This window comes from Hyaena hyaena, unplaced genomic scaffold (assembly GCF_003009895.1).
Source record: "Hyaena hyaena isolate Hyena2069 unplaced genomic scaffold, ASM300989v1 scaffold_1091, whole genome shotgun sequence".
NCBI lineage: Eukaryota > Metazoa > Chordata > Mammalia > Carnivora > Hyaenidae > Hyaena > Hyaena hyaena.
The window spans coordinates 430,179-571,519 of NW_024081723.1; the positions used below are offsets into that span (position 1 = coordinate 430,179).

General features: G+C 40.8%; 1 protein-coding gene and 1 pseudogene across 1 annotated transcript; both read left to right on the top strand.

Annotated features, from left to right (window-relative positions):
- The first annotated feature begins 12,197 nt into the window (after positions 1 to 12,197).
- LOC120224028 lies at positions 12,198 to 13,406 on the top strand (annotated as a pseudogene).
- A 40,547-nt stretch (positions 13,407 to 53,953) lies between these two features.
- On the top strand, positions 53,954 to 117,639 carry MSN (moesin). Its single transcript, XM_039222261.1, has 13 exons — positions 53,954 to 54,156; positions 95,520 to 95,603; positions 104,512 to 104,607; positions 105,986 to 106,260; positions 108,217 to 108,300; positions 108,781 to 108,927; positions 110,218 to 110,314; positions 111,965 to 112,128; positions 112,410 to 112,540; positions 112,784 to 112,944; positions 114,231 to 114,323; positions 114,673 to 114,897; positions 115,402 to 117,639. Exons 1-13 carry the CDS (start codon positions 54,145 to 54,147, stop codon positions 115,564 to 115,566), a joined length of 1,734 nt encoding a protein of 577 aa, XP_039078192.1. The 5' UTR covers positions 53,954 to 54,144; the 3' UTR covers positions 115,567 to 117,639.
- The last annotated feature ends 23,702 nt before the right edge of the window (positions 117,640 to 141,341 follow it).

Below are 141,341 nucleotides of genomic sequence, written 5' to 3' on the forward strand. Positions count from 1 at the left end.
GCATCAGAATTGGTAAAGAAGTCAAACTTTCACGTTTTGCAGACAACATGATACTCTACAGAGAAAACCCGACAGACTCCATCAGAAGCCTACTAGAACTGATCCATGAATTCAGCAAAGTTGCAGGGTACAACATCAACATACAGAAATAGGTTGCATTTTTATACACCAACAATGAAGCCACAGAAAGAGAAATCAAGAAACTGATCCCAGTCATAATTGCACAAAGACAAAAAAACCCTAAAATCCCTAGAAATAAACCTAACCAAAGATATAAGAGATCTGTATCATGAAAACTATCAAAAACTTATGAGGGAAATTGAAGAAGACACAAAGAAATGAAAAAACATTCCATGCTCATGGGTCGGAAGAATAAATACTGTTAAAATGTCATTACTACGAAAGCAATCTACACATTCAATGCAATCCCAATCAAAATTGCACCAACATTCTTCTCAAAACTAGAACACACAATCCTAAAATTTGTATGGAACCGCAAATGACCCCGAATAGCCAAAGTAACATTGACGAGGAAAACCAAAACGGGAGGTGTCACCATCCCAGACTCTAGCCTCTACTACAAAGCTGTAATCATCAAGACAGTATGGTATTGGCACAAAAACAGACACATAGACCAACGGAATAGAATAGAGAACTCGGAATTTGACCCACAAATGTATGGCTGACTAATCTTTGACAAAGCAGAAAAAAGCATCCAATGGAAAAAGACGTAACTTTTTTTTAACTGAACAAGTACAGGCATGAGATGTTTAATGGAATTTTTAAGCCTATTTATTTATTTGGAAAGAGAGAGGGAGAGAGAAAGAATTCCAATGAGTCTACACTTTGTAAGCACAGATCCCTATGCAAGGCCTGAACTCACGAACCATGAGACCTGAGCAGAAATCAAGAGTCAGATGCTTAACAGACTTATCCACCCAGGCACCCTGAAACTTAACTTTTTTTTTTTAAATGTTTTATTTATTTCTAGGAGAGAGAGAGAGAGAGACAGCGTGAGCAGGGGAGGGTCAGAGAGAGAGGGAGTCACAGACTGAAACAGGCTCCAGGCTCTGAGCTGGCAGTCAGCACAGAGCCCGACGCGGGGCCCGAACCCACAAACCGCGAGATCATGACCTAAGCGAAAGTCAGACGCTTAACCGGCTAAGCCACCCAGGCGCCCCGAAACTTAACTTTTAATAAGATTTTATTTAAATGACTCTAAAGTTAAATTTTAATAGCCAGTTGAAGCTTGTGGCTACCATGTTGGACAGATAACTGTTGGATATAATTATTTTCCAGACTCCAAGAGGTTTACGAATCTAATAAACGTTTGTGTCTTGACAGTATTCTACACAGTGCATGGCACATCTATTATGTTAAAATTCACTTAAATTAGGAAGCTGTTGTGATTTAAGCAAAATGAGAGTCTACACTATGATAGCCACAGTCAAGAGGGACAGAAGTACATATTTGAGAGATCGTTATCATCACCATTATCATAGACAGTTAACTAATATTATGTACTTACTATGTGCTAGGCAACTGATTTAAGTACTCTAACTAGATTAATTAATTTGATCCTCACAACAATCTGATGAAATATTATTTTATCACACATTTTTTAGCTGAGGGCACTGAGGCACAGAAAGTTTAAGTGACTAGTAATTTGCAGAGCCATGATAGAAGCCAGGGAAAGCTGGCTTTAGAATCCAATCTCTTAATCACTACTCTATACTTTACAGAAGATAGCATTTGTGGGACTCAGTTAGAGATTAGATGCAGGGACTTGGAGCAGTAGAATCCAATCTCTTAACCACTACTTTATACTTTACAGAAGGTAGCATTTGTGGGATTCAGTTAGAGGTTAGATATGGGGACTTGGAGCAAAGATAACTTATGAGTTTCCTGGTCAAAGAACTCTGGTTATATAGTAGGACATGCATGCAAACATGGAAAACTGGAGCAGAGGAACAGATGTACAGGGAGCAATATGAAGATTTCAGTTTGGTTCGTGGCAAGGTTGTTGTTTCTGTGGGACATCCAGAAGATATCCAGTAGATAGTTGGCCATGTGAATTTGGAGCTGTCTTGCCACCTGATCCTTTTTTAGGCTCAAATGTCACTGGCTCTGGGAGACTCCTTCTTACCTTTGAGAGTAGGAAATTATTTTTATGTTTCACTCTCACAGCACCCTCCTCTTTTCTTCTGCAGTATTCACTCCAGGTTCATTTATTGGTGTAATTATTAGTTTAATGACTAGATTGTTAGCTACATGAGAAAAGGTATTGTCTGTCTTAGAACTCCATGCCACATATCTAACATCATTTCTGGAATATAGTATTCATTTAATTGCTCATTCATTCATTCAAGAAATATTTATCAGGTACTTACTATTTTCCAGACACTGTTCTAGAAGCTTGTATTCAAAATGACATAAATCCTTTGCCCTTGTGGAGCTTATCTTCCATTGAGACACACAGTGAGTGGCAGGAATTTTGTTGACATTTATTGGGTCTGTGATTCTGAGTAGAGCTATATTTGTTTATTTATTCAATAAACATCTATTAAGTATTTTAAATGTAATAGGTACTCTTTAATCCTCTCATTTAATCCTAGAAACAATCCTATAAAAGAGATATCATCATTAACACCATTTATAGAATAAAGCACCTGATGTCAGAGAGATTTAGCAACTCACCTTAGATCACACAAGTAGCAAAGAGTCAAGTGCAGGTAGTTGACCCACAATGCCTGCCAGCTTACTTATTAGAGTACAACATACTGCTTTTGATATGTCAATTCTGGCCTTAAAATTATACATGGGAACCCCTGCATGGCACCTGATCCAGAGGGAGACCTTGAGAAAATACAACCATTCAGAAAACTCCCAGCCTATACCAGGTCTCATAGGCATCCTCTTGCACTCTCCATTTCTCATAATGATAGGATAGACTGGTTTCTATCATATGGGGAAGATAATAATTGGTTTCTATTTGACATATGAGTAAATTATAGACACAGAGTCAAAGAGGGAGTTACCTAAGAGCTATAGGAGGTGAAGAAAACCCTGGAACTTTTGTAATTTAAGGGACCATAGAAAGGACCCTGATGGTTAACTTCAGGAAGAGGGAGGGCAGCAGTAGCTATAGAACAAATACTTAAAGCCTGTACTCCTGAGAAAGACTCCACCTTCATGCAGTTATAGGAACTGTCACGCCCAACCTCTCCTTGGACCAAGCACCTGGAAGACAGGAGGCAGAGGAGAAAGTTCCATCATTAACCCTTTCCAACCATAAAGGTGGATATATATAAAAGACTCAAGCACCAAAAGGGAGGCAAGGTTCAAGGACAGGTGGAAGGGGGCATAGACCCACCAGACTCTCCTTTCTTGAGATTTAGCTCAGAGCTCTGTCTGCATAACCACCTTCTGTTAAGTGACTCCAGATGCCACAATGTGAAGAGAGCCAGGCAAGGAAGGGATGAGTGAAGAGTCGGCAGTTCCTAGGTGTGGCTTGGTCTGGGCCTGTCTATGACTATGAGACTATGTATAGGGTCTATATGTGAGTGAAATGAATATGGCATGGCACGAAGATAGGGTAGGTCTGGGAGGGGAGGAGATACTGAAAGGATGTGACAGAGTGAGTGAGGGGTCTCTGTGCCTGGTTTTATTGTCGAAACATAATGTGACTGCATATTTCTGAGAGAAGTATTTATACTTGTGTGGGAGACATGGTTTATCATATACATGACCTGTGCAGGCATATGTGTATGTGTGTAAAGTGTTGGGGAAGAATAGTTGTGCCAGTATCTTTGTAAAGTCTGTCTGGGTGTGCTTGTCAATTTCTGTGTGGTATTCAAGAACACTAGATATAGAGAGTATTTCTAAGGAAGATGTATGTGAGGTGTGCAAGTGGAACATGGGGTAAAGTGTGTGGTGTATGCTGTGAATTGTGGGGAATACATTGAAGTGAGGTGTTGGCAGAGGGCATGGTGCTCTAGCTATGTGGTGAATACATGAGCTGTGGAATAGTCAGGTGCATGGGGTCCCCCACTAACATTAGCCACATCTCTCTGAACCTCAGCTTTTCTGCTGAAAAATGTAGATAAGCCCTACTTCTACACAAGATTGTATGAAAATTCAGTGAGTTAACCCATGGGAAGTGTCATACACACAATAGGTGTTCAAGATATTATTATTACCATTATTATGGCTGTGAATTGAAGTGGCTGGCATCTGGGTCGGACCAGGGATTCATTTAATGTTTGCCAAATTAAAGTATGAATGTCTTGTTTGGTTTGTTTTTTACTTGTTTGATACTCAGTTGATAACTAAACCGGGTCTTGAATTGGCCCATTATTTTGTTCATGTTGAAAACCCTGAAGTGGGAGCCCTGGAATTTCAAGTTCCACAGGGGGTAAGGTGGGATGGGAGAGGATAGTTTTAAAGCCAATCAGCCAAGCCTGGACAAAAAGCAGGGGAAGGATAGTGCTAGGAGATCTCCAGGCACTCAAAGAACTGAGTCAAGGAGAGGTGAGGGCAGTGAGGTGCCAAGACCCAAGGAAATATTGTGAAGGATAAGAAACATCTGAATTCTCCATGGACTGAGCTCTGCTATTACAAGGCAGTTCTACAACTTAGGAATCCGGGGCCTGGCACAGGAAGGGGCTCATCAAATGATGATGAAGAATAGAAGTCACATAGTGCCAGGGCCACAAAGTGTTGAGACTATGAATTAGGTTTCCTTATTACTCATTTGTTTGTATATTGTCTGTCTATTCTGACTAGAATGATCTTCACAACTATTTCCCCAGTACCTAAAATAGTACTTGGCACCAAGTAGGTACTTCACAAATGGTTATACTAAATCACAGCAGTAAGAGTAGTATGTATAGCTGTTATTATCACATTTTCTTTTTTTGGTATATTTTATTGTGGTAAAATGTATATAACAAAATTTGCCAATTTAATCATGTTTAAGTGGCGTTAATTACATTCAGTGCTGTTCAATCATCATCACCTATTTCTTAAACTTTCTTTCATCCCAAACAGAAAATCTACAGCCATTAATAAATAACTCTGCATTCTTCCACTCCTCCAAACACTGGTAGCCCCTAATCTACTTTCTGTCTCAATGAATTTACCTATTCTGGTTATTGCATGTAAGAGGAAGCATACCATATTTCTGGCTTATTTCACTTAGTATAATATTTTCAAGGTTCATCTATGTTATGCCACATACAAGAATGTCATTTCTTTTTTTATGTATTTAAATTCAAGTTAGTTAACATACAGTATAGCCAGTGATTCATCTCTTACATATGACACCCAGTGATCATCCCCAAAAGTTCTCTCTTTAATGCTCATCACCAATTTAACCCATCCCCCAACCACCCCCTCCAGTAACCCTCAGTTTATTCTTTATATTAAAGAATCTCTTATGATTTGCCTCTGTCTGTTTTTATCTTATTTTTTTCTTACCTTCAAGTATGTTCATTGTTGAGTTTCTCAAATTCCACATAGGAGTGAAATAATGACATGTCTTTCCCTGACTTCTTTCCCTTAGCATAATACCCTCTAATTCCATCCACATTGTTGCAAATGGCAAGATTTCATTCTTTTTCATCTATGAATAGTATTCCATTGCATATATATACCACATCTGCTTTATCCATTCATCATTCAATGGATATTTGGGCTCTTTCCATAATTTGGCAGTTGTGATTAGCACTGATTAGCACTGCTATAATAGGATGCAAGTGCCCCTTCAAATCAGAATTTTTGTATCCTTTGGATAAATTCCTAGTAGTGCAATTGCTGGGTTGTAGGGTAGTTTTTTTGTTCATTTTTAAGGAACCTCCATACTGTTTTCCAACGTGGCTGCACTAGTTTGCATTCCCACCAACAGGGCAAAATGGTTCCCCTTTCTCTGCATCATTGCCAATATCTGTTGTTTCCTGAGTTGTAAATTTTAGCCATTCTGACAGGTGTGAGGTGGTATCTCATGGTGGTTTTTATTTGTTATTTCCCTGATGATGAGTAATGTTGAGCATCTTTTATTGTGTCTGTTAGCCATTGGATGTCTTCTTTGGAAAAGTGTTCATGTCTTCTGCCCATTTCTTCACTGGATTGTTTTTGGGATTTTTTTGGGTGTTGAGTTTGATAAATTCTTTACAGATTGTGGATACTAACCCTTTATCTGACGTCGTTTGCAAATATCTTCTCCCATTCTGTCAGTTGCCTTTTAGTTTTATTGATGGTTTCCTTGGTTATGCAGAAGTATTTTATCTTGATGAGGTCCCAATAGTTCATTTTCGTTTGTATTTTCCCTCCTTCTGGAAACATGCCAAGTAAGAAGTTGCTGTTAACACGACAGGGATGTCCATTCTCACCACTGCTGTTCAACAGAGTATTGGATGTTCTAGCTTCAGCAGTCAGACAACGAAAATAAATAAAAAGCATCCATATCGGCAAGGAAGAAGTCAAACTTTCACTCTTCGCAGATAACATGATACTTTACATGGAAAAACCAAAAGACTCCACCAAAAAAACTACTAGAGTTGATATAAGAATTCCAAAATATAGCAGGATATAAAATCAAAGTAAAAAAATCAGTTGCATTTCTATACACCAATAATGAAGCAGCAGAAAGAGATATCAATCCCATTTACACCTGCCTCCAAACCCCTAAGACACCTAGGAATAAACTTAACCAAAGGGGTGAAAAGATCTATACATGAAAACTATAAGTAGCTTGTGAAATAAATCGAAGAATGCATAAAAAATGGAAAAATATTCCATGTTCATGAAGTGGAAGGGCAAATATTGTTAAAATGTCAATACTACCCAAAGCAATCTATTATTCAATGCAATCCCTATCAAAATAGCACCCGCATTCTTCACAGAACTAGAAAAAACAATCCTAAAATTTGTATGGAACCACAAAAGATGCCAAGTAGCCAAAATAGCATTGAAAAGGAAAACCAAAGAGGGAGGCATCATAATTCCAGGCTTCAAGGTGTATTACAAAGCTGTAATCATCAGATAGGATGGTAATGGCACAAAAACAGACACGTAGATCATAGAATTGAGAACCCAGAAATTGACCCAAAATATGTGGCCAACTAATCTTTGACAAAGCAGGAAAGAGTATCCAATGGACAAAAGACAGTCTCTTTAGCAAATGGTGCTGGGAGAAGTGGACAACGACATGCAGAAGAATGAAACTGGACCTTTGTCTTACATCATACACGTACATAAATTCAAAATGTATCAAAGACCTAAATGTGAGACAGGAAAACATCAAAATCCTACAGGAGAAAACAGGCCACAACCTCTTTGAGAATGTAATTTCTTTTGGTGGCTGATTAATATTCCATTGTATGTATATACTCATTTTATTTATCATTCATTTGTTTATGGACATTTGGTTTGCTTCCCCATTGTGGCCACTTTGCATAATGCTTCAATGGAATTGGGATATAAGTATCTGTTTGAGTCTGTATTTTCATTTCTTTTGGGCATATATATAGAAGTGAAATTGCTTAGGTCTTATAAAATTCCATGTTGGCTTTTTGAGGAACTGCCAAATTGTTTTCCATGGTGGCTGCACTGTTTAACATTTCCATCAGAAGTATATGAAGGTTTGAATTTCTCTACAACGTTGCCAACACTTACTTTTCATCTTTTAAGCTTTTGATATCTATTTATCTATCTATCTATCAATCATCTATTTAGAATTGTAATAAAATATATATAACATAAAATGTACCATCTTGGGGCACCTGAGTGGCTCAGTTGGTTAAGCATTGGACTTCAGCTCAGGATCTCACAGTTCATGAGTTTGAGCTCCATATCAGGCTCTGTGCTGATAGTTCAGAGCCTGAAGCCTGCTTCAGATTTTGTGTATCCCTCTCTCTGCTCCATTCCTGCTTGCTCTTTTTCTCTCTCAAAAATAAATAAAAAACATTAATTGTTGTTTTTTTTTACCATCTTAACTATTTTAAAGTGCACAGTTCGGTAATGTTAGCACATTTACATTGTGCACAAACAATCTCCAGAAGTCTTTTAATCTTATAAAACCAAAACTCTATATTCATTACGCAACAATTTCCTATTTACCTATTTCCTGGCAACTACTATTCTACCTTCTGTCTCAATTAATTTAACTCAATTAATTTACTCTAGATGCCTCGTATACATGGAATCATACAGGATTTGGCTTTCTGTTACTGGTTTATTTCACTTAGCATAAAGTCCTCAAGATTCATCCACGTTATAGCCTGTATCAGCATTTCCATTATTTAAAAGGTTAAATAACATTTCACCATGTGCACATATCACATTTTGTTTATCCATTCATCTGATGATGGGCACTTGGGTTGCTTCCACATTTTGGCTATTGCTAGTAATGCTGCTATTAACATGGGTGTACAAATATCTTGTCCAGATTCTACTTCCTTTTTTTTAAAACTATTTTTTAATTCAAGTTAGATAACATGCAGTGTAGTCTTGACTTCAGGAGTAGGACCCAGTTATTCATCTCTTACATTTGACACCTAGTGCTAATCCCAAAAAGTCCCCTCATTAATGTCCTTCTTGATTTAACACATCAACCACTCCCCCCAGCAACCCTCAGATTTTTCTCTGCTTTTAAGAGTTTTATGGTTTGCCTACCTCTCTACTTTTACCTTATTTTTCCTTCTCTTCCCCTATCAAATTCTAAATATGAGTGAAATCATATGATATCTGTCTTTCTGTGACTGATATACCCAGAAATAGAATTGCTGGATAATATAGTAATCATGTTTTCAATTTTTTTGAGGAACTGTCCTATTGTTTTCTATAGCAACTATACCATTTTATTTTTAAAGTTCTTTTTTATTTATTCATGAGAGAGAGAGAGTGAGAGAGAGAGAATGAGCAGGGGAGGGTCAGAGAGAGAGGGAGATACAGAATCTAAAACAGAAACAGGCTCCAGGCTCTGAGCTAGATGTCAGCACAGAGCCCGACGTGGGGCTCAAACCCATGAACCGGGAGATCATGACCTGAGCCGAAGTCGGACGCTTAACCGACTGAGCCAACCAGGCGCTCCTCAACTATACCATTTTAAATTTCCACTAACAGGGCACAAGTGTTTTAATATTTCCACATCTTCATCACACTCCATTCTTTTTGTATTATTGTAATTCTAATTGGTAAGTGATATCTCATTGTGATTTGGTTCACATTTCCCTAATGACTAATGATGTAGAGCATATTTTCATGTGTTTATTGGACATTTTCCCCAGTGCCACAAAATTTATTTATTTATTTATTTATTTATTTATTTATATTTTAATTTTAATTCCAGTGAGTTAAAATACAGTGTTATATTAGTTTCAGGTGTACAAAATAGTAATTCAACAGTTCCATACATCACCCTTTGCTCATCACAGGTGCACTCCTTAATCTCCATCACCTATTTAACCCATTCCCCCACCCACCTCTCCTTTGGCACCATAAGTTTGATCTCTATACTTAAGAGTCTGTCTCTTAATTTCAGTCCCTCTCTCTTATTTTTTCCTCTTTTCTTGTTTGTTTTGTTTCTTATATTCCACATTTGAGTGAAAATCGTGTTTCTCTGACTGCTTTATTTTGCTTAGCATTATACTCTGTAGCTCCATACATGTCATTATAAAGTTTTTGCTTATTTTTAAATATTTTTGACTCTTTTTTGATGAGTTGTAAGAGTTCTATATATATTCTGAATATCAAACTCTTATCACATATATGATTTGCAAATGTTTTCTGTCATTATGTAGGCTTTCTTTTCAGTTTCTTGATAATGTCCTTCAATGTACAAAATATTTTAATTTTGATAGTCAAATTTATCTATTTTAAATTTTGTTCCTTTGGTGTCATATCTAAGAATACCAAATCCAAGATCATGAAGACACACACCTATGCTTTTTCTAAAGGTTTTATAGTTTTAGATTTTTTAAACGTTTATTTTTGAGAGAGAGGGAGAGAGCACAAGCAGGGTAGGGACAAAGAAAGAGTGGGACAGAGGATCCAAATTGAGCTCTGAGATGACAGCAGAGAGCATGATGTGGGGCTCAAACTCATGAACCATGAGATCAGGACCTGAGCCGAAATTGGACGCTTAACTGAATGAGCCACTCAGTTGTCCCTATGGTTTTAGCTTTTATGTTTAGGACACTGATGCATTTTGACTTGATTTTTAAAAAAATTAACATTTATTCATTTTTGAGAGAGGGGGGAAGGAGCGGGACGGAGGGAGGGAGAGAGAGAGGGAGAGGAGAGGGAGAGGGAGAGGGAGGAAAGAGCAGAGAGAGAGGGAAACACAGAATCTGAACTAGGCTCCAGGCTCTGAGCTGTCAGCACAGAACCCGTTTTGGGGCTCGAACTCACTGACCATGAGATCATGAAGCTGAAGTCGGATGCTTAACCGACTGAGCCACTCAGGTGCCGCTTGACTTGATTTTTGTATATGGTATGAGGCTGGTGTCCAATTTCATTCTTTTTCATGTGGAAGTCCAATTGTCCCAGCATCATTCGTTGAAAAAACTACTTTCTCCTCATTGAATGATCTTGATATCCTTGTCTAAAATCAATTGGTAATAGATGCATGTATTTATTTCTAGACTTTTAATTCTATTCCATCGGCTTATATTTCTATACTTATGCCATCACCACACTTTTCTGATTATTGTATCTTTGTAGTACGTTTTTTTTAAAATTTTTAAATGTTTACTTTTGAGACAGACAGAGACAAAGAGTGAGCAGGGGAGGGGAAGAGAGATGGGGAGACACAGAATCCAAAGCAGGCTCCAGGCTCTGAGCTGTCAGCACAGAGCCTGATGTGGGTCTCGAACCCACAAACCGTGAGAGCATGACCTGAGCCAAAGTCAGACGCTTAGCCGACTGAGCCACCCAGGTGCCCCTGTAGTAAGTTTTAAGATTGGGGAAAAATCCCTCCAGCTTTCCAACTTTCTCCTTTTTTTTTTCAAGAATATTTTGGCTTACAATTATATATGAATTTGAGAATTGGATTTTCCACTTTTTTCAAAAAAGATTGCTGGAATTTGGTAGGTATTGCATTGAATCTGTAGATTGTTGAGGTAGTAATATTGATATTTTAACAATATTAAGTCTTCATACAACTCATGTAGGGTATTCCATTTACTTAAATCTTACTAATTTTCTTTCAGGAATGTTTTGTAATTTCAGTGTACACTTATTTTACCTTGTTGCTAAATTTATTCATACGTATTTTATTCTTTTATATGTAATTTTAAGTAGATTTGCTTTCTTAATTTATTTTTCTGGATTCTCCATTGCTGGTGAATTGAAATACAAATCATTTTGTATGTTGATATTATATTCTGCAACTTGGGTAAATTTGTTTATTAGCTCTACTTCTAGATTTTTTGGTGAATTCTTTGGGATTTTGCTATATATAGGATTATGTTATTTGTGAATAAGGATAATTTTAGGGTTTTTTTTCTTTCCAGTTGGATGCTTTTTGTTTCTTTCTTTGTGTGTCTTATTGCTCTAGCTGGAACTTTCAGTACAATGTTTAAAAGCGGTGGTAAAAGTAGACATTTTTGTCTTCATCCAGATTTTGAGAAGAAAGCTTTCAAGTCTCTTACAATTGAGTTTGATGTTAGCTGTGAACTTTTCATAAATTTAATTCTCCATGTTGGGAACATTCCCTTAGATTTTTCCCTTTCTGAATTTTTTTTTTATCATTAAAGGGTGTGCATTGTGCAAAATGTCTTTTCTGTCCGATTTGAAATGATTATGTGATTTCCCTTCATTCTATTATTGTGATATATGACATTGATAGATTTTCTTATTATTTGATCAATTTGGTCTTTAAGATTATGCTGTATAAGGGGCTCCTGGATGGCTCAGTCGGTTAGGCGTCCGAATTCAGCTCAGGTCATGATCTTGAGGTTCTTGAGTTTGAGCCCCGCATAAGGCTCTGTGCTGGCTGCTTCGGATTCTGTGTCTGCCTCTCTGCTGCTCACACTTGGTCTCTCAAAAAATAAATAAACGTTAACAAAATTTAAAAAAAAAGATTATTGTGTTTAAGGGAGCCGCTGCCACCAAGTCTGGACCCAACCTTGTGCACTGTCGATGCCTTTCCACCTGCCAGACATGCACTCCCAATTCCTTTTGGTTCTAAGTCCAATATGGCAACTCTCAAGGTTTAGCTGATTCAGAATCTTATTAAGGAAGACTATACCACCCAGAATAAGGTTACAGTTGTTAGAGTTGGTGTTGTTGGCATGGCTTGTGGCCATCTGTATCTTAGTGAAGGACTTGGCAAATGAAATTGCTCTTGTTGACGTCATGCAAGACAAATTGAAAGGAGAGATGATGAATCTCCAGCATGGAAGCTTTTTCCTTAGAACACCAAAAATTGTCTCTGGCAATGACTATAATGTGGCTACAAACTCCAAGCTGGCTCTTATCAGAAAGGAGAGAAACCCTTCTTAATTTGGTCCAGTATAACATGAACATTTTACATTAATCATTCTTAATATTGTAAAAAAAAAAAAAAAAAAAAAAAAAAAAAAAAACATAAACTGCAAATTATTTGTTGTTTGCAATCCAGGGGATATCTTGACTTATATGGCTTGGAAAATAAGTGGCTTTCCCAAAAACTGTGTTATTGGAAGTGGTTGTAATTTGGGTTCAGCCTGGTTCCATTACCTAACTGGGGAAAAGCTTGGGAGTTCACNAAAAAAAAAAAAAAAAAAAAAAAAAAAAAAAAAAAACCAGCCTAAACTGCAAATTGTTTGTTGTTTGCAATCCAGGGGATATCTTGACTTATATGGCTTGGAAAATAAGTGGCTTTCCCAAAAACTGTGTTATTGGAAGTGGTTGTAATTTGGGTTCAGCCTGGTTCCATTACCTAACTGGGGAAAAGCTTGGGAGTTCACCCATTAAGCTGTCATAGATGGATTCCTGAGGAGCATGGAGATTCTAGTGTGTCTGCATGCAGTGTAGTAAATGTTGCTGGTGTCTTCCTGAAGAAATTGCACCCTGACCTAGGGACTGATGCATATAACGAACAATAGAAAGAGTCTCACAAACAGGTGGTTGACAGTGCCTATGAGGTGATCAAACTGAAAGGCTACACTTCCTGGCCATTGGACTATTTGTGGCAGATTTGGAAGAAAGTATAATGAAGAATCTTAGGCAGGTGCATCCAGTTTCCACCATGATTAAGGGTCTCTATGGAATAAAAGACGATGTCTTCTTTAGTGTTCCTTGAATTTTGGGACAGAATGGAATTTCAGATGTTGGAATCTCAGAGTCAGGTGACTCTGACTCCTGAGGAAGAGATCCTGAAGAATAGTGCAGATACACTTTGGGGGATCCAAAAAGAGCTGTAGTTTTTTTTTTTTTTTTAATTTTTTAAAAAATATATATTTCTGAGAATGAGAGAGAGAGAGAGAGAGAGAGAGAGAGGCAGCGTGAGCAGGGGAGGGTCAGAGAGACAGGGAGATACAGAATCCGAAGCAGGCTCCAGGCTCTGAGCTAGCTGTCACCACAGAGCCCGATGCAGGGCTCGAACCCATGAACCGTGAGATCATGACCTGAGCCGAAGTCGGATCCTTAACCGACTGAACCACCCAGGCACCCTAAAAGAGCTGTAGTTTTAAAGCTTTCTAATGTTGTACTACTTCACTAGATTATAACAGGATTTTAGTTGGAGGTTGTATATATTGTCTTTATTATCTGATATATTACTCAAGTAGTAATATTAAAATGGCCTAGGAAAAACATCAGTTTCATAAAATTACAAATAGGAATGGTTCACAAAACCCTGCAGCTGGATGGTACCTATCTTGTTTAGTCCTAAATTGGTTAATGTAAAACAGTTCTACCACCTCAGAGGCAACACTGCCAATATTACTTATGCTGTATCTGCTCTTCAAACAGATGTATATTTACTGTGTGATATATAACTTCTAGTTCCTTCACCCAACATGTCTAGTCCAATTTGTTTTTCCTCCAGTCAATCATATCCGGGGATTCAATGTATAAATGTAATATAGCATGTATTGTGCATAAAACTGTTCTAAAGGATTTTATTTTTTGTACTATATGTGTCAGAATATAATGTACATTGCCATGTAATGCAACAATAAATATCTACATATGAACAATGCAGGCAACTAAGTGTCATGCCAAACAATTAAAACAGCAAATAAATTGAGGGTGTTATGCTGAGCGAAATAAGTCAGGCAGAGAAGGACAAATACTATATGTTTGCACGTATGGGAGGATTAGGAGGAACTTAACTGAGGACCATGGGGGAGAAGAAGGGGGGAAATAGTGGGGGAGAGGGAGAGAGGCAAACCATGAGAGACTCTTGAATGCTGAGAACAAACTGAGGACTGATGGGTATGTGTGTGGGGGGGAGATGGGCATGGAGGAGGGCACTTGTGGGGAGGAGCACTGGGTGTTATATGGAAACCAACTTGACAATAAACTATTTGTAAAAATAAATAAAGAAAGAAAATAGCAAATAAACTTTAAACAGTGAGGGGAAAAAAGATTATGCTGATTAATTTCCATAAAATTTCAACATTTACATTTTTCTTTTGTTATTGATTTCTAGCTTCATTTCACTGTGGTTGGAAAAAAAATTTTTGGATGTTTCAATCTATTTAAAACTTATTGGGACTTGTTTTGTGACCTAACATATGGCGTATTCTGAAGAATGCTCCATGTGCACTTGAGAAAAATGTGAATTCTGATGTTGTTGGGTGGAGTAAATAATTAATTTATTAAATTTTTTTTACAAATAGTTTATTGTTAAGTTGGTTTCCATATAACACCCAGTGCTCATCCCCACAAGTGCCCTCCTCCATGCCCATCCCTCCTTCCCCCCACACCCATCAGTCCTCAGTTTGTTCTCAGCATTCAAGAGTCTCTCATGGTTTGCCTCTCTCCCTCTCCCCCACTATTTCCCCCCTTGTTCTCCCCCACGGTCCTTCGTTAAGTTCCTCCTAATCCTCCTATATGTGGAAACATATGGTATTTGTCCTTCTCTGCCGGACTTATTTCAATTTTTTAATGTTTATTTTTGAGAGAGAGAAAGACAGAGTGTGAGCAGGGGAAGGGGAGAGGGAAACGGGAACACATAATCCAAAGCAAGCTCCAAGCACTGAGCTGTCAGTGCAGAGCCTGATGCAGGCCTCAGAGCCATGGACCCTGGGATCATGATCTGAGCCGAAGTTGGATGCTTAACTGACTGAACCACCCAGGCACTCCATTGGGTGGAGTAATTTATATATGTCTGCTAGGTTTAGCTGGTTTACATTGTTGTGCAAGTCTTCTATTTCTTTATTTATTTTCTGTCTAAATGTTCTATTTATGATTGAAAGTGGGATGTTAAGTTTTTCACTATTATTGTACAATTATTTATTTCTCACTTTAATTTTGTCAATGGTTGCTTCATATTTTGGTGGCCTAATTGTTTGGTGCATATATGTTTATAACTATTATATGTTTTTGATAAATTGACTCACCACCAGCATATAATTCCCTTCTGTGTCCCTTGTAAAAGGTTTTACCTTGAAGTCTATTTTATATGATACTCATACCCAGCTATCTTTTAGTTGCTATTTTTATTTATTTATTTATTTATTTATTTATTTATTTATTTATTTATTTAAATAGTTTATTGTCAAGTTGGTTTCGATATAACACCCAGTGCTCATCCCCACAAGTGCCCTCCTCCATGTCCATCACTCCCTTCCCCTCTCCCCCACCCCCATCAGCCCTCGGTTTGTTCTCAGCATTCAGGGGTCTCTCATGGTTTGCCTCCCTACCTCTTCTCCACTATTTCTCCCCTTCTTTTCCCCCATGGTCCTCTGTTAAGTTCCTCCTAATCCTCCTATACGTGCAAACATATTTTCAAGAAAAGTATTTTCCCATAATTTCGGTTTTAACTTATCTGTGTCTTTGGATATAAAGTGAATCTTTTGGGGATGCCTCAGCTAGTTTGGCTTGGGTCATGATCTCATGGTTCATGGATCGAGCCACACGTTGGGCTCTGTGCTGATGGCTCAGAGCCTGGAGCCTGCTTCGGATTCTGTGTCTCCCTCTCCCTCTGTCCCTCCCACGCTCAAGCTCTGTCTCTCTATCTCTATGTCTCTCTCTCTAAAATAAATGGGAATGGAGGAGGGCACTTGTGGGGATGAGCACTGGGTGTTATATGGAAACCGACTTGACAATAAACAATTAAAAAAAAGAAAGTAAACTTGAGAAATAAAATAAAATAAATAAACATTAAAAAATTAAAAAATAAAGTAAATCTTTTGTAAACAACATATAGTCGTGTCATGTTTAGAAACCATTTCATAAATTTCTGCCTTTTGATTGAGTAGTTTGATACATTTACATTTAATGTAATTATTGTATTCTTATTTGTCCCTCATTTTCTCCATTACTTCCTACTTTTATGTTCAGTGGTTTCTGAGAAGAATTGTCTTCAACCCCTTCTCTTTTGCTTATTTTATGGTTACCATTGGGATTAGATTTCACAATCTAACTTTAATTGTTACCAATTTAATTTCAATATTATTAAAAAATTCTGCTAAGATATAGCTCTGTCCCTTTATGTATGTTTTTCACAAATCACAGTTTTATATGTTTTGTGTTCAATAATATAGTTATAATTATATATACATATATATGTCTTTAAATAATGTAGGAAATAAAAACTGTAGTCAAAAACTAAAAGCACAATAATATTGGTTTTTATTTTTGCTCATTTATGGATCTTTATCAGAGATGTTTATTTCTTCATATGATTTCTAATTACTGCTAATATCTTTTTATTTCAACCAAAAAGACTCCCTTTAACATTTCTTTTGGTGCAGGTCTAGTGTTAACATATTTTCTCAGCTATTGTTTATCTGGAAATGCTTCAATTTTCCCCCTACTTTTGAAGAAGAGATTTGCCATGTACAAAATTCTTCCTTGACAATTATGTATCCAGTATTCTAAATATAATGTTTCTTTTTTTTTAACCTTAGGGTTTTTTTGCTGTTGTTGAAAACTGAACATTTGAATATTATAATGTGGTAACTCTGGAAATGAGATTTTTCTACTCCCCCAAGGTTTGCTGTTCTGTTATTCCTGAAGGCTATAGTATGTATGCTTAGTGAATATTCCAAACTATTTTTGTAAAGACTGAATTCCTTGTCATGTATGATCTCTGAAGGATCAATTTCTTGATCTCATGTTTGGCTAGTGTTTTGACAAATTTCTTTGAATGCCAGGAGCTAGAAAGAAAAAACAAAAAATAACAGATAACAAAAACAAAAGAAAAAGCACCTCCATAAAAAAATACAAAGCATGTCTCCCAGTCTTTGCAGATAGGCTTTCTGCTGGGTCAATCCAACACTTATCCAGGATTGCACCAAGACTGAGGTGAAAGTTTAGAGTGGTCTGAGTTGTAAGTGAGGTAAAATAAAAGATACTTGCATTTGTCCTTCATGGAACCCTCAGAGAACTTAGAGCAGACATATCCAGGATCTGGACATTGCAATGGATGAGCTCTGAAGCTTCTTCCTCTTAGTGATGCACTGTAGTTCCTGAGAGAAGTTTGGTTTTTGAGAGAAGATAGCAGTGGAGTATGAGGACCTTAGGCTTGACTTGTCCTATGAACACAACTGGATAACTAAAAATTATCTTAAATACACCAGAAATCAATCTGAAGACTGACAGAACAAACTCTACAATTAAAGTGAGAGAAGAAGCCTCATCAAAGAAAGTAAGAAGTGTGTAGTTGGGGTTTTGGGGGAAAACAGATCATGGGTGCTTCGGAGAAGAGGGAGCCATGGTCGTGGAGAAGTGTGTTAGAGACAGAAGTACACAGGGAAATGCACAAGGAGAATGTTTCCCCAAAAGTATTGGCTTGAAAAAAATGAGAAGGGCAGAATTTTGTGATTTCTTGCAACCAGTGGGGCTTAAAGTCTGGAGTTGTAAAGGTCAGTGGGTTTGGCTGGGTTAGAGCCTGGAAGACACTGTGTTGCCCTGGACAGAAGGCAGGAAAACAAACCAGGGACAGACAGCACGGAAACAGCAATTTAAAGTGCTTGGAACACAGAGTGGAAAGATTATTTGCTCTTCTCAAAGAATGTCACTGAGAGGCAGCATTCATAGAGACACCTCTCTAGTAACAAAGGAGCTGGCTGGAAACATTTCCCTACCCTGACGTTCAGCATAAACACAGAACAACTTGTGGGAAGGATTGCAGCACTGACACTGGCTGCCTGACTTACTTACACAATATCCCATTCCCCAGTGTTCTGGCAGGACTGTGCTTCTCAGTTCAGCTTGCCTCAGTCCCAGTGCAGAAAGCCTTTCTCCTAGAAGATCAACACAAATCCCTGGACACATTACATCTCTGAAACAGAAAGTTCTGTAGGTCCTCCGTTATGCTGGAGTTAGTGTCAGATCTCATTTCACAAGTTGACAGGAGCACATCTAGTTAAAATTCATCACATTCAGGCCTGGGACAAAACGCTGCCCAAAGCAGCCAAGGAGAGCCTTTGCAGGTGACTGGCCTGTAGGATAAAGCAGCCAAAACACAATTAACAGAGCACACACAGCACACACCACAGACACTCCATGAAATGCCAGGCCCTGGATACCACATGATTCTCTTCTTCCTAAGGCCATTACTTTTTTTTAAAATTTAAATACAAGTTAGTTAACATACAGTAGAGTCTTGGCTTCAGGAATAGAACCTAGTGATCATTTTTGTTTTTACATGGAGTGATCATCCCCAAAAGTGCCCTCCTTAAAACCCTTTAAATATTTAAACCACCCCCACCCACCCCTCCTCCAGCAGCCCTTAGTTTGTTCTTTGTATTTAAGAGTCTTTTATGATTTGCTTTTGTCTCTATTTTTATCTTATTTTTCCTTCCTTTACCCTATGTTCATCTGTTTTGTTTCTTAAATTCCACATATGAGTGAAAACATATGATATTTATCTTTCTCTGAAATATTTTGCTTAGCATAATACCCTCTAATTCCATCCACATTGTTGCAAATGGCAAAAATATATTCTTTTTATATGACTGAGTAATATTCCACTGTAGATATGTACCACTCTTCTTTATCCATTCATCAGTCGGTGGACATTTGGGTTCTTTCCATAATTTTGCAATTGTTGATAATACTGCTATAAACATTGAAGTGCTTATGCTCTTTTGAATCAGCATTTTTGTATCCTTTGGATAAATACCTAGCAGTGCAATTGCTGGATTGTAGGGTAGTTCTACTTTTCATTTTTTGAGGAACCTCCATACTGTTTTCCCAAGTGGTTTCATTAGTTTGCATTCCCACCAACAGTGCAAAAGGGTTCCTCTTTCTCTGCATCCTCACCAATGTCTGTTGTTTCCTGAGTTGTTAATTTTAGCCATTCTGACAGGTGTGACGTGATATCTCGTTGTGATTTTTATTTGCATTTCCCTGATGATGAGTGATGTTAAGCAACTTTTTATGTGTCTATTAGCATAAGGCCATTACTTTTAGAAATAGGAGACCTAAGTGGCTTTTTCAACACAGAGAAAAAAGGTTGAGACTTAGACAAAATGTGAAGATGGATAAGTTTATCTGAAATGAAAGAACAAGATAAAGTCCAGGCCAAAGATCTAACTGAAAGAGATATAAGTAGCATGCTTGATGAAGAATGTAAAGCAACAATCATAAGGATACTCAATGGGATTGAGAAAAGAAGCCGTCAGTGAGACTTTTATCACATAGGTTAAAAGAGTTAAAAAATAACCAATTACAGATGAAGAGTGTAATATTCAATATTAGAAACAGGCTTGATCCGATGAACATCAGGCTGGATGAAGCAGAGGAGCAAATTAGTGGCTCAGAAGACAATTAATAAGAAAGAATGAAGCTGAATAAAAGAGAGAGAAAAGAATTAAACACAGGAGAATATAGTTAGAGAACTCAGTGACTGTCAATTGCAGCAACATTTGGATTGTAGGAGTCCCAAGAAGAACAGAGAAATGTGGGCAGAAAATTTCCGTGAGGAAATAATAGTTGGAAACTTCCCTAATCTGGGGAAGGAAATAGACATACAGATCCAGGTGGCACAGAGAACTCCCATCAAAATCAACAAAAGCAGCCCAATACATATTCTAATTAAATTTCCAAGATATAGTGACAAAGAAAAAAATCTTAAAAGCAGCAAGACAAAAGAGGTCTCTAACTTGTGAGGAAAGACTCATAGCAGAAATTTGGCAAGCCAAAAGAGAGAACCATAATATATACAAAGTGCTGAATGAGAAAAATCTGCAGCCAAGAATACTGTATACAACATGACTCTATACAACATAGAACTCAACATTATTGAGAACAGGAGAGATAAAGAGTCTCCCAGACAAACAAAAACTAAAGGATCTTGTAACCACCAAACCAGCCAGTCAAGACATATTAAAGGGGACTCTGAATGCAAATGTGGCACCCAAAGTGACAAAAACAAGAAAAGATCATAGAAAATCTCCAGAAGCAATCACAAAGCAGGTAATAAAATGGCAATAAATACATATCTATCAATAATTAATTTGAATGTAAATGGACTAAATGCTCCAATCAAAAGACATAGGAGGTCAGAATGGATTTAAAAAAAGACCCATGTATATGCTGCCTATAAGAGACTCATTTGAGACCTAAATCCTAAAGTGATGTAATGGAGTATCATTAATCATGCAAATGGCTGTCAAAAGAAAGCCAGAGTAGCAGTACTTATATCTGACAAAATAGACTTTAAAATGAAGACTGTAACAGGAGACAAAGAAGGACACCATATAATCATAAAAAGAACAATTCAACAAAAAAAAAAACAATCCAACAAAAAAAATGTAACAATTGTAAGTATTTATACACTCAGCATGGTAGTACTCAAATACATAAAACAATTAATAATAAATATAAAAGAACTAATTAATGATATTAGGACTTTAAATCCCCACCTGTGAATGTAAACTAGTGCAGCTCCTCTGGAAAACAGTGCAGAGGTTCCTCAAAAAATTAACAATAGAACTCCCCTATGACCCAGCAATAGCACTGCTAGGAATTTACCCAAGGGATACAGGAGTGCTGATGCATAGGAGCACATGTACCCCAATGTTCATAGCAGCACTTTCAACTATAGGCAAATCATGAAAAGAGCCTAAATGTCCATCAACTCAGGAATGGTTAAGAAGATGTGGTATATATATGTACAATGGAATACTACATGAGAATGAGAAAGAATGAAATCTAGCATTAGTAGCAATGTGGATGGAACTCGAGGGTGCTATGCTGAGCGAAATAAGTCAGGCAGAGAAAGACAGATACCATACGTTTTCACTTATAAGTGGAACAGGAGAAACTTAACAGAGGACCATGGGTGGGGAGAAAAGGAAAAAATAGTTGGGGAGAGGGAAGGAGGGAGGCAAACCATGGGAGACTCTTGAATAGTGAGAACAAACTGAGGGCTGATGGGATTGGGGGAGAAGGAAGAGGGGTGATGGGCATGGAGGAGGGCATTTGATGGGATGAGCACTGGGTGTTATATGGAAACCAACTTGACAATAAACTGTAAAAGAAAAAAATACACAATACTTATGGATATATAATAAGTCCAAATGATTACATTTTTTATAGGTGAGCAGACTTAGAGCAATGAGACAGTAAGAGGAACAATATAATTTTAGTCTCCTTCTCAATCTGTTATTTTTATGTAGTAGATCATTTCTTCCTTTTCATCTATTTTTGAAAGCTGTAAACCTCAATGAAAATGTTTTAATAAACAAAATGAAAAAAAAGTAAAGCTACCCTAAGATTCAACAATTGTACTAGTAGGTATTCACTGAAAGAATACAAGAATACTTATTTAAAGGGATATATGCACCCTGATGTTGATAGCGTTATTATAGCCAAATAATGTAACAGACCATATGTCTATTGACTGATGAACGGATAAAGAAGATATGGTATATATACAGAATGGAACAATCCTAATCCATAAAAAATAATCAAATCTTCCCGTTTGCAGCAGCATGGATGGAGCTAGAGAGTATTATGTGAAGTGAAATGAGCCAGTCAGAGAAAGACAAGTACCTTATAATTTCACTCTAAACATGATAAGAGGGGGAAAAGAGAGAGAGACAAACCAAGAAGCAGACTCTTAACTTTAGAGAACAAAATGATGGTTATTGGAGGAGAGGTGAGTGGGGTGATAAGTAAATAGGTAATAAGAATTAAGGAGGGCACTTTTGTGATGAGCACTGCGTGATGTGTGGAAGTGTTGAATCACTAAATTGTACCCATGAAACTAATATTGCACTATTTATACACCTGAAACTAACCTGTATGTTAACTAACTGGAATTTAATAAAAACTTTAAAAAATAAACTTAAAACATTGTCATCACTATAAAAATAAACCCTGTGTACCCTATCAGTCACTTCTCATTATTATTACAAATATGGAGATGATATTGTCCCCACACTCAAAATATTCATTTTCTTATGGGGAACATGAACATGAAAACAAATAATATCAATCTAGATTGCTGAGTGGAGGAGGCATGAACCATATCCTAGACTGGAGATAAAAGATGGTCAGGAAGATTTCCCAGTAAAGGCATTCTTTAGCAAAGACCTTAGCTTAGCTAAATAAAGGGAGGGGTGATGTGGATGCATTTCAGGCAGAGAGTAAATATATATTACGGAGGCCAGAATTTTAATATGGCTGTAGGTCAGGGATATAGAGGTGGAGAGAAGCCAGAGAATAATGTGATAAAGGATGAAACAAGGACTTACATACTACAAAAAGGAATTTAGAATTAACTTCATAGGTGCAAAGGAGCCATGTAATCCCAAAGAGTAACATTTGGCCAGGTTGGAGACTTTCATGGTGCCCCACCTCTTAGGGATTCCTGCTCAGGCTTCTGCTAGCAAAGAGCTGGCTACTTCCTGGGTCCCTGGTAGGGGCCATGCTTCTTTTTCAAGGGTTTCTTTTATGTTTGTTTGTTTATTTGTTTATTTATTTATTTATTTATTTATTTATTTATTTATATTTTTATTCATGTTTAATTTAAATCCAAGTTAGTTAGCATATAGTGCAACAATGATTTCAAGAGTAGATTCCTTAATGGCCCTTACCCATTTCGCCCATCCCCCCTTTCACAACTCCTCCAGTAACCCTCTGTTTGTTCTTCATATTTAAGAGTCTCTTCTGTTTTTGTCCCCCTCCCTGTTTTTATATTATTTTTGCTTCCTTTCCTTTATGTTCATTAGTTTTATATCTTAACGTCCTCATATGAGTGAAGTCATATGATATTTGTCTTTCTCTGACTAACTAATTTCACTTAGCATGATACCCTCTAGTTCCATCCATGCAATTCCAAATGGTAAGATTTCATTCTTTTTGATTGCTGAGTAATACTCCATTATATATATACCAAATCTTCTTTATCCATTCACCTGTTGATGGACATTTGGGCTCTTTCCATATTTTGGCTATTGTTGGTAGTGCTGCTATAAACATTGGGGTGCATGTGTCCCTTTGAAACAGCACACCTGTATCCCTTGGATAAATACCTGTAGTGCAATTGCTGGGTTGTAGGGTAGTTCTATTTTTAATTTCTTGAGGAGTTTCCATACTGTTTTCCAGAGTGGCTGTACCAGTTTGCATTTCCACCAGCAGTGCAGAAGAGATCCTCTTTCTCTGCATCCTCGCCAGCATCTGTTGTTGCCTCATTTGCTGATTTTAGCAATTCTGACGGGTGTGAGGTGGTATCTCATTGTGGTTTTGATTTGTATTTGCCAGATGATGAATGATGTTGAGCATCAGTTCATGTGTATATTGGCCATCTGGATGTTTTTTTTGGAGAAGTGTCTGTTCATGTCTTTAGCCCATTTCTTCACTGGCTTATTTGTTTTTTGGGTATTGAGTCAGCAAGTGGTGTTGGGAAAACGGGACAGCAACACGCAGAAAAATGAACCTGGATCACTTTCTTACACCATACACAAAAATAAACTCAAAATGGATGAAAGACCTAAATGTAAGGCAGGAAGCCATCAGAATCCTAGAGGACAAAGCAGGCAAGAACCTCTTTGACCTTGGCCACAGCAACTTCTTACTCAACACGTCTCTAAAAGCAAGGGAAACAAAAGCAAAAATGAACTATTGGGACCTCATCAAAATAAAAAAAGCTTCTGCACAGTGAAGGAAACAATCAGCAAAACTAAAAGGCAACCGACAGAATGGGAGAAGATATTTGCAAACGACATATCAGATAAAGAGTTGGTATCCAAAATCTATAAATAACTTATTAAAGGTTTCTTTTATAAAGAGCTTTTTACATATTATATATATTTATAATTCATCTCTAACCCATCACCACCAAAGTCCAATAAAGCCATAAAATTAATCACATCTCAGTTCTTATTAAGAGAATAAAGTCAGATTTCCATTTTTATAACTCTGCTTCGGTTTCCCCTGGTTTTCCCCAGGCTTCTCTCAGGCTTTCTTGCTCTGTCCTCTTATTCCTGCCCTAGTGAAATTCAGTGAGCTTCATCTTTACCAAGAGCTGTGTTCACCTTAATGGTCCAATATTTCCTAAAGCTATTTGTAGTAATAGGAAATATTCTCACACTTGCAGTATCTAATAGCTTATTCTCCTGCAAACCTCATGAGAACTCCAGCACAATGGATAATAGTTCCGTCTTATTAGGAAGGAGGCTGAGTTTCAGAAAGTTGAAGTCAGTAACCAAGGTCACACAGTATTTCAGGACAGAATTGGCCGTAAACCTATGTGGGCTAATGCGTTACCATCAGACCAGACACCCTTTATTCACCTTCTTGGAGAAATCTCTTTGCTTTCTCCCCAGCTGGCCCTCACAACCCCCAAAAGAGGTTTTTGCTAAAAAAAGTTTCTACTTCTTGTCCAGGGACCCTGACAAAGATGACTGAGAAGTAGCAGTCAGAGAGGCATCGAAACAGGCCCAGAAGGGCAGTATATCCCACCTTACCCTAACACTTAGAACTATGATGCCAGGTTAGGTGAAGAAAAGGCCCTAAATGATGAACAGGTTCTAGTGTCCCTGATCCTATGAAATTAAAAATAAAAATAATAATAAGCCATTTAAATCAGTGCAATGAAGTTCATTAATATTCTGATATCTCTTAATATGACTTTTTATTTGAAGTTATTTATTTATTTTAATGTTTATTTATTTTTGAGAGACAGAGCATGAGTGGGGGAAGAGCAGAAAAAAGGAAGAGAGGGAATTCCAAGGAGGCCTTGTGCTGCCAGTGCAGAGCCCCATGGGGCACTGGAACCCACGAATTGAACTGTGAGATCATAACCTGAGCCGAAATCAAAAGTTGGACACTTAACTGACTGAGCCACCCAGAAGCCCCTGAAGAAGTTTTAAATATCAAATATAGGGGTGTATGGAAGGCTCAGTTAAGCATCCGACTCTTGATTTCAGTTGGAGCCCCGCATTGGGTTGTGTGCTGGCAGCACAGAGCCTGCTTGGGATTCTCTCTCTCTCTCTCTCTCTCTCAAAATAAATAAATAAATAAATAAATAAATAAATAAATAAATAAACATTAAGCACTTGCTTTAAGGGTGACTATTTGTTGGCCTATCGGCAGTATATGGTGGGTATGAGTGTCTGGTGACAACACCATGCAAATATGAGGGCTGCATGGGCTCACTGCCATACTTACCTTGGTCTCTCAGTCCGGCCTCAGGGGGGCCCTGCCAGCTCCTACCCCTGAGGAACTGGGTTTGAAGAACCTATGTTCAAGGCTCAATTCAGGCCTCACTCACAGGTCATTGGCTTGATACAAAGGTTTAGGACAAAACAAGGAACTGAGGCTCCTTCTCTTTTCTCTGGCTCCCACTCTCCCATTTTCTCTGCCTGTTTCTGACTCTATATATGTGTTTTACTCTTTCTTTTTGCTTTTTTCTTTCCCTCTGTATTTATTTCTGTCTCTAGGTCTTTCTCCTTCTTTTCCCAAATTTCAGACTCTGTTTCTCTTTTTAGCTTATCCTTTCTGTTTTTCTCCTTATTCTCTTTCCTTCTCTATTTTTTTCATATCCCAGTGTCTCTTCCTTTGCTTCTTGACCTCTGTGGGCATGTGTCTTGGTCTCAACTTTTCCCTGTCTTATTTTCTTTCCCATCCCAGAACCCACAGGGACTTATAGAGAGGATAAGCTGCTGTATTTTGAGCTTTCTTTCCAGGAGAGTTAGGGATGGAGACTTAGGGCTAAATTTGAACTTTTTAGGCTTGGGTGGAGCTTCCAACGAGACAGCTAAGGAAGGAGGGAAAACTGACTTATTTAGTAAGAGGATGGAGCCTAGGGTGGGAACTTGGCAAAGACTGTGAGTTCCAATGTTCAGTCAGTGTCCAAGCCTTGTGTTCTCTGACTAAGGCCTTGATGCTATTTTTAGATGCTTTAAAAATATCCCAGAAGGCTTCTACCCCTCCATTCAGCCTGAGATGCCAAAGGATTCATTCATGATAAAAGAACTAAGGCTTACTTTCATTCTTTGCTCGGAGGGGTCCAAGAGGTCAGTTGGTCTTTCTCCCTCAATATGTATGTGTGGGGAGTGCTGAAGAGGGTGCAATTAATATCTCTCTAAAGGAAGGGAGAAAAAATATCTTAGATCCATCTCCTTCACTTCTACCCTAGTTTTGTATTTCTGGCATGGATTCCAGACTCTCCCTGGGCAATCTGGTCTCTACTAGTTTCTCTACTGGCCAGAAAAACCTATACTATTTGGGGATGGGGGTAGGAGTGGAGAACCAGCTCTGCCTGTGTGACTTCTGCTTAAAGAGTTCATTAGCTCCCCAGTACATATTGGATAAAATCCCAAACTCCTTAGCCTGACACAAAAGACTAAGCCTGATTGTGATTTAGCCCCCACTTAACTTTCCAAATTCTTCCCTTACTTGCCATGTTTCCTTTTGGAACCTTCAAAACTGCCATTCTTCACATTCTCATAACCTGACATTCTCTCTCTCTCTCTCTCTCTCTCTAAAAAAAAAAAATAGACAAGAAAAAAAAAAACCCACAATAGTTAACACATGCCTACATGTAGAAATTCAAACAGTGTAGTAAAATGAAAAGTAAAACCCGTCAAACTTTCCATGCCTTACTGCCATCCAAAGGCAACCATCTCTCCAACCTAATCCCCTGTCATTCTATCTCTCTCTGATCCACCCATAAGGGCTTCCTTGTTCTTTTTTTCTTTTCCTAGGAGAGAGAGAGAGAGACAGCATGAGCAGGGGAGGGTCAGAGAGAGAGGGAGTCACAGACTCTGAAAAAGGCTCCAGGCTCTGAGCTGGCAGTCAGAGGCAGGGCTCGAACCCACGAACCGCAAGATCATGACCTAAGCGAAAGTCGAACGCTTAACCGACTAAGCCACCCAGGCGCCCCTCCTTGTTGTTCTAAGAACACATAAACTATCAACTCAGGACCTTTGCCCTTGCTAATCCCTCTGCCTATAATGCTCTTTCCCCAGATAATTTGCTTGTCCCTTCAATTTCTTCATGTTGCTATTTAATGCGGTTTTCTCAATGTGGCCTTCTCTGACCTCTTTATCTAAATTTAGTACTTACCTCACATCCTTTATTTCCTGCTCTGCTTTATTATTTAATACTTATCACCATCTAATTTACTACATATTAGACTGATTTATTTATTGTCTGTCTCTCCCACTAGAATGTAAGGCCCATGATGGCAATGATTTTTTATACAGCTGTATCTTCAATACCTAATAGAGCACATATCAAATCATAGGTTTTCAATAAAATATTCACTGAATGAAATTCAACAGGTGATAAACAAATTCTCTTATGCATATTTGACTATGAATAAACTCTTTGCTGACTAGCTGATTTTTTTGTTCTTTCTTTGGTACCAAACTGTTCTAATTAATGCAGTTTTATGGTTGATGTATGTTTTCACACTTCTCACTTGTGTACTTGATGTTCTTTCTGCCTGGCATGAGTTTCCCTCTCCCTGGTCTATGTGGAGAACTGCTGCTTACTCTTCAAATTTCAGCTAAAGCTCCACAATTTTGTAAAACTTTTCTGGGGCACCTGGGTGGCTCAGTCGGTTAAGCACCAGACTTCAGCTCAGGTCATGATCTCACGGGTTTGTGGGTTCAAGCCCCACGTCGGGCTCTGTGCTGATAGCTCAGAGCCTATTTCAGATTCTGTGTCTCCTTCTCTCTCTGCCCCTCCCTTGCTCACACTCTGTCTCTCAAAAATAAATGTAAAAAAAAAACAAAACAAAAAAAACCTTTTCTGCTCCTTCAAGGCTGGATTTGATGCCCTTCCTCCATTCTCCCATAATCTCTCTGTCACTTTATTTATCACCCTGTACCTTGGTCATTTATTTACACATCTTCCTCATCTACTAAACTGTAAGCTCCCTGAGGAACTAGGACTTGATGATGATATCCCTAGTGCCTAGCACAGTGCCTGGCATTCTGTAGGAGCAGCAGTAATCAGAGAGATCTGAATTTAAATCCAACTGTGCCAATTGGATAGCTGTGTGATCTTAGGCAATTTACTTAACGTTGCTGAGTCCCAGTTTCATATCCTGTAATACAGGCATCATGATACTCACCACATGGGGTCGTGGTGAGGATGCAATTAAATAACTCTGCAGGTATGAAGTGCTACAACAAATATGTGGACCTCTCATTGTCACACTTGCTCCTTATGAGGAAAGTAGGGCAAGTATTATGAGCTCCATTTTTCCAGAGACCCTGAAAATTGAAAGTGAATTTTCCAAGGTTGCAGAATAAATAAGTGATAGAGCCAAGACCCCAGTATGAATCTCCCAGATTGGAAGTTTGCTGTCTATTTGGGAAGTAAGAAGGTTATGGGCTCCAGGGCTCCTGGATCCTAAACCAGCAAGTGAGTATGGTGTGCTGCCCTCAGAAAAGACTGGCACATCCTTGGCAGCATACCCTGCCACACTGAGGCAAATAGAGAGTGGTCCCCTTTTGCCCACAGGTTTGTCTTAGCCCAGGTGTTCTTGGCTATCTTCTTAATCAGGGAAAAGGAGGCCATTTCTTACTGTCTGAAATTGGAGAGGGTAGAAATGTAAGAGTTTTTTTTTCCATGGGGAGCAGCTAAAGGTTGGGCCTGCTCTGGGAGGATTCTGAGAGGGAAAGAAACCACAGGAACCCACACAGTACCTACATAGAAACGTACACAGTACCTATTTTCCAGCCACTTTTCCATGGATCCATTAATTCAAGTAATAAACATTCACTGTGCACCTTTTATCTGTCAAGAGCTGGATGCTGGGAGTTTGGTGGTAATGAGACTGGATGGGGGGACACAGATGACAAACAAGAAATAACTATAAAGAACACATAGTAGTATTCTCATTTTATGGATTAAGAAACTCGGTCCTAGAGAGGGAATATAAATTGGTCACACAGCTAATGCTGGTATCCAAAATGCAGATTTGTTTAACTTTAAACCTGATACTATTTCAACTATACCACCTACATCCCTGAACCTGCTGCCTCCAAATCATTTCCTTCACCCATCTCTCTTAGTGCTTAGAATTACACCATTAGAGAGGTATTCCTTTGGGATAACAGTTACTTCCAAGAATTTCCTATCAACATGTCAGGATAACATACCTGCGAACCTGAGAACATATAGGCAGCTATTAGCATATTTCAGTTTATGAGTTTTAATCTAGCAGTTAACTAGCAGAGAGCAGAGGAGAGTAGATTCCATGGAAGGCAGAGGTGGGAGGAGGAAAAGTATAGTAGCTGGAATGAGGACCTGAATGGATTAAAAATAAATATAGATTGAAATTTTTATAACCTTGGTAATATAGGACATAAATAACAAAATGAATATTGATAGAGGATGGTGATCTAAAAATTTAAAAAATATGTTTCAAAAATTAAAATTAAAAGACAAAGGACAAACTAGGGACAAATCTGTAAGATATTTGACATAAAAAGGGTTCATATCCTTAAAATATAAAGAAATTTTATAAATCAGTAATTAAAAGATAAGACCTCAGGAAGAACTGATTAAATAATATTAATAAATAATTTATAAAAATATAAATAACTAACTTAACATAAAAATGATCAACTTCATTATCAATTAAATAAATGAACATAAAGATGATGGGGATTTGTTTTGGTCTAGCATATTGAAAACGATTAAAATGACTAATACCTAGTATCGTTGGCATGTCAAGATAAAAGCACTTGCATGCACTGTTCATGGAAATGAAATGGGAGTTAGAACAATTTATCTAAGGATTGTTTGATGACATGTATCAAAATTTAAAATTTGCTCACCCTTTGACCAATTGAGCAATAAACGTGGACCACTGTGCAGAAATATGTGCATAATGTTGTTTGATGATACACAATTGGAAACAGTCCAAGTGTCCTTTGATAGCAGAATGGTTAAACAAACCATGGTATATTCATTCAATGAAACCACTTAAAATGGTAAAATAGACTCATTTTAGTTGACATACAAGGAAATACTGTTGAGTGTAAAGCAGATTATATATCAGCAGGTTGAGAATGTAAATTATGGTGTGTGTGTGTGTGTGTGTGTGATATCCTGGACTATATTAATAGAAATATCATTTCTAGAAGAAGTTCATCTCTTTATTAGGCAGAGTCCAGGTCCAGTTTTGGGCATGGCATGTTAACAGGCACACAGACAAATGACAAATTGGATCCTGTCCAAAAAGGAAGCAAGTGAGCTAAGAAAGAGTGGACCTAACTCAGGGAAATAGTTGAAGGAATTGGAGCCAAAAGTTAAAAATTCCAGGGAAACCAATTTTGGATTCAATAAAAGAAGCTCTTTGAATGCCCTAACTCTCTTGTGATGATTAGGCTATCCAACTAAGGATTGGAGTAAGCTTATCACCAATGAAAGTATGTAAAGAGAGGGTCACAGAGTCAGTTAGGTGGCCTCCAACTCACTTTTCTTCTAGTTTTTGTGAGTCTCAGACTTGACAAATGCTGTGGGCCTACACTGCTTGCCTGGGGCTGATGGGGAAGACAAAGCCAGAAGCCTTGCAATGAGACTTGCAGTGAGATAGAACAAAAACCACAGTCACCCTGGCTTTCCAGCCCGACCCTTGCAGAGATCTTTCCTTTCATTGCCTAGCTACCCTGCCCCCACCAGCCCCTTCCTTCTCCTACAACATCTGACCTGTGAGAACTGCAAAGCTTCCAGCAAGACTAGAACTTCCACAGCTCTTTCTCCTACTGGGTCCTAGTTTATTTTTTATTTTTTATTTTTTATTTTTTAAATGTTTTATTTATTTATTTCGAGGAGAGAGAGAGAGAGAGACAGCATGAGCAGGGGAGGGTCAGAGAGAGACGGAGTGACAGACTCTGAAACAGGCTCCAGGCTCTGAGCTGGCAGTCAGCACAGAGCCCGACGCGGGGCTCGAACCCACGAACCGCGAGATCATGACCTGAGCGAAAGTCGGACGCTTAACCGACTAAGCCACCCGGGCGCCCCATGGGTCCTAGTTTAAATTATCTCCATTATTAAGCTGAGAGGTAGGAGGTTACCTAGGTAGTGTGATTCCCTAGTGTCTAATTTTTCACCATTAGTGCTTTGTCCTTTTAATCTTGATGATTTCCAAAATCCCTTTACAAAAATCCCAATTTCAGGAAGGAGATCACCTTAAGCTGCTACGAAAAGGAGAGGGATGGGGAAGGGCTTCCCCATTCTGCAGAAGGCCTCTTTTGAGAGTCTAGAGGAAATTTTGTATGCTGGAAGGCTAGGAAAGGCAGAAGAAGGGAGAAGGCCTTTGGGAGAGAAATTTTTCTATCCAGGGACCTAATATATTCTGTAGTTAAACTTAGAACAGATAGACGCAGTAGTTCCTAGGCCTGGCTGCACATTAGAATCACCCAGAGAGCTTATAAAAATACTGATGAACAGACTTTATTCACACTAGAGGATTCGATTTAATTGATCTGGCTTGGGGTCGAGGCATATTAATTTTGAAAATCTCTCCAAGTTATTCTAACATTCATCCAGGGTGTGAACTATTAAGCTAATAGAATCCCAGTCAGAGGTAACCCAGACTAGGGAAGAACAGGGCTAGATTAGCCTCCTGGTCCTCAGTAGGGCAGGACCATGGGGGAGGGATGGTACTACTCCACTGCTCCCCAGCTACATCCGCTTACCTCAAGGGTGCTTAGGATCAGGAGGGCTAGTTAATTGTATAGATAACCAAACTTTCTGGTTTGCCTGGACTTTTTTCATTTTAAAACTGAAAATCTCACATCCCTTGCAAATTGGAAAGGTTGGTGACTCTACAAAGGGTGACTGCAAGTATTTAAACCTTAAGTCATTTGAGCACTCATTGTGACAACCACTTATTTCTCTCCCTCAGTTTTCTCTTCTAAAGAACACCTTTAAAGACCTAAAGACAGGGGCGCCTGGGTGGCTTAGTCGGTTAAGGGTCCAACTTTCGCTTAGGTCATGATCTCGCGGTTCGTGGGTTCGAGCCCCACGTCGGGCTCTGTGCTGACTGCCAGCTCAGAGCCTGGAGCCTGTTTCAGTCTGTGACTCCCTCTCTCTGACCCTCCCCTGCTCACGCTGTCTCTCTCTCTCCTAAAAATAAATAAAACATTAAAATAAATAAATAAATAAAGACCTAAAGACAGCCTTTAAATGTTTGTTCTGTCTCTCACTAGCTGCTATAAAATGAAATAATGCAAGTGAAGGACTCAGTGATCTGTAAAACAATACATACAATACTGAACAGAATGTTGTAAATAATAAGCAGTACCTGACAGGCTGGAAAGTCACAGGATTCTTGACAGTTAAATCTGTAATGTGCATTGTGATGATGGGATGGCTCTCATTTATCCTTTTCTTCTCTCATATGAGTTCATTTATCTCTTCCCCCACATTTAAAAAAATCCTAGTATTTCAGAGTTGGAATTGGCCACTGACATCTTTCAGTCCTATCCTACCATCAAATGGAGATATGGAGGCGTAGAGAGGCAAAATAACTGATAATCCAGATAACAAGATAATGCAGCTCATTAGTGGCAGAGCTAAGACTAAAACTCAGCACACCTTGATGCCCATCTCCTTCATTCCAGAGTCACAAGGCATTGTCAAACCATATCCTTGACTCCCATAAGCCCATATGTCCTTTTGGGGGGCATCATATTTAATTTCTCCTACAAATGTTATCTGAGTTCAAAGAGAAAAGGAAGCTCAAGGAACTGTGGGAGCTCAGGGCAGGAGAAAAAAATCCAGTCTGGGAAAGTGGCTATGGTCAGGGAAGACACGTCAGTTAAGGTGAAGTGAGACTAAAGGAAAATTACCAGTTTTTCAGGTAAACAGGAGCAATGGGGAAAGGAGGAAGCCAGCATGGGAAAATCATTTTAGGCAATGGGAACATCATGCCCAAAAGTCCAAAAGAGTCAGAAAATAAAGCTTTTCAGTCCAGTCCCATTTTTGTATCACTGGAAAGAAAGGTGATGTTTAAGTGGACAGCTTAAGCTAGTCAGATATGCCTTGCTAAGGAGTTTGGAATTTAGCTTATAAGTATCAGAATACCACTGAAGGCTTTTAAACTTGAGTCAGATATATAACTCTCTTGAACCCACTTGTAACTTCAGGGTAAATAGAGAAGGATTAACAAAAGCAATACAAAGTTAGTTATCCTGAATCTCACAACAAGACTAACACTTTCCTGGCCCAAGATGCCAGTAATGGAGCTGAAACTAAGCCATAACTGACTCATTTCTGTGATACTGGGCTGGGAGGAACCTGGCTCTTGTGTGAAGATTTAGCCCCATCCTCCCGTATGTGGGCAGAATCAGGAAGGGTCTGAGCCCAGGTTGGCTGACCTTCAGATTGTTGCTCCCAGAGTATGTTCCCCAGGCTGCTCTAGGGTCAAGAGCCGAGGGCACCGCCCCTCTACCCTTGGCAGATACTGCCCCCTGGCAATGTGTCCCCATGGATCTCTGCTTTGGTCCTGTTCTCATCTGCACTGGAGGAGTTTTCCCCAGCTGTCTTCTGGGCTTTGTGTAATGACCCCTCCTACTCCCAGGTCACCATAGCATGGGGTTCTCTTTATTTCCCCTCTATGGAGTTTCCCTAAAGCATGTACATTTAGCTGACAGTCTAATGGAGAAGGCAGACAATAGTAATTAAGGGACAGTGGGAAAGTTTGGTGTCTAAAGCATAATGGGAGCACAGAAGCAGGAAGGGAGTTTCTGTGGGTGGTAGGACAGCTTCTCAGTGAAAATGACATTTGCCTTGGGTTAGCAAGGGTGAGTAGCAGTTGGTCAGGGAGACAAGTATTATAAAACTGAAGGAACAGTAGGCTCAAAGGAACAGAGTTGAGACCTACTCAGGGATGATTAAGTGTGATTCCAACACAGAGGAGATGCGTGGTGGAGTGACGGAGGGTAGGGAACGGTGGAGGAAATATTGAGATGAGACAACTCAACTACTGTTGGACCTCTTCACCTGGATGGTTCATGGGTAACTCAAGCTCACTATCACTGAAAACTTTATCATCTTTTCCTTACCCCACAAATTGGTTCTCTTCTAGAGTTCCTAATCACGAAGTCCTAGCAATTCAACCTCTTTTAATCTCTCTCTAATTTATCCTATTCTCTACATTAAAATTTTTTTGTTTTATTTATTTTTGAGAGAGAGATAGAGACAGCATGAGCAAGGGAGGGTCAGAGAGAGAAGGAGACACAGAATCGGAAGGCAGGCTCCAGGCTCTGAGCTAGCTGTCAGCACAGAGCCCAATGTGGGGCTCAAACCCAGCAACCTGAAATCATGACCTGAGCTGAAGTCGAGGACACTTAACCGACTGAGCCACCCAAGCGCCCCTCCATTCTTTTTTTTTTTTAATGTTTATTTATTTTTGAAGGAAAGAGACAGAGTGTGAATGAGTGAGGGGCAGAGAGAGAGGGAGACACAGAATCTGAAACAGGCTCCAAACTCTGAGCTGTCAGCCTCAGAGCCCAACGCAGGGCTGGAACTCACCAACCGCGAGATCATGACCTGAGCTGAAGTTGGTTGCTTAACCGACTGAGCCAACCAGGCTCCCCTCTCCATTCTTAATACTATCTCTCTAGTCAGAACTGAAGAATAATGCCTTTTATTTTTCTATAATGAAAACTATATGCTGATTACATCTCCCTTTCCACACAGACTCCAGGAAGCTCAGGGCCAAATTCATAGCTCAGCTGTGTGAACTTTAGTGGCTTCCATATCGTACTAATTTCTCCTTCTCTTTGACCTTCATCAACAGGGTAAAAGACTTCCTGATTCTTACATTTTTCATTTTTATTTAATTTTATTTAAAATTGTTATTTATTTATTTTTATAATTGTGTTGCTTTTCTGAAGTAAATTGCCTCAGATCACTTGTGGAATGAGTGCAGAGACGGATAAATTGAGAGATGGTTGGCCTACATGAAATAAAATAGCTCAGATCCTCATAATTTTGTCTAAACTGTTACAGTGGCTTCCAAACTGAGTTCTATACCCCACATTATATCTCATCCCCTCTAATCTGTCTTCCTTTGTTCGGCAATGTTATCCTTTCTAAAAGCAAAACTTGATCAAGTCACTCATGTGTTTTGAAAACATCAGCAGTTTCTTATTGTTCTCAGAATAACATTAAAAACTCTTAGCATGAGGTGCAAGACCCTTTGCAAACTTACCACCTCTCATTTATTTATACTTACCAAGTACCAACTATATCATGTGCCAAACACTGTGTTAGGCATTGGAATTCTATAGTGGTAAAAAATAGACACTGTTCTTGCTCTGAAAGAATTTATAGACTTCTTGGGGAAGTAGATATTACTCAACTCAAAACTCAAATAAATGTATACTTAAAAACTGTGGTTAGGTTATCTGGAGGAAGACTGGCTAGTTCTCTGAGGACATATGGCAGGGAGCCTTACTAGGTTTTAGAAAAGTTCCAAAAGAAGTAATATTTTATCTAAATGAAGAATTGGGTTGGTGTTAACTAGGTAAGTTGTAAGAGTGGAGGAGTGTGTGCCTTCTGCAGAATATATAGCATGAAAAGATCTTTGTAGGGGATGGATTAGAGGAATAATGATACATTTTAGAAACAGAAAGAGGGCCAGTGTGTCTGGGAGCCAAATAGTAACAGGGAGAGTTGATTGAGAGGTTAAAGAGGTAGGCAGAGCCAGATAACAAAGAGCTTTTAAAGACCATGACAAAGATTCTGTTCTTTATCATGAGCAAAGAGGAGAATCCATTGAAGGCATTTAAGCTGGAGAGTGACATGATCAGATTTTAATATTTAAAAAAATCCTATGACTGTTTGGTGGAGAATATATTGTAGGAAAGCCAGAAAGGATAGGGGGAGATCAGTTAGGAACCTTCTGCAGTGATCCATTCAACTTGGCTGGGACCAGGGTACCAGCAGTGGAGATGAAAAGAAGTGGATAGATTTGAAAACTAGTTAGGAGACCCTTTGATAGGACTTGGCAATAGTCTTAACTTGCCTGGGGATAAGGAAGAAGGAGGTGTTAAGGATGACTCTTAGGTTTCTGAAGGAGAGCAGGTATGATAGAAAAGATAGGAAGGGGTTTTTGGAAATGTTGAGTTGGAGACATCTGTGATGTGGAACCTGTTTGAGGTGGAACATGTTTATGGCCCAATGCTCCAGTCTAATCCAGATCCAAATAGTAGATTTCTAAGTTTCTGTGATCCCTTTTGCTTCTTTGACTTTGTAGATTCTGTTCCTTCTATTTGATGTAACACTTTCCTTACTCCTCCCCTCCATTCCCACTTTCCAGGAGGAAGGAGGAACTACAGGAAAGTCTTTAAGGTGTGACTGTGCAGGGTGTGTGTGTGTGTGTGTGTGTCTGTGTGTGTGTGTGTGTGTGTGTGTGTGTGTGTGTGTGTAGAATGAGTATAGTAGTTAAAAGTGTGGGTCCTGCATCAGAGTATCTGGGATGATAGCTTGTTATCTACAGGTGCCAATTACCTTGAGCAAATTATTTAATCTCTCTCAGCTTCAGCTTCCTCATCTATAACATGCTGATAATAATACCTATGATTTAAGACTGTGAGGATTTAAATGAGATAATAATTCATATTAAGTACTTAGCAAAGGGCTTGGCACATAATAAGCACTCAATAAATACTGGTTTTCAGTGTTTGTGGGGGTATGGTGGAGAACAGATCTGGAAAATGAAGATACCAGCCTGACTAGAGAAATTCAGCTGCACTTAAAAAGAGAAATGCAGTTGTAAGGAAAAAGTAGGTCTTGACTCTGGATGAGGAGAGAATACCAAAGATCACTGTCCATAAGTCATCAAGTGAGCACTCAAACCTAGGCTGGAAGGCCAAATCCTGTGATCTTTCTACTCAGTTTTGTCTTTCACCAGGAGAAAATGGAGAAAAAGTAGTTGCTAAAATGCAGGGTATATCACTTCATCAAGGAGAAGATAGGAATGTTCAGAATGTTGTTTAAGGAAAGAAATAAGATAGGTTCAGTGTATGAGAGATTGTGTGTAAGGGAGTGGTGGATGTAGATAATATGAAATTATTATTGGATGTCTGGAGAGCTGGATTCTAATTCTAGCTCTTATACTCACTGGATATATGGTCTTTGAGAGGGCTAGTACCTTCTTTGAGCTAGTAGGACTAGGAATCTCTACCTTGCCAAGGCAAGAAGTAAATGAGACAATAAGACATAACATGTGAAAAACAGACCATTACCACTGCAAATAACATGAGAAAGGTCCTACCACTGCACATGTCACATAGCAGGTGCTCTAGAAAAGGTTATTGTTTGAAAATCATCATCTGTATATATGAAAGTTTGAAAAAGAATATCTGTCATAATCTAATGGGGAGTGTAATAGCTTCCTATGACTACTGTAATAAATCACTACAAACTTAGTAGCTTAAAGCAGCGCTAATTTATTCTTTTACAATTCTGGAGTTCAGATGTCTAAAATGGGTTAACAAGGCTGCATTGCTTCTGTAGACTAGGAGAGAATCAATTTCCTTGTCTTTTCCAGTTTCTTGAAACTTCCTACATTCCTTGGCTGTGGATAATCTCTCCATCTCAAGGTCAAATGATTAGTAACCTTAATTCTATCGGCAATCTTAATTCATCTTTATTATATAATATAACACATCTTTAGGTTCTGGGGATTAAGATGTGGACATCTTTGGTGGGACCAGTATTCTGTTATTCTGCATACTGTAAGAAGGAAGATATTAAGTAAACACATAGATAAAATACATTATTACAAACAATAGTAAGTGCTGTGAAGGAAACAAATATCTGATATTGAGAATAAAGTGTTTTTTTTTTTTTCCCCTGGGACGAGGGTAGGAGGCATTCTATTTTAGAAAGAATGGTTAAAGAACGGAGTTATATTTAAACTGAGATCTAAATGAAGGGAAAGAGCCAGTCATGCAAATAGCCAGAAGAAGAGCGTCCCAGAAAGTGTACCAGCCAGAAGGAACAGTATCTGCAGAGACCTTAAAGTTGGAAAAGTATGACACTGAACAGGAAGTGGAAGTATCCCTAGTCCAGCCATGCCTAGGGAGTCGGAGAACTTAGGTAGGAGTGGAATACTTTCAAGAAATAAATGAGATGATAAATGAGTAAATATGATGAGGTAAAGTTATTTCATTACTTCTGTCTCCATTTTCCATGTAATCTATGAGACCAGAGCCTTTAGGGATGAGAAGAAACCCCCCTAGACCATCAGGCAACCATATGACTTCTAGGGCATACTGTGCTGATCCAGCTCCCTAGAAAATGGAAACAACCAAAGTGTGGAGCACTAGAGAACTGGTGCACTTACAGCTCTGGGACACAGCCAGTCAGTGGGTGGATCCATACAGAGGCCTCTTTGCCCAGGAAGCCAGGATGATCTCATTTCTATGACAAACATCATCAATCAGGAAAGCCTGGAGCTGTTCAAGTTGCTGGGAGATGAGAAGAGAATGCTAGCCACAACCTTTGATTTTAGAAGATTTTGTTGGAGATCTCCAACTCATGTTGCAAGGGGAACAAGACTTGTACAGTTTCCAGATAAGTTGCTGGACATATTTTTCCTGAGTCTTAGATCCTGCCCTGAGTAATTGTAGGTACTCTGTCCAGGTTTGCTCTTGGCAGATACACTTACCAGTTAGTCTCTGTATTTTTATTTTTCTCCCTTAGAATTATTCAGCTTCTGTTTTTAGGAGATGTCTCCACAGCAACAGAACTATAGGACCTTTTGTTTTTTTAACTAACTGGCTTGATCCTTATGCTCTTGAATCTGGAGACCCAGTGGAAGAACACTCTCCTGGGAATCATGAGAGCTAGGTTTCTCCCTGAGCAAGTTCATTGGCTCCTCTTGGCCTTAATGTCCTTACATATAAAATGGGGCATGTAGCCTAGTTAAAGGTATGATATTCTAGGATTCTGATTTCTGTTTTCATCCTTTCAGAAGGATATGGAAGAGGTGGGTTAGGCAATGATGAAAAATGGGACTGGCTCTAAGACTCAGTGTTTCTATGAGTTAAACACAGAGTGCTCTCTCCAGGCTCTCTTTCTTCTCCTAAACATTCTGACACAGAAAAATTGGTTGAATATCTTTGAGCCCAGTCATCTGGAAGCACATTTGAGGTTTCATTGACCTGAGGAAAGTAAAGTCAGACCACTCATCCTCTAATCTCAAAGCTTTGGAGAAGGGGAGGCTGAAGGGTTTGGGTAGTGATAGGTGTGTGAGAAGAAGTAGAGAACAGTTCCCCCTCTTCCCCTGAGGCATTATACCTACCAGCAACACATCCTCTGGAGCCCATGAGGAGGTCCAGGGACACATGATGTAGCTGGTTCTGAGAGGCATGCCAAACTTGGTTGAGGGCCCTGCATTCTTCTCACTGAGACACATCTACATATGGGCTCTCATCTACACGTATACACGTGGCTGAGTTGAACATAAGCAAAGTGCTTTGGGGATGATGGGAAGAAGAGGAAGGGCTCTCAAAACATAGGTTGAAACTTGTATTTCTCAGATAAAAGAATATTAAAATGTCTTTTGGTCTGAGACTAGAGGTTAAGGAAGGAAAAAATGTGTTTCTGAGGTGAATCTACATATCAGCAACTGGAAAATACAAATTAAGTCCATCAACACACACACACTCAAAAGGACACATACACAAGTATAGGAGCTATAGACAACACAACATATGGCCAAACAGAGGCACATCTAAACCCAGGAAGACTTGGAACCTATATTTCCACCCACATAGTTATGATCATTCATTTACCATAGGTAAGCACTTTATGTTTTGCAGAAACGCTCCTCATATTTACACTTATATCTCTTTAGACAACAATCCTGGGAGGTATCAGTTATTATTACCTCAGTTTTTACAGAAGAGGAAACTGAGGCTTGAGGTTAATCAATTGATTTGCCTAAATTTTTTGGAGCAGTAAATGGCAGAACAGAGGCTAAAAATAGGTCTTCTTGTTCCAAATTCAGTGTTCCTTATACTATCTTACCATGTAGTACTTTCTTTCCCTCTTTCATGCACATACAAAAAAAAATCATGTGGATATCTTGCTGCAGATATATATGCATATTAATAAACCATCTACAACTCTAGCCATCAGCAGAGGGTATTGAGAAGTATTCTTAAGAAGGCCTTCAGCAATCGGGGGAGGATTCTGCTCAAACCCTTGAGCCATCCTCACTCTGTTCCTTGTTCATTTACCTACACTTTTTCAGAGCATTGGACATGATTTCAATTGGCCTTGCTGATTTGAAGGCTCTGATCCCATATCTCAACACTTAGGATGTGAGGAATGGTAGAAAGGGTAGAAAGAACATATTTCCATAATGTTTCTTGGCTGTCTCTTCCACAAGGAAGGGAGCTCTCTGAGAGTAAGGACTTCTGTCTTTTCATGTCTATATCCCTACAGCCTAGTACAGTGCATTGTGGATAGTAAGATTATACATACACATTTTCTGAATGAATAAAATGAATGACTGGATGATTGATAAGGTCAGATGGCTTAATTTTAGGTTCTTACTCCTAGTGTGATCATGGCCAAGTGACAACACTTTTTTGAACCTCATTTACCTTATCTGTCAAATAAAGATTAATACCTATTCTTTCTACCTAAGATGTTCTTAGCAGTGAATGAGATAATGATTTGAAAGTGGCTCTCTTTTCACTTGAGGATTTTTAACATATTGGTTTTTAAGACTCTCAGAGTATAAGAATCTCTGCTTCAAGTTTCCGGAGTGTGAGTTCTTCCAATCTTTGCTCACATATCTCCAATTATTACTTCAGTAATAATTGTCTCCAGTTTTAGACAGATAGCATAAAAACTTTATTCCTTGCATCTCATTATAGCTTTCTCCCAACTTTGCCTTTTGGGGCCATATAGAGACCATCTATTACCTATACTTAGAGTGACCATTTGGAAGTCCAAATGCATAGACAACATCCCCCTCAATCTTTTCAAAGTCATACAACCTCAGATCCTCCAACTGTTTCTCATGAATCCTGGGTCCCAGGCCCTCCAGAACTAGCTCACTCTCATGGATATATCCCAGTGTGTGAGTCTCCCCTTAAAGTGGGGGGACCACAGCAGTATACAGGACTTCAAATGGGGTCTGACCAGGAAACAAGAAGCCAGAACTCCTTTTCCTTCTGGACCTTAGTCTTTTAGGTTTGAATTAACTCTCCTGGAAACCACAGCTCACTGCTAACATTTATGAAGTTTATTATCAAGTAAAGCTTTTTTTTTTTTTTTTTTTTTTTTTTTCTGAGTTTCTGTCTGGCTTGGGAATCAAAGTGATTTTGGCTTCGTAAAATGAGTCCGGAAGTTTCCCTTCGATTTCTATTTTTTGGAATGGCTTGAGAAGAATGGGTATTAATTCTGTTTTAAATGTCTGGTAGAATTCCCCAGGGAAGCCATCAGGTCCAGTGCTCTTATTAGTTGGGAGATTTTTGATAACTGATTCAATTTCCTCACTAGTTATGGGTCTGTTCAGGTTTTCTATCTCTTCCCAAATGAATTTTGGTAGTGTGTGTGTGATTAGGAATTTGTCCATTTCTTCTAAGTTGTCCAGTTTGTTGGCATATAATTTTTCATAGTATTCCCTGATAATTGCTTGTATTTCTGAGTGGTTGGTTGTGATAAGTCCTTTTTCATTCATGATTTTGTCTATTTGAATGCTCTCTTTTTTCTTTTTGAGAAGCCTGGCTAGAGGTTTGTCAATTTTGTGTATTTTTTTTCAAAAAACCAACTCTTGATTTCACTGATCTGTTAAACTGTTTCTTTGGTTTCTATATTGTTTATTTCTTCCTTGATTTTTATTATTTCTCTTCTTCTGCATGGTGTGGGGTTCTCTTCTTGCTCTTCCTCTGGTTCCTTTAGGTGCGCTGATAGATTTTGCACTTGCGCTTTTTCTAATTTTTTGAAATAGGCCTGGACTGCAATGTACTTCCCTCTTAGGACTGTCTTTGCCGCATCCCATAGAGTTTGGATTGTTGTGTTTTCATTTTCATTTGTTTCCATATATTTTTTAATTTCTTCTCTAATTGCCTGATTGGCCCATTCATTCTTTAGTAGGGTGTTCTTTAACCTCCATGTTTTCGGAGGTTTTCCAGACTTCTTCCTGTGATTGATTTCAAGTTTCATAGCATTGTGATCTGAAAGTGTGCACTGTATGATCTCAATTCTTTTATATTTATTGTGGGCTTCCTTATGTCCCAGTGTGTGATCTATCTTAGAGAATGTGCCATGCGCACTTGAGAAGAAAGTGAATTCCATGGCCTCAGGATGTAGAGTTCTAAATATATCTGTCAGATCCTTCTGGCCCAATGTGTCTTTAAAGTCCATTATTTCTTTAGTGATTTTCTGTCTAGTTGATCTATCCATTGCTGTAAGGGGAATATTAAAGTCCCCTGCTATTAGCACGTTCTTATCGATAACAGTGTTTCTGTTTGTTATTAACTGTTTTATGTATTTAGGTGCTCCAATATTTGGTGCGTAGACATTTATAATTGTTAGCTCTTCCTGATGGATAGACCCTGTAATTATTATATATGCCCTTCTTCATCCCTTGTTACTGTCTTTACGTTAAAGTCCAGTTTGTCTCATATAAGTATCACTACTCCAGCTTTCTTTTGACTTCCAGTAGCTTGATAGATATTTCTCCATCCCCTTACTTTCAATCTGATGGTGTCCTCCAGTCTAAAATGAGTTTCTTATAGACAGCAAATACATGGATTTTGTTTTTATTGTTTTTTTTTTTTTATCCATTCTGCTACCCTATGTCTTTTTATTGGGGCATTTAGTCCATTTACATTCAGTGTTATTATTGAAAAATATGGGTTTAGAATAATTGTGTCCTTTGTGGGATTTATGCTTCTGGTGGTGTCTCTGGTATCTTGCGTTCCTTGCAACATTTTCCTCAGAGAGTCCCCCTCAGGATTTCTTGTAGGGCTGGTTTAGTGGTGATGAATTCTTTCCATTTTTGTTTATTTGGAAAGACTTTTATCTCTCCTTCATTTTTTAACTTTTTTTTTTAATTTCTGAGAGAGAGAGAGAGACAGCATGAGCAGGGGAGGGTCAGAGAGAGAGAGGGAGACACAAAATCTGAAACAGGCTCTAGGCTCCAAGCTAGCTGTCAACACAGAGCCCAATGCGGGGCTCGAACCCACGAACTGTGGGATCATGACCTGAGCCGAAGTTGGACGCCCAACCGACTGAGCCACCCAGGCGCCCCTTTTATCTCTCCTATTCTGAATGACAGGCTTGATGGATACAGGATTCTTGGCTGCATACTTTTTCAGTTAATCACATTGAAGTTTTCCTGCCATTCCTTTCTGGCCTGCCAAGTTTCAGTATATACGTCTGTCACCATTCTGTTAGGTTTCCCTTTGTATGTTAGGGCCCTTTTATCCCTAGATTCTTTCAGAATTCTCACTTTGACCTCATATTTTTCCAGTTTCACTATGATATGTCGTTCAGAAGACTGGTTCAAGTTACATCTGAGGAGAGTTCTCTGTGCCTCTTGGATTTCAATGTCTGTTTCCTTCCACATATTGGGGAAGCCTCAAAAAAAGACAACTAGAGACCAACATCCTTGATGAATACAGATGCAAAAATCCTCAACAAGATACTGGCAAATTGAATTTAACAGCACATAAAAATAATTATCCACCATGATCACGGGGATTCGTTCCTGGGTTACAGAGCTGATTCAATATTCGCAAATCAAACAATGTGATACATCACATCAACAAAAGAAAAGATAAAAACCATATGATCCTGTCAATAGATGCAGAAAAAGCATCTGACAAAATACAGCATCACTTCTTAATAAAGAACGTCGAGAAAGTTGGGATAGAAGGAACTTACTTAAACATCATGAAAGCCATCTATGAGAAGCCCTCAACTAACATCATCCTCAGTGGGGAAAAACTGAGAGCTTTCCCCCCTGAGATCAGGAACACGACAGGGATGTCCACTCTCACCACTGTTGTTTCACAGAGTGCTGGAAGTCCTAGCATCAGCCATCAGACAACAAAAGGAAATCAAAGACATCAGAATTGGCAAAGAAGAAATCAAACTTTCACTTTTCGCGGACAACATTATACTCTACATAGAAAACCCTACAGACTCCACCAGAAACCTACTAGAACTGATCCAAGAATTCAGCAAAGTTGCAGGGTACAAAATCAAGATACAGAAATCGGTTGCATTTTTATACAACAACAACGAAACAACAGAAAGAGAAATCAAGAAACTAATCCCATTCCCACTTGCACAACAAACCATAAAATACCTAGGAATAAGCCTAACCAAGGATATAAGAGATCTGTACGATGAAAACTATAGAAAACTTATGAAGGAAATTGAAGAAGACACAAAGAAATGGAAAAACATTCCGTGCTCATGGATTGGAAGAATAAATATAGTTAAAATGTCATTACTACCCAGAGCAATCTACATATTCAATGCAATCCTAATCAAAATTGCACAAGCATACTTCTCAAAACTAGAACAAACGATCCTAAAATTTGTATGGAACCACAAAAGACGCTAAATAATTGAAGTAATATTGAAGAAGAAAACCAAAATGGGAGGCATCACTATCTCAGAGTTTAGCCTCTACTACAAAGCTGTCATCATCAAGACAGTATGGTATTGGCACAAAAACAGACACATAGACCAATGGAATAGAATTGAGAACTCAGAATTGGACCCAAAAGTGTACAGCCAACTAATCTTTGACAAAGCAGGAAAGAGTATCCAATGTAAGAAAGACAGCCTCTTTAGCAGATGGGAGATGCTAGGAGAACTGGACAGCAACATGCAGAAGAATGAAACTAGATCATTTTCTCACACCATACACAAAAATAAACTCAAAATGGATAAAGGACCTGAACGTGAGACAGGAAACCATCAAAGCCCTAGAGGAGAAAGCCAGGAACCAACCTCCTTGACCTCCACTGCAGCAATTTCTTACCTGACACATCCCCAAAGGCAAGGGAATCAAGAGCAAAAATGAATTCTTGGGACCTCATCAAGATTAAAAGCTTCTGCACGGCAAAGGAAACAATCCATAAAACTAATAGGCAACCAACGGAATGGGAAAAGATAGTTGCAAATGACATATCAGATAAAGGGTTAATATCCAAAATCTATAAGGAACTCACCAAAATCCACACCCGAAAAACAAACAACCCAGTGAAGAAATGGGCAGAAGACATGAACAGACACTTCTCCAAAGAGGACATCCAGATGGCCAACAGACACATGAAACGATGCTCAGCACCCCTCCTCCTCATGGAAATACAAATGAAAACCACACTGAGATACCACCTCATGCCAGTCAGAGTGGCTAAAATGAGCAAATCAGAGGACTTTAGATGCTGGCAAGGATGTGGAGAAATGAGCACCCTCCTGCACTGTTGATGGGAATGTATACTGGTGCATCCCCTCTGGAAAACAATGTGGAGGTTTCCCCAAAAAATAACACTAGAACTCCTCTATGACCCAACAATAGCACTGCTAGGAATTTACCCAAGGGATATAGGAATACTCATGCATAGGGGCACATGTACCCCAATTTTCATTGCAGGACTCTTAACAATAGCTAAACCATGGAAAGAGCCTAAGTGTCCATCAGCGGAGAAATGGATCAAGAAGATGTGGTTTATCTATCAATGGAATACTACATGGCAATGAGGAAGAATAAAATCAGGCCATGTGTAGCAACATGGATGGACCTTGAGGGTATTATGCTGAGCAAAATAAGTCAGGCAGAGAAGGACAGCTACCATATGTTTGCACGTATAGGAGGATTAGGAGGAACTTAATGGAGGACAGTGGGGGAGAAGAAGGGGAAAATAGTGGGGAGTGGGAGGGAGGCAAACCATGAGAGACTCATGAATGATGAGAACAAACTGAGGACTGATGGGTGTGGGGGTTGGGGGGAGTGGAAGTGGAGTGATGGGTATGGAGGAGGGCACTTGTGAGGATTCACACTGGATGTTATATGGAAACCAACTTGACAATAAACTATTAAAAAAAAAGGAGGGAAGGATAGATCAAGGGAGGGCTTTATACAAAGACAAGAGTGAGCCTGATGTACTGTGTACATGTTATATGAGTAACCTGGTTCTAAGGGAAGGGCTGTGCTGGGGAGCTGTTAGAAGGAGAAATCTACAAAGGTTAACTGTGCATGTTGGGCTGATGGGGTCACCTGACAACTCTGTACAGGTTATTGCTTCACTTATCATGATCACCATGGTGTCTGTGTGGAGGATGGCCAGGTGGAGGATTTCCTAAATTTGGCAGCCTGAGAGCAGAGAGACCAGAGAGCCAGTTGTCCTAGGGCACTGACTGGAGATGAGGGGGAGAGAAGCCATGAAAGACAGACAGAGAGCAAGGTTTGGTGGCCAGTTGGTAGGAGTTGGGCAGAGGGGAGTTAAAGATGATGACAGTGTGCACATAAAGGACAGTGCAAACAGCAAAGCCACCAACAGACACAGGGCCAACGGAAAGGAGAGCTCCTGGGGAGGAAGAGGATGAACATCCCATGTAGACCCTCATATAGAACCAGGCACCTGGTCACTGCTGAAGACATGGATAGAGTGGATAAATAGTTTCCTTCTAGGGGTATTGAGTTTGTGAACTATGGGTCATTCATGGATGTTGCCATACACTCAGCAGGCTATCTGACCACATGTGGTCTCTGGTCACTGGATGTAGGACTGAGGTCTAATGACTCTATTGGAAGACCCTTTCGGCAGGGCTAATTTCATACTTCAAGAGGACACTGGCTCAAACTGAACTGATATTGGCTGGCTGGGAGAAGCTCTTAAAAAGTTTCCAGCCTTTTTGGAGGAAAGACCAGAGAGAAACTCACTGTGGTCCATTAATATGATTAATAATATATATTCCCGGACACTTGATATTGGCAAGATGCTGTATCATCACTGGTTATTATTACCCACCTGCTATCTCAAGCTGTCTAGTCTGACTACTGAAGTGCAGGGGTGATATGAATCTTAAAATGCATCTCCCTCTTCAAGTCTGCCTGGTCACAGGACAGGTTGTGGAAAGGTTGTGGAAAGAATGTGGACTTTGAACTCACAAAACCTGGGCCCAAATCCATGTATCACCATCAACAAACTGTGTAACTTTTGGATAAGTTGCTTCACTTCTCAAAGCCTCAAACTCTTCTTTTCTACTTCTGAAGTTCCTTGCTAGATATTGAAATGTCCACCCCACTGCTCAGCACATGATAGGTACCTCATTAATGTTATCATGTCCACTTTCACCTAGGTGCCTCATTAATGATATCTTCTCCCCTTTCACCCATACCCTAGCTTTTGCTTCCAAGAAGTGGGTAGAAGGTTAAGGATGATTAAAAGCAATATTTATTTATTCATTTTTGAGAGAGAAAGAGAGAGACAGAGAGGGACAGAGAGCAAGCGGGGGAGGAGCAGAGAGAGAGGGAGACACAGAATTGGAAGCAGGCTCCAGGCTCTGAGCTTCCAGCACAGAGCCTGATGTGGGGATTGGACCCACAGACCACGAGATCATGACCTGAGCTGAAGTTGGCCACCCAACCGACTGAGCCACCCAGGCTCCCCAAAAGCAACATTTCTTTACTGCAGAAGATTGTACCAGGAGGACCTATTTTCTTTCTTTCTTTTTTTTTTTTTACAAATAGTTTATTGTCAAATTAGTTTCTACATAACACTCAGTGCTCATCCCCAAAGTGCCCTCCTCCATGCCCATTCCCCCCTCCCCCCCACATCCATCAGTCCTCAGTTTTTGTCAGCATTCAAGAGTCTCTCATGGTTTGCCTCTCTCCCTTTCCCCCACCATTTCCGCCCTTCTTCTCCCCCTTGTTCCTCCGTCAAGTTCCTCCTAATCCTCCTATACGTGCAAACATATGATATTTGTCCTTCTCTGCCTGACTTATTTCGCTCAGCATAACACCCTCAAGGTCCATCCATGTTGCTACACATGGCCAGATTTCATTGTTTCTCATTGCCATGTAGTATTCCATGGTATAGATAAACCACATCTTCTTGATCCATTCATCTGTTGATGGACACTTAGGCTCTTTCCATGTTTTAGCTATTGTGGAGAGTGCTGCTATGAACATTGGGGTACATGTGCTCCTATGCCTCAGCATTTCTGTATCCCTTGGGTAAATTCCTAGCAGTGCTATTGCTGGGTCATAGGGGAGTTCTATTGTTAGTTTCCTGAGGAACCTCCACACTGTTTTCCAGAGGGGCTGTACCAGTTTACATTCCCACCAACAGTGTAGGAGGGTGCCCGTTTCTCCACATCCTCGCCAGCATCTAGAGTTCTCTGATTTGCTCATTTTAGCCACTCTGACTGGTGTGAGGTGGTATCTCAGTGTGGTTTTGATTAGTATTTCCCTGATGAGGAGGGATGCTGAGCATCGTTTCATGTGTCTGTTGGCCATCTGGATGTAGGAGGACCTATTTTCTTTGGGGAGACAGGAGTATATTCCTTTGCTTATTCTCTTATTTGTTTAAAGGGTACAACTAGCCTAGTACTTGGGCTACTGACCCAGGGGAAGGAAGAGAGAGAGAAGGCCTCAGAGTTTGTGAACTCAAGCTAATGTTTGCTGTAATCTCTGTCACATTTCTTTTTTATGTAAAGGGGAGAAGATCCACTTCAGAGACATAGTTAATTCCTTCCCTAACCATCAGTCAAGGGTAATTGTGCTGAGTGAAGCAGAAAAGATCTAATTTAGATGTAAAGAAGGACTTTCCAACAGTGATGAAAATGAAAAGCAGCCCTCAGAAAGTTCTAAGTGATGAGGATCTTTCAACTCTTACCATCCAATAAATGAGAGGGGAGTTGCTTCTTTATTCAAAGTATAAGGGAACTCAGGACTCCTCCTTACTCATTTCCTCTCTGGTATTGTCTTTCCTGCACTATTGTGTCCTCTGAAGGAGAAATACCATTTAGAATGTAGGCTTCTTTATTGAAGTGAGTTTAGGTCTTGGGTAGGAGGTGATTACAAATCCAATCTCATTTTTCTCTTTAGCTTGGCATAGGCTTTCACACAAATCTGCATTATGAAATTCCTGCTTTCAGTTTCCTTGACTTTAATATCCAGACTTGCCGCTGCTCCAGAATGGTCTCGGCCTCCTAGGAATGCTGAGCCTTTCCACCTGGATCCCTTTCTGGCCCTAAAGCCTGGGTCCAATTTTTCCTTTTGCTTCTTTTATCCCTTGATTCAGATGACCCTAGTTTCCTTGGACTCCAGCTCCAGAAATGTTCTCTACCATCTTCTGTTCATACTGGCCCTTACCTAACTTTACTGTTTGAAAAATACTTCCCTATTCCTCCTTGCACCTTCTGAATTCAGCATTTCTGAAAATCTGTATTTATACCTTTTACTCCCCTCACCCAGCATAGCCAATATGTTAACGCTTATTCACATGTCTTCTTTCCGCAAAAAGTGGCATAAATCTCATCATATCTAATCCTAAATGTGGAGATTACTCTGATCCCAGGAAGATTGAGCTAACTCTCAATTCACATGGGATCACGGCAGGGAATGGGATGGTGGGTAGATCAGAAGTTCTGACCATATAGGTAAAAATGTCTTACAGAGAGGTAAGAAACAAAGGTGTGTTTCTCTGGCCATATTGAAGAGCAAGAGAGTACCTCAGTTTCCTCTACTTTGCTTTGGAGATGGGGTGATAACTGAGATGGATCCCTTCTAGCCAGATGGTTTTGAATGTAACCTTCAAGTATGTCCAGCTGCTTGACCATAATCACTATAACCAGCTTTTGTCTGGTGAAGGTGGGAGGTGGGACTACTTCCCTTGTTCTAGCTTTCAAAATTTCTTACTTGTATTATTACAACAGCTTAATTGAATTCTATTATCCCTGAATCCGTTCTCTATGCTTACTGCCCAATCTTGGGTAAGTTCTTTCCTCTTTCTGATCCTCAGTTTCTTCAATATGAATGGAGGCTGGACTAAAACAGTTTCTGATCATCTATGCTTTCCTCCCTTTCCCACCCTTCTTCTCCTTAGCTTTCTCACCCTCTGACCTCCCTTTCTCCACTTAGACTCCTGTGCCCCTTTTCCCTTTTAATAGTGTGTTCACCTGCTTAACATTTCATAACCAGTTTTCTCTTGTGTATTACAGGGGGTGTTGACATGGGACATGGGGAATGACACACAGGCGGTTTCTTCTCTCCAGAATGGATAATAAAAATTGAATTCTTCAATCAACTTTCCCTCCTCCTTTTGGCACTTAGCTTAGTTCGAGGCCCTAGTGGGCTTTAGGAGAACATGAATGAGTGAGTTAGTGAGTTCCTTGAACTTCTGGGGGAAAAGATGCATGGTAATGCCAAGGAATGTGATTGGCTGCTATTGCTATCCCTGCTACTCAGGCTTTCTGGGGAGTGCTGCTCTTCCTCAGAGGGTCAACTGCTCAGCTCAAGGAAATAGTTTGGGCAGAGATCTTTTTTTTTTCTTTAATTCTTTAATACATCTGAAGTACATTTATTTTTTAAATTTTTTAAAAAATAGCACTGCTAGGAATTTACCCAAGGGATATAGAAATGCTGAGGCATAGGAGCACATGTACCCCAATGTTCATAACAGCACTCTCAACAATAGCCAAAACATGGAAAGAGCCTAAGTGTCCATCAACGAATGAATGGGTCAAGAAGATGTGGTTTATCTATACCACGGAATACTACATGGCAATGAGAAAGAATGAAATCTGGCCATGTGTAGCAACATGGATGGACCTTGAGTGTGTTATGCTGAGTGAAATAAGTGAGGCAGAGAAGGACAAATATCATATGTTTGCACGTATAGGAGGAACTTAACAGAGGACCAAAGGGGAGAAGAAGGGGGGAAATGGTGGGGGAAAGGGAGAGAGGCAATCCATGAGAGACTCTTGAATGCTGACAAAAACAGAACTAATGGATGTAGGGGGGAGGGGGATGGGCATGGAGGAGGGCACTCGTGGGGATCAGCACTGGGTGTTATATGGAAACTAATTTGACAATAAACTATTTGTAAAAAAAAAATTTAAAAAATTCCAGTATAGGTAACATACAGTGTTATATTACTTTCAGGTATACTATATAGTGATTCAGTAATTCCATACATCATCCAGTGCTTCTCACAAGTGAAGTCCTTAATTCCCATCACCTATTTAACCCATCTCCTCATCTCTCTTCCCTCTGGTAACCATTAGTTTGTTCTCTATAATTATGAGTCTGTTTCATGGTATGCCTCTCTTTCTTTCACCTATGATTATTTGTTTCTTAAATTCCACATATGCATGAAATTATATGATATTTGTCTTTCTCTGACTTATTTTACTTAGCATTATACTTTCTAGCTCCATCCATGTCATTGAAAATGGGAAGATTGAACTCATTTTTGTGGATAAATAATATTCCAGTGTGTGTGTGTGTGTGTGTGTGTGTGTGTGTGTGTATACCACATATCCACATATTTTTTAACCATTCATCTATTGATGGACATGGACTGTTTCTATAATTTGGCTATTTGTAAATAATGCTGCTATAAACATAAGGGTGCATGTATGCCTTTTAATTAGTGTTTTTGTATTTTTTGGGTGAATATACAGTAGTGCAATTACTGGATCTTAGGGTAGTTCTATTTTTAACTTTTTGAGGAACCTTCATACTGTTTTCAAAAGTGGCTGCATGTTTGCATTCCCACCATCAATGCAAGAAGTTTCCTTTTCCTTCACATCTTCATCAACACTTGTTGCTTCTTGTGTTTTTTATTTTAGCCAAATCTGACAGGGGTGAGGTGATATCTCCTTGTAGTTTTGATTTGCACTTCCACGATGATGAGTTGGGCAGGGAACTTTGTATACCCTAGCATGCATCAATGAATCTTGACAGTAGTGAGAGAAATGAGGCACACTGATTCATGCACATTGGTGAGTTGGGAAAGGAGAGGAACAGGGAACAGGACTGCTGATTCCTGAGTGCAAATCCAAGGCCAGACTTTATACAACCCTGCTAGATTCATTTATTGTCCCAGGGAGTCTGCTTCTTTTCTCATCCTTTTATAGTGTCAGAGCAGGAAAGGGCCTTGGAAGCCCAGGAATCCAGTCATTTCTTGTTACAGAAGAGGAAACTCAAGCTCAGAGGGGGAAGGGACTTACCCAAGGCCACACACTGGTCACAGAGTGAATTAATGGCAAAGCTACAACTCTAGCTTACAACTCAGGTCAGGTGTCCTGACTACCCCTCTCAAATATTCATTCCACTGCTCCAAGTTGGCTCATTATCCTTGAGGTATGTGCTGCCCTACTTTGTAAAGGATACTCAGACCATACCTTCACATAGTTGCCTGTGGATAGGAGGAAAAAAAATTATGATCAGTCACTTTCAAGGTAAAACTCAGACTTACGCAGATAACAGGTGTAGTCTTGAACTCTGTTGTCTTGGGCTTCTGTGGCCTTAAGAAGAATTAGAATGATTACTGGCAGACAGACACATCTCAAAGGAGTGGACTGGGGTTGCATCCAACCTGGGCGATAATAGCCTTATTAGAAAGTAAACGCATAAATCATGAATATGTTGGGGGAGAAGATAAAGCATCATGACATTGGTTTGAAGAATGTGAAGACTGGAATTTGAAGGAAAGAAAATGAGTAGAGGACAGATATAGAAAAGAAGCCCAATTCTGTTGAAAATGAGGATTGAGCAAGAATAGGGAGGAAACATGGGAAAAGGGATATATGAATGAAGTGTTGGAGGAGGTGAGGCAGTGTAGCCAAGAGAAGAGGAGTTTTGGTGAGGGGTTGTCATGCAATCTTCAGATCTTTAAGGAATTGTTAAGGACAGTAGAGGATTTGTGTGGCCACAGGGAGCAAAACTGAGATCCATAAGAGAAAAGGAGTTCTGCTACACACAAGGACTTTCTAAGAATCAGAGTTGTCTTGAGAGGGCATAGACAGCTTTGGTAGGTAGTGAGCTCCCCATTAGTAGAAATTTACAGTCAAGTGCTCTAAACCTCTGCTAAGATTAGTTACAAGGCCCGGCTCTGCTTGGGGGTGGGGCCAGATGGTCTGGATTCAAAGAGGTAGGGGCTGTGAAAGGGATTGGAGAAAGAGTGGGGCTGGGTCAGGGGTAGGAGTCCCCCTTGGAGCACCCAGACCCAGCCTGAGCCCCACGTGGCTGCTGTGACCAGGCTGGGCTGGGAGGGGCGGGGCGAGGCCAGAGGCCGGCAAGAAGGCGGGCGCAAGGGCGGGGAGCAGCGCGGAAGCCCAGCCACATAAAGAAGCGGACGACGCTACAGGGGCGGCTCTTTCCTGGGTGGGGTTTCTGAAGTCGTGGCCCGTTAGCAGGAAGCCCAGCAGTTGCCCTGACGCTAGCGAGGGACCCAATCCGAACCCCCAGTTCCCAGAGTACGTGCTGTGTGTACTGTGTGCTCAGCTCTGCCCGACAGCTCCTAGTGTAACTTCATCAACTCTGCCACTTTTGCAGCCACCATGCCTAAGACGGTGAGTACTGGGGATGTGCGCTGCCACCCTGGGGGCTCTAGCTGATTCTAGTAGCCCCTTGCTGCTGGCTAGAGGCTTGGCCAGCCATCTGCCCAGTCAGAACGCGCCGTCCGCCAAGGCCTGGGTTAGGGAGGGGCGAGAATGGAGTCCTGGTCTGGTGCGCTCTCGGGTGTGAGTGAGTGGGTGCCGGGCTAGAAGTGTGGACTGGGTGGGACCGGCCTCTTTCTCACATTCCAGTTTCTTGCGTGTGGGATGAGGCAGTAGGGAGGATTCCTTGGGAGCTCGAGGTCTCTTCTTGCCCCTGATGGGCTATGGGGGCAGGGGAAAGGAACACTTCCTCCAGTTCATGAATTGGCGCCTTTCTGGGGCAAAGCTGCCATGGTCCAGGAGGGGGCAGGGGAACTGAGTAGGAAGGAGGGGGTAGGGAGCTGCAATGGGCTGATCTCCCACCCCCACTCACCCTTCTCATAGCTTCCACTGGCGGCTCCAACTGTTTCTTACTAATAGGGGAAGAAAGAGTTGATGGAGGAGAGAGTTGTGGAGGGACACATCAGAAGCTGTTTGCTTTTAGGCAAGATCACTAATATTTAACTGGGCACCAGTCTGAGGAAAGGTCTTCTCTACTTCCTAGGGTAGAAGACTGGTTTCTTCCTCCTCTCCACCAACAAATCCTTGCCCTTTCCATTGCTTAATGGGTCTCTATCTCCCTTTATCTCCTCCAGACTTTTCTGTGATGTGTGGATTCTCCCCTGTGGGCCCCACCTTTCTAGAATGGTGGTAGCTTCTAGGATTTGGTCTCCACCCCGCTGGCTGTTATGAGAAGAGCAGAAGCCTCCTGGGATTGGGGCTTAGAGAGGCCGGATGCCCAGAAGGGAGGGGTTGGGGAGGGGTGTGCCTGAATAATAAGTCTTGCTTGCTTTTGTGCAAGTCATGCCAAAAAGCTACCAGAGCCCTTTTCTTATTCAGGAAGGCCTGGTGAGCACCCTGGCTTGAGTCTCTAAGGCCAAGCAGCTTGTTGTGCTTACAGACCCTTCTCCCTAGAGGACTGCCTGAGCTTGGTAGAGCTGAGATAGTGACTAGTAGCCTTAAGAAAGGCTGAGAGTCCCTGGAGGAAAGGAGTGGGGTGCCTGGTTCTTTGGGTATACGCTGAATTTAGTTGCCACGTTGCTGTATTCCAGCCTTTCTGTGAAGTCATTCTTGCCTTTCCAGAACTCTGTCCATCAGAAACACCAAATTTTCAACAAGTATGTCCTTTTACCTTCTCTCCTTTAAATTACTTGTGGTGGTTTTATGACATGAGGTTTTTCCACACTTTCTCCCCTCCCCCAACACACATACAGTGAGAGAGGATAGTTTTGAAAAGAGAAAGAGGAAAAAAACCCACTGTCTCTGCCATCACAGAGGATTATAAAGCTCCTTTCAGGAGTCTTTTCTTGGGTTTATCTTTCTGTGGGTGGTTTTACCTAAATACATGGGTGGATCTCTGGGAACAGCCTTTGCCCTATTACCTCTCTTCACTAGTGGCATATTTCATGGTCAGTTCTAAGATAGCTCACTTTCAAATGCAATTCAGTGGGCCTGGAAATTTTCTCAAAGTTGCCTTAACCATCCCATCTCAGTCAGAAGTGGCAAAGAAGGTAGTGTGGTGATCCTTTTCCTGGGTATGGAGAGAGACTGGAGAATGAGCTGTTTGAGGTCCAGCCTAGGGTACTGAACTTACCTGAATACTGAAGTAATTTTTATGCAGATTGACAGAAACTTGAATCAAATTGGAAGGAGAGGGCTGAATTTTGATAGCCTGAAAACTGTGGAGAATTTTCCATGTTGTTCTGCTATATCATACCTATTAAGATCATAGAATCTTGACCTAAAAGGGACCTCTGAGACTGTCTAGAACAATTTTCTCCCCCTCCCCACCCCACTATTTCTCTTTTTTTAACTAATGAAGATATTAATCTAAAAAAAAGAAAGCTACCTAAGGGCACATGACAGAACCAAGATTGGGGTCCAAGGTTTTTGATACTTATCCCATTGACCCTCTATTCTGACTCAATGATTGAGATCTTGATGTTACATCCCTTCTTCTGCCCAAAGCAATTTGCTCTCTGTTCTTAGGCCTTCCTGGTCCTCAGATAAAAGGAAGTGGATAATTTAGGCAAAGTAACATTGGCATTTGTGTGGTCTCCCAGTGAGAGCTTAGGGTTTCACAAGGTGCCTCCTGATCCTTTTGTTATTCTTCATCACAGTGCTGAGGCATCCAGCGGCTTACATTAGTTCATTGCATACCAACTAGTAACTTTAATGAAGGAAGAAATTCCCTGTTTTCTGCTCCTACTTCATTACTTACGCTATTAGGCTATTTCTGGAGTATGACAAATAGGGAAGGGTAGTGGAAAAATCAAATCTGTTCATTAATATGAAACATATCTGCAGTCTGTCCAGGGTTGGTTTCACTTTTACAGCCAATTGCCTCCTTTAGCTCAACTTCCATTACATCTGTTAAAACGTGCTCCTCTGTACCCTCTTCCTGCCAATTCTTGGATTCTGCTTCTAGTTACCAGTTTCCTAAGTCTGGTTTAGCAGCCAGAATGAAGAAGCTTATTAACTGCCATCTACACTTTATGCTGATAAGGCAGTTGTGGTAAAAAAAAGAAGTCCCCTTCCCTGCCCTCTTTAATTTTTTTTGGTCCCAAAGTCGTTGCGACTCCCTAAAAAGAGATAATTTTGAATTTTCAAGGTTTTCTTGAGTTTTTGGTTTGTTAGAGTTGAAAAGTTTCTTCACTACTGTCAAGTCTAACCGTTCTTATTGTATAGATGGCAAAACTGAGACCCACAGATAGGGAGGGCCTGACCTAGAATGAGCAAAGCCAGTAGCAAAGCCAGGACTTGAATCTAGGTCTTGAATAAGTCTTGATAAAACCTTTTTAATTTGCTGGATTTTTAGCCCTACCTCAATAGGTCAGGGTGATCAAGTGGTCATTGATGTGACCATCCATTTGAGCAGATGTAGAGTCCAGCTCCTTGAAATATATGAAGGGTTCTGGATTTGCATTCAGCTGAACTTTAACAGGGACTATGTGGACTATTTATTCTCTTGCCATTCCTAGCATTGCTTGAGCCACTCGAGTGGCACTAAAATGGTACTTCATGAATAGAAGGCAAAATCTCAGTTTTTCAACCATTGAACCAGCCCTGCCTACAGACTTCAGGGAAAGGCAAGGGATCAGAAAAGGAAGTTATACATGAGAGAGGGAAACTATTTGGATCCTGCATATCTCCACTTCTTTATTTCTCCAGTTTACCATTTGTGAAAGTATAGATGATAGAGCAGGAACTATCTTGGGGATTTCCTTTAAGCTTCTCCTTCAATAGTCCTCTGGACAGAGAGGGACTGGTGAGGCAAGAGGACCCTTGAAGGCAACAAATAATCTATACTTAGGCTTGGAGAGGGGAAGGTTGTTCTGTGAGAGGGTTGACAGAAGTGGTATTGACCACTAGTCTGCTAACTCTCCTATATTCTCTAGCTTCCCATAACAGTAGCTTTTTTTAAGGGTGTTAATTTTACTTTTCTCTTTTCCTCCTCTCAGCAGAGTGCTTCAATGGATGGTGAAGGGATATTTAGAGGTCATCTGAGTGAAACAAGTCAGGCAGAGGAGGACAGCTACCATATGTTTGCACATATAGGAGGATTAAGAGGAACTTAACGGAGGACCGTGGGGGAGAAGAAGGGAGGAAATAGTGGGGGAGAGGGAGAGAGGCAAACCATGAGAGACTCTTGAATGATGAGAACAAACTGAGGACTGATGGGTGTGGGGGGAGGGGAAGAGGGGTGATGGGCATGGAGGAGGGCACTTGTGGGGATGAGCACTGGATGTTATATGGAAACCAACTTGACAATAAACTATTAAAAAAATAGAGGTCATCTGGTCTATGTCCCTGACTCCAAATCCAGTTTTATCTGGATGAGATGAGATGACAGCTACATTTATTCTGAACTCTGTTCTAATAGTGTTGCTTGGCAACAGTCTGTCTAGGTTCTTTTGTATCTTCCTGGGAGTCCCCCTTACTTGAATTTCCAGACTGGAGATCTCCCCTCTGGGGAGAATATCTAGCTACCAACACCACCAGACTTTTAATGACTAAAGTTGCTGAAAATTGGCATTATTACAGGTTCGGAACAGTGTGTTTCTGATTCTTCAGAGATAGAATTGAATTTATCATGTACATCTTTTCCAATTCACAATCTTTTCCTACTGCTACCACAGCCTACTCTTCTGCCCTGAAAGAAAAACAACAACAGAATAGAAAGATGGTCTCCTTTGGGCCAGTTTAGAGGTCACATAGAGAGGTGGTCTTGTCATGATTGGCTGACTTTGATGTTCATCCTTCCCATTTCATGCTTGATAGAGCTAAAAAACAAAAAACAAAAAACAAAAACAAACAAACAAACAAACAAAAAAAAACTTTTCAATTCCAGGTTCTGATCTGTGGCATAGGAGTAGTCGCTTGAAGGGTAGCTCAGGACTCCATTGATTTGGAAAGTGGCAAATAACACTAACTGGAGAATTTTTCTTCTCTTTCCATGTAAGAAAAACATATTCCCTGTCCTCAGTAATGTGATTCAAATGAAGTGAATAGTTAGGCAAGTCCTTTATTCAGGCTCAGTCTTTCCAATTTGTCATGAGGGTACTGCATTAGTAATAAGTACACTCTAGGGACCTTTCCAGTACCAATGTCCTTGAGAGCCTTGATGATACAGCTTCAAGCCTCCCATTTGTATGTTTTTTTTTCTTCAGACACTTTTGTCCTCAAAATTTGAGTGCCTTATATATACCAGGCAGTGTACTAGGATTTGCTGAAAATACAAAGTTAGCAGCACTTGCTAAAATGTACCTGCTTGTCCCCTTACACCTCTGGGGTACTGTTTTATCATGGGTACTGAGTTCAGTGGAAAAATTTTAGCTTGGGAGTTGACTTGTTTCATTAGTAGCTCTGACAAGAACACTGGTATGAGTGTTCTTGGCTGCTTCTTCTTAAGTCTATGGAAGGGAAATTACTATGTCTTTCCTTATGGAGGAACAAGAAACCAAATGACACTATATTGTAAAGGCTGTGAGTTGACTGAATAGCCTCAGACAAACACTGAAAACTGCATGGGTTTCCTTCCCTTCTTCTCACTGGCTGCCAGTAGCATAAACTCCCTGTAGTTCTGCTGAAATGACAGGAAGCTGCTAGCTTATGTTTCAAATATACTTTCAACCTTATGAGTGTGGTAGTTAGATATTGGTAAACTTTGAGGAGCTGATGGGCATAAACCAACCTCCCAAGATATCTACCACCAATTTAAACCACAGAGCAAATGATCTGGTCTTAAACTTTTTAGTTTTATCTTTATGTTTTAGATGAGGACAGCACAGTCCAGAAAAGGGAAGTGATATGAGTGAACTGATAATAAGGCTGGGACTAAAACCCAAATTGCCTGGCCCCCATGTAGAGGAGGAACTTTTGTCTTCCTTCTAAATGGCACTTGGTGCAGGGTACTCAGTGTTTTCTACCTCTGTGCTGGGGTGACTTGACCATAGTATTATTATGGTCATGGGAAGAGCAAGTCCTTCTGAGTGTGTAGAACTGACCTCAGAGGTTACTTTATATGGAGATGATTCAGGCTCTGACAGTGCCTTTGGGACTTTTTGTAACACTTCCCAGGAAGGTAAATGTTTTTTGCTTTGTCTTCAAAGGGTGGTAGAAAACAGATGTGTGTGTGTTGAAGGGAGGTAAAGAGAGGAAACTAGCCACGTTTTCCTGCTTGAGATTGGGTCTCAACTGTACTAAGAGTCTTTATGGAATAAAGTTATTTCTTTTCTGTATTCATAGCTATAGGAGTCAGCCAGCTTGTTCAGGATCACATAAAGTTGGTAGTAGTATTGAAAGGAGGGCTTGGCTTTCTTGATTACCAAGGTAGTGAGCTCTCACTAGACTTGCCTATCTTGGAAGAACGACTCTTTTCACCAAGGGGTCATAGACTTCCAGAGAACTGGCTCTGTGGTGATTACATTAACAAGATGACTGCAGTGGAGTTCCCCTGAATAGTTTCTGCTATAGCAGATTTCAGTCAGTGGGTGACTCAGTTCTTCTAGGACCCCAGAATGACTTCTCTCTTCCTGCTCCCCCTTAACCCAAATCCATGCTTTCTCTTTGCCTTTTTAAATTTTGAGTTCTTACTTCTCTGTATCAGACTCAATCCTCAAGATTGGCCTGTTCCTTGAGATAGGGGAACATTATGGTATTTTCATTAGTACTTTGGTGGAAATATTTGCTGCTGTAGCAACCATTTGAATTCAGACTGGAATCTCCTGGCCTCAACTCTCACTACTCACCTCTAATTGTGAGTAGTGCCAAGCCTGGGGCAGGTAGATAGTCAAAAACAAAACAAAACAAAAAGACTTTTAAGGCCTTCACAGAAAGGTAGCATAGAGCGGTGGGGAAAAGCACAGACTCTAGAACCAGACTGCTTGGGCTCAAATCCCAGCTCTGTGACCAATTAGTTGTGTACCCTTGGGCAAGTTACTTAATTTCTGTGCCTCATTTTCTTCAACTGTAAAGTGAAGATAATAAGAATACCTATCTCATAGCGTGGTTTGAGGATTGAATGGGGCAATTCATGTAAAGTGCTTAGAACTGTGCCTAGCATCTAATAAATTAGATGCAAATGTCATTTATTATAATTACTTATGGAACTGAACTACTATATGTCCAACCCTGTGCTAGGTAAGATGGTAAGAAAGAATGCAGGCAGTTGTATTTTCACCATTTATTGAGTGGTTACTAGGTACTCTTTACTATAAGGGATACAAATAACTGAATTGAGTATATAGTTCTTGCATTTATAGATGTCTGGTTTATTAATTGGAGATTTAGGGCTAACTTAATTAAAAACATTTCGAGAAAAAGAAATACTTTACATGGCATTCTTAGGGATTTTGAGAAGAAGGTTTAATGAACAGAACTTTGAAGGAAGTGTATACTTGGGAGCAGTAGCTGTTCTGGGTGGGTGAGTAATGTGCTTTTGGTACATGGACATAAACCCTAGGCCAGTATTCTCTTGAAAGTGAGTTTGTCTAAAATGAAGGAAGCCTTGAGGTGCTAATTGTTTCACGGAGAACCACAGAGTACATGTGAGCATAGACCAAGTTACTCTTTCTAGGGCCAGTGACATCCAATAGTCCTGTCTCAAATGTTCTGAAGAGGTTTGTTTGGGAAGAACTAACTAAACCTTGGATTTTCTATTTTGGGTTAATTAACTGAAATAAATTTTATTGTCTTTGTTGCCCATGTAGGTATGTGAGAGACTTCTTCCTTCACATTTCCATATGAACTAAACCAAGGAACTACTTAGTAATTACTTTTTAGGCCAGCAACCTAAAAACAGCTTTCAGTTTTCCCAATGGATTTACTATGAGATAGGTATTTGGGAAAGATGGGAATGAGGAGAGAAATTTTTAGTGTGTGATTGGAATAGGTTGAGGAACATGTTATTTTCTGGCCAGGTCCCAGCTGCAGCATCTGGGCCTTAAACTTCAAGGAAAGACCTTTTGGGTGACTTTTAAAGCACAGTTCTTTGTGCCTGATGACAGAACCAGATATGATGCTCCGTTCAATGGACTTGTGGCATAAGGTAAGTATGGGTACAACTCCTAAGCCACAGGCGCATGCTTAATAATAATGTTTTGCTAGGTAAGTCCTATAATTGGTGACTTTAAAGGCCAAATATTCTTTCAGTGTCTGGTGACCCTTCTACTTTGTGGGAATTTGGTATTTTATGTGGCAGAGTATCACTCAGGGCCTAGTGAGAGAGAAAAGTTGAGATGTGGGCATTTGGTCTCAGAAAACAAGGTGTAATCCCAGGAAATCCTTTCCTGGATATGTATTTGGGAGGTGACAAGGGTCAGAACCTAATAGGGGGAACAATGCATACCTATCAGGCTTGGTCAGCATTTCCTTCCCTCTCTTTTAGTCTTAAAGTCCCTTAAATAACTGGAAAAGATCAGGATTTATTTTTCTTCAGTGTAGTGTGTTTAGATAAGATTCCCGATTTTGCTGTCTTGGTCTAATCTGACCCCTACCACTCCCTGCCACATCCCCAAACCCCTTGTCCTTTTTCAGACATATCAGCCTGAAGTTTGGATGAAGTACACCAAGAGGTAATCTTTGACTGTGGCTGACTATTCTGTGGAATGAAGGTGTAGGATAGGGGTTAAGGTAATAACCAATTTGAATGTCATCAGTTAAGCTGTACAAATCTTTGCTATCTTCAAGGGTTTTAAATGATCAAAACGCCTCTCTAAACATCCTTACTAATCTCTTGGGAGATTAATAATTCAGAAATTCCCTTGCTGAGAACAAAAGCCACTTAACCCGTTTGCCTTTGAAGTTTTCTTTTCTCTAACTTGAAACTATCAGCAATATCAGAAGTATGTAACCAGAATAGATCAAAGCTCCTTTCTCCAGGTTTCTTACTCTTCTTGGCACCTGGGCCATGGTATATCTAGCATATGCTTGGTGAGAACATCTGGTATTTTGCTTCACAATTACACTATACCTCTCTGCTGGTACTTGGAGAGCTGTTCCAGCAGAGCCTGAATTGAGCATGGGGAAAATCTCTTTTGGTTGTCTTTCTGTCTGCCATAGCCTGGGCATTTTCCTAATGTTGGGAGTTTGTCTCCTGGCCTTAGGCCAGTTGCCAGAGGAAACCAATGACTAAAAGCTTCCTCCCTCCAACGTCAGCTTTTGGAACTTTTCCTGATGATTCCCTACCAGTCAAGTATGCCTTATTTGGCTATTTTCTCCCCCCTAAAATGCCCTTTACCACCTCAGCTAGATCCCTGTTCTTTTTTTTTTTTTTTTTTTTTTTTTTTTTTTTTTTTTTTTTTTTTTTTTTTTTTTTTTTTTTTTTTTTTTTTTTTTTTTTTTTTTTTTTTTGGTACAGGGAACACCTTTCTCAAGTTTATATAGTGCTACCTGCAAACTTTTCTTTTTTCCTAGTATAGGACTTGCTTAGAGCTGGTGGTGAGGCTCTTTGATGGAGGTGGGAGAGAAGTAGGAGAGGAGAGAGAAAGATGGGAATGCTCTGGAATGACTGAGTTCTCCATTCTTCTTTCATTTCTCCCCCTTCTTTCTTATCTCTTCTTGCCCTCTTGACCCAGGATAGCCACCCCCCTCTTGCTTCTTACTTAGATCTCTAACAACCTAGAGATAGTCTTGGTTGACCTAAAAAGGCTCAGAGTGTGAGGGTGGACAGGGTGGTGCTGGGGCTTTCAGCATCTTAAACTATTCCTTTGGAGTAAGTAAAACCTTCCACTTGGTAAATTCTTTGTGTGTACCTTTTGTATGCCTTAACTTCTCACTTGTCTTTCCTGAATGGAATTGGTCCAATGTTTGTCTGCTTCTAATCCTCAGTCCTGAGCTGTCTAGCCCTAGGTTAGAAGAGCTGAACATTTTGACATTTAAAGCTTGAGGCACCTGTCTGGATGGTTTTTCTTAATGCGTTTTAATAGAAATGGTGCAGTGAAAAGAATAATGTACTTAATTGGGATATCCGGTTCTTTAGTCTCTGCCTATGTGACCTTGGGCAAGTAATTTCTATGGGCCTTAGCTTTAATATTGTAAAATGAGAACATTGGCTTTTTTTGTTATGATTTTTTTGTGCCCAGTCTTTAAGAAGATAATAAGGGATTCTTAGAAGGAGTATAATAGAACAGAGAGCAGCAACTATTTGGAGAAGTTACCCTTTCTTTACAATGGCATTGGGAACATTGTTTTCCCCCCAGCTATCTATGTGTAAGTAGCCCTCCTTATTTCAGTGAGTTCTGCTTAGAAGTATTGGATCCATCTACCACAAAGCTCACTGCAGGCATCTTGGCTTGGAGAGACAACTGTTGACTGAGTGCCTTGGGTGAGGCCTTGGAGTCCAGCCTTCAGACCATAATTGCTGGTTATTTTGGGTCATTGATGACTCCAGGAACAATAGGAGACCCTGAATTCAACAGTGTTCCAGCAGGGAAGGGGAAGATGAATAAATAAACCAAAACTGAATGCAAATGAGATTTAACTTCCTTTACCACCTTCCTCAACAACATAGCCTCCTTAGGCCTACAGAATTGCTTTTGGACAAGTCTTAAATTGCTAAGGTCCCCTTACTCTTCCTCTGTTTGAATCACTGATGTCTATGTTGCTCTTGGATGGGGAGAGCTAGGTGATATGGGCTTGGGTGGAACAAAGGCAAGGAATTTCTAGTGCCGGAGATTGCCACATGCCTAGTGTTAAGCCTTCAACTGATTTTGCACTTTGTGAATATGGCTTCCTTTGGTGTTAGTCTTATAGATTAAAGGAGGGTGATTTCTGAATTTCCTGTCAAGCCCTAATAGGTGATGGGGGCATAAGCAGGTTTCTAGAAATAATGTGCTCTTGGGTGGGTCTGTTTTCACCCATCTTCTTCCTATCTACTGACATTTTGTAGTTGTGAATCAAAGAGCCCAGGCTGTATTTCAGCCACCTATGATTTGGCCATGAATTTGATCTTCACCTGCCCTGAACCCCCTGGAGGGAGTGCATGATAGAAGTATTCTTTGTATCTGTGTCCTTCCTTTGGGAATAAGTTCCTAGGGAAGCCTTAGATGGGTAGAACTAGGCAGTGCTTTTGGGTAGAAGATTCTTCTCCAACATTGGGCTAGAATAGCCTCTGGGCCACATAAGAACTTGCTTCAGGGTGCAGCCACCTTGCTGGCAACCTTTCCTTCCTATGGGCCTCACATGTGTTGTTAAGGATTCCAGTTGAAGGTGGTATATTAGAATGACTGGTGGTGAGGGAGAGTAAGCAAGCAGGTGGATGAGTGAAAAGGGGAGAAGGAAAGAGGAGTCAAATGGAAGAGTAGTAGTTATTTTTATATTTCTCCTTTTTATAAAATTCAACATGGCATCATATGACGACATTTAGTAAATAGAAGGAGAAATCTTCCATAAATCCACCATTTTCATAGAGCAATTATTATTTATGTATATTTCTTGTCATAGCTCATATATGCATTATAATTTTCCATGGTGTAGTCATAGTGTACATAGTGTACTACATAATAGTAGTGTACTACTTCTTTTTTTTATTTTTAAAGTTTATTTATTTATTTTTGAGAAAGAAAGAGAGAGAGAACAAGTGGGGGAGGGGCAAAGAAAGAGAGGGAGAGAGAGAATCCCAAGCAGGCTCTGCACTGTCAACATGGAGCTCGATGTGGGGCTCGAACTTACAAACCATGAGATCATGGCCTGAGCCAAGACCAAGAGTTGGACGCTCAACTGACTGAGCCACCCAGGTGCCCTGAAAAAGTCCTATTTCTTTATTCTTACTTAACATATTACTAAAAGCTTAGTTAACTCTGTTTAGTTTTTAAAATGAGCACTTTAATGGCTTTATAAAATTCCATCCAATGACTGTGCCATAATTTACCATTAATCTTACAGGAGTCATTTAGATTACTCCCAGCATTTGCCAGTATTTATAACACTGCCATAAATACGAAGAAGAGAAAATCTAAACACCTTAGCATGGTATAGAGAGGGATCGCTTTGATACCTGGCTTCATCCTAGCTCACTTTCCAGACATAGCTCCCCACATGTATGCTATAGTGTGGCTTTGTAGGATCAAAGTTTTCCAAGTAAGCCATACCTTTTATATCTTTCAGCTCTAGCATGTGTTTTCTTTCAGTTTGAAATGTCAAGTGTGTCTTCTTCACCTCTTTCCACTTTATGCCACCCCCACTGGAAGCTTTCTTTAATACTCCTATGTAGTATTATTGCACCATCTTCTGTATGCTGACTGTATTTCCCTTGTAGGAATTTCTGTTACGATATTTGCCACATGGTATTGCATGGTCACAGACTTTCTCCTTCAGTGGACTTGAAAGTTTATAATTCCCCTTGCCTCAAGAAGGGGCTCTTGTTCAGGTGGAGGTGGTTAGGGAAGGGTAGGTCTTTGAAGAATGCGTAGTCAGTGACAGACATGGAGGGGGAGAAGCAGCAGTAATGTATGCAAGAGATTCAACAGTGTTGGATTAGCACCTGGTGGGATATACTGAGCATTAGTAATAGAGAAAATATACTCTGGACTAGGGAAAGTGGCATTAGCATCTTTATGGATGAGAGGCACCTGAGAGTCTTCTTGGCCTTGGCCCACCAGTGCAAACTTCCTAAATCATTTCAGATATCAGTTTCCTATCTGTAGTATGGAAAGAATAGTAACACCCTACTTCTTAGGGTTATGATAAACATTCAGGCACTATGCATCTGAAAGTCCTCTGAGAGGTGTGGAGCACAAGGGAGGGAAGGTAGGCCCAGGACTAGTCAGAATTTTTCTAGTTGTCCTATTAATTTTCTTTCATATGTGCGTTCCCTATTAAGCCTCTAAGACCAGAATGCCAGATGCTATAGTTTCCCTGAGCAATTCCCACAGCTTGGTGCTTTAGTGGAAGGTTTGCAAATAAGTCCCATCTCCCTGCTCACCTGAGCAGCATGGCTTCAGGTAGCCTCTTTACAGCCTTACTCAAAAATGGCCCCAAATGGCTAGAAAGGGAAGTAGCACCTTCTCCCCTCTGCTATTTAGCATCAAATGAATGATACTTCAGTAGAAGGTTTCCTAACATCCCTTCAGCTGGAGGAGGAATTATTTATTTATTTATTTGTGTATTTATTTATTTATTTTAAAGTTTATGTATTTATTTTTGAGAGAAGGCATGAGTAGGGGAGCGGTGGAGAGAGAAAATCCCAAGCAGGCTCTGTGGTGTCAGTGGAGAAACGTGTCGCAGGGCTTGAACTCATGAACTGTGAGATCATGACCTGAGGGAGATCATAACCTGAGCCAGAATCAAGAGTAGGATGCTTAACCAACTGAGCCACCCAGGTGCCTCAGGAGGTGGAGTATTTATAGAAGCTGCAGTGAAACTGGGTATCTTTCAGGACTTGTGGTTAGAAGAACAAGGCTGCCACGATTAGAAAGACAAGTCTGTGTCTGTCACTGACTATATGTTCTTTAGAGACTTTACCATCCCACCTGTCTTGGTCAAATAGCTCATGGAAAACCGTCCAAGAGCCATGGCCAGATTTGAAGTCTTTGGATGGAGATTCTCATTCATCTAGTGTGCTTTTTGTTTTCTCCCCATACTACCATGGCTTCTTGCTGCTGTCCTGGCCATTTGAAAACCTCTAAGCCACCCCAGGATTTTATGTTCTATAAAGGAAGCATATTATATGAATCTATGGAAGATCTGTTAACTATAAAATACAACAAGGGGAAGGCACTTGCTCAAGGTCCCATAGTGAGTCAGGGGCAGAATCAAGTCTTAAAGCCAGGACTCTCAAGAGTATGTTCTTTCCATCTGATCAGCCTATCCCACTAGGAATGTAAACTTCATGAGAAAAGGGAGTTTTCCACTGCCCATTATATCCCCAGTACCTAGCACAGTGTCTATCATAGAGGAGGTACTCAACAAATATATATTGAATACATACAGTAATAGCTACTGTTGTCAAGTTGGATTGTCTTTCACAGACTTCTTTGGCTAAATCTACTGGAAAGCCAAAAAACAATTCCAGTGGCCCACTGGAAATTAGCCAATGCAGACCCATATGTGCCCTGGCAGAACGGAGCTGTGTAGTGCCAAGGAATGGGGAGGAATTGTCCCTTTTGTGTACCTGTGAGTGGCCAGCTTGTTCACAGCTGATTTCCATTCCCTTTTTCCATGTCTTCACAGAATGTAGTATCATTCACACCAAGGGAGAATATTTGAATCAAAGTTTTTAGTGAATTCTAACAGACATTTCTGTCTGCCTTTGTGAATCAACACACACTTTGGCCAGAGAGTACATATTTGAAGCATTACTCAGTTTTTAAAGTTATTTTTTTATGTGTGGTGGTCACACAGGTAGGGCTGCACTGTGTAATTTAACCCTGAGAGGTATGTGCTCTTGAGGTTTAGGGATTGAGTTGACTCCTATGCTCAGGGATGGGCAGGGCCAGGCACAGATAAGGGAAGAAATCAGGGAAGTTCTATAGATCATCATGTTCAGGAACTCAGCATCTGTGTTCTTCTTCTGTTGCCACCGTTGCCACCACCACTGCCACCACCATCATCCAAGCTGCCTTAGGGCTCAGAGATGCATATCTTTGTAGATTTTGGCAAGTGTTAATCAAGGAAGGGTAAGTTGGGTAGCAAGAGAAGGTCCTCTTTTCCCTACACCTTCCCAAGAATGGTGTGACCAGCATTTGAGAAGTATAGGTTGAAGCCTACTAGATAGGGTTGGGTGCTTCAAAATAGTTAAGCACCTCTGATGGTCATCTTGTCTTTAAATGCCTTCTCTATCTGTTTCTATACTGCCGAGCCAGACAACATATAGGGTATATTAACAGTCTGTGGCTATTTGGTAGGGCAGACCTAAAGAGATATTATTTATTTTATAATTTATGATTTGTGTTTTTTCATTATGAAACTAAGACATATTTGCTATAAGAAGTGAAACAGTACTGAAAAATATAAAATTCCCTGTCTTCTGCCCTTGACTATTCTTCAGAGAGAACTATCATTTACCAGTTATATTAACTTAGACTCCTTTATAAATGCATTTATACACATGTAGTTCTTTTAATTTTCTAAAAAATTTTAATGTTTATTTATTTTTTGAGAGAGAGAGAGAGACAGAGTGTGAGTGGGCAAGGGGCATACAGAGAGGGAGGGAGAAAATCTGAAGTAGGGTCCAGGATCCCAGCTGTCAGCACAGAGCCCAATGTGGGACTCAAACTCACAAACTGTGAGATCATGACCTGAGCTGAAGTCTAATGCTTAACCAACTGAGCCACTCAGGCACCCTACACATATAATTTTAAACACACACATAACACAAATCCATACTGTTCTGCCACTTTTTAAAAATGTATTTTGTGATGGCCATCTTCTCATGTAAAATCAGATTTTAGTGCCTGTATGGGCTCATTAATAAGCAAGTTATCAGATGGGTGGAACACTTAAAATCTATACAAATGAAAAGGGCCTATATATTTTTTTTGTTGTTGTTGAGTGGAAAATAAAGAAGACATTGTAAGTATTTGCTTCTCTGAGAGAGAAAGGCTTTCTGGATCCTTTTGTTACCATGAAGGATAGGATGATGAAAGCTATTCCCCTTTTCAAGTCTCACATCTAGAGATTGCTATTATTTCACTTGTGTCTGAATGATGTTAGTGAAATGATTGGCAGTAGGTGAACCACTTTACTTTGCTTAATATGGATCCTTCTCTCTCCTGTGGTTTTGGCAGTTTGGGGTAACTTGATTCCAAACTGAGAGCCCTGTTCACCAGAAGACCTCTGCTGCCATAGCTGTTTGAGGTTAAGGAAAGAAGCTGGTGCATGCGTGTGTGTGAGTGTTTGTGTGTGTCTTTGTGTGAGTGTCTGTGTGTGTTGGTGGTTGTAATGGCACATGCTCTTCCAGCCTTCCCCGGAGAAGAGCAGTGAAGCTGGATTAGTATCCTCCCTCACTATCCATACATATCAGGGATCTTGTCCAGGTGGCAAGAAAGTGGAATTTTGCAGAGTATTTAGCAGTAATTAAGCCATGCAGTTGATTTTTTTAATGTTTTATTTATTTCTGAGAGAGGGAGAGAGAGAGAGAGAGAGAGAGAGAGAGAGAGAAAGAGAGAGAGGGAGAGTTAGAGAGAGAGAGAGAGAAACAGCGTAAGCAGGGGAGGGTCAGAGAGAGAGGGAGACACAGAATTCGAAACAGGATCCAGGCTCTGAGCTGGCTGTCAGGACACAGCCCAATGCGGGGCTCGAACCCAGGAACCTTGAGATCATGACCTGAGTCAAAGTCGGACGCCTAACCGACTGAGCCATCCAGGCACCCCAAGCCATCCAGTTGAAGAGTTGAGGAAGATAGTGATGTGAAATACAAATAAATATTCAATATATTTTGAAAAAAATAGCCTAGTAGCTTCTCCTGGTCTTAGAATCTTGCTAGCTTGAAGATATTCATCATGTTGAAAGAAACCAGGCACAACGAGTATAAGTAGAATAACCAGAAATGCAGGATCTCTTCTGCCCACTCATGGCATCCCCCTCCCTTTTCTTGTCTCTTAGTTCCCAGACTTTCACAGTGGCTGGAGCAGAGCTTCTGCTTACTCAGCCTTTAATCCTAGAGCTTCTGCCACCAGAAATTGACTTTTATTGGGCCAGGCCTATAGGCCACTGTAGGCATTATTGCCTTCCTCTTTAGACAAACAGGAAGCTGCCTAAAGATTCTGAGTAATTGGAACTTTCTGAATCTTGTGGAGGAAGGAGAGCAAGGCTCTGAGATCAAATTCCAAAAAAGGAAGGGTAATGTCCTTTGGGGATACTTTAATCTTTGGGCTGCTTGGATCCAAAGTAGCTCCAGGCACTTATTTAGTCCAAGTTTTGAGGAATAACTGTGTTTTACCATATCGGCTGTGTGACCCCGGAGGAAGTCCTTTAACCTCCCTGAGCCTCATGTTCTTCATTGGTAAAGTGGAGATGATAATGCTAACCTGAGTTGGTGGGAAATTTGAATAAAATAACAACTGGAAAACCCTCGAATGTTAGTTCTGTAGAAAATCAACATACAGGATTCAGGTGCTCAGAGAAGCTCAAGTCATGTTTCAACAGCCTCTGTCAAAAAGGCAATAGAGCATGCCAGTGGATGAAAGACTTCCACCTCATCATTAAGAATGGCTATGATCCTGGGCACCTGGTGGCTCAGCCTGTTGAATGTCTGACTTTTGGTTTCAGCTCAGGTCATGATCTCAGAGTTTGTGAGTTCTAGCCCCACATCAGTCTCCATGCTGCTGTTGTGGAGTATGCTTGGGATTCTCTCTCTCTGCTTCTTATGTGCACATATTCTCTCTCTTAAAAACGAATAAATGAACTTTAAAAAAAAAGAGAATAGTAAACTCAAAATGGATAAAGGACCTGAATGTGAGACAGGAAACCATCAAAACCCGAGAGGAGAAAGCCGGAAACAACCTCCTTGACCTCAACCTCAGCAATTTATTACTTTATACATCCCCAAAGGCAAGGGAATCAAGAGCAAAAATGAACTAATGGGACCTCATCAAGATAAAAAGTTTCTGCACGGCAAAGGAAATAATCCATAAAACTAATAGACAACCAACAGAATGGGAAAATATAGTTGCAAATGACATATCAGATAAAGGGCTAGTATCCAAAATCCATAAAGAACTCATCAAACTCCACACCCGAAAAACAAACAACCCAGTGAAGAAATGGGCAGAAGACATGAACAGACACATCTCCACAGGGGATATCCAGATGGCCAACAGACACATGAAACGATGCTCAGCATCCCTCCTCATCAGGGAAATATAAATCAAACCACACTGAGATACCACCTCATGCCAGTCAGTGGCTAAAATGAGCAAATCAGAGGACTCGAGATGCTGGCGAGGATGTGGAGAAATGGGCACCCTCCTACACTGTTGGTGGGAATGTAAACTGGTGCAGCCCCTCTGGAAAACGGTGTGGAGGTTCCTCAAAAAATTAACACTAGAACTCCCCTATGATCCAGCAATAGCACTGCTAGGAATTTACCCAAGGGATACAGGAGTGCTGATGCATAGGAGCACATGTACCCCAATGTTCATAGTGGCACTCTCAACAATAGCCAAAACATGGAAAGAGCCTAAGTGTCCATCAACGGACGAATGGATCAAGAAGATGTGGTTTATCTATACGATGGTATACTACATGGCAATGAGAAACAATGAAATCTGGCCATGTGTAGCAACATGGATGGACCTTGAGGGTGTTATGCTGAGAGAAATAAGTCAGGCAGAGAAGGACAAATAACAAATGTTTGCAAATATAGGAGGATTAGGAGGAACTTAACAAAGGACCATGGGGGAGAAGAAGGGGAAAAATAGTGGGGGAGAGGGAGGGAGGCAAACCATGAGAGACTCTTGAATGCTGTGAACAAACTGAGGACTGATACATGTGGGGGTGAAGGAGAGATGGGCATGGAGGAGAGCACTTGTGGGGATGAGCACTGGGTGTTATATGGAAACCAACTTGACAATAAACTATTTGTAAAAAAATAATAAAATAAATAAATAAATAAAATAAATAAATAAATAAAATAAAAATAAAAGAATTAAAAAAAATAAACCCTATGAGAGAGAGAGAGAAAAAAAAGAAGATGTGGTTTATCTATACCATGGAATACTACATGGCAATGAGAAACAATGAAATCTGGCCATGTGTAGCAACATGGATGGACCTTGAGGGTGTTATGCTGAGTGAAATAAGTCAGGCAGAGAAGGACAAATACCACATGTTTGCACATATAGGAGGGTTAGGAGGAACTTAACAAGGGACCATGGGGGAGAAGAAGGGGAAAAATAGTGGGGGAGAGGGAGGGAGGCAAACCATGAGAGACTCTTGAATGCTGTGAACAAGCTGAGGGCAGATGGGGTGGGGGGAGTGGGAGGGGGATGATGGACATGGAGGAGGGCATTTGTTGGGATGAGCACTGGGTGTTATATGGAAACCAACTGAACAATAAACTATTTAAAATTTTTAAAAAATAGAAAAAATAAGCATGAAAAAACAAAAACAAAACAAAAAAGAGAATGGTTATGATCCTTAAAACGATATGCCTCAGTTATTAGGAAAAATTCACTTCTGTGGAGTAGCTCATTTGTAGGCCATTTGGGATCAGTGATGCATTGCTGTATAGTTAGCTCTCAACTATCCATAACAACAGTTTCCTCTTCCAGTTACCTGTGTACCGCCTTTCCTAAGCCATGTGAGTCCAGAGAATACAAATTCTGTTGGCTCTTATGACAGCACAAACAAGAATAATTAGGGAAATATTTTCCAAAAAAATTTCCAGACATAAAGTGGTTAGAGTGCTACTGCTGAATTATCCATAAGGTATTACTTTTATGTTGATATGGATAACTGACCTTAACTACAAGGAAAACAGTGAACTTTGGCTTTTGGAGCAAGAAATAGGCTTCTATTTCCCTGGTCATTTATGCCCTCAGTACCATCTTTTCAAGCTGTAAACTCAGGTAGTGGTGGCAAATTTATGAGACTGGGATTGAAAGGGAGGCAACCCCTCAAAGAGTGGAGGTAGGAGAAACCATATGAGATCATCCTACAAAGACTGTTATTCTAGGGAGGGTTTGAAAAGTTCTCCCTCCTCCACTCTACTGGGATTTAGCCTTTGTTAGGAAGAGCCAAGACTAGAGAAATATTAAAGGAGCTTTTAGAGACCCCTCTAGGCAATTTCCTCTAGAGCCTCTAGCTGTTGAGAAGCCCAGAAAATGGAATACTAGGGTTGGGAAGCTGGAAGGGAGTTGTACATTTAGGGGATAGCTGCCTGCTTTCCAAATAGTTCCCTGTTTAAAACAGCCTTGAGAGATATAAATTGAAGGAATCCCTTTACAGGTTGGCTGGCATTGTCTTGCCATCATTTTCCAGTGTTCCAAGCTCTCCTTATCCCTTCCCTGGACAAAAATCCAAACCAAACAAAAAGGTCTCTAACACAAATACTGAGAATTCGATATGTTTGTGATATGCATCCTACCTGTCAGAGCCCTTTCAAACACTATTATGATTTCGTTTGATATTCATTAACTCTCTCCAGTTGGCAGGTTAGGAATTATTATCCCCACATTTGCATATTGGGAAACTGAAGTTCAAAGAGGTTAAGAGACTCTGCAAAAATTACTCAATTAATGAATAAGGGAGATAGGCATTGAATGGGAAACATGACTTCAGTTTTAGACTCTGGAGTATGGGAAAAGGAGATGAATGTTGTTTCACAAAGGCCTAGACTTAAACTCTAGTCATGGTCAAGCCAGGTTGAAAGTGGTCAGCTATCTGTTTTTTGGATGAGAGGAGTTCATAAGAGGCTTTGGAATATTCAGGAGCATAACTGGTGGAGGAAAAGGCAAGAAGGGTGGCAAGCATCAGTCTAGGTCTGATATGGGTGAAGAGGGAAGAGGTGTTCTGGAAAGGTAATTCATAGGAGCCCACCAGAAACAGGTTATAGAATGACCTCATGAGCTAGATGGTTTAGTATAAACCGTGGCCAGATAGTCCCTGGTCACAAGTAGTTGGTAAGCTCTCAGGAATGTGACAGTATCACATGGGATTGTGTCACTAAAGCAGCCAAATCCTGTGGAATTGAAAAGCAGCTCTCCCTTGTCACAATCCCCTCTTTGTGGGGTGTGAACGTCTTAAAGATGGACCATAGAGACCAGATGCAGCAAATGGAAAAACCTAGTTCATAATGACAGATAGGCCTGGTCCTTTAGAAGGAAAAGTCATAATACTTGCTAGATTTCAAAGCATGTGACGTTGAATATACCAGTTCAAATACTTTATTTATTTATTTATTTATTTATTTATTTATTTACAGATATGAAGCAGAGTTGGGAAAGGGGAAATTTGAACTCCTGACTTTAGTAGCCCTAGGGGCCTGAATGAAGGTGAAGTTTAACTGTTAGAGCTGCTGTTCTTATAGTAGGAGGGCTTAGTTTTTCATGGGGCCAGCTGGGTTCCTTACCTTCTGATCTACTGGGATAGTCTAGCTTGCCTGTGCAGTTGGTCTTGGCCAGCTTGGGGAAACACATATAGACTGATTTACTGTACTGACTTAGGGCTTTGGGCATCAGTATTTGTTTTTTTTTTTTTTTTTAATTTTTATTGTTTATTTATTTTTGAGAGAGAGGGAGACAGAGCATGAGTGGTGGAGTGGCAGAGAGAGAGAGGGAGACACAGAATCTGAACCAGGCTCCAGGCTCTGAGCTAGCTGTCAGCACAGAGCCTGACACGGGGCTCAAACCCATGAACCACGAGATCATGACCCCAGCTGAAGTTGGATGCTTAACTGACTGAGCCACCCAGGCACCCCAGGGCATCAGTATTTTTAAAGAGTTCTCCTATTTTAATGTTGGGCTAGGGTTGATAACTACACACCTAATTAAAGCCTCTTCGTGTTACATCCAAGAAAAAGGATTCTGACAAAGGTGAAGCCTATGCCCATGCCCACACAGCATGAATAGAACTGGGCTGAACTGAGATTTGTCCAGGGCTCTTTTCACTCCACTCTTGTAGCTGAAGGTAAAAGGTGAGCGTGATAGCTCAATTAGGCAGTCTTTAAACTTGGTCCCTGGGCCTGGATGAAATGGAAGTTATGTACCCCCCAAGTTCTGGGGGAAGGAGTGGGATTCAAAGTAAATAAGTGAGAGTGCCTTGGTGACGCAGTCAGAGAAGCATCAGAGTTTTCATTTTTCGTTTGTGGTCCCAGGGTCATGGAATAGAGACCAGCATGAGCTCCGTGCTAAATATGGGGACTCTCTCTCTCTCTCTTTCTCTCCTTCTGCCCCTCTCTCCCACTCTCTCTAAACAAAAATAAAACAAAAAAAGAAACAGCAAACAAACAAACAAAAAAGCACACAAAGTAACTAACTGGGCCCAAGGGAAGTCAACAGGTCTCTTTAGAGCAGGAATGTGCAGACCAGTGGTGGTAGGGAAGAAAGGATAGGTCAGGATGGGAAGTGAATAATGCTGTGGGCTCTAAGGAATTCAGTTGGTAGGAACATCATAGGGAGTTGGTGAGTAAGAGCCCAAGGACTCTGTGACTTCATTTTTTCAGTGCCATTATAGAAGTGCTGGGCTGGGACCCTACCCTGTATCCACAGCAAGGTGGCTGGGAATCGAAGACTGCTTGTAGTCTGTTTCTTGCTTCAGCTACATGACTACGCCCCAGCCTCTGCTGCTTCTATGCTTTTTAGAGTAGGTGAAGTTCTCCCATAAGGCCTGATACCATATGAGAGTGTGATCTTTATTTTTTCACTGTTTTATATGTGGCATCCCAATTTTAGTTGAGTTTTAGCATAAACTTTTTTTATGGTAGGGAAAGGGATTTTATTCTAAGTCCTCCCTGGGGCACAAGAGGGTGTTTAATGTGGAGAAACAGGCAATTCCAGGAGGATATCTTGGTTTCTTTTCACCCATCAGCCCCCAAAGGAACTTTTTATTTGGGGAGAAAGGTGACTGGGAACTTTAGGGTAGATATAGCACATACTGCTAATTATATCTTTTCATTACTAGATGGGGAATCCCTCGAAGTAAGGGCTTGTCATAATCTTTGTATTTTTAGTGCTCAATACCCGGTCCCACACTTTTTAGGTACTCAATAGGTGCTGAATTTCTTCGCCTGCTTACTTCTTTGAGTCAGACCACATTCCCTAGAAGCAATCCATCTCCTGAGAGAAGAATCTGGAAGTTAATGGGGATGGCATTGACCATCAGTTGTACCACTTGTTTGTAGGAGTCCACAGTTTTTAGTAGTAGTTGATTTTTAGGGTGTTTTCACACATACATATTTTTCTTTTCTCTCTCTCTCTTTTTTTTTTTTTCTACAAGAAGGGTAAATGTGAGGAGCCAGAGTATGGAGTGGGAGGATAGAAGGTGGGCACTCCTGCATGGTTGCTTTTTCTCACCACTTCCAGGGCTAACTGGACTCTGAGGATCCTAGACCTAGTCGAGAGGAGAAAGGCTTGTGTGCAGTGTTGACCACTAATGGAAATCTTTAGTGTTGGAGCTTTGAGGTTGGCACTGAGTTTATTCTTCACTCTCCTTCCCACTGTGTTTGGCATCTCTGACTTTATTTCTTTTTATTCTCCACACTTTTTCTAAAGAGATAAGGAGGAAGGCAAGCTACAGATGTCCTTTTGTTTCTTGACCCCTTAATAGGCCAGCTGGGAAGGTCCTGTTCTTCTTTCTTCTTCATACATGCCTCTTGTTCTTCAAGGCCTGGGGTTTGAGCCAGAGTCCTAGGTGCTAGGCACTCCATGGCTTGGCTCATGGCCTGGAGCCTACCACTGAGGGGGATTAGGATGACCTAGGGCCTTTCTGGTATGTGAATGAGCTTTTGGGAAAGATGGTTAGTGTGATAAACATTGCTTTTTTTCCCCCCAGTGTTTTTACTTAGGAAGGGGGTAGCCTACTGTTTGTGCCAGTTATCTTTAGCTAACTTTTGGATCAGACCCTTGCTGCCCATCTTCAATAGAAAGTATAATGTGAAGAGAGGTGTTAGTCCAGATTTGAGGCCTTGTTGATAGTGAGTGGAGTGACTAGCCTGACAAAATTTGGTTTAGTCTGGCAGTTGACAAACTTGCTTCCGGGTCCTATCTTTGTATGTTAGTAAAAATAGATTTCACATTAAATTTTTTTAAGTTTATTTATTTTGAGAGAGACAGAAAGCACAAGCAGAGGAGGGGCAGAGAGAGACGGAGACAGAGGATCCAAAGCAGGCTCTATGCTGACAGCAGAAAGCCTGATGTGGGACTTGAACCTATGAACCATAAGATCGTGGCCTGAGCCGAAATCAGACACTCAACCGACTGAGCCACTCAGGCACCCCTGATTTCACATTTCAAAAAGCATTATTTTAGCTACTCTACACCCTCCTACACTGTTGGTGGGAATGTAAGCTGGTGCAAGCCCTCTGGCAAACAGTGTGGAGCTTCCTCAAAAAATTAACAATAGAACTCCCCTATGACCCAGCAATAGCACCGCTAGGAATTTACCCAAGGGATAGAGGAGTGCTGATGCATAGGGGCACATGTACCCCAATGTTCATAGCAGCACTCTCAACAATAGCCAAAACATGGAAAGAGCCCAAGTGTCCATCAACGGACAAATGGATCAAGAAGTTGTGGTTTATCTATACGATGGAATACTAGATGGCAATGAGAAAGAATGAAATCTGGCCATGTGTAGCAACATGGGTGGACCTTGAGGGTGTTATGCTGAGTGAAATAAGTCAGGCAGAGAAAGACAGATACCATATGTTTGCACGTATAGGAGGATTAGGAGGAACTTAACAGAGGACCGTGGGGGAGAAGAAGGGGAAAATAGTGGGGGAGAGGGAGGGAGGCAAACCATGAGAGACACTTGAATGCTTAGAACAAACTGTGGGCTGATGGGAGTGGGGGAGAAAAGGGGGGTGATGGGCATGGGGGAGGGCACTTGTTGGGATGAGCACTGGGTGTTATATGAAAGCCAACTTGACAGTAAACTATTTAAGAAAACAAAGCATTATTAAAAAGAAAAAATGTAGGAATATGCAACAGAGACCATATGTGGCTCACAGAAACAGTTTCACAATCCCTAATAGTCTATGCTCTACATTACCAATTTATTATATATCAATTTCTTATAAACTAATGACAACCCTCTCCTAAGCTATGCACATGGTAGGCCCTTGAATTCTGATTTATGATGAGGCTGTTTGTACCCAGCCCATTCTATATTGGCTGCTAACTAACCAAACCTCTGTCTCCTTCTGGGGTACACTTGGGGTTTTAGTCACTGGGGTTAAAACTAAAATTGTATCCTTGGAGCAAAAAAACCTGGTAGATGATGCTTTTCTTCCAGCTCAGTGTTCTTATATAAGACTTAACTTTTCATCTCAGATGGCTCCAAATCTGATAAGTACACAACTGGTGTTGATAATAATTAGGGAGCTTTGAAAACGAAAACACAAAAGTCCAAAACTATATTCAATAGGGGTTTCCAGAGCTGGGGCTAGTTCTTCCTGTTCCTCCCCCACACTTTATCCTTGGCTTTGCTGAACCTCCTAAAATCAAGCCTGACTTTTTGAGAGGGTAACTCCTTTGTGTGCTTGTGAGACCATGCCTAAACAGAAGGAATCTTGGTACTTTTGGACTATGACACTGTAACTGTTTGGAGTTATGGGATGGTACTACAGTGTAGCTCTAGTGATAGGCTTACCCAGACAGGATGACATTCCCACGTCTATCTGTAGCCCTTACATCCAGTGTTAGCTGCTGTGTGTTTATCTGAGTACATGCTTATTCAAGCATCTATGTGCATTCATGCCGAGTCTTTGGGAATCCTGGAATGGAGAGAGTGTGGTGTCAAGGCTGAATCACTCTTCTGGAAAGGTCAGAGTTCTAAGAAGAGTTGTACTAGATTTTCTCTGGACTTCTCCCTTCTGCTGTGACTATCTTCTCCAAACACACCTAGGCTTGCAGATACACATCCACTTCCAGACTATTAGGGAGACTCAGTCACTGACCTTCCTGACCAGAGGTGACCAGGGCACAAGGAGGTAAATAGCACTCACCATAGCTGCTCCTCTTCTCCCCTTCCCTAATGTCTTTAATGCCTTGCCTCTATCCAACAACGTAGAAAATTTTGTGGAATATGCAAAGATGTTTCTGGCTGTAATGACGGAACCATATTTATGAATAGTCAGCAAGTAAGATTAGCTTAAATGGTTTTAATGTGACAATTAATGGTGAGCATTCCAAGTAGAGTTGCCTCAGGTTCTCCCATAATTTTTTTTGGTGAGGGTCTCATCAGCATTGTTCAAGGTAACTTGAGAGAAAGGATGCTTGGTAACCAGAAAGTAAATAAAATAAGTTAATTATGTGGGATCATTATCAGCTATTATTTATAGCTGTATGACCTTAGGTAAGGCATTTAACCATTCTGTACCTTAGTTTTCAGTTTTTGAATTGTGGATAATAATGATACCCACTTCCTTGAGATTTATGAGAGAATTGCTCCCAAGTGTGAAAGTACATCTAGAAGGGGACATGACATATTAAAAGTGCTTGATAAATGCCCCATTTTTCTTAATTTCTTTCATGGTATTTTACCCTCTTTAAATAGTTGAGGTCAAAGAATTTTAGGACCCTAGTTAGGCTTTGCCTGTAATTTGTAAGTGTGCTCCCTATGATAGTGTAATAGGACTATCAGTATGTTTTTTTTCATAGATGAAGAACCTGATATTTGAAACAATGATGCCAATTACTGGCCTGGTTTGTGCTGAACACCACTGTGCCTTCCACTGTAGCATATTGAGGGTGTGGTGAGAATCTGTGTGGATGTATCTTTCTTTGTGAAGAGGAATCCCAGCTCTCGGGAGCCTTGAAAATCCCAGGATGAGGGAGTTGGGGGAAAGAAGAGCTATAGTGAGACCCGGATTAGACTGGATGGTTATGGGGTGGGAAGAAGAGAGGATGTGCAGGGAAGAAAATGATGAGAGGAACACTTACTCAAGAGGGCAAAACAGTTTGTGAAATCAGTGGGTCCCCACCTCTTTGCAGAAGCCAGGCAGCTGTGGCTGAGGCCCATCCCAAGCCCTTGCTGTGCTGGTAGCTTTCACTTCCTCTTTGTGTGTGTGTGTGTGTGGTGGGTTGTGAGTGCAGTGGAAATCTTAGTCTGGTTGCCTTTCCAGGTCTATCTGTAGGTAGATAGGTTTTCCATATGGACTGAAAATGGGTTGTGGTAGGCTCCCTTGAGGTCTGCCGAGTGGTTCCTCCCAGGTTTGTGGGAGCTAGGGTAGAGAGTATTCATTAAGCTAAGCTGATGCCTCAGTGGGACTCTGTGGAACAGAGCCAACATCCTATCTATATCTTGTATATTAGACCACCTTGTCTGGCTTTGCTTCAGAAATTTATCTCTCTGCCAGTGGAACATCTCTCCCCCAGATATAGTGATCTGGTGCCTAATTCTGTGGTGGTGAAATTGTCTGTAATTTATTCTTTTCTGATATATTCTGGGAGGAGAATCTTGGAGCTGGGAGAGGAGGCATTGATCCTTGGTAGCTTAGGGATGGTTTTCACATGTTGGATATTTCCCTGCAGCATTTGGAGGGCATACATTGTGTTTATTGCCTCTGTGTCCTTGTACATACTATTTCTCTACCCAGAACACCATGAACTTTCCTTTCCATTTAACATATTTTTCCTGTGACAGTCTTCTCTATCTAAGGACATGTCAGCTCCTCCTCTAAAATCCTTCTGCTTTCCTACTTTCTCCATTATGGCCTGAGTGTCCCTTTATGTTTCCACAGTTCCCTTTGATTACCTCTATTACTGTTCTTGCTGTGTACAGAATGGTAGTTACCCATTCACTTGTCTGCAGGTCACTGCCTCCCACCACCCCCAAATCTCTCATGTGCTCATTCATTCACTTTCACACACAGATGTGCAAACATTAAAATCATCTCAAGGCCTGGTCCATATTGGGCATCTAATAAGTTGGTATATGGAACCGGTGTGTATATCTATGTGACTGTATCAGAGGTGCAGATCCTTTCTAAAACACCAAAGGTAGGTAAGAGGTGGCCATATTTGATTTTCTAGCTCTTACTAGAATTTTAGATATAATTTTGAGGTTTACTTTGGATAATAGAATAATGTCTATTGCCAGGGCCATTAGGGAGGCTGCTGGTTAATTACTATATAGGTTCTGGTAGGCCTCTTTCCTGCTGCTGGTATCTGAAGAAACTAGACCAAAAGTAAGATAGTTGGGGAGGGGGCTTACTCTACCCAAATAACGTGTGTGTGTGTGTGTGTGTGTGTGTGTGTGTGTGTGTATGTATGTATGTATGTACATATGTGTGTAGGGTGAGTGGTTTCATGCATGCTTACTTCAGCATTAGGGGCTGCAAAAATTATATGTTTGTGGTGGTAGGAGTGCTAAAAACCCTGGTATTGTTGGCCAAATTGGTTAAACAGTTTTTACCTGTCTCAATAATTTGGTAGCTGATATTGTAGTTTGGAAGGCAAGATGTGGCTTTATCAACTGAAAAAAAAATACAAAGCCAGCTTTTATGGAAGTTATATCAATCTACATAGGAACCAAAACTAATAAGCTGGATGTCATGTCCCTTTTCTCTTACTGACCACCCCTGCTCTGCAACTTTTCCAAAACAATCAGATCCATAGAGCTTGAGGGCATTATTTGCGGTCTTTATACCTCTGCTTCCAGGAAGATGACCATGACAAAAATGAAGACTGTAAGCTATGGCAACCAACAGAGATACCTAGGGCAGATATGAGACTACGCATCAGCCTTCAGCACATCCACTGGAGGCAGATGCTGAGAAGTTGGTATTTTCTTAAGGCCTATGTGATAAACCTTGTTCCTTTATAGGGACAAAAGTTAGACTGGGCTGTAAGATTAGGTGTGGGGAAGTAGCAGGCTGGGTGGGACTGAGGACAACCTGCTAAGGAGTGGTCGGCCAAGTTCCCTCATACAAGCCTCGGCAAGGTTCATGCTGCACTGAAGGTCTGCACTTAGTGAGGTAGTGCTGTGAATGGTGAAGCCTCCTGACTTCATGCTGATAAATGAGGAGGTTCTTCCTGAATATTCAGAGGAATGTTCAGCCACATTCTTTGCTACTTATAGTCAGGGAAGTGAATGCAAGGGAGAATCAGGGAGTCAGCTGATCAGAGAGGATTGAAGGAAAATTGAACAATTAGTGGGCTCAGGCTCTGGAACCCTCTTAACATCCCTTCCTCTGGCTGTGTTTGGGGAGCTCTTTCTTATGGGTCTACAGTCATTTTCTTTTTCCTAGTGGCCAAAGCTACTCTAGGGCCATTAAGACTGCCTGCAGATCAAGCTGCTTTAGCAGAAATGTTGATACTGACATCTAAAACCCAAGTGTAGTAACTTGAGTAATGTTTGGGAGACTTTCTGAAAATTAAGTTTATTTTATTTTTGCATCTCCTGGTTCATTAATCAAGGAAGAGCATTCACATGTTGTCTTCCAGTTTCCAAATGTAGGAAAAGTTGCCAATTTGTGTTTTTCCAGAACATTCATTTTTCCAGAAGTACTTTGGATCATCACCATCTGTCTCTAGCCATGGATCCTGTAATGTGGAATGTGCTTTCAGTGTTAACTTGTCACCCTTCCTGTCCTTGTCTATAAAACTGGGAGATTTACTGCAGATTACACAAGCCTGATCAGGCAAAGAACTCCAGTTCCCTCCCCAGTCAACCAAAGCCTCCTCCAGGGAGGGGAAGTGTGGTAATGACATTATCTTTCCCCAGGCAGCCACGTGTTCTCTGAGAACAGGATGTGGGGAGGGCTGGGCCCCAGTCACAGGGTTTGGGGAGGGCACGGGAAAGTGGGCTGGTGGTGTGGCCATGCGGGTTGGTACCTGCCTTCTTGACTCTGAGAGGCATGAAGAGCCCCTGTATTCTTAAGGGTTCACTTATGTGTACTTATGTTTATAGTTATGCATACATATCTGTGTTCTTACTCTGAGAAAGAACCAAAAACACCTATGAATGAGGCCCAACTCTTCAGGCTGGAGAAACTCAGTGGTAAGGAGTGGGTGGGCCTAGGCTTGCCTTGTGACTCCTGCAGCTAGAGGCCATTTTGGCACAGTTTTGTTGGGGAATCTGGGCCCCAGTGGAGAATGGGGCTGCTTTGTTGCTTTCCCAGGGCCCTAGTCATTCCCTCCCCCCAACCATGGCTCCCTAACACACTATGGTGATTTGCATGTTCAGTTTCCTTTCAAACCTCATCCTCTTCTTCTTTCTGCCCCCACTACTTCTGCTGGGGACCTTTGGAGATGTGCTGCCTGGGGTGGGGAAAAGAGGATGTAGCTAGCTTCCTGTGCAAGGGAGGGTGGGGTGCATGCCTTCCTGCCTGTCTGCCCACCCGCCCAGTTGCCATTTACCCGGTGCTTGAGGAACTGACTGAGGAGTTCACAGTCACCAGAGACTGAGGGGCTTTCCAGGGCAAAGGGATGGGGATTTGCTCTTGTTGGTCTCTTTTCACAGTTATCACTATGGGGATTGATGGGGTTTCTTTTCCTGGAATCCCAATGCCTTTAGAGGCCAATTGGTCCAGCTACCTTAGATGGGGGAAACTGAGGTCAAGAAAGTCCTTGAAGTACTATAAAGAACAGTGGCAGAGTTAAGATGAGTAAAATTCTAGAAAGTTATGACTGGAGTTCTCTCACTTTCCCTAAAGTGGTAGTCCACTGGTTCGGAAACTGTATTTACTTGAGCTGTCTGGACAGCTGCAGTCCGCCTTTAGCTAGAATAGTTCTACTTTTATGTACTTCATATTTTGAAGTTTCATATGGTTTTTTATCTGGAAGAGTGAAGAGGCAAGAAGCTGCTAAAAATAAAATAAAATTGAAAACCACTGAGCAAAACCTATGCAGTACATTTGGGGGCACTACCTAAAAGAGTAAGGGATTGTCCCAAGGTTACTGGGACAGACCCAGAACCGATTTCTGGCCTACTGTTCGTGGCCGGTTGCTCCTAGATAATGGTGTAGCTCCCTCTACCACCAGATGACTATTCCTACCCCATTGCTGCCTTGATTTTCTCCCATCTCAAGGACAGTTCCTCTTGTAGGGAAAATGAGGTTTCAAGAGATTTAGAAAGTTGCAGTGTCCCAAGGCCTGCCGGCAGAGACCACACTGCTGGATATTTGTGAAGAGATGCTTAGAATGTTCTGTGGCTTCCACTTGGGCTTTCTAACCTATCTCCTGACTTACTCTAGTCTTTCTTCTCTGGTAGTGATGGGACTGTTTCTTGTTACTTTCACATCTCAGTCTTCGTTTTTTTACAATAGCTTTCCTTGGCACCAGGCACATTTAGGTGCCCTTGTTTGGCTTTTAGCAGATGGAGGAGCCCTTTGGGTCAGCCTTCTTTTTGGTGACAAAAGAAGGGTTTCCTACTCCCTTAGGGTGCTGGTAGAAAGAACCAAGGATTTGTTACTAGTCAGACAGACCTGACTCTTGGCTAAGGTGATGCAGCTTGAAGATGACAGTTGTTTCCCTTCATTGGGACTCAGTTTCTTCATTCATAAAATGGGGCTAAAGATGCTTATCTCACATGTGTATCATGTACTGGTAAATATTTAAAAACAAATTTTCTAGTGCACTTGTGGGGATGAGCACTGGGTGTTTGTTATATGGAAACGAACTTGACAATAAACTATTTGGGAAAAAAAAAATTCTAGTGAAGTCAAGATTTATGCTGTTTACTGATCACTGTGGTGTAAATGCTCTCACCATGGCTGATTCCAAGGTACCAACAGAGGTCCTTGAGGGAGGAATTCTAAAGAGATGCACATGATCAGGTTTAGTGTAGGCTGGCTCCAGTGCACTATTATAAATCATGTCTATCATAGACTCCCATCATCATTCCCCCCACCTTCTCACATCTTTATGCAAATGTAGGGCCCCCTCATCATATCTTTCCTGTTCTTTCAGGTTCCCAGATCATCCAAGAAAGGGAAAATATTATTTAAGGTCTGCTCCTTGACTGAAAGCTCTCCCAGGAAAGAGTGAATATGGAGTGTTTAAGGGACAGAGAACTCAAGAACGCTTTGGTTAAGACCCTAATTAGAACATTTAGATCAATGTGTTTTGGCTGGTGAGGTATCTGCATTGGCTGTTTTCTCCCACCGTCTGATTCTTAACTAGATGATAAGATGGTGGAAAGCTGTGGACAATGACCTGAACATTTGGCCATTCCAGAGAACATTTAGCTTTCTGTTTGGAATTTCAAAGTCTCTTTCCTCTCCTGCCTGCAGAGCCTGCTCTGCTAGGTCCTAACCTCCAGGTCCCTGTCATGAGGATATCTGAGCCAGACAGCAGTTTGGAAGACCAGACCTAATCCAATCCTGCATCTCCTTCAACAGTGTCTCTTCCAGGTTATCATTCTTTAAATTTCCCAGGGAAAAAAACATCACCTGGAGGCAAAACTACTAATTCCCAAGATCCTCCTCTGGAGAGTCTATTTCAATATGTTTGGAGTGGGGTCCAGAAATCTGAGTTTTTATATTAGTGCCCCAAATAATTCTTATGATCACTTAAGCTTGGGGAACACCACTTTAGTACTGCATAACATTCTTCCAGGTTGGCATCATTATGCCCATTTTACAGGTGGGAAGATTGAGAGCTCATGGCTTGTTATTGGTAGAGTTAGATCTTGCACTTAGGTTTTCAGAATACAGTTATATTCTTTCTACAACAGAGACATTGTTTTAGTGCATAATAGTGCTTGTGGTGGTGGGGAGTGATGATACTAGGTAGCAAGGGGCAAGGATAGTCCCTGCTCTATTTTACAAATAGGGAGGTCAGGTTGTAGAAGTGTTTGGAGTCAGTGGCAGGACTGATTGCATCCCTCATCTTTTGTGGAGGTGGCCTACATTCAGCTCTGGAGAACCTTTCACCAGGCCCAGGCTAAATGTCTCCATAGTTGTTTTTTACTTGTGTTTCCCTTCCTTCAAGCATCACTCTAGCCATAATAACATCAGCCCAGGAGAAGCTGGTTGGTTCAGGGAACCATAATCTATGCCAGAAATTCCTAAATCTGGGCCTTAGAATATATCTGAAACTCCTAACTTCAGATGTCCAGGCTCTGCTTCTTATATAATAAATAAGAATTTCTGTGGGTGAGTTTAGGGAAGGTGTATTTTAAAATAATTCTGATTCTGATGAGCCAGTTTTCAGACCCAGTTTGTGATTTGGAGGTCCCAGAAGGTTGTGTCGATGGGGTGGAAATTTGTGTATTTTGGTGAAACATGATTGGGGAAAATGGCAAGCAGAGCCCAGATTAAGGAGGATCAGGCATCCCCTATAAAGGACAAGGTTGCATACGTGCTCTGTTGTGTTCTACCTCCCTTCAGGAATCTGCTTTTTTGGGGAAAATCCCCATGCCTCCCAAGAGAGAAAGCATTTATAATAATGCATGGAAGGATATGTGTATGTCTACCTGATGTGCATGGCTTCACAATATATAACCAACTAGAAATCTAATCACATTTTAGAGTTTGTTCCCAAAATGATAGTCCTTTATGCTAGAAGGGCTCTCTGGAGGTCTTCTGGGGTAGCCCTTGATCTCTGCAGTTGAACACATTTTCATTTTAAATCATTCCTGAGAGGTAGGATATTTGTAATACTATGACTAAAACGGAGGAGTTAGGAGTCCTCACATTCTACTTATGATGTGCCATGTATTTCCATATCTATTCTTTTAACTTAAAGCCCTCAATAACCCAGTTGTGAAGTTGATATTATTATACTTATTTTTTAGATTAAGAGAGTGAGTTCCACAAAAAGGAAGGTCAAAGAATCTCCAAAGCTTTTTTCTATTATGCCATGCCCCACTCCTCTAAGAGCTGAGATAATTATTTCTGGGACAAGGACTCCAATTTTGTGGGTTCCCCAGATATGGGTTTAGCTGTTGGCTTACCAGTAAGATTGGCAGGAAGTCGACTCTAGCCTAGCTCTGGAGTTAAAAACAGCTTTTTGATTTGGCCTGGAAGCCCCCTTCTGCAGCTGCAGAGTTAACTGATCCTAGCTTCAGCAATTTTTAATACACAGAAGTAAAAGACAGGAAAGAAACCCCGTGAGCATTGAGTAGAACTCAAGGTGAGGCTTGGATCAGCTCCAGTGTGCTTCAGAGCTGTGATGCTGGAGGTTGCTGGGGTATGTTCTTGAGCAGAGAAAGTAGAGCCTTCATCTGGTGCTCTGGGCAAACCTGGCATCTCCAGGCAGTGGCAAATGGTCTGTGTTTCCAGTTTACAAATGCTTCTTGTGAAACTTGCAGGCAGGAAGCTGGGTCAAGCAGGAAACTGATGCGAGAGGATGAAGTCTAGCTGGGTGTAGCACCAGAGAGGGGTTTTGACCATTTTGGAAGACTTACTTTAATGATGGATCCTGTCCTTTTTTGTTTCAGCAGCATCAAAGTTTTATGGGAATTGAAGAATCTGTTCTTCTTGGCTAGTTAGATATGAATCTGTTCCTCAAATTCCCTGCCTCTTTCCCTACTGCATCTCACCCTCTTCCCACCATACTCCAGCTTGGTTCTTGTCTGTGTCTTTTATCGGGGAACTTACCAATTAATTGGTATCCAAGTTTGTGCAAAAGAAGTTGTCCTAGAAACTAGAGATCTTTGAGTTTTCTTCTATGTGTTATGAAAGGTTTAGTCTCCCTAGAATGAGTGTTGATGAATATCTCAGAGCCTGAAAGTTAGGCCTGCCCTCTGTTGAAAGCTAGACTTCCAAGCCATGCCAACTTGGAGTTTTTCATGGAGGCAAGGTGGTTCAGCCTCCTCCATATCATCTTTCAGCAGTGGTTCACTTGAGGTGTCTACTGTTTCTAAGTGCCAGGGTGGTTCTATAGCTTATTCAATAGCCAGTGGACCAAGAACCAGGGTTTCAATCCCTCATCTCATGCTGCCTTGCAGCTGTGTGACTCCTGGATGGTGTCTCTCATTTCCTGGAGCTCAGCTTTCCAAGCTGTATGTTGCAGAGTTTGAATCAAATGGTCTCTAAGGTTCCTTTAAGATCTGACAGTTTGAGGTTCTGGACTGTTTATTCTCTTGGTGAACAGGGATGAGAAGTTCAGAAGAATGATATTCTGGAGGAGCCACATGAGATTCTAAGATTGAAATATTGAGGAAGTGTAAAGAGGCTATAGTAAGGAGCTGGTGGGGCAGCCCCTGTAGCTAAGGAGAGATGAACTGAGGTGGGAGGTAGAGAAATAGGTGTTGTTTGATTCTGGAGTATGGTTTGGCTGAGCTGAATTTGAGAGTAAGTCTTGGAGTTAAGTGCAAATGGAAAAGAGCTAGTTTCCTTCCTGACTTTCATGTGTTGAGAGGGGGACTCTGCCTCAGTCTGAGGTTGATGCAATTAAGGATGGATTAATGGGGAAGCTGTAGCTTAGTAGCCTTACTATTCCTGACCTTTTCAGCTTTGGCCTCTGCTCTGAACTCTTTCCCATAGTGACAAATTAGTTATGTTCCCATTGATAAGAGAGATTAGTTACATGTGGGAGTTACTTCCCCAAATATATGGTGACTGGGGGAATAACACCCCATTTCCAATATGCCCTTGTCTCCCAGTTCTTTTTGGGGAGCTTTCGGAGGACAGGACTGGACCAAAGAAAGTAAAAGGGGAACCTTGTCTCCCATGGCATTTGCAGCAATTGGAGTGATTAAAGGACTACTGCTGACCCATTAAGATATGTGTGTGCTTGGGGTTGGATGTGGCTCTCCTTTCTAGAAACTAGTGAGAAAAGACACGGGCATAGGAAGGGTTAACCCCAGGCTAGTATTTCTGGATATGTTAAGGGTCTGGAGATGGGCAGGAAGAGGTCAGAACAGATAACTGTTCCAGGTACCATTTCCAAGTCAACAAGGAAGTGGCTGAGTTGCTGGGAAGTGAGTGAGTCAGTGGAGGAGGAGGAGGGGGAGAGGGAGAGGGAGAATGCCTCCTAGGCTGGAGATTCAAAGCAACCCTTGTTTTCCCCGTTATGGAAAACAGCTGCTTGAGGCAGTGCTGTCATCCCAAGAGGCAAGACAGACCAGGCCTTGCCCTGCCCTGCCCTGCCCTTGCCTCAGTTCTGGCAGCAGGAAATGGTGGGTGCTGGAGCCTAAATAATGGGGATTAGGTAGTTTGAGTAACACTGTGGTAACTGTTCTTTGTCCAGGAGAGAAACTAAAGTTTTGAGGTTGCCCTGGTAAGGCTTGTCCTGCCTTTGTCCCCCTCTGACTTGCCTTTGTCTTCTTTATACCAGCAGCTCCACTGGAAGAATGGAGCATGTGGGCTCTTGAGGAGAATGGGGAGGTGGCAGGTGGGGGTGAGGTCATTGAGCTCAGACCCAACTGGGCTGACTCACAAGCTCTGCCCCTGTGAGGGGGCCTTCCCAAGGACTGCTTCCCAGATGTACTCAGGCTTTCAATGCCAGAGTGTTTGGACCTAGGCCAAAACAGTTGCCAAGGCAGTGTCTGAAGACAACAGTGAAATCAGCATGACCAGAGAGGTAGGTGGAGTCATGAAAGAAGCTCTGGGAATGTCTAGAAGACCAGTCTTCCCCAACTTGCTAGCTGAGTAAATTTGGTTTCAGTGATGTTAAGTGAGACTTGTGGGCTTGGCATGTATTTGGTATTCAGTAAGCATTCATTTCCATCTGTCTGTCACCTGCTTCTATGTACTTCAGTTTCATCATTCATGAAGTGGGGCCAGTAATTTTAATTCTTTCTGACTTACACGTCCATGCTTCAGGGAAATTATTTATTGTTATTCAACACTTTCTCTGCTTTCTCCCCTTCCTCCTCCAAACTCCTCTCCAAGAAGAGCTATCTTGTAGGTCAGTGATATGGTGCAAGTGAGGGGAAACATTGCCCTGATCTCCTCACTGTAGTCTGGCTGCTGCTCACCTATATATTCCTAGCTCTAGGAAAAAAGAGGGGCAGTCCCTTCTTTGAAGCTGGCCAGTCCCAGAGTCCAAAGTGCCCCAGCTCCTGCAGCCAACATAGCATCTGGCCTGGTTAATTTTGTTTTCTAGGCCAGCCAACTGGGGGCATAAGAGAGATCCCAGTTTGTTGAGGGCTTTGGATGGCAGACCACTGAGATGAGTTTGTTAGTATCCAATGAAGGGCATTAGTGTGGGAAGTATCTGTGATCATTGTTCAATAAATAACGGTATTTATTGTTCTTGGGCTAGGGGTGGGAGTGTAGTGTATATGAGAAGGTGACACCATCACCACTACACCCAGACTTTTTTGTTCCCTAAACCCTTAGTGGTCTTCAGAGACTCAATACTTGACCTCAGCCTGTGCCTAGATCCTCAGGAGCAGGGTTTGGAAGAGATTTAATTCTCTACATATTGGAATGCTACCCCACCCAGGCCAGTTACTCCATTCCTGCCAAGCTGAGGGGCTGCCTAGGAACTTTCTGTTGACTTTGGAGGTTTTATTTTCAGGTTCTTGCCTCCCAAACTAGACCACCCTTTTCTCACTGAAATTGCAAAGGCCATGCTTAAAAGAAAGGCAGTGGGTGAGCCTTCAGTGATGCTAGGGTGAGCATCCACTGTGTGGAAATGGGTCTGAGCCTGCGGCTCATCTTACACACTAGGGTTCCAGATTAGTCTATGGGAAAACAAGGGATCTTCTTTGATCAAGATTCCTTCTATAACTATCACCTTCAAGCTCCAGCCATATTATTACCCTTATTCTTCCCTAACTCCAACACACAAAAAACAGGAGAGGACCAGACCTATGATCTTGTCCTCATGACTCACATTTTCTTCTGAGTTAAGTGGTGGCAAGAATAGAAGTCTTTTTTTGTTTGTTTGTTTGCTTTTCTTTCTATTTTTTTTTTTAAACCTCAGAGTGTTTGTCTTCACAGTGAAGTTCAAGAGATCTCAGGCTATTCTTCCTGGAGAAACAGCCACTGTGGAAATGGCAGAAACCCTGAGCAGGGATTCTGGAGAAATAGGTTCCAGTTTGGTTTCAGCCAGACATCTTTGGATTTTAGGAGAGCCCTTGTTCTGGGTAATGTTCTATTTAGGAGGAAGGAAGCATGGACAACAGTAGCCTGTGTGACATGCTTATCCCTAACCTAGTCTTTTCTACTAGTTGATTTTATTCAAGAAACATCTATTTAACAAATATTTGACTTAAATGTTTGGGCCTATGGGCTAGGCTCTGAAGATGCTACATTGACATAGCTTGTGATTGACGTGATCTGTGATTGACACTGGCTTATTTATTCTGAAAATTATTCCCAATAGTGTGAATTAAAGGGAAATTCTAGGCTGTGGAATGTTTCCATGGAGTCCCAATTCTTTTGTCAGCTTCCTCCCTGGGCACTTTTTTCCAAAAGCCCCTGTTCTGACTCTTCCCTGCTCTGCTTAGAATTTCCAGGTTCACTGTTAACTGCCAACAGGATAAGGCCCAGCTTTCTAGCATAGCCGTCAAGGCCCTCCACCTACCTTCCAAGGGTCTCTGTCTATTTTTCACTATGCAGGCCTCATTGACACTGGAGTAGACCTGTATGCTTGCTTCTAAATGGACTATCTCCATCTCTGTCTTATTCTAGGCCATTGCACATATTGACTTCTCTACCTGAGACATTTGGGTGTTCTTACCCCTAACTCCTGCAGTCTCCCTTCTTTAAAAATGAAGTTTATCTTTAGGGGCCAGTGCAAATATCACTTTGGACTATGGTTCCTTATTTCCACAAAAGGTTTCTTCTGTTCTGCTATGACCTTTCTCATGGTCTTCCTTCTATATTATAGTTTTCTTATTATTCAATAACTGCCTTGGGGTCAGGGGCTGGTCCTATAGCTCTATTGTAACTATAGTTCCTTAAACATAGTGTTCCATTACTATTGGGTGAGTTGAAATAAATTATAGAAGCTCCTTAACCTGCAATCCTTAGGCCTCCATGACGGTCCATGGATATAAGCTGAAGTGGGAAAGATTTATCAACTTGGATTGGGAAAAATTACATATTTGTTTTTATTAATTTCTCATTGAGATTTAGCTCCTCCTTCAATTATGAATATAGGCAAAAAAAAAAGAAATGGTAATAATGGCAATACCTGTGACTTTATTAGTAATGGGAATCTACAAAAGTTTTATATCACAATTTTTGGTGGTATTTAATTTTCATTTTATTTATTTAAAATTATTATTAAGGTATAATCAATATACAATGTTATATTAGTTTCAGGTGTACAATGTAATGATTTGACAGTTCTATACATTACTCAATTATCTAGTTATTGTATATTTCTCAAAAAATCACTATGCTCAACACAATGTTGAAATTACAGTAGAAATAACTAATAAGATACCGTGCTAGGCAATTACTTAATAGCATAAAAAGCACATATTTTTATAACTATTTCAAAATAATTTGTTTATTTATAACACTTTATTTAATGTATTTACAAAATTTCCAAACAGGGGTTCATAAACTTCACCAGACTGCCAGAAGGGTCCATGGCACAGTAAAAAAAGTCAAGATATACAATCTTCCCACCTCCGAATCTATATACTATGCCATATCCCTGTATTTCTTATATCTTCATGCTTAGAACTACTCGTTTAGCCAACATCCTTTGAGTACCTACTGAGTCTTGGGTACTGGTAGGTAACTCTATGTAAGACAGAAACTTTGAGGTGATAATGAACTCCAGTGTATTAAAAGACTCACTGTCCCTTTCACTCTTTCCCGTCTCCTCACTCATTGGTGTTTTGAAGTCTCCCTTGACCCACATAAAGGGTGATTTGAAGCTAGATGTTGAAGCCATATTCCAGCCCATTGGGCTTCATTCTCCCTACCTGATGAGGGCCCATTCTACAGAGGTCACTGGATTGGCAGGAAGCCTAGGATAACGCCAGGTCAAGGTGGCTAATCTTGCCTGTTGTCTCCCACTGGGGTAACTTGCCTTACTTGTTCCTGCCTTCAGGGCCTTTCCTGTCCCATTGTCAATCTTGAAATAGATTTCCTCCCTGGATCCCTAGTGATATTTATTTACAAAGTTGTTCCCCAGGCCTGGTCTTCATCAGAATTGTTTAGCTGGCAAAATGGCTGTTTGGCCCCCTCTTCCCCGCTAACTGACCCCTGTGCTCAGGAAAGTCCCAGAGGTGTCAAAGACTGATAAGACTTAATGTCTTACCAACTCCATTGGGATTTGCATTTTTTATAATTCTATTTTTAGTCTCCCATCCAAAAGTATATGTAATATGTAAACATCTTAGAAAATGTAAATTAGGGGCACCTGGGTGGCTCAGTCGGTTAAGTGTCCAACTTCTGCTCAGGTCACGATTGCATGGTTCGTGGGTTTGAGCCCTGCATCAGGCTCTGTGCTAACAGCTAGCTCAGAGCCTGGAGCCTGTTTCAGATTCTGTATCTCCCTCTCTCTCTGACCCTCCCCTGTTCACACCCGTCTCTCTCTCTCAGAAATAAATAAAACATTTTTAAAAATTTTTAAAAAGAAAATGTAAATTAGTTTTTTATTTATTTTCCCAAATGTTTTATTTATTTCTAGGAGAGAGAGAGAGACAGCGTGAGCAGGGGAGGGTCAGAGAGAGCGGGAGTCACAGACGCTGAAACAGGCTCCAGGCTCCAAGCTGGCAGTCAGCACAGAGCCCGACGCGGGGTTCGAACCCACGAACCGCGAGATCATGACCTAAGCGAAAGTCGGACACTCAACCGACTAAGCCACCCAGGCGCCCCAGTTTTGTTTTGTTTTTTATTTTAAAGAGCGAGAACACACTCATCACCACCCTAAAACCAAGCCTGACTAACACTTAGGCATGATTCCAATAATTATCTCTGTGCATACTTTTTATAGAATTGAGCTCATGCCCTCTTGTTGCTTTCCCTTCCTCACTTAATATTACTGAACTATTTTACCTGGAAATGAAATAGTTTTCAGAATATTTTATATGACCTTATAGTAAGCCATCTTGTGGCTGTATCATATAGATTACTTAAGCAAATGTCTCATAAATTAAAAAAAAATCTTTCATTTATTTTAATGGGAAATATTTTGTACTTTGATGTATGAAAGGTTTAATGTAACAGTTTAAATTATGAGGTTTGGACTTAAATCTGAATTCAAATCCTGTCTTCCCTACACCCTAGTGATCTGACTTTAGCTAAATATTTATTTCTTCATTTCCAATATGGAGATAACATTATCTACTTCACAAGGTGATTGTTTATACTACATGGGTTAGTGCACATGAATCACCTAGTGAGTACCAAGTCTCCATACATGAAAGCTACTGTGTATTGCTACTGCTATTACTATCACTACCAAGTTTTCAGCCAAAAGGAACAAATCTCCACTGATGAAACTTCAGCTATCATTGACTTGAACTTCCACTCATAAAAGTGGAAGGTACTTTTTTCCAGTGCCTATAAAATCATGTATGTGGCTACCTGTTGTTTTCATCAGTGTTTGTCCCTGCCCTTATCCCTCTGCTGGCTTGGCTTTGATAACACCTCTGTGCCATGAGCAACTACCTTTGCTGAGGCCACTTTCCTCTTTTGTGGTTAGGGAGACCAATAATGCAGGAGTTACTAACAATGTAAGTCAGTATTAGAACCATAGACAGTAGAACTGAAAGGGTAATCACCTAGTGTAATTGACCCCTTCCTCTGCATTACTACTGTTGTACAGATGAGGTGAACTAAGGCCAAGGAAAGAGATAAGCCAGTAGATTGAGCCAGGTACAGTGCTAGGCTTGGAACCCAGTGTTCTTTTTCTTGCCCTTAACTTGCATCTGCAAAGACCAGTGCTGTAGATAATTCAGGCTGTGGATCAGAGGTGGGTAGAGAATGCTGTGGGTTTACAGCTGGCTGATGTAGGTGGGGAAGACTTCCTGGAAGAAGTACAGTCAACACTTGCTTCAGCTTGATAGTAGGCTGATTTGCATTTATCTGTTTGCCTCTTGGTAAGCATTGCTCTGTGGCTTTGTTTCTTGTCTTCAGTAAGATGGTTGGGAGCCAAGGCTGAGTTATTGTTTGTTTGTCTAAATACTCTCCCTTCCTTCCTACCAATATCTAAGTTGCTAAGATTCTTAGCATCCTAGTTCCCTCTTCTGAGATTGAACAGATACACTTGTCCCAGGCTCTCCTAAGCACAGAGCCAGACAACTAACTTGCCTCCTTGATCTCACTCTAGATCAATGTGCGTGTGACCACCATGGATGCAGAGCTGGAGTTTGCTATCCAGCCCAACACCACCGGGAAACAGCTGTTTGATCAGGTAAAAGAGGGATTATTTGTTTCTTACCTTCTTCTATTTCTCCTAATAATTCCCACCACAATGCACACTTCTTGGGAATCTCTTCTCTTACATGCTCCTTCAAGATAGGTCAAAACAAAGGCTGACCCACGATTTAATAACAAAGGCAAAGTTTAACTTTGGCAGCCTGCACCATGGATGTCCCCAATTAATCCTATTCTTGGTCCTGAACATGGGAGAAAAGAGAAGCAAGCAGGGTCTGACTCTGCTAGATGCTCTGAAAATTCTAACACATGTCAAATGAAACACATGTTTCAGAGCTTCTCAACTCTGAAAGATGTAAGTGATCTCTTCCCCATTTTAATGACCAGACTCAGAAATTAAGTAGATTTTTTGTATCTAGCTGGTATCTGGCTTGGATTTGAATGCTACAGTCTAGTCACTGCACCCCACGGTCCCTGTCACATGTTTTTGTTTTTGTTTTGCTTCATAGTAGAAGGAAACCAAATTATTCTCCCTGAGGTAGTGTACCCTCAAAAGAATATTGGGACTTAGGACAACACTGGGAGTGATGAATACATTATGAGGATATTTCATAACCTGCAGTCATGCCATGGAGATAATGCTGAAGTGTCATTCCCATCCCATGAAGTGTCATTCCCATCCCATGAAGTGTCATTCCCATCCCATGAAGTGTCATACCCCAAGGGGTATCCCGTCACTGGGAGTCACCATTATCAGAAGGATGTGCTTATGTAAAAACCAGGTGGGGGCCATAGAATCTTTCAGCATTCAAAGACTCTCCAGGGGCCAAGGGAATGTGCCATCTGTGACCAGACTTCCAGGAATGAAAATGAGACTCCCATTTCCAGAGGCTGAGATCTCTTTGGATAGCCCATTATCCCATTTCTACTCCTGTTTCTGGTGAGGTGGGAGTCTGATATTGTCCAGGATGTTGGCACCATATGTTACCTTGATGGATTTTCTAGGCTGCTTGCTTCCTTTTCTCATTTGCACTCTGAGCCCATATATTATCTAAGAACTTCCCCAGAGCTAGGGAGGGAAAGGAAGAAAGTATCCTTCGGCCTTTTCTCAGACTCCTTCCCAGACTCCTGGTTCTACACATCACCCCTTTCAAGCCAAATTATGCCATCTCCTGCTGCCAACATTGGGAGCTTTGTTAATTTGCTATGAAGGGGTGTAACTGTGGACAGAGGGTGAGGAAGGCATAATTTAGACCCTAGGGCAGAAAAATTCTTTTTTTAATTTTTTTAAAAAATTTTTAATGTTTTTTTATTTATTTCTAGGAGACAGAGAGAGACAGCGTGAGCAGGGAAGGGTCAGAGAGAGAGGGAGTCACAGACTGAAACAGGCTCCAGGCTCTGAGCTGGCAGTCAGCACAGAGCCCGACGCGGGTCTCGAACCCACGTACCGCGAGATCATGACCTAAGCGAAAGTCGGACGCTTAACCGACTAAGCCACCCAGGCGCCCCTAGGGCAGAAAAATTCTTGAACAAAGAAACTTATTAATTTCAAAAAGCCAAAAGGCATGGTAATTCTTTGTTAGTGTTTGTTTGATTTGTGTATTGTGGGTGTTGCCCAGATGGTGGAGAGCCTTAGCCAGATGGTATGCTAGTTGTGAAAGCTACTACTTCCCAAACACAACCTTTGAGAGACTTGAATCTTTCATACTGGCTGGGGAGAGAAAAGGGAGAAAACCAGGAAGTTCATGATTTCTCACTGGGAAGACCAGTGTTAATTTGATAAATATCATTTATTGAGCACACACTATGGACTAGCCTTGGCTAGGTGCTTAAATCCTTGTAATGATCCTGCCTATGAAAGATAAAAGAACATACTCTAGATTATGCAGTTTAGTAAATTATAATATGAAGTTTCAAATACAACTCTGACTACAAAACTATAGTTTTCCCAATGCAATATTCTGCAGGGTGAATGAGGCTGTTTGGGGTGAGAAGTCTCAAGAGAAGATGTGTTCTCTGCTTTGAGATCTCTGAAGGACTGTCATAGGAAGGAGGGAATAGTAATGTTCTGTGAGGTCAGATGGGGCAGAGCTGGGACCCCGTGGATGAAAAAGGGAAAAAAGATTTTAACTCAGACAAGGAGTTGAACATCTGGCACTCTCCGGGTTGATGCAGGTCTGGATGGGAATCCATAGAGGTATGTTTCCACAGGCTATTGGGGAATATGATCTTTTCCCTCTATCTTGGTGATTCATAAAGGAAGGAGTCCATTCCCTCTGGGCTTTGAGACCCATTATTCAATGAGGCCCTCTTGGTGGAATTGGGGGAAAGAGCTGGGAGGAATTCCTTGTGAGGAATTGACCAACGCTCTGGGGCCATCTTGAAACCCAGAAGTTGTCTGGCCAATGACTAGAGATGAAGCTAATTGGAGAGGAAGCACCCTCTTTTGCACCAGTAATAAATAACAGGCAAAAGTGGGAAGTCATAGCTCGAGGAGACACAAAACTTGATGGGAAAGGGAAGTGTGTCCGATAGTTCATCCATTTACCTTTGTTTTGTTCTTGTGAGTGTGCACACAGCTAGGGAGTGTGGAGCACATGTTTTGCTATAGCAATTCTGTCCTGACGTCCTTCCAAGGGCTTTTTTTTTTAAGTTTATTTATTGGTTTATTTAGATACAGAGAAAGGCTGAGCAAGAGAGCATAAGCAGGGGAGGAGCAGAGAGAGAGGTAGAGAGAATCCCAAGCAGGCTCCACACTGTTAGCACAGAGCCTGATGTGGGGCTCAAAACCATGAACCCTGAGGGGCGCCTGGGTGGCTTAGTCGGTTAAGCGTCCGACTTTCGCTTAGGTCATGATCTCGCGGTTCGTGGGTTCGAGCCCCGCGTCGGGCTCTGTGCTGACTGCCAGCTCGGAGCCTGGAGCCTGTTTCAGTCTGTGACTCCCTCTCTCTCTGACCCTCCCCTGCTCATGTTGTGTGTGTGTCTCTCTCTCTCCTAGAAATAAATAAAACATTAAAAAAAAAAAAAACATGAACCCTGAGATCATGACCTGAGTCAAAATCAAGAGATGGATGCTCAAGTGACTGAGCCACCCAAGTGCCCATCCGAAAATGCTCTTGATTATGTAGGTGCCACAAAGGGGCAGTGCTCCTGCCATGAGTTTCACTTTGAGAACCCTTTGCCTGGCTCCACCCCAGCCAGGGCCTCTAGCTTAACCAGCCCCTTCCCTTTAAGATTTTGAGCTCTATAAGAAAGGTGAATGAATCTCAGAACATTCATTTGTTTATTGACTTGTTTACTGTTGATTGAAGGTCTACTGTGTCTCTAGAAAAATCTCTAGACCTATCAAACACCATCTCTGCACTTAAGTAACTTGGAGTTCCTTGCCTATAGAAGCAGAGAAAAGTAAATACAACCTTCTTCCCCGATAGAATGAAACACCTTTGAGGTTCAGGTTGTGTATAGAGGTGGTGCACAATACAGAGCATGAGATTTGGTGTCAGCCTTGAGTTCAAATTCTGTGTGATCTTGGATAGCTCATTTAGCCTCTTAGGACTTTACTATTCTCAGTAAAGTGGTAATCAAACTAATTTCACAAATTTTGTAGTTTTATTTAATCTTCAAATAAGTAAAGTGTCTGGAATACAGCTGACATTTGAATGTTGGTTGTTCTTATTAAGGGCCAAATAAGTAATTAAAATTGTCCTGGGAGTTCAGATAAAGAGCCATTAAATCAGGAAATTTTTGTGGCTCAGTTAAAGTCCTTAGGATTTGTGGACTCTGCATTAAAGGCAACAGCATCTTCTTCTCTTTCTCCCATTTTTATTGTATAAAATAACTAACGTTTATTATCATAATAGTAATATTCCCATCTTATAGATGAGGGACAGAGGCTTAGAATGGGGGAAAAGACCTGTTTAAGGTCAGATAGCTAGGAAGTGGTATAGTGGCTTGAATCAAGGCATATATCATTTCCTGTTTTTCCAGTGTCTTTTGTCAGCTATATCCTCTGAGACCTCCCATTTCTTCCCCTGTTCTAAGTGGAAGAAATTTGTCCTTAAACTTAGGGTGTTTTATCCTATAGAGCAGGTCGCCACTTGAACACAGGCAGTGTAGGACAGTAGAAACAGCATTGGTAGCAGCCCCTACTAGAACTTTTCAGTTGTGTATTGATTTGCTTTCAAGTGGGTGATTGATGCAGCTTCTGCCAAGCCTATAATGGGATCTCAGTGAGCCTCAAGTGTTTGGACATTGACAGAGTTTTGCACTTAACTTTTCATGCAGATTTCCATTTGAAGCTCCAGTCTTGCTTCCCAATCCTGCTCTGGGCTTCTGAAGTGGCTAATTACATCACTTGTTGGTTAATTCAGATAGATGTATGGAGGATATGGGAAGGAGGTCTCTAGGATCCAGAATTTACCTGATCTCCCCTCCCCTCCATATATCTCAGATGTAAGCAGCCTTCACATGCATAGAAGAGACAAAAGATGGTTCTTTCTTACACACAGATGCTCCTAGCAATTAGTGAGTGTTTTCTCAGAAGCAAATCTCTTCCCCTCACTCGACCTCAGTTTTCTAGTTTATGCTACTTGGACTCCATAATGCTCCAGTCTGTTGTGGGAGTTTGTGTTGTGTGGCTCAATAGAATTCACAGTCAATGTATATATAGGTGTATGTGACAAGTTTTAGGAGGTACACAGAGCTGTGAGATGAATTTGATTTAGTATCTTGGAGCATCAATTTTACTTGTAGATATTATCTATTTCATTATTAAAACATTTAAGGAGTAGATGGTAAAATGTGCATGTGATTAAGATCAAACCTGAGGCTACAAAGAAATTTTGGCTTGGAGCCATCTACTTACATCCCCCTGGAATATACTACCCTTTGTGTTCCCTAGATATATGTATTTATTATTTTCTACTGTTTATGGATTTATTCCATGGCATCTTTGAGAAGTGTTAGCACAGACTAGGTAAGTTGGCAGTCTGAGGTCACAGGGAACCAAGAAAGAATCTTTTTGTCAGAAATGGAACCATTTCTCAGAATAGAATGGTAAGGAACCTAGTCACTGCAGACACAGATGTTGTTCCTGGAAGCAGGACCTTGATACTCTTTCCCCCTAGAAAATGTTATTTCCCTTTTCTCTGTAGTGCAAGTCTCATCTGGAAGCAAAGCTGTAAGCAAGCAAAGCTTGGCCTCATTTTGAGACAAGAGTTGACTGAGCAAATGATTCCCAGTACCCTGTGGACCTTAGTTGGAGATTTCCTTATAGCCTAGAGTCCAGGGGTCATCTCTTTTATCCTTTGTTCTTTTTCAGTCTGAATTCTGACTTTAGATCATATTTCCTTCCCTCCACACCCTCATTTCCTCACTTTGGGATTTCACTGGAGGCTGAGAGATATTGCTCATCTCTCCAACCCCTGGAGCCTAAGGAAATGGAAAATTTATATGAATCTGATTTCTCTGTGTTCATAAAGGAAACGGCAGAGCTCAGAGAGATTAAAATTCCCTACTGATCCTGAAATATTTTTGTTTTTGTTTTTTGATATCACTTTAGCTGTTATTTGTCCAACTTCACCTCAGAGATACTCCAGATCCCAGAACTATTTTGAGTCTAGTGATCTTCCTCTTATTACACCCTTACCCATCCTTCTAGTGAAACAAACAATGTGGTACAAAACAAGGCTAATGAGTTCACTCCTGGGACCTCTACAACTGGCTAAGTAGTCTGTACCTGCTTTACTCCTTTTTAATTCTGGTGTCTCTGAGCCTCTACAGTTGGTAGAGACAACTTGTTGCCTTACCAGTTCTATCCCAGTCTATCACCCCATGACCTAGCCTCCTGGCCCTAATGACCTATCTTCTGCATCTTCAGTGTGTGTCTCTCTCTTGGGGCTGACTTACTTCTTCCCACACATTGCATCTGGACCTACTATTCTTCTGCAACCCTGTGAAAATCATCAGAACTGTTAATTGGGCTCTATCTTACATCTAAGATGAGATAATAGTGCTTTAAATACTATTTTCTGTCCATGTTCCCCCTCTATCCTCTGGAAAAAAAGCCAATATCACATTTCAACATGAACATTTTGTATTCTCCATCTAAAACCTATATGCAATTCCTATTGCCTATTTACTTGGGCTCAGGGACTCACCTTGCCTTTGAATCCTGGAAGTCTTTTGATCATTCCTCAACCCATTTTCCCCACAACTTTTCTTTTCTAAACATGTTCCTAGTTACCCAAGTCAGCAAGAGGTATGTGGAAAATGGGACAGTATTTCTTAGTCATTTACAAATAAACCTTATTAGTAGAATGAACTTGAGGTAAGAAAGAGGCTATTCAAGCTACACGAATTGTAGTAGATGGGAAAGCTGGATAGATGAGGAAGCTAAGTCCCAGAGAGGGAAATATGCTGCATTAGGATCATTTAGCAAATTAGAGACAGGTGAGACTTTCACTCAGGTTTCTTGATGCCCAATTCAAGCTATGAAAGGGAAGGGTGACCACCATGCATGCCCCAGTGAGCAATGAAAGTTGATGACATGGGGATATATATAGTTTCTCTCCAAAGTGGTTGTTGATTGAACCTAGTGGGAAAGCCAGAAACTATATCTAGATGCAGAGATGGTCAAAGCTCATTAACTTGATGGGCTGTGTGGGCAAAAGAGAGACAAGGCAGTTAGTCACTTGAGAACCCCAAGGCTCCTAAGCCCCTATGAGTCCTTGTAATTAAAAGAGGGCATGCTAGAAAAGAAAGATCTTAGCATCATACACATCAGGATTCTAGTCTAGGCTATATGGTTGTAGGCCGGTTGCCCCCTAAGCTTTTGTTTCTTCATTTATAAAATGGAGATAATAGCTATCTCAGGGTTGTTCAGTGTTCAGTATCTGGTACATAATAGTTGCTTAATAGATATGAGATACTTTTTCCTTAGGGCCTCTGAAGCTCTAGATTGTAAGCTTTCAGAGTGACTTTGGGGGCTGGCTTTGGGTGCATAGTAGAAACTTTGTGGATATAGTGGAAGTGTGTACGTGTGTGTGTGTGTGTGTGTGTGTGTGTGTGTGTGTTTTGAGGGAAGATATGATTTATTCACAAGGAAGTACATTAGAAATATTGTGTTCTTTCCTTTTTCTATCTCCAGGTAAGTTTCTTCACCTCACTCTCCTATCTCCCCTGCCCACGCCTCAAGGAAAAGAAAAAGAAAAAAAATAAGAAGGTAGTCAGCATAACCTATTAGGATGTGGCTCAAATTTATTGCCTCCATCTCCAGTGATGGGTATTCTGGAGTTCAACTGCCAGCCAAAACCATTAACATGTGAAAGTCAGGGACTGGAAAACAAACCCCATCTCCTGGCTGCCCTCCATTTCCTGCCCATTGCTCAGCCAAGAGGCCCACATCACAAGGGGCCCTCTAGCTACTATACATACTGAGGTACTCACCATGTTCCTACCCTCTTTCCTATTCTCAACCTGTGTGAGTGGTAAGGGGAATCATGAACATCCTCTAATCATGGCTGGAAAGAAGCATCAAAGCACCCAGACATAGCATATCTTTGGAGTATAGAGATACCACAATGCCTGTTATGTCTCCCCAAACTTTATTTCTTGGGCATTGTAAATGGGACTCAGTTAAGAGTGTTGGCATATTCCTACTTGCTAAAGATAAAGGAGAAATCCAGGAGAACAAGATATAGGACTTACACCAACAATCTCTACTTCCAGCCTTTAATTCATCCTGGGAGTGGAAAGACACATAATATCATAGAGGGAAGAAGTGGCAGAAGCACTGGATTTGAATGGGTTTGTAGTCAAACAGACCTGACTCTGCTACTCACTAACTGAACCTTCACTTCTTGCAACCTTATTTTCACTATAAAATGGGGATAATTGTAAATATATCATAGGGCTTGTGAAAATCAAAGGAGATAATGGTTATAAAGTTTTTTATGTGTGGCAGTGGTTATAAGTAACAGACCTGTTCCCAACCTCAGCAGAAGTGCCTTCTGCAAAAGAGATGCTGACATCATTTCGTGGCTGCTGCTCAAGTGTATTTCCTTGTCAGACCTTGGACACCTTATATACTTTAAAGTAAGGGACCAGGGGCGTCTGTGTGGCTCAGTTTGTCAACTCTTAGTTTCTGCTCAGGTCATGATCTCATGGTTTCGTGAGTTCGAGCTCCATGTTGGACTCTGTGCTGACAGTGCAGAGGTTGCTTGGGATTCTCTGTCTCCCTTTCTTCCTGCCATTCCCCCACTTGTGCTGTCTCTCTCAAAATAAATAAATAAGCATTTAAAAAAAAACTTTAAAAAAGTAAAATCAGGGACCAATCCACTGATGAATGGAGCAAGAACATGTGATAGATATGAATATAGATAGATAGATAGATATAGATACATATACAGATATATAGATATATATATACTGGAGTATTACTCAGCCATCAAAAAATGAAATATTGCCATTTTCAGCACTGTGGATGGAACTAGAGTATATTATGATAAGCGAAATAAGTCAGTCGTAAAAAGACAAATATCATATGATTTTTATTCATATGTGGAATTTAAGAAACAAAACAGATGAACATCAGGGAAGGGAAGGGAAAATAAAATAATAGAAAAACAGAGAGGGAGGCAAACTATAAGGGGCTCTTAACTATAGAGAACAAACTGAGGGTTGCTAGGGCAGATGTGAGTGGGGGGATGGGTTAAATGGTTGATGGGCATTAAGGAAGCACTTGTGATGAGCCCTGGGTGTTATTGTGTAAATGATAAGTCACTAAACTCCACTCCTGAAACCAATATTACACTATATGTTAACTAACTTGAACTTAAATAAAAACTTGGGGAAAAAAGTCAGGGACCATGTTGGACTTTTGTGTCTTCTGTGCCTGGCACAGAGTAGGCATTCAATCAGTTGTTGCTTTTTGTTTCCTCTTCTAGGTGGTGAAAACCATTGGCCTGAGGGAAGTTTGGTTCTTTGGTCTGCAATACCAGGACACTAAAAGTTTCTCCACTTGGCTGAAACTCAATAAGAAGGTAACTGCTTACCCCATTGTTGGGTTTGGAATTCATTTATCCATTATATCTTATTCATGGGGTAACATGTGCTAGCTGGCAAACCTGGGCTGTGTTTTTCACTGGGTGGTCCATTGACCACTAGATCAGAATAAAGGCAGAGGATTCAGCCAAGGCAGAGCTCTTGCTGTGTCTCCACATTAACTTCTATCAATGAGAATGGCCAGTCTCCAAGGAGGAAAAGACCCTTACTTTTTTCCTGGAAGCTCTGTCTTAAACTTTTACTTGTTTTAGATCACAGCTATTAATGGCTTTTCAAGAGGGGATTAGCATCCTATTTTTTCCTGCCAAACTCAATGGCTTTAGGAGGATTGTTTAAAAGAGAGTCACTGACTCTTGAACTGGAAAGAATCTTGAGGGTCTTCTAATCTTATCTTGTCCCTTCTCCACCTGTCGACTGATACCTAACCTCCATACAGATGCTTCCCTCTTTCTTGTTTTCTATTTTCACCCATAGGCATCTACACGTAAGTTTATTAGCACATATCTTTTTTTCCCCTCCAAGTTCTTATTTAAATTACAGTGCAATATTATTTTCAGATGAAGAATTCAGTGATACATCATTTACATTCATCATTACATATATTTACATCATTCATCACAAGTACCTTCCATAATACCCATCACCTATTTAACCCATTCTTTCTTCATTTTCTATCTTAGTCCAACTCCAAATGAAGTGATTTGAGTATATGACCATTCAAGCTCGTCACCTCCAGGCAGTATCTCTGCATTAATATGGTGGTCCTCCATCTCAGTATCCTCAAACTTCTTAAATTTGTCCTTGAATTTCTAATGTCCTGTGGCTTATGTTTCTGATTGTGTCTAGGAGATAGGTGTCCCACCTTCTGCTGGAAAAGTCTTCTTTTCCCAAGGAGTGGAGACTTTTTCTGGGCAAATGTGGAGTTCTCAAGAGCCAATTTCAAGCTTTAAAAAGCATACTAGTTTGTTATCTTGCCTAGCCTATTCCCAGGGCTCAATGACCCATACTGGTTTTTATATTGCTAAATTATGATGTTGAGGGATACTTAAAAGAGGAGCTTTCTTAAGCCTAGCCTCAAAATTGGGGGGCAGTTGGATATACTGTCAGATGGTGGGAGCTTGAAGTCTTATGATCATTAGTGGGTTGTAAGTCATTTCAGGAACAAACCCACAAAGGAAGCAATTACAGACATGGGATTGGGTCCCCAAGTGAAAGCAATGTGTCTCTTTTCTGAATTACCAGAACAGTTGCCACCTGGCTCTTTGGGATCCCCAGTTGATGGTCTTTCAGTGTCTCTTCCCACCCTACAGCCAAAATCTATTTTTTTGAGAGCCCATAACCTCTTATTATTCCCAGGTGACTGCCCAGGATGTGCGGAAGGAAAGCCCCCTACTCTTCAAGTTCCGGGCCAAGTTCTACCCTGAGGATGTATCTGAGGAATTGATCCAGGACATCACCCAGCGCCTGTTCTTCCTGCAAGTGAAGGAGGGCATTCTTAACGATGATATTTACTGCCCACCTGAGACTGCTGTGCTTCTGGCCTCCTATGCTGTCCAGTCTAAATATGGTGACTTCAATAAGGAAGTCCACAAGTCTGGTTACTTGGCTGGGGACAAGCTGCTGCCGCAGAGGTAAAGTGATAAAGCCTTTCGCTGGATGGGGGCTGCAGTCCATGGCTGACCAATTTCTATTACACAGGGGCTTCCAGATCTGTTCCTTTCCACTAGGGTTTGTCTGAAGACCATCTTATGTTCCTCAGGGAGACATATTTGCATATGGCACCATACCCTATTGTCTCTCTGACTCTCAAAATAAAAAGCTTTTTTCCTCCTGATTACAGAACTTCTTTACTCTGGAAACAGGTGATTGTATACATTACATTACCAGAAATGGATTGACATATCCTATCCTGGTTTGATTTTCTCAATCATTTTTACTGATTTAAACCTTTTGTATCATAGTTTCACAGGGGAAGGAGAGAGAAATACCCAAGCCAGGGATGTGGGGGAGCGCCAACAGTCTTTTAACATTGGCAGCCAGTGTACAGAGCTTTCTGCTTTTATAAACTTCGAAGATGAATGCTCTCAAACACTGATTATTTTAGTTTTAGCATCACAACAACACATAAAATAAATAAGGCAGGCATTATTCTTATTTTCTGGCTAAGGAAATAAAGCAGGGATGCTTATTCTGATTTGCCAGATCTCCCACAGCTCATTTGAAGCAGAACCAGACCTGGAACCCTAGTCTTTTGAATTTTTAACCCAGTTTTTTCCCCTACTGCATCCAGTGGCCATTTTCATAAGCTTTTGGATGGGAGGGAAAGTTCTTGACTCTGGGATCCTCAGTCCCATTGGAGCTGTAGCATATGCACAACTACCTGAAAGTATTAGGGATAGTGGTTGTTCCCTGGAACTCTACCCGAGTCACTGCTTTAATGTCTGAGATGGCACATTTAAAACAAGTCTGGGGGCACCTGGGTGGCTCAGTTGGTTAAGCATCTGACTTCAGCTCAGGTTATGATCTCGCAGTTTGTTGGTTTGAGCCCTGCATCAGGCTCTGTGCTGACAGTTCAGAGCGTGGAGCCTGCTTCTAATTCTGTGTGTCTCCCTCTCTCTTTCTTTGCCCCTTCCTCTCTCTCTTTCACTCTTGAATGCTGAGAACAAACTGAGGACTGATGGGGGAGGGGGGAGGGGAAGCGGGTGATGGGCATGGAGGAGGGCACTTGTGGGGATGAGCACTGGGTGTTATATGGAAACCAACTTGACAATAAACTATTAAAAATAAAAATAAAAACTCATAAAAATAAAAAATAAAATAAATAAACATTAACAAAATTAAAACGTCTTGTTTATGATGTAGTTGATCTGGGAGGTTGAGCCTGTTAGTTTCTTCCAAAGTCATTTGGGCTCAGTTCTCTGATCACAAGGCTCATCAGACTTGAGCAATTTTCTCATAAACACAAACTATTGGTCCCACAGGAATCTAGGAGTGTCCTGACTCTTAGCCTCTCAAGTCAGCACGGACTCTTGATATATTACTGCCCTGCTTGAAGACCACAACATATTAGTGTGTGTTTGTGTGTGTGTGTGTGTGTGTGTGTGTGAGAGAGAGAGAGAGAGAGACAGAGAGACAGAGACAGAGTGAACGACAGAGATAGGGACAGAGAAAGACAGAGAGAGACAGAGGGATGGAGAGAAAAGATTTTAAGTGGCTCCAACACAGAGCCTGACACGGGGCTTAATCTTACAATGTGAGCTTATGACCTGAGCTGAAATCAAGAGTTGGACACTTAACCAACTGAACCACCCAGGTACCCCCTTAGTATTGAATTTTTTGGTTAAAACTACAAAGGAAGGTGTTTCCATTGTCTTTCTTTCCCACAATTATTGTAATCCCCCTACATCTCAGGCAGTTCTCTATGTCTAACTAATATCTCCTGCTGTAATTTCAATCTACTTCCAGTATGACCTCAGTGAGCTGACTTCCATATTTCTTTGCATCAACTCTGCAGAGAGCTAAGTGGGCCCCCCTTTACTCCTGCATTTGGATTTTGTGCTTGAAACTATTATCTGTTGTGTTTACAGGGTCCTGGAGCAGCATAAACTCAACAAGGACCAATGGGAGGAGCGGATCCAAGTCTGGCATGAAGAACATCGAGGCATGCTCAGGTAAGCCTGCCCTAAAAACTATGGGTTCTACTGCTTCTTTAGGGAGAAGGAAAGTAGGTTCTGAGGGAAAAGAGGCAAAAGACTAGGGTCACTGGAGGATGTTGGAGAGAAACTGATAGGAATGCAATCTATAGGGGAAAGTAGAGACAGAAGGCAAATCAGGATCATTTTTGTGAATGATGGCAACTGTTAGCCTAAACAGTTTTGACCATAAAGAAATGGAAGGGACTTCAGTATTCCTAGAGAGCTTATGGTGTCCCAGGGGCTTCTTGCCAACAAAGAAATGGGGAAGGAGCTCTCTAAACATGGCAAATCATTTGGGTGTTGTCTAGTTCAGGAACAAATCTTATTATTTTGCCATCACCACACCATCTAGTCTTTGCTAAGAACATTCTTGTCAGAAATGTAGAACAAGGAGACTATCTTCCTGGGTCTGATTCACAAACTGCCCTCTGTAACACCCTCATATCTGTTATCTAGGGAAGATGCTGTCCTAGAGTATCTGAAGATTGCCCAGGACCTGGAGATGTATGGTGTGAACTACTTCAGCATCAAGAACAAGAAAGGCTCAGAGCTGTGGCTGGGGGTCGATGCCCTAGGTCTTAACATCTATGAGCAGAATGACAGGTATAGCTCGGAGGTACCTTAGTTTATTTGAGCCACTCTGACACCTAGGGCTCATCATGAAGTAGGACTGTATCTCCTGGGTCTCTTCTGGGTCTCACCTGGGTCCCACCTTTTTCTACCTAGTTTAGATCAGCCCAAATGTTTGCACAACCTCCCAGGCCTCTAGATCTTGTGTTGGCTAGACTTGCACTGTCCACTATAGTAGTCACTGGCCACATATGGCTATTAAGCACTTGAAATGTGGCTACTCTTGAATTGAGATATACTATATGTATAACCTATACACCAGACTTTGAAGACTTAGTGTGAAAAACAGAATGTAGAATGTCTCATTGGTATTTTTTATTTTAATCTACATGTTCAAATGATAGTATTTTGGATATACTGAGTTAAATGAACTGTTATTATAGTTAATTATACCTATTTCTTTTTACTTATTTTCTTTTTTTTTTTTTTTTACAAATAGTTTATTGTCAAATTAGTTTTTACATAACACTCAGTGCTCATCCCCAAAGTGCCCTCCTTCATGCCCATCCCCCCCTACCCCCCACATCCATCAGTCCTCAGTTTTTGTCAGCATTCAAGAGTCTCTCATGGTTTGCCTCTCTCCCTTTCCCCCACCATTTCCACCCTTCTTCTCCCTCTTGGTCCTCCGTCAAGTTCGCACGTATAGGAGGATTAGGAGGATCTTTTTACTTATTTTCAAGTGGCTATTAGAAAATTTAAAATTACATGTGTAGTTCTCATTATATTTCCATTGGACAGCACTAGCCTAGAACCTAGCTTGTGAGGATTTATAATTAATCACATTCCAATATAATGATTAAATGCCTTTTGGCTTCTAATCCCTCTTGCTACAGACATATCTCACTTGCTTATTTTTCCTGCTTGGTTTGCCCTTGGTGAGGATGGATATAATAAATTATTGTTCATGTAATTTCTGAATCTTAGAGCTCATTGTTTACATCTCCCCAGCTGTTGCAACCTCGAGAGAAAGAGTCCCAATAAAATAAGACTGGCGATTCTTGTGAGAGATTTTTATAAGGTCCATGCCTCAACAAAAAATACAAAAAAAAAAAAAAAACCCTCAAATTTTGGGACAAGGAAAAATATGTTGGATGTGGAATGAGGAGGTCTTTTGTGCACCTTAATACTAACATCTGACCTGGTGGCATAGGATAACACTGGATCTACCTCCTTAAGGAAGAAGTTGGGAGTGTGGAAGGCAAACCACCAACCCTCTATGTCCTTCTTGTCTTTCCCTTGTCCTGATGTTCTTGTTCTCTACAGATTGACTCCTAAGATAGGCTTTCCCTGGAGTGAAATCAGAAACATTTCTTTCAACGACAAGAAATTTGTCATCAAGCCCATTGACAAAAAAGCCCCGGTAAGTGATTCCTCCTACTGGCCAAGACAGGTACTTGCCAAGACCTGGATAATGCTAGGAGCAATATCATTGTATCTTGCTCTCATTTTCCTGGCTTTTGTTTTTGGGGGTTCCAAAAACGAGGTACAAAAGGAGATTGGCACTGGAAGGGGATATTGATGCAAAGACATGGCTAAGAGGCATCCTGTAGCTGGTGTCACCCTGCTACCTGTATCTCAGGAGAAGCATGGATGAGGGAGAGCCATAGGTAGTATAAATGCTGCTTCATAGCCACTGTCTTCTGTTGCCCTGATGCTCTAGGGGTGGAACAGAGACTGTATCTTATTTTTCAAAGCATCTAGGATCCAGAAAGTGAAATTATTTGTGTACTTGATTTATTTTTAATTGTAAAGAAAGAACAGAGTCAAAAGTGCAGATCCAAAGATGATTCTCCAAATTTGTTTTTTTGTTATAACTTTGCTGCTGTCCTCTCAAGACTTATCTCCAGAGCAACCCAAGAAAAAGAAAAGGCTTTGGGTCCATTCATTCCTTTAATATTCTCACTATAGTTTTCACCCATTCAATTTCCTGTGGCTGATAAGACTGGAAAGCTGGTGATCGGGAGTAGGATAGAAAACAAAAGAGTCTCCTCTTTAGGTGTACCTCATGTTCAAAAAAAGTTAATGGCCATGCTGAGCCAGATGCTCAACCATTCTTCTCCAGCCCTGAAGTCTCTTAACTTATGCTGTTAGACACTTTATATATGTTATCTCATTTAACCCTCAACTGCATTGCCAGTTAAGTAGTAGCATACCAATTTTATAACTGATGAAATTGAGGTTCAAAGAGATGGAGTGATTTGCACAAGATCACACAGCTAAAAATGGTAAACCTGGGTTATTTGATCTCTAGAGCCTAAGCTCCTTCCACTGCACACTGAAATATATGAGACAGTAGTAGTTTGGGTTCAGTGGCAGAGGAGCTAGTAGTTAATCCATTATCTGATAACCTTGGTCCAGTGGTATCTGTAGTAACAAACTCAGACTCACGTGGTTTTCATGTATGTGTGTTGGCGGGGGGAGTTATTGAAACTGCTACTGTGTTCAACTTTCATAAGAAAAAGTTAAGTAACAAAGCCAGCTAAGATTAAGGGCTTATTTTTAAAAAGGGACAGCCAGGACAGTCAGCGTTCAGGAGATTTATGTATTCATGTATGTATTTACAACTTGTTTTATTCAAAAATGATTTAAGGGGCTGTGTCTGGGATATGCTTTTAAGAGATTACAGAAATAGTCCAGCCACCCATACTGAACTCACCAGCTTATTGTGCAGATTCAGCAGGATCCCTAATTAGCAGATATAGTCAGTTCCTATCTTTCAGTTAGACTAAGGGTATTTTAGGATGCTTTCATAAGCAAAAGTTTAAAGAAATTGTAGTTTGGTGGTTTTCAGAGTCAAAAAATTTGGGATCTAGTCCTGGGTCTACTGCTAGCTTGCTATGTCACCTTGGGCAAGTCACTTCACCACTCTGATAATTAATTTTCCTATTTGTAACATGAGAAAATTGGGCTAAATAACTCTTCCTATGCTTTTGGACTTAGCTTTTCAAAAGACAAAAGCTTATCTTCAACTGTCCCTTCAAACTCATTTTGATTATTGGTTTCCCATCAGGACTTTGTCTTCTATGCTCCCCGGCTGCGGATTAACAAGCGTATCTTGGCCCTGTGCATGGGGAACCATGAACTATACATGCGCCGCCGCAAACCTGACACCATTGAGGTGCAGCAGATGAAGGCACAGGCCCGGGAGGAGAAACATCAGAAACAGATGGAACGGTAGGTTCTGTATAACTGGAGTGGATGCTGGGGCTGGATCAGAAATTTCTCAATGGTGTCAAATTATATAAAACAAAGATATGAAGCCATCCTGGGATGGGGAGAGAGAGGGAGCTATACAGGGACAACACTTCCTCCTTTAAGTCTCAGGCATCCCTTTCCCCAGGAAGCAGGCATTAGAAGCCTAAGATTTCAGAGGCTCATGGAGGATCCGAGGCCAGGGAGACGTGGGCCTTTCCATGTAACCTTGATATTCTACTCCATCCTTTCTCTTTTCTTAGTGCTTTGCTGGAAAATGAGAAGAAGAAGCGTGAAATGGCAGAAAAAGAGAAGGAGAAGATTGAACGGGAAAAGGAGGAACTGATGGAGAGACTGAAGCAGATAGAGGAACAGACTAAGAAGGCTCAACATGGTGAGGCTTAGAGTCATTTCTGAGACTGGGATTTCCTAGAGCCTGACTCTATGAACTGGAGACCCTTCTACCTGAGTTGCAGGATCAGGGTATATAATCCAAATAGCTACAGATAGATGAAAGATGGGGCAAGAGGAAGAGTGCCAGCTATGTTCTGGGGTGAAGCATTTCCAGGAAGGAAACTAGGTATTCCTTCTTCATCTCTGCACTCTTCACCACTTTTCCCCCTTCTTCTCTTTCCAGAACTGGAAGAACAGACCCGCAGGGCTCTGGAGCTTGAGCAGGAGCGGAAGCGTGCCCAGAGCGAGGCTGAAAAACTTGCCAAAGAGCGTCAAGAAGCTGAAGAGGCCAAGGAGGCCCTGTTGCAGGCCTCCCAGGATCAGAAGAAGACCCAGGAACAGCTGGTAAAGCTACAAAATGGGCTAGTATTGTGGTACCTGAGTTTTCTTCCCTGCCTGCCTACCTATTCAGTTACTCCTGCCTGCAGGGCTGGCTTCTTCCAGTAGGGTGCCAGTCTATGGGCCCCTAACAGATAGCTTATTCAAAAGCAAGTCACTGGTGTGGCCCAGAAAGCTTTGCAAACTGTCTTCCCTAACCCTTACTTTTATTCTACTTTCTTAGCCCTTGGGAATCTGAGCTTATGACCTGACAAAGGAAAGGGAGGGAGGAAAGAAGTGAAGGGATTCACACTTAATTGACTGCCTATGTGTTACAAGCTATTCTAGCAACTTTTCCTTTCCTCTTACTGTCTTATTTCCTCTACCAATAACCCTATGAGGTTAACCCATATGGGATACTATGCCCAGATAAGGAAATTAGGGCTCAGAGAGGTTTAAGAGGCTTGTCAAAGGTCACACAATGTCACTGAATAAGGATGAGAACCCATTTTTTTGCCTCTCTCTGAAGAGTTTGCTCTCTAAAATCATATGTAAAACTATGTGTCTATGCATTTTTTGGGGGGAGAAGGCTTGGCATCCTTACTTTTATCATATTTCCAAGGGTTCTGTGACTCAGAAATAAAGAACCTGTGGCCCAAATTCCTTGATATATGCTCTTCTCCTCTACTGTTTGGAGTGACAGTATAGGAACTAAGACCTAATTAGTAGAGGGAAGCTTCCTCTAGGAGATTTGTCCAAAGTATGAGGGTGTGCATAAGCTTTTTCCCTTGTTCAGATATTCTTGTGACACTATAGTGTCTTTTCTATACTTGTCCTGGAGGGATCTTAGTGGAAACCCTGAGAATTCTAGGAAAACAAGAAAGGGTCTGGCACTTTAGGCAGTGATACAGTGATCTCCAAAGCAGGCCCTAACTATGCAGTGGGCAGTAGTGTATGTAAGATATATAGAGATGGAGGAGATAGAAAAGGAGGGAAGGAGACAGTGAAGAAAGAGAGAGAGTTAGAGAGATGAGGAAGAGAGAAATGACATGTTTGTCTTCAGGACGTCTATAGTCTAGGTAGGAATCTCTGACTTATATGGAAATGATTTGGAGTTAATAAGAATAATATATCTGAAGATAGGAGTGGTCCTCCATGGTTCCTAGAGGAGGTGTGGTAAAAATAGCCTCCAGGAAAGCAAGCAAGTGGAACATCTGGTTCCCTATTGGTTCCCCAGGGGAACTGGTGTTGAAGATACCTGGGGCTTGAGGACCAGAAGGCTCAGCTCTCACAACCTCCCAACTTATCCATAGGCCTTGGAAATGGCAGAGTTGACAGCTCGAATCTCCCAGCTGGAGATGGCTCGACAGAAGAAAGAAAGTGAAGCTGTGGAATGGCAGCAGAAGGTGAGATGCAGTGCCCAGATCAAGCATTATGTGAAATAGTACTATATGCATAAATTTCGGTTCCTTAAATTCCTCAGATTTGGGCTCCTTACCCCTTCTATCCCTCATTGACAGCAAGCATCATGGGAGAAAGAGCTCAAGCCTTTCTTAAATACTTCCTAGAATTCTCTAGTACACCAGGGACATTAGTAAATTGCTCCTATTATACTGCTACAGAAACTAAAGAGAGACAAAGTGACCTGCCCTACCTGGTGCCTGCTTCCTGATGGGCTATTCTATGCACATGTAGGATGCCACAAGTTATCCTGGTCTGACTGCTGATCCTTCTTTCCCTCTGTTAACTGGACAGGCTCAGATGGTACAAGAAGATTTGGAGAAGACCCGTGCTGAGCTGAAGACTGCTATGAGTACACCTCACGTAGCCGAGCCTGCTGAGAATGAGCAGGATGAGCAGGATGAGAATGGGGCAGAGGCCAGTGCTGACCTGCGGGCTGATGCCATGGCCAAGGACCGCAGTGAGGAGGAACGTACCACAGAGGCAGAGAAGAATGAGCGTGTTCAGAAGCACCTGAAGGTATCCAGGCAGGGCCAAAGGGTCAAAGATACCATGTGCATTCCCTAGATCATCATGGGGGTTAGGTAGAGGAGCCTGTCTCAGTGGAGTATGTGAGGCTGAGCCTTTCTCAAATCAGGGAATTAAGGGTAGGTACCCATCACTTACTCATCAGACCTTGGCCCTCTTTTCCTTTTTTTTTCTTTTTTGCCCCTTACTCCATTTACCTTTTGTATTCAGACAATACCTTAACCCAGTTTCTACCATTGTTCTACTCTTAGAGAATACCTGCCATCAATTGATTGGTCCCCTAAGTTTGTGGGGTGGTGTTTTATTTTTGCTCAACTGCAGTCCCAACAGGGCTGAAAACGGAACTCCAAAATGTGTGTGTGTTAGTGTATAGAAAGAGATGGGTGAAAGGGTGTGTGTTGAGGGGTGCAGGGGAAGAGAGAGAGAATCTGGTTAAATAAGGGAAGGTAAAGTTAGAGTAAGCCATTAACCCCTCATCCCCTTATACCCTTACAGGCCCTTACTTCAGAACTGGCCAATGCCCGTGATGAGTCCAAGAAGACTGCAAATGACATGATACATGCTGAGAACATGCGACTTGGCAGAGATAAATACAAGACCTTGCGTCAGATCCGGCAGGGCAATACCAAGCAGCGCATCGATGAATTTGAGTCCATGTAATGGTCACCCTACCTGTAGGAACCCCTCCTTCCTTCTTCCTTGCCCCCTACTCCTATACTCTTGCCTAACTCACACTGTGCTGAAGCCACTAACTAGAGCAGCCCTGGAGTCATGCCAAGCATTCAGTGCAGCCATGGGACCAAACCTAGCCCCTCAGCTCATACTCACTTCCTTGGGCAAATAAATGACCCACCATGGTGCCAATTGGACCCTCTTTTCCCTCTGTCCCATTTAATCTAGCTTACAGGAAGAGACCACTTCCCTAGCTCAGAGGCAGTTCCCACATGATTTGAGAAATACCCCCACATGTACTGTTGTTTTGTAGGAGTCAAGTGTGGTATTGATTGAAAAATAACCCCTAAATCCCTGCCACACAACTGACTTCCTTCTCAGGGTCCTGTGATTTTCAGAGCATCACAGGGTTTAGGAAAGGAGGCATGGCCCTGGGTATATGCTGTAGGATGTCAAATGACATAGGATTAGACCTTCCAATTCCCCTTTCATCTAGAGTTATTATTTAGCCTTTATAATGATTGGGAACTAAAAAGATGTTCAGTCATGCTTCTCTATACCTTCCGATGGAATCTGTTACAAACTCAGTTCTAATAAGTTTTATCCCTGAGTTTAGAAATTCAGTTTCTTCCCATGGTGAGATGGGAGGAGACAGTACTTTCAAGAGACTTCACCAACATCTTAGAAGGCTGTTGGCCATTCTCTTCAGGCAAGGCTGGATAGGATATCCTACTCCAATGCCTTGTAGGAGCCTAGGCTTGTTTCAAGTGAGTTCTATGGGTGGAGGTATATCCTTCCTTCTTGGGATCTGCCCCTCCCAAACCCAATCCCCAAATTCCCTCCATCTAGAATGGTAGGGATAGCTACCCAAAAACCTAGCCAGTCCTATCCAGGACTCTTGCCAAAGAGAGGAAATGTTCACACTGGGCTTCATCATTTTCTCTGCCAGGGTTCTGAGACCACTTGTTTCATCAGAGCTTCCATCAGAGCTATGTGGGCCAACACTCCTTTTTCAGGGCTATCCACACCTTAGAATGGTGAGCCCTGGAGCTTGATGCCAGTTGTTTCAATTGGTGAGTGGGTAGAAGATGCTGAGTGTGGTGAGAAAAGCCTTTGGCTTGGATCCCACTGTTTACTTGACCCCCTGAGATCCCTAATAGCTCCTTTCCCTCACCCTCTCCAAAGTGATGACTGGACCCTGTTTCTGTTTAACAAACTTCTTCCCAGGTCTTGCCACCAGCTGTGCTGTCCCTTGAAGTTGTAAACCAGAGAGATGTTGGGGGCTCTGGCCTGGTCCCTTCTACACTCCAACCTCTTTCTATCAACCCAGGAGTAACTTCCTTTCTGTTTCCTGTGTGCTCTCACTCTCTCTCTCTCTTGCTCTTGCTCTCGCTCGCTTGCTCTCTCTCTTTTACCAGTATTATATATTCTAGTGGCATCTAATCAACATCGATTTCTGTTTTTCTTGCTAATGCACCCTTAGAAGATAATATAGTCTTGAGGCAAGACCATTTTGGTCTCATTCCCATACCATTCCCCACACCTGGGAAGCATATACTATATTATAAAAGAATATTTTGCCAGAAACATTATTGTAAGAAGCTTTCAGTATTAGTGATGTTACCTGTCACTATAGGTCATACAGTCCATTCTTAAAGTACTTGGTATTTGTTTTATTGTTTTTATTTTGCCTTCTCCCAAGAGTTCAGTTCCAAGCTCCTTCCATGCAATGCCCCTAGTCCAGATCCCTTGGCTTTGATCCCTCCCTGATTCCATTCTGCCTGACATTGGAGAGTCTTATGTGCATTGCTGTGAATTATATTGACACTCTCTTGGTGATATGCCCCATATTGCCTAAATTCAACCTGGAATTGTAGGGCAGTATAGCTGCCTTAAGGGCAATAACCCACCCACAGGGAGGTTGGGAAAAAAGTTTAGATTTTGTATTCAGGATTTTGTGTGTGTATATTTTTGGGGGTTTTAAAAAAATTTTGGAGGGGTTTATGCTCAACCCATGTTCTATTTCAGTGCCAATAAATGTTAGGAAATCTTTCTCTGTGATTTGATATCTTATTGTAGTATGTAGTATATAGTGGGTGGCTGTAAGATATTCACTGTAATTTCCATTCTGTAGACAACCTTCCAATCCTGGTCTCATTTCATCCTCATTTTAGTCCTATGGAGAGTGGATATTACCATCCATATTTTAGAAGGGAGACAATAGACTTAAAAATATACTATCCAAGGGACAGGACTGTCTGACTTAATTGCCTACATAGTTTCCAGAGCTGCAGGTCAACTTTTCTAGTGCAGATGGGCCCTGCGTTGATCATGTGATGCTTCTGGACTCATTTGGACTTGGGGCTTTGGAATTGCTTGTGAAGGATGGTTTATATTTCTAGATTCCTCCTGGGATAGTCAGGCCCTGTCCTGCTTCCTTGTTGGGAAGTCCTTCAGGCTTTCCATTTTCTTACTACTAATTGCAATTCCAATAAAGGTCATAGAAATTACCTTGAGCCATTTGCAAAAGGCAGTGGGAAGTGGAGTGGGAAGTGAGGCTGGAGTGTATGTGTGTACAAAAGCTGTTGGGAAGTACTTTATGGCTTACAAAACATGTCAATTTTATAACCTAAATGTGGTCATGCTAGTTTTACAGATGAGGAAACAGACCAAGATGAGACTTCCAGGCTCTCTTGAACCTAGCACACGGTCTCATTTACCAGTCCCCTTCTTGGTGAACCAGACTTGCAAGAAAAGTAAACTATGTATTCTGTGAGCTTTCAGTCCTTCACAAGAAAACTTTGAGCCAGTGGTGCCTAAAATTGTCTGCACATTGGAATTGTAAAGGTTGTTTTAAAAGCTCAGACCTCATCCTCAGATCAAATTATAATCTCTAATAATGGGATACAGGCATCAGTATATTTGATGATTCTAATGCATTGCCAGACTTGGGAACCACTGCTCTGAGGACATATTATTTTTTAACACTTTTTTTTTCACTCTTAAATTTTATTTTAATTCCAGTGTAGTTAACATACAGTGTTATATTAGTTTCAGGTGTACAATACACTGATTCAACAAATCTGCGCATCACCCACTAATCATTACAGCAGGTGTACTCTTTAATCACATACCCATTTCACCCATCCCCCCTTAGCAATGTTGTTGCAAAAAACAGAATTTATTCCTTTTTATTGATGAATAATATTCCATTATATGGTAGGAAACACAAAAGCAGTAAAAATGAATATTTCTCTAAAAAACGATCTCACAAAATAAAAGGATATAAAATATGACCATATATACCCAAAATGTGGGGAGGAGGGGAATAAAGAATGAGTTCAGGGCACCTGGGTGGCTTAGCTGGTTGAGCGTCCAACTTCGGCTCAGGTCATGATCTCACAGTTCGTGGGTTCAAGCCCCACATTGGGCTCTGTGCTGACAGCCCAAAGTCTGGAGCCTGCTTCAGAGTCTATGCCTCTCTCTCTTTCTTTGCCCTTCCCCTTCTCATGCTCTGACTCTCTTTGTCTCTCAAAAATAAACATTAAAAATTTTTAAAAAGAATGAGTTCAAACTTAACCATCAACTTAATATAGACTGCTATATGCAGAAGAGGTTACACAAAAACCTAATGATAACCATATATCAAAACTGGAAAGAATAAAGAGAAACAAATCCAAACATATTACCAAAGAAAACCAAGAAACTATGAAAATGAGAAAAACAAGAAATATTCAGAGAAAATCTTGAAAACAACCACAAAATAAATAACAATATAATAATAAATACACATGTATCAATATATTGAAAATAAATGACCTAAATGCTCCAATAAAAAGATAGGATGACAGAATGTATAAAAAAACCCAAGATCTGGGGCGCCTGGGTGGCTTAGTCGGTTAAGCGTCCGACTTTCGCTTAGGTCATGATCTCGCGGTTCGTGGGTTCGAGCCCCGCGTCGGGCTCTGTGCTGACTGCCGGCTCAGAGCCTGGAGCCTGTTTCAGTCTATGACTCCCTCTCTCTGACCCTCCTCTGCTCACGCTCTCTCTCTCTCTCCTAGAAATAAATAAAACATTTAAAAAAATTAAAAAAAAAACAAGATTTATCTATATACTGTCTACAAAACACTCATTTTACACTTAAAAACATCTGAAAATGAAAAGTGAGGGGATGGAGAAACATTTATTATGCTAATGGAGGTCAAATAAAAGCCCGAGTAGCAAAACTTATATGGAATATAGCAGACTTTAAAACAAAGAATATAATAAGAGATAAAGAAGGACACTCTGTCTTACTTAAGAGGACGATGCATCAAGCAGATATAACAAATGTAAATACTTATGCACCCAACATGATAACACCCAAATACATAAAAACAGTTAATAACAAATCTAAAATAATGAATTGATAATAACACCATAATATTAGGGGACTTTAACACCCCAATTACATCAGTAGAACCTCTAAACAGAATATAAACAAGAAAACAATTAATTTGAATGACTCACTGGGCCAGGTGGACTTAAAAGATATATCCAGAACAGTACACCTGAAAACAGCAAAAACACATTCTTTCCAAGTGCAATCAGAACATTTCTCCAGAATAGATCACATATGAGGCCACAAAACAAGCTTTAACAAATTCAAGAAGATCGCAGTCATACCATGCACATTTTCTGATCAGAACACTATGAAAATAAAAGTCAACCACAAAAAAACATCTGGACTCCCACAAATACATGGAGGTTAAATAACATACTACGAAACAATGAATTTGTCAATCAGGAAATGAAGATATAAAAAAGAACATAAAAACAAGCGGAAATGAAAACACAATGGTCCAAAAGATAAAAATATATATATATATATGATCCTATCGATAGATGCAGAAAAAGTATTGGACGAAATACAGCATCCCTTCTTAATAAAGACCCTCAAGAAAGTTGGGATAGAAGGAACTTAAATAAAAATCATAAAAGCCATCTATGAGAAGCCCTCAACTAACATCATACTCAAAGGGGAAAAACTGAGAGCTTTACCCCTGAGATCAGGAACATGACAGGGATGTCCACTCTCACCACGGTTTTTTAACATAGTGGTGGAATTCCTAGCATCAGCAATCAGGCAACAAAAGGAAACAAAAGGCATCAGAATTGGCAAAGAAGAAGTCAAACTTTCACTTTTCACAGACGACATGATACTCTACATAGAAAACCCGACAGGTTCCACCAGAAACCTACTAGATCGGATCCAGGAATTCAGCAAAGTTGCAGGGTACAAAATCAACAACATAGAGAAATCGGTTGCATTTTTATACACCAACAATTAAGCAACAGAAAGAGAAATCAAGAAACTGATCCCATTCACAATTGCACAAGAAACCATAAAATACCAAAGAATAAACCTAACCAAAGATATAGGAGATCTGTATGGTGAAAACTATAGAAAGCTTATGAAGGAAATTGAAGAAGACACAAAGAAATGGAATACCATTCCATGATCAGGGGTCAGAAGAACAAATATTGTTAAAATATCATTACTACCCAAAGCAATCTACACATTCAATGCAATCCCAATCAAAAATGCACCAGCGTTCTTCTCAAAACTAGAACAAACTATCCTAAAATTTGTATGGAACCACAAAAGACTCTAAATAACCAAAGTAATATTGAAGAAGAAAACCAAAACGGGAGGCATCACCATCCCAGACTTTACCCTTTACTACAAAGCTGTCATCATCAAGACAGTATGGTATTGTCACAAAAACAGACACATAAACCAATGGGATAGAATAGAGAATTCAGAATTTGACCCACAAATGTATGGCCAACTCATCTTTGACAAAGCGGGAAAGAGCATCCAATGGAAAAAAGAGAGCCTCTTTAACAGATGGTGCTGGGAGAACTGGACAACAACATGCAGAAGAATGAAACTAGATCATTTTCTCACACCATACATAAAAATAAACTCAAGGTGAATAAAGGACCTGAATGTGAGACAGGAAACCATTAAAACCCTAGAAGAGAAAGAAGGAGCCAACCTCCTTGACCTCCACCGCAGCAATTTCTTACTTGACACATCACCAAAGGCAAGGGAATCAAGAGCAAAAATGAACTACTGGGACCTCATCAAGATAAAAAGCTTCTACATGGCAAAGGAAACAATCAATAAAAGTAATAGGCAACTGAGGGAATGGGAAAAGATAGTTGCAAATGACATATCAGATAAAGGGCTACTACCCAACATCTATATGAAACTCATCAAACTCCACACTTGAAAAACATAATCCATGAAGAAATGGGCAGAAGACATGAACAAACACTTCTCCAAAGAGGACATCCAGATGGCCAACAGACACATGAAACGATGCTCAGCGTCCCTCCTCATCAGGGAAATACAAATCAAAACCACACTGAGATACCGCCTCACCCCGGTCAGAGTGGATCAAATGAAGAAATCAGGAGACTCGAGATGCTGGCGAGGATGTGGAGAAATGGGCACCCTCCTACACGGTTGGTGGGAATGTAAACTGGTGCAACCCCTCTGGAAAACAGTATAGAGGATCCTCAAAAAATTAACACTAGAACTCCCCTAGGACCCAGCAATAGCACTGCTAGGAATTTACCCAAGGGATACAGGAATGCTGATACATAGGGACACATGTACCCCAATGTTCATAGCAGCACTCTCAACAATAGCCAAAACATGGGAAGAGCATAAGTGTCCATCAATAGACGAATGGATCAAGAAGATGTGGTTTATCTATACAATGGAATACCACATGGCAATGAGAAAGACTGAAATCTGGCTGTTCATAGCCACATGGGTGGAACTAGAGGGTGTAATGCTGAGTGAAATAAGTCAGGCAGAGAAGGGCAGATACATATGTTTGCACATATAGGTGGATTAGGAGGAAGCTAACAGAGGACCATGTGGGAGAAGAAGTGGAAACTATAGTTGGGGAGAGGAAAGGAGGAAAACCATGAGAGACTCTTGAATGCTGAGAACAAAGTGAGGGCTGATAAGGGTGGGGGAGAGGGGAAGGGGGGAGATGGGCATGAAGGAGGACATTTGGGATGAGCACTGGGTGTTATATGTAAACCGACTTGACCATAAACTATTAAAAAAAAAAAAACTATTGGAATGCACCAAGTATGGTCTAAGATCAAAGTTTATAGTAATTCAGGCCAACTTCATGAAGCAAGAAAAATCTCAAATAACTGATCTAAACTTACACCTAAAGGAGCAAGGAAAAGAACAACAAACACAATGTAAAACCAGCAGAATGAACCAAATAATAAATTTTAGAACAGAAATAAATTATATAGAAGTTACAATTACAATAGATTGGATCAATGAAACCAAGAACTTGTTCTTTGAAAAAATCAATAACATTTTAAAAAATGTTTTAATTTATTTTTGAGACAGTCTGTGTGTGAGTGGGGCATGGGAAGAGAGAGAGGGAGACAGAGGATTGAAACGGGCTGACAGCAGAGAACCCAATGCAGTCTCTGAAATCATGAACTGTGAGATCATGACCTGAGCCGAAGTCAGATGCTTAACCAATTGAACCACCCAGGTGCCCCATCACCAAAAATCAATAAAATTGATAAATTGCTCACCAGTCATCAAGAAAAAAGAGAAAATACTCAAATAAATAAAATCATAAATGAGAGAGGAGAAATGAAAAACAACGCTAAAGAAATACAACCAATTATTAGAGAATATGATAAAAAAAACTATATGCCAACCAACTGGACAACCAGGTAGAAATGGATAAATTCTTAGAAACAAATAAATTACAAAATCAGAAACAGAAGGAAATTAAATATTTGAATAGACAGATTGCCAGCAAATAAATTGATCTGTAATCAAAACACTCCCAACAAACAAAAGCCCAGTACCAGATGGCTTCACAAGCAAAATATAGCAAACATTTAAAGAAAAGTTGATACCTATTCTGCTCGTTATATCCAGTTATTGGATACTAACCCTTTAACTAACATGTCATTTGAAAATATCGTCTCCCATTCCATCGGTTGTCTTTTAGTTTTTCTGATTGTTTCCTTCTCTGTACAGACGGTTTTTATTTTGGTGAGGTCCCAGTAGGTTTTTTTTGTTGTTTCCCTTGCCTCCAGAGAAATGTTGAGTAGGAATTTTCTGCGGCTGAGGTCAAAGAGGTTTTTGCCTGCTTTATCCTCCAGGATTTTGATGGCTTTCTGTCTTATGTTTAGGTCTTTCATCCATTTTGAGTTTATTTTCATGTATGATGTAAGAAAGTGGGGTCTACTAGGGAAAGAGCCTCATAGGTGTGGAGTGAGAAATAGGGGAGATAAAAATGGGCAGAGACACGGAGGCATGGAGGGGAGGGATTCCCTTCTGTGGAAAGAAAACAAGAAGAGAAAGAGCATATGAGGAAATGAGGGACTGTATCTGGACAAGAGAAAAACCTCTGCCTGGACCAGAGAGGGATCCTATCCTATCCCCGTGCTGGGAAACAAAAGAAGTTTCTTCCATGTTAGGCGGTATCCCAGGGGCCCCTTCAACATCAGGAGGAGCTGATCCCCTACTCTGAAGTGCCAGGATTGTGGGATTACATTTCGGGAGGCATCATTAATGCACACGGAGTGAGAGCTTAGAATGCAGCTGGGATTGGGGCATAGGAAAACCCCACCTTGGCTGCACCCACGGCACAGTGACAATAGATCCAAAGGAGTGATTTGGGACACCTGTTTCGAGGAGAAGGGACTGGGGGGTTCACCATTTTTCTCCCCATAACCACGAAGGTGGAGCCTCAAGAATTGGCCCCTGGGACCTACAGTGGAGGCGGGACCGCCTTAACCAAATCACCCCCATCTGCGCTGGTGAGCTGTTGGGAGCCAGTAGATGCTGCAAAAACAGCCACTTCCCCCAAGACCAGAGCTGCTGCATTGCCGTGATGAACTCTAGATCAATTCTTGCTATTCAGATATATTCTCCTTTCTCATTCTTATCTCTCTCCTCTGGGCTGGTTATTCTCATTATAGGTTTGCTTAAACAGACATATTTAATCCATCCTCCTGATGCATGTTCTACACCTCCTTCTATAACTTCCTTTTTCTCTCTCTCTGCTATAATCAGACTATATAGTTCTCTGGGTAACATTATCTTCATTTCTTTCTCCTCACCTCCTGCTGTATTCTCCTTTTTGTCACTATGGAATAAGCCTTTCAGTCTCTCTGCCTGATCAATGTTCATTTTCTCTTCTTCTTCACCCGTCATTTCTCTCTTTGTATATGCTCTTCCATCAGCACTAACTCCACCCTGCTCTTTATTTGTAGCTGAGATATCTGGTTTTATGCTTTTAGACTGTCCTTTGATTTTTTTTTTGTTTGTTTGTTTTTTGTTTTTTTGTTGGCTTGCTTGTTTGTTTGATTTGCTTGTACATTTTTGTGTTTTTGTTCCCTGTTTGTCCTTCTCTTTTCCTTTCCAGGGCTACCTCAGGGAACAAACCAAAGCACACATGGTGGAGAGTCCAAAACATCACCACGAGTAGAGAAATAAAATAACCAAAGTCTCAACAAGAGGACCAAAGAACACCATTAAAAGAACACTTCCTGAATGGACAGGCCCTGGACAGTCAATGAGCCTCCTTAAATATAGCAGTACTCATAGGTGCAGAGTGCATAAAAAGCTTTTAAAATTTACAAGGGAAAGAAAGCTAGCCAAAATGATGAAACTGAAGAACTCTCCTCTAAAGAAATTCCGGGAAGAAGTGACAGCTAAAGAATTGCTCAAAACAGATATAAGCAACATAACTGAACAAAATTTAGAACGATAGTCATAAAATTAATCATTGGGTTTGAAAAAGACATAGAAGACAGCAGAGATGCTAACTGCTACAAATATCATAGATCTTAAAAATAGTTATAATGAATTTAATAATGCTATAAATGAGGTGCATAATAAAATGATGGCGGCCACTGCATGAATTGAAGAGGCAGAGAGGAGAATAGGTAAATTAGAAGACATAATTATAGAAAAGAGAAGCTGAGAAAAGGAGAGATAAATTGATCCTGGAGCATGAAGGAGAATTCGAGAACTGAGTGATGCAACCAAACAGAACAATATCCATATTGTAGGAATTCTGGAAGAAGAAGAGATATTGAAAAGGGATGAATGGGTACCTGAACAACTTATAGCCAGGAACTTCCACAATCTGGGGAAGGAAACAGACGTTGAAATCCAAGAGGCACAGAGAATTCCCCTCAGACATAGCTTGAATCAATCTTCTGCATGACATATCATAGTGAAACTGGCAAAATACAAGGATAAAGAGAGAATTCTGAAAGCAGCTAGGGATACACGGGCCCTAACATACAAAGGGAGACACATCAGGGTAACGGCAAACCTATCTACTGAGATTTGGCAGGCCAGAAAGGAATGGCAGGAAATCTTCAGTGTGATGAATAGGAAAAATATGCAACCCAGAATCCTGTATCCAGCAAGCTTGTCATTCAGAATAGAAGGAGAGAGAAAGGTTTTCCCAAAGAAACAAAAATTGAAAGAATTCATCACCACTAAACTAGCCCTGTAAGAAATCCTTAGGGAGATTCTATGAGTGAATTGTTGCAAGGGACACAATGTACCAGGGACAACACTACAAGCATGAATCTTACAGAGAACACAATGAATCTAAACCCATATTTTTCAATAATAACACTGAATGCAAATGGGCTAAATGCTCCAATCAAAAGACATAGGGTAGGGGCACCTGGGTAGCTCAGTCAGTTAGGTGTCCAACTTCGGCTCAGGTCATGATCTCATGTTTCGTGGGTTCGGGCCCCGCGTCGGGCTCTGTGCTGAAGGCTAGCTCAGAGCCTGGAGCCTGCTTCGGATTCTGTATCTCCCTCTCTCTCTGACCCTCCCCTGCTCATGCTGTCTCTCTCAGAAATAATAAATAAAACATTTTTAAAAATTTAAAAAGACATAAGGTATCATAATGGATAAAAGAAACAAGATACATCTATATACTTTCCATCAGAGACTCATTTTAGACCTGATGTCACCTTCAGATTGAAAGTGAGTGGATGGAGGGGCGCCTGGGTGACTTAGTCGATTAAGCGTCCGACTTTCGCTTAGGTCATGATCTCACGGTTCGTGGGTTCGAGCCCCGCATCGGGCTCTGTGCTGACTGCCAGCTCAGAGCCTGGAGCCTGCTTCAGATTCTGTGTCTCCCTCTCTCTCTGACCCTCTCCTGCTCTCCCTGTCTCTCTCTCTCTCCTAGAAATAAATAAAACATTTAAAAAAATAAAAGAAAAAAGAAAGTGAGTGGATGGAGAAATATCTATAATGCTACTGGAAGTAATAAGAAAGCTGGTGTCGCCGTACTGGTATCCGACAAACTGAACTTTAAAGTAAAGGTAGTAACAAGAGGTGAAGAAAGACATATAATAATTACAAGTTCTATCCACCAGGAAGAGCTAACAATTACAAATGTCTACACACCAAATTCGGAAGAACTCAAATACATAAAATATTCACAAACATGAGCAATCTTACTGATAAGAATGTGCTAATTGCAGGGGACTTTAATACCTAACTTATAGCAATGGATAGATCAACTAGATGGAAAATCACTAAGGAACCAATGGACTTGAATGACACATTGTACCAGATGGACATGAAAGATATATGTGGAACTCTATATCCTGATGGTATGGAATTCACTTTCTTCTCCAGTGCACATGGTACATTCTCCAAGATAGATCACATACTGAGTCATTAAACAGCCATCAATAAATATAAAAAATAGAGATCATACCATGCATACTTTCAGATCACAATGCTATAAAAATTGAAATCAATCATGGGAAAAACTCTGGAAAACCTTAAAAAACATAGAGGTTAAAGAACACTCTAATAAATAACTAATGGGTCAAATAGGCAATTAGAGAGGAAATTATTATATATATACATATTATAATAGATATAATATATAATATGTATATATAATATATAAATGAAAACAAAGGACAATGAAAATACAAAAATACAAACTCTTTGGGATGCAGCAAAGGCAGGACTTAGAGGAAAATACATTGCAATTGAGGCCTATTTCAAGAAACTAGAAAAATAGCAAATACAAAATCTAACAGCGTACCTCAAGTATCTAGAAGCAGAGGAGCAAGAACACCCCAGTCCCAGCAGAAGAAGAGAAATAATAAAGATGAGGGCAGAAATAAACAATATAGAATCCCAAGAAACAGTTGAACAGATAAATGAAACCAAGTGGTGGTTTCTGGAAAAAATAAAAAAAATTGATCCACCTCTAGCCTTGCTTTTCAAAAAGAAAAGAGCGCATAAACAGATAAAATCACGAATGAGAATGGATTTATTACGACCAATCCCTCAGAAATACAAGCAATTATCAGGGAATACTATGAAAAATTATATATCAACAAACTGGACAACCTAGAAGAAATGGACAAATTCCTAAACACACACTCTACCAAAACTCAAACGGGAAGAGATAGGAAATTTGAACAGACCCAGAACAAGTAAAGAAATTGATCTGTTATCAAAAATCTCCCAACAAATAAGAGCCCTGGGCCAGACGGCTTCCCTTCTGAATTATACCAGACATTTAAATCAGAGTCAATACCCATTCTTTTCAAGCTGTTCCAAAAAATAGAAATGGAAGGAAAACTTCTGGACGCTTTCTACGAAGCTGTAGAGCATCATTTTGATTCCCAAGCCAGACAGAGACACAGCAAAAAAGAGAAATACAGGCCAATATCCTTAATGAATATCGATGCAAAAATCCACAACAAGATACTATCAAATCGAATTCAACAGCACATAAAAAGAATTATCCACCATGATCAAGTGGGATTCATTCCTGGGTTACAGGGCTGGTTCAATATTTGTAAATCAATCAATATGATACATCACATTACAATAGAAAATATAAAAACTATATGATCCTGTTGAAAGATGCAAAAAAAAGCATTTGACAAAATACAGCATCCCTTCTTAATAAAGACCTTCAAGAAAGTTGGGATAAAAGGAACTTACATAAAGATCATAAAAGCCATCTATGAGAAGCCCTCAGCTAACATCATCCTCAATGGGGAAAAACTGAGAGCTTTCCCCCTGAGATCAGGAACACGACAGAGATGTTCACTCTCACCCCTCTTGTTTAACATAGTGCTGGAAGTCCTAGCCTCAGCAATCAGACAACAAAAGGAAATCAAAGCATAAGAATTGGCAAAGAAGAAGTCATACTTTCACACTTAGCAGATGACATGATACTCTACATAGAAAAACCGACAGACTCCACCAGAAGCCTACTAGAACTGAGCCAATAATTCAGCAAAGTCGCAGGGTACAAAATCAACGTACAGAAATCGGTTACATTTTTATACATCAACAATGAAGAAAGAGAAATCAAGAAACTGATCCCATTCACAATTGCACAAAAAACTATAAAATACGTAGGAATAAACCTAACCAAAGATATAAGAGATCTATATGATGAAAACTATAGAAAACGTATGAAGGAAACTGAAGAAGACACAAAGAAATGGAAAAACATTCCATGCCCATGGATCAGAAGAATAAATATTCTTAAAATGTCTTTAGTACCCAAAGCAATCTACACATTCAATGCAATCCCAATCAAAATTGCACCTGCATTCTCACAAAGCTAGAACAAATAATCCCAAAATTTATAAGGAACCACAAAAGACCCCAAATAGCTAAAGTAATATTAAAGAAGAAAACCAAAATGGGAGGCATCACCATTCCAGACTTTAGCCTCTACTACAAAGCTATCATCATCAAGACTGTATGGTATGGACACAAAAACAGACACATAGACCAATGGAACATAATTGAGAACTCAGAATTGGACCCACAATTGTATGGCCAACTAATCTTTGACAAAGTGGAAAAGAGTATCTAATGGAAAAAAGACAGCCTCTTTAACAGATGGTGCTGGGAGAACTGGATAGCAACGTTCAGAAGAATGAAACTAGATCAATTTCTCACACCATACACAAAAATAAACTCAAAATGGATAAAGGACCTGAATGTGAGACAGAAAACCATCAAAACCCTAGAGGAGAAAGCAGGAAACAACCTCAATGACCTCAGCCAAAGCAATTTATTACTTGTCACATCCCCAAAGGCAAGGGAATCAAGAGCAAAAATGAACTATTGGGACCTCATCAAGATTAAAAACTTCTGCACAGCAAAGGAAACAAACCATAAAACTAATAGGCAACCAGCGGAATGGGAAAAGATAGTTGCAAATGACATATCAGATAAAGGGCTAGTATCCAAACTCTATAAGGAAGGCACCAAACTCCACACCCGAAAAACAAACAACCCAGTGAAGACATGGGCAGAAGATATGAACAGACACTTCTCCAAAGAGGACATCCAGATGGCCAACAGGCACATGAAGCCATGCTCAGCGTCCCTCCTCCTCAGGGAAATACAAATCAAAAACCACACTGAGATATCACCTCACGCCGGTCAGAGTGGCTAAAATGAACACATGAGGAGACTCTAGATGCTATCGAGGGTGTGGAGAAATGGCCAACCTCCTACACTGTTGGTGGGAATGTAAACTGGTGCAGCCCCTCTGGAAAACAGTGTGAAGGTTCTTCAAAAAATTAACAGCTGAACACCACTATGACCCAGCAATAGCACTCCTAGGAATTTACCCAAGAAACAAAGTTTTAACTGTAGAGAATATGCTGAGGGTTACCATAAGGGTGGTGGGTGAGGAAATGGGTTAAATAGGTGATGGGATTAAAGAAGACACTTGCCATGTTAACACTGGATGATGTACGCAATTGTTGAATTAGTATAATGTACACCTGACACTAGTGGTGACACTAGTGGACACTAGTTAGTTAAGGTAACACTATATGTTAACTAACTGGAAATAAAACAAAAACTTAAAAAAACCTACAACCAGAAACCAATTAACAAAATGAGAATAAGTACTTTCCTATCAATAACTACTTTAAATGTAAAAGAACTAAATGCTCCAATCAAAAGAGATAGGGTAACAAATGGATAAACACCACCACCATCAGCAATAACAAAATGAAGTCCATCCATGTACTGCCTACAAGAGCCCCACGTCAGACCTAAAGACACATTTAGACTGAAATGGAAGGGACAGAAAGCGATGTACCATGCACATTATAGTGGGGGGAAAACCCCACCCAAGATAGCAATCCTAATATTAGACAAAATAGACTTTAAAACAAAAATTGAAGATTATGATGTAAAATGGTGATGTAGAAAGTCCCTGAACCCAACCTTCCATGGAACACATTGAATTACACCTTTTTTTTTTTTAATTTATGTTTTATTTATTTCTAGGAGAGAGAGAGACAGCGTGAGCAGGGGAGGGTCAGAGAGAGAGGGAGTCACAGACCAAAAGAGGCTCCAGGCTCTGAGCTGTCAGTCAGCACAGAGCCCGACGCGGGGCCCGAACCCACGAACCGCGAGATCATGACCTAAGCGAAAGTCGGACGCTTAACCGACTAAGCCACCCAGGCGCCCCAGAATTACACCTTTTTATAAAGCAATTCCTCCTGAGGAAAATCTGAGAGCTGACTGAATTGCTTCTGCACAAGAAAAGGTAGGAAATAATGGTGAAAGAAAACAGGTTAGGGAGACTGAGACACAGTAATGAAGGAAGTTTCCATCCTTGATGCTACAATTGGCAGTGGGTAGGGATAGTACTGAAGGACCAGGAGCACAGTCCTCTGTTCTTGGGCACAGAAAAAGGAGGAAATTTAGAGCAAACAGCATATAAAGGAGCCAGCCCTAAAATTCTGCCAAACAGTGGGAGGGCTGCTGGAACTCTCTTTTGGTCAGAGGGACCAGAGAGTGACATGGTATGTATCTCCCCTGCCCCACCCTGAAAGTGCAGATCAGAGCAAGGTCTAGATTCCAAGCTGGCATGCCACCTCAGCAAACTACCTAGTCCCTTAACTCACACCAGTCCTGGACACTCTGTCATATTTAAAAAAAAAAAAAGGCATGGATTAAAAGAAAACTATGCATCAGCACTCCTGTATTCCTTGGGTAAATTCCTAGTAGTGCTATTTCTGGGTCATAGAGTAGTTCTATTTTTAATTTTTTGAGGAGAGCATATGTTGGGATGAGCACTGGGTGTTGTATGTAAGCCAATTTGACAATAAATTATATTAAAAAAAAAAGAAAAACTAGCATATGAAAAAGCCAGTCTCACAACTCTACCAAATTACCAGGAAGCTCCTAGTAATCTCTCTTGATGGAACAAACTGAAAGATATAGTCTATACTATAGACTCCTCTTCCACCTAGAAAGCACAGACCAGTGCATATTTTGAGTGCCTAACTAGCCTCAGTGAGCCTTGGGCCCATAGCCTATACTATCTCCAGCCATCCTAACAAAATGGCCACAAAGTGGTCTACAATGAGACACCTCTGTTTAGTGCCCACTACAACTCCAGCATTTGCACCAAGGTGCAGCTTGAACACATCAGGCTCACCACTTTTGTTTCAGATGTTTTGATGAGGCACCCCTAGTATATATTATTCCAGAACCTTCCAGGTGATGTCTGCTTCATATCTAAAAATGCACCCTTTGCATGGAGAACCCCAGACATCCTTGTCCACACCAGCACTGGCTGAAGTCACCTGACCAGGGCAACCTTGGTGCTGAGGATCCTGACACATCTAGGCTTGCGTCCAGTTCAGCTTCACCTTTCCTTCCAGGTCACCCTCAATGTGGAAAGTCCCAGGACAAAGGGAGCTTGTGACTACTTCATCATCCATTGTCCTGCTAGAACACAGTTTGCATGGAGAGACCAGCGACAACTCCAGTGCATTATATTTCCTTAAGCCACCCCCTTCATGGAATGCCCCAGAACCCTCTAGCTTGCACCCCACCTCAGCTTCTGTCACCCTTCCAGCCATACTTTCCCCTGCATGGAGAGTTTTAGAAAACTCTGGCTTGTATCTACTTTCGGGACACATTCTGCACAATGAGACCAGTGACCTGCAGCGCTACATACTGCCTCAGCTCCAGACACCCTGCCAAAGCAACTTCTGCAGAGAGCACCCTAGGACACCCAGGTTTTCACCAATTAGAGCTTCGGTTCTCCTCCCAGTTTTGAACAGTGAGGGCGCTTCAGCCTACACCCACTTCAGCTTTAACTGTCCTGCCAGAGTGCCTGCTACACACAAAGGCCCATGACAAGGGAGGACTAGGGAAGATGGTGGCAGAGTAGGAGGACCCTAGGCTCATCTTGTCCCATGAACACAATTCAATAACTATCAAATCATCCTAAATACCATAGAAATTGACCTGAAGACTGACAGAAAAACTCCGCAACTAAAGTGAGAAAAGAGGCCACATTGAAGAAGCTAGAAAGTGTGGAGACATTGTTTAGGGGAGAAACGGATCACATGTGCTGTGGAGGGGAGGGAGCCATGATCATGGAGAAGGGATGGAGAGAGAGAGAGTAGTACACAGGAGAATGCATAAGAACATTTCCCCAAATCCATTGGTTTGGAAAATGAGAAAGGCTGAATTTCATAAGTTCTTACAACCAGCAGGGCTTGAAGACAGAATTAAGGTCAGTGAGCTTGGCTGGGATACTACTTAGACGGTTCTTCACTACTGTACAGAACAATCAGGGAAACAATCAGGGAATGGGGGACAGACAACATGGAAACAGTAATTTTAAAAAATGCTTGAGGCAGAGTGGGGAGATTATTAGCTCTTCTTGGAGAAAATCCCTGAGAGACAGCATTCACCAGGACACCTCACTGGGAACAAAGAAGTTGGCTAGAGCTATTTACCTCCTACATCCCTCAGCATAAACATAGAGTCACTTGGGACACAGATCAGTGTTGACACTGGTTGACTAACTTGCTTACACAAAGCCCCATTTCCCTGTGTTCTGATGATACTGCCTTTCTCAAACATGCCTTAGTCCCAGCACGGCAGGCCCTTCCCCCAGAAAACCAGCACAAACCGCACCCCACACCACCTCTCTAAATCCTAGAGTTATAAAGGTCAGCAGGCTTGACTGGGATAAAGCCAGGAAGGCACTTCACTGATCCAGGAAAGAAAGCAGGCAAAAGGCCCTAAGACAGACAGAGTGCAAACCGCGATTTGAAGAATGCCTGGAGACCACAGGAGAGTATTCCTTATTCTAGAAGCACCTCCCTGAAATACAGACTTTAAGGAGACACCTCTCTAAGAAAAAAGGAGCTGGCTAGCAACATTTCCCTGAGATAAACACAGAGCCACCTGGGAGAAGCAGCTCAGTGCAGACACTGGCTGCCTAACTTGCATACATGAAACCATATAGCCTTGTGTTCTGTGGAACTTGCCTTTCTCAGTCAAGTTTGCCTCAGTCCCAGCATATTAGTCTCTTGCCCCAGAAAACTAGCCCAAACCTTTCCCCACACCACATCTCCAGAACAGAGAGTTCTGTAGAGCCTCAGTTCTGCTAGAGTTGATGTCAGGTCTCATTTCACAAGGAGACAAGATTACACTTAGTTTAAACACCTCACATTAAGACCATGAACCCCACACTGTCCACAACAGGCAAGGAGACAACTGCAGACAACTGGTCTGAAGGATAGAACAGCCACAACACAAAATGTGAGTGCATGCAGCACACACCAGAGACACTCCCTGAAGCACTAGGCACTGGACACTACATGACCTCTTCTTCATAAAGCCATTATGTTTAGAGACAGAACACATAAATGGATTTTATAACACAGAGAAGAAGACTGAGACTTAGAAAAAATACCAATATGGAGAAATTTATCCCAAATTAAAGAACTTAACGGAGGACCAAGGGGGAGAAGAAGGGGGGAAATAGTGGGGGAGAGGGAAAGAGGCAAACCATGAAAGACTCTTGAATACTGAGAACAAACTGAGGACAGATGGGTGGGGGGGTAGGGGGGAGATGGGCATGGAGGAGGGCACTTGTGGGGATGAGCACTGGATGTTATATGGAAACCAACTTGACAATAAACTATTTGTAAAAAAAAATTAAAAAATATATTAAAAAATAAAAAATAATAAAACAACATAAAGCCCCCCCCAAAAGAAAAACCAAAGAAAGTATAAGACACTGTTGAAACAAATTGAAGATGACACAAACAAATGTAAAGATATTCCATAATAATGGTTTGGACAAAAATAATGTTGTTAAAATGTCCATACTACCTAAGGCAATCCACAGATTTAATTTAATTCCTATCATAATACCAACAGCATTTTTTCACATAACTAGAACAAAAAATACTAAAATTTGTATTGAACCACAAAAGACCTCAAATAGCCAAAGCAGTCTCAGGTTGAGAAAGAACAAACCGGGAAGTATCATAACGCCAGATTTCAAGATATACTACAAAGCTAGTGATCAAAATAGTATGGTACTGGCACAAAGATAGATAGACACAGAGATCAATGGAACAGAATAGAGACTCACGAAACAAACCCATCCTTATACACTCAATTTATGACAAGAAAGGCAAGAATATAAAATGGTTGCCAAAAGACTGTCTCTTTAATAATTGGTGCTGCGAAAATTGAATAACTATAATGAAAGAATGAGACTGGATCACTTTATAACACCATAAACAAAAAGAAACTCAAAATAAAGACCTAAGTGTGAAACTTGAAACCATAAAAATCCTAGAGGAGAAGAGGCAGTAATATACCATAGCAACAGTTTTTCTAGATATGTCTCCTACATAAGGGAAACAAACAAACAAGCTATTGAGATGACATCAATTAATAAGCTTTGCACAGCTAAAGAAACCATGAAAAAATGAAACAATGCACATCACTCATCATCAGGGAAATACAAATCAAAACCACAATGAGATACCACCTCACACCCGTCGGAATAGCTAAAATCAACAAGTCAGGCAACAACAGATGCTGGCGAGGATGCGAAGAAAGAGGCTCTCTTCTGCACTGCTGGTGGGAATGCAAACTGGTACAGTCACTCTGGAAAACAGTATGGAGATTCCTCAAAAAATTAAAAAATAGAACTATCCTATGATCCAGCAATTTCACTACAAGGTATTTATCCAAGGGATACAGGTGTGCTGTTTCAAAGGGACATATGCACCCCAATATTTATAGCAGCACTATCAACAATACCCAAAGTATGGAAAGAGCACAAAAGTCCATCAACAGATGAATGGATAAAGAAGATGTGGTGTATATATATACACATACATGTTGTAGTATTACTCAGCAATCAAAAAGGATGAGATCTTGCCATTTGCAACTATGTGGATGGAACTAGAGGGTATCATGCTAAGCAAAATTAGTCAGTCAGTCAGAGAAAAACAACTATCATATGACTTCAATCATATGAGGACTTTAAGATACAAAATAGACGAACATAAGGGAATGGAAGCAAAAGCAATATAAAGACATGGAGGGGGACAAAACCATAAGAGACTCTTAAATATGGATAATAAACACAGGGTTACTGGAGGGGTTGTGGGAGAAGGGGATGGGCTAAATGGGTAAGGGGCATTAAGGAATCTACTCTTGAAATCATTGCACTATATGCTAAGTAACTTGGATATAAATTTTAAAAGAATTAAAAAATGAAATGTGAAAAAAACACAACCTAATGAATGGGAGAAAATATTTATAAATGATATATCCAATAAGGGGTTAATATCCAAAGTATATAAATAACTAATACAATTCAAAACCAAAACAACCCAATTAAATAATGGGTGGAGAATTTGAATAGACATTTTTTTTTAATTTTTACTTTATTATTTTTTAAAATTTATTTTTGGGAAAGAGAGAGAACACAAGCAGTGGAAGTGCAAAAAGAGAGGGAGAGAAAGAATCCCAGGCGGACTCTGTGCTATCAACACAGACTCCAACGTGGGCTTGAGCCCACAAGCCATGAGATCATGATCTGAGCAGAAATCAAGAGTCTGATGCTTAACCAACTGAGCTATCCAGATGCTTTGAATAGACTTTTTTTTTTTTTTTTTTAAGAAGAAGATCTACAGACAGCAGATGTGGAGGTTCATACAGCCTGGCTGGCTCCTATTTAAATAAGGAATGTTTTCAGCCTGGGAAACAGCTGGTTGAGAACCAGCAAAGCAGACCAGGAAAACCAGGTTTCCTTTTGAATGTCAAGGCTGAAGATAGCCTTACCTTGCCTGTGGATCAACATGTTTTTCCTCTCTGTAAATGCTTAATCTAAAAGTAGTAAAACAACACACTTCCTATGATGTATACACTGTCTCTGTGACGTATGACTGCACGTCACCACTCTGATCATACTGTTTTCCCGATAATCTGAGTATGCTTTGCTCCTGCTTTTGAAACCACACATTCCTTTCCCATGCACTCCTTGAAATGTACTGGTAAGATACTCAAAACAAAACAAAACAAAACAAAAAACAAACAAACAAACACTGGAGAAGAGCTTTGCTCCAGGCCATTGCCACTAGAGCACTTGGTCCCCTCCCCTCTCCTTTCTCTGATTCAGGAGTCTGGAGTATTCTGTCATCTACCAGCCCAAGGTTTGCTGGTCAAACCCGGCAAACAGACACACGAAAACATGCTCAAGAATACTAATCATCAGGGAAATACAATTCAAAACCATAATGAGATATCACTTTATACCTTTCAGAATGACTATAATAAAAACAGACAAATAACAAGTGATTGAGAGGATGTGCAGATAAAGGAACTCCTGTGCATTGTTGGTAGGAACAGAAATTGTTGCAGCAACTCTGTAGACAATATGGAGGCTACTCAAAAATTTTACAATAGGGGCGCCTGGGTGGCTTAGTCGGTTAAGCGTCCGACTTTCGCTTAGGTCATGATCTCGCGGTTCGTGGGTTCGAGCCCCGCGTCGGGCTCTGTGCTGACTGCCAGCTCAGAGCCTGGAGCCTGTTTTGGATTCTGTGACTCCCTCTCTGTGACCCTCCCCTGCTCACGCTGTCTCTCTCTCTCTCCTAGAAATAAATAAAACATTTAAAAAAAAAGAAATTTTACAATAGAAATGACACATTATCCAATAATTCCAACACTGTATATTTACCAAAAGAAGATAAAATACTAATTTTAAAAGAAAATGCACCCCTGTTTATTCCAGCATTATTTACAATAGTCAGGATATGAAAGCAACCGAAGTGTCCATCAGTAGGTGAATGGATAGGAAAGATGTGGTGTGTATATATACAATGGAATACTACACACCATTAAAAATAGATGAGATCTTGACATATGCAAGACAATGTGGATGGACCTAGAGGTTATTATGCTAAGTGAAATAAGTCACCAGAGAAAGGCAAATCCAACATGATTTCACATATAAATAAAATATTAAAAACAACAACAAAAACAACTAAAAGGAGAACCAGACCTATAAATACAAAGACAAAACTGATGGCTTTGAGAGAAGAGGGAATTTGGGGGATGGACAAAATGCATAAAGGAGAGTAGGAATACAGGCTTCCAGTTTTTGAGTGAATGAGACACAGGAATAAAAGGCACAACATAATATAGTCAATGATGCTGTGTAATAGGTCTTGTATGATGACAAATTGCAAATATACTTCTGGTGAGCATAGCTTAATGTATGGAGAAATTGAATCACTATGTTTTACACGTGAAGCTAATGTAACATTTTGTGTCAACTATACTCAAAAATAAATAAATAAAACACAACTTATATCAAGAGAAAAAGAAGGGCACTACATTATTTATAAATGAATCGATCAAACAAGACGATATAACTATTTTAAATATCTATGTACCTAACATAGAGCAACTAAATACAAAAAGCATATATTAACAGACATATAAGTAGAAAATGACAGTAATACAATAGTAATATGAAGACTTTTAAGACCCAAATTACATTTTATTTGCTTTTTGTTTTGTGTGGTTTTTAAATATAATTTATTATCAAATTGGTTTCCATACAACACTCAATGGTCATCCCCAAAAGTGGCTTCCTCAATGCCCATCACCCATTTTCCCCTCTCCCCCACCCCACCAACTCTTTGTTCTCAGTATTTAAGAGTCTCTTATGGTTTGTCTCCCTCCCCGTCTATAACTTTTTCCCTCTTCCTATCCGCCACTGTCTTGTGTTAAGTTTCTCCAGATCCATATATGAGTTTGAAAACTTATGGTATCTTTCTCTGTCTGACATATTTCACTTGGCATAATACCCTCCAGTTCAACCCACATAGCTACAAATGGCCAGATTCCATTGTTTCTCATTGCCAAGTAGCATTCCATTGTATATATAAACCACATCTTCTTGATCCATTCATCACTTGATGGATGTTTAGGCTCTTTCCAAGATTTGGCTATTGTTGAAAGTGCTGCTGTAAAAATCGGGGTACCTGTGCCCCTATGCATCAGCATTCCTGTATCCCTTGGGTAAATTCCTAGCAGTGCTATTGCTAGGTCATAGAGTAATTCTATTGTTAATTTTTTGAGGAATCCACACTCTTTTCCAGAGCAGCTACACCAGTTTACATTCCCACCAACAGTGAAGGAGGGTGGCTATTTCTCAACATCTCTTGATTTGTTCATTTTAGACACTCTGACAGGCATGAGGTGATATTTCAGTGTGGTTTTGAGTTGTATTTCCCTGGGGATGAGTGATGTTGAGCATCGTTTCATGTGTCTGTTGGCCATCTGGATGTCCTCTTTGGAGAAGTTTCTATTCAGGTATTCTGCCCATTTCTTCACTGGATTGTTTGTTTTTCGGGTGTGGAGTTTGGTTAGTTCCTTATAGATTTTGGATACTAGCCCTTTATCTGATATGTCATTTGCAACTATCTTTTCCCATTCCTTTGGTTGCCTATTAGTTTTACGGATTGTTTCCCTTGCCGTGCAGAAGCTTTTTATCCCAATAGTTCATTTTTGCTCTTGATTCCTTTGCCATTGGAGATGTGTCGAGTAAGAAATTGCTGTGGCTGAGGTCAAGGAGGTTGTTTCCTGCTTTCTCTTCTAGGGTTTTGATGGTTTCCTGTCTCACATTCAGGTCTTTTATCCATTTCGAGTTTATTTTTGTGTATGGTGTAAAAAAGTGGTCTAGTTTCATTCTTCTGCATGTTGCTGTCCAACTCTCCCAGCACCATCTGTTAAAGAGGCTGTCTTTTTTTTTTCCATTGGATATTCTTTCCTGCTTTGTCAAAGATTAGTTGGCCATACACTTGTGGGTCCACTTTTGGGTTCTCTATTCTGTTCCATTGATCTATGTGTCTGTTTTTGTGCCAATACCATATTGTCTTGATGATTACAGCTTTGTAGTAGAGGCTAAAGTCAAGGATTGTGATGCCTTCCATTTTGGTTTTCTTCTTCAATATTGCTTTGGCTATTCAGGGTCTTTTGTGGTTCCATACAAATGTTAGGATAGTTTCTTCTCGTTTTGATAAGTATGCTGGTGCCGTTTTGATTGGGATTGCATTGAATGTGTAGATTGCTTTGGGTAGTAATGACATTTTAACTATATTCTTCCAATCCATGAGCATGGGATGTTTTCCCATCTCTTTGTGTCTTCTTCAATTTCCTTCATAAGTTTTCATCATACAGGTCTTTTACATCTTTGGTTGGGTTTATTCCTAGGTATTTTATGGTTCTTAGTGCAATTGTGAATGGGATCATTTTCTTGATTTCTCTTACTTCATTATTGGTGTATGAAAATGCAACTGATTTCTGTACATTGATTTTGTTCCCCGCGACTTTGCTGAATTCATGGATCAGTTTTAGCAGACTTGTGGTTGAGTCTGTCAGGTTTTCCAAGTGGTTATCATGTCTGCAAAAAGTGAAAGATTGATCTTATCTTTGCGAATTCTGATGGCTTCTGTTTCACTTTGTTGTCTCATTGCTGATGCTAGGACTTCCCACACTATGTTAAACAACAGTGGTGAAAGTTGGCACCTGTCGTGTTCCTGATCTCTTGGAAAAAGCTCTCAGTTTTTCCCCATTGAGGGTGATATTAGCTGTGCGCTTTACACAAATGGCTTTTATGATGCTTAAATATGCTCCTTCTATCCTGGCTCTCTTTAGGATTTTTATTAAGAAAGGACACTGTATTTTGTCAACTGCTTCTTCTGCATCTATTGACAGGATTATATGGTTCTTATATTTTCTGTTATTAAAGTGATGCATCACATTGATTTGTGACCCGGGAATGAATCCCACTTGATCATGGTGAATAATTCTTTTTATATTCTGTTGAATTCGATTTACTAGTGTCTTGCTGAGTATTTTTGTATCCATATTCATCAGAGATATTGGCCTGTAGTTCTCTCTCTCTCTCTCTCTATCTCTCTCTCCCTCTTTTTTTTTTTTTTTTTGCTGGGACTCTGGTTTGGGAATCAAAGTGATAATGGCTTCATAGAATGAGTCTGGAAGTTTTCCTTCCATTTCTATTTTTTTTGGAACAGCTTAAGAAGGATAGGTATTAACTCTCCTCTATATGTCTGGTAGAATTCCCCAGGGAAACCATCAGGTCTGGGGCTCTTATTTGTTGGGTGGTTTTTGATGACTGAAATAATTTTTTAAAATATATGGGTCTGCTCAGATTTTCTATGTCTTCCCGTTTGAGTGTGTTTAAGAATTTGTCCATTTCTTCCAGGTTGTCCAGTTTGTTGCCATATAATTTTTCATCATATTCCCTGATAATTGCTTGTATTTCTTTTTTTTTTTTTTTTTAATTTTTTTTTAATTT

What these genes read in the sequence shown, in the direction of transcription:
- MSN (XM_039222261.1), top strand. An exon ending in GAACATCGAGGCATGCTCAG is followed by an intron (nt 108,301 to 108,780) that starts GTAAGCCTGCCC and finishes TCTGTTATCTAG; the next exon opens with GGAAGATGCTGTCCTAGAGT. An exon ending in CATCAGAAACAGATGGAACG is followed by an intron (nt 112,129 to 112,409) that starts GTAGGTTCTGTA and finishes CTCTTTTCTTAG; the next exon opens with TGCTTTGCTGGAAAATGAGA.